Raw genomic sequence first — 144,179 nt, forward strand, 5'->3', positions numbered from 1 at the left:
TTAATCATTACTTCCATGAAAAGTTTCATGTAGAAATTTTTTTACATGAATCCACAGTATTATCACTCTTGCTAGGTTTGACAATCCTTTAAATGTTGAAAAGAAGAGCCTCTGGGTATTTCATAAATAACAGCAAAGTTGTCAAAAAAAATGAATATCATGATGATGCTAAATTTTATTCAACTGACTGTTAACCCTTTAGGGATGCCCTCAAACACTGACACCATTAATTAATATGGTTTCTTATAGCCAAGCCGTTTCCAAGTCCAGTACAAAAATTAGGTACAGCTTTTGGAATTCCCAGGCAATCCTCATAAGCTAGACTCTAATTTACCAGAGTTAACATCTAATTTCAATGTGAGTCTTAAGGTAACTGTAGTTCTCAGCAAAGTAGCATAAATAATAAGCAGAAAGCTATATAAGTTAGGAGACTAAAAACTAGTCCAAAAATACCTGGAGACTCCAGGTATGTTCCATATATTGGAAATAATTCACTACCATATTTTATGGAGAAGGGGCATCTGAAACTTTCCCATGCTAGCCTTGCTTCTAGTTGACTACTTTTTATATTCTCTTCTCCATCTTCAATCAGGAGGAATTATTTTTCAGATGGATTATAAGCAGAGTCTTTGCAGGGCCACATTTTATAAAACACCTTAAGGGCTGACCCACCTCCACCCTTTCACTTATGTTTTCCTGTTTCAGACTTTAGCAGGGCCTAGACCACAAGAGCAGTTCTTTCTTTCTTTTTTTAGGGTAGGTATTTCTCTCTCTCTAAATCACAGTGGCTGGATAGGTACGTGGATGCAGCTTGGTGAGCCTTGGCCATCCTTTCTCTGTATAGCACCCTGAAAAGCACATTGAACAGACCTATTCTGAAATTGAGGGGAAGTAAAAGAGGCCTGGATTACCTGGCAAGCCTAAACTGCAGGATGCCTTTCAGACTGTTATCTTTTCTTGCTTAATATTATTGTTAAAATTTAACTCCTTTCTGAGAACATTGGTAGCATGTACAGTGCTCTCAGGAATCATGTAAGGGAAAGGAGCAAATGACAGAACAGAATCTGATGATATCCGTATGTGCCCGCAATATCATTATAATACCAAACTTCATGCTGTACCTCTTAAACATGTTTATTTCTGATCTCAATGTTAATGCCAAAGTTATTGTCAATCAAAAACACCCTCTGCACTGTTGGCAACTGCCATATAATATATACTTTGATTTTTATACCGTATCTGAGATAAATTGGACCTATCATAATACAGTGTAGTTTACGTTTCATGAACGAAATTTCTAATCAGACCCTTTTCAAAATTTGAAAGATGCATTAAATAGTTGCCCACCATAAGGTACTTCATCTAACCTTTTGTGGAATCTGGGCAAGAGCTGATGCAATCACATTGGCTCTTTCTTCTGTCATATTATTGACAATTGACCCCAGAGTAAACACCACAATACCGTTTTCTCCAGAGCTCTGGGCAAACTCTTCCATTTCCTGTGAAGAAATAATTTGTTCCATCACAAAAGAACAGCAACATAGCAAATACTATTGAGGGGATTGCTACAAACAACTCAGGAGAGAAAATCATCTATTAGCAAGAATTACTAGACTAGTGCCTGTTTATTTTTAATTGTGGTAAAATATATATAATATAAAATTTATCATCTTAACCATTCCTAAGTGTACAATTCAGTAGTATATACATTCTCATTGTTCTACAACCAATCTCCAGAACTTTTCGTCTTGCAAATTGAAACTATACCCATTACACAATAATTCCCTGACAACTGCCATTCTACTTTCCCTTTCTATGAATTTGACCAGTGTAGATAAGTTACTCAAGTGAATCATACAGTATTGTTCGTTTCATGAGTGGCCCATTTCACTTAGCATACCATCTTTAAGTTTTAGCCATGCTGTAGCGTGTTTAGAATTTCCTTCCATTTTAAGGCTGAGTAATATTTCATTGTGTGTAAATACCACATTTTTTTAAATTAATTCATCTGTCAATTGACACTTGGATTGCTTCCACATTTGGCTCTTGTGAATAGTGCTGCTATGAAGACGAGTATGCATATATGTCATCGGGATCCTAATGTCAATTATTTTGGATAAATACCCAGAAGTGGAATTGCTGGACCTTCTGGTACTTCTATTTTTAATTTTTTGAGGAACTTCCATCCTGTTTGCCTCAGTGGCTGTTTATAATAAATCTAATCCCTCATTTCCTTTGGAATGATACAATTGATATGAGATTGATTTCCTTTATTTTGTATATTTGTGCAGACGTGCGTGTGTGTGTGTGTCTGTGTGCATAATGAAGAAGCGAAATAGAAACAACGACTGGGTTAACGAAGAAATCAAAGAAGAAATCAAAAAATACCTGGAGACAAATGAAAGTGAAAATACGACATGCCAGAATTTATGGGATACAGCAAAAGCGGTTCTAAGAGGGAAGTTTATAGCGATACAGGCCTATCTCAACTAACAAGAAAAATCTCAAATAAACAATCTAACAATGCACCTAAAGGAACTGGAAAAAGAAGAACAAACAAATCCCCAAATCAGTAGAAGAAGGGAAATAATAAAAATGAGAGCAGAAATACATGAAATAGCCACCAAAAAAAATAGAAAAAATTAATAAAACCAAAAGATGGTTCTTTGAAAAGATCAACAAAATTGACAAACCTTTAGCTAGACTCACCTAAAAAAAAAAAAGAGAGAAACCACAAATAAGTAAAATCAGAAATGAAAGAGGAGACGTTACAACAGACACCTCAGAAATACAAAAGATTATAAGAAAATACTATGAAAAGCTATATGCCAACCAAGTCGACAATCTGGAAGAAATGCATAAATTCTTAGAATCATACAACCTTCCAAAACTGGATCAAGAAGAAGTAGAGAATTTGAATAGACCAATCACCAGTAAGGAGATCGAAACAGTAATCAAAAACCTCCCCAAAAATAAAAGTCAAGGACCAGACGGCTTCCCTGGTGAATTCTACCAAACAGTCAAGGAAGACCTAATACCTATCCTTCTCAAACTCTTCCAAAAAATTGAGGAGGGGGGGAAGCTCCCTAACTCATTCTACGAAGCTGACATTACCCTGATACCAAAACCAGACAAGGACAACACAAAAAAAAGAAAATTACAGGGGCCGGCCCGGTGGCGCAAGCGGTTAGGTGCGCGCACTCCGCTGCGGCGGCCCGGGGTTCGCTGGTTCGGATCCCGGGCGCACACCGACGCACTGCTTGGTAAGCCATGCTGTGGCGGCGTCCCATATAAAGTGGAGGAAGATGGGCACGGATGTTAGCCCAGGGCCGTCTTCCTCAGCAAAAAAAGAGGAGGATTGGCGGATGTTAGCTCAGGGCTGATCTCCTCACAAAAAAAAAAAAAAAAATCATTGAAAAAAAAAAAAAAAGAAAAGAAAATTACAGGCCATTATCACTGATGAACATCGATGGAAAAATCCTCAACAAAATACTAGCAAATCGCATACACAATACGTTAAAAAGATTATACACCATGATCAAGTGAGATTTATTCCAGGTATGCAAGGTTGGTGTAACATTTGCAAATCAATCAACGTGATACATCAAATTAATAAAATGAAGAATAAAAATCACATGATCATCTCAATAGATGCAGAGAAAGCATTTGAAAAGATACAGCATCCATTTATGATAAAAACTCTGAATAAAATGGGTATAGAAGGAAAGTACCTCAACATAATTAAGGCCATATATGAGAAACCCACAGCTGATATCATCCTCAATGGTGAAAAACTGAAAGCTATCCCTCTAAGAGCAGGAACCAGACAAGGATTCCCACTGTCACCACTCCTATTTAACGTAGTACTGGAAGTCCTAGCCAGAGCAATCAGGCAAGAGAAAGAAATAAAAGGGATCCAAATTGGAAAGGAAGAAGGGAAACTGTCACTATTTGTAGATGACATGATTTTATATATAGAAAGCCCTAAAGAATCCACCAGAAAACTTTTAGAAGTAATAAATGAATATGGTAAAGTTGCAGGATACAAAATCAACATACAAAAATCAGTTGCATTTCTGTACACTAACAAAGAAGTAGCAGAAAGAGAAATTAAGAAAACCACCCCATTTACAATTGCAACAAAAAGAATAAAATACCTAGGAATAGCTTAACCAAAGAGGTGAAAGATATGTACACTGAAAACTATAAAACATTTCTGAAAGAAATTGACGAAGACACAAAGAAATGGAAAGATATTCCGTGCTCCTGGATTGGTAGAATTAACATAGTTAAGATGTCCATACTTCCTAAAGCCATCTATAGATACAATGCAATCCCTATCAAGTTCCAACAACATTTTTTGCAGAAATAGAACAAAGAATCCTAAAATTTATATGGAACAACAAAAGACCCCGAATAGCTAAAGGAATCCTGAGAAAAAAGAACAAAGCTGGAGGTATCACACTCCCTGATTTCAAAATATACTTCAAAGCTATAGTAACCAAACAGCATGGTACTGGCACAAAAACAGACACACAGATCAATGGAATAGAATCGAAAGCCCAGAAATAAACCCACACATCTATGGATAGTTAATCTTTGACAAAGGAGCCAAGAACATACAATGGGGAAAAGAAAGTCTCTTCAACAAATGGTGTTGGGAAAACTGGATAGCCATATGCAAAAAATTGAAAGTAGACCCTTACCTTACACCATCCACAAAAATTAACTCCCAATGGATTAAAGACTTGAATGTAAGACCTGAAACTGTCAAACTTCTAGAAGAAAACATAGGCAGTAAGCTCTTTGACATCGGTTTTAGCAACATCTTTTCAAACACCGTGTCTCTCCGGGCAAGAGAAACAATAGAAAAAATAAACAAATGGGACTACATCAAACTAAAAATCTTCTGCACAGCAAAGGAAACCATCAACAAAACGAAAAGACAACCTAACAATTGGGAGAAGATATTTGCAAACCATACATCTGATAAGGGCTTAATCTCCAAAATATGTAAAGAACTCATGCATCTCAACAACCAAAAAACTAAGAACCCAATTAAAAAATGGGCAAAAGACCTGAACAGACATTTCTCCAAAGAAGATATACAGATGGCCAATAGACACATGAAAAGATGTTCAAAATCACTAACTATCAGGGAAATGCAAATCAAAACTACAATGAGATATCACCTCACGCCCGTCAGAATGGCTATAATTAACAAGACAGGAAACAACCTGTGTTGGAGAGGATGTGAAGAGAAGGGAACTCTAATACACTGCTGGTAGGAGTGCAAACTGGTGCAGCCACTATGGAAAACAGTATGGAGATTCCTCAAAAAATCAAGGATAGGACTACCATATGATCCAGCTATTCCACTGCTGGGTATTTATCCAAAGAACTTGAAAACACCAATTTGAAAAGGTACATGCACCCCTGTGTTCATTGCAGCATTATTCACAATAGCCAAGACTTGGATGCAACCAATCCAAGGATGCAACCTAAGTTGTATCAAGGGACGAATGGATAAAGAAGTTATGGTATATATACACAATGGAATACTACTCAGCCATAAGGAACGATGAGATCCAGCCATTTGTGACAAAATGGATGGACATTGAGGGTATAATGCAAAGTGAAATAAGTCAGAGGGAGAAGGTGAAATACCGTATGATTTCCTTCATTAAGTAGTAGATAATAACAACAATAAACAAACACATAGGGAAAGAGATTGGCTTGGTGTTTACCGGAGGGGAAGGGGGGAGGGAAGAGGGTGAAAGGGATAATTCGGTAATGTGTGTGGTGATTGGTTGTAATTAGTATTTTGGTGGTGATCATGATGTAATCTATGCAGAAATAGAAGTATAATGATGTACACCTGAAATTTTTACAATGTTATAAACCAATGTTACTCCAATAAACAAAAAATTAAAAAAAAGAAGCGAAATAGAGCCAGTACACAGTAGTGCAGAGTAAATACTCTTAGAAAGTATTATACCTAGACTCTGAATTTACACTGTTATTAATTACTAATGTAGATTCTTAGAAGGAGACCACAGAGCAGAATCTTGACTCACCTTTGATTCTTTATCATTGTAACTCTACTAAATCACTTGTGTTTTTTCCGTTCAAATTTTCTGGAGAATTATTTTAGTTTACTCATTAGTATTTTATTTCTCTGGCTATGAGTACTAAGAAATAGTTTGTTATGATTGGGATGACTTTACATCTTTTTTCTCTCAGCTCTATAATAATTTTCCATATGTCCCAAGCTCCCTGCCAAATCACTCTTTAAATGCTGGAGAATTGCTGTCATTCATGAGTCTGGTATTACTGTTTGCAGTTTCCATGAAATAGCCCTAAGATTCCTATCTATAATCCAGAAATATACATACATATTATTTGTTTGAGTGACCATATTTCTGGTTGTTTTACGTATGATAACTTTTGCCCTGAATCTTATTATAAAATGGATGTCCTAGCAGAATGTGCTATGTGTAACTGGCTGTGAAGAGCCGTCATCATCACCTGACTGAGTTCCCCAGGGAGCAGCTGCCCCACGCTGGGAGTGGTAGAGCAAGACTTTCTACAGCAGAGATCTGGTCACCCTCCTGCCTGGAATTGTTTCAGAATTATTCTGACTTGTTGTCCCATATTCTTGCCAATTTAAAATCAATTTATTACATTCTGTACTGGAATATTTCCTTATTGCTCAGTGTAGATTCTTATCAAAGAAAAAAAACAAATCCCAAAAACCAAACAAAGAAAAGAAATGTAAAAGAGCCAAAAGTTTCCCGGATATCTCCTCGAAACTCCCTACATATCCTTTGTGTTTTCAGTCCTTCTGTTTTAATTTCATTATTTGTTCTTTTCTCTGTGGAAAATAATGATGTAACTCTTCCAATATAAAGAGTAGACTTTCTGATCCTAATCCTTGTTGTTCGATGATCCCCGCTGGATGTTCTCTAGTCTTGTGGAACTTCCTTATTATTATACTTTTCACACAGTTTTAATTGCATGCTTATGTTCCATCTTTCTAAGTAGAATGTTAGGTGTTGGGGGTGTTATATTGTGTCTACACCGCCTCTCTGTGTATCCAGCACTTATCTGTAGACTATGCTAGTCACTTTAAGAATATTCTTTAAATGAGTGACGGATAATTTCTTATGTGTTGGGTAATGAGGTGTTTATTTAACTGACCCTATTCCCAAAGTCTTCCAGGTATAATGCTTTGTTTTGTAAGGACAATGAAATTCAAATTCTTTTAGTGCTATTGGAATATATGAGTTTTTAATTGGCAGGTCATTTTATCCAGCTTCCCATATCACTCTCACTGTAATAAAACATTCTAAATGAAGAACACAGAATCATTTCTATTGGAAATGCAAAGTAAACAAGCCAAACAAACAGGAACAGGTCACCTTAGGCAGGGGTTTGGCAGGTTTGCAGTGATATCCTCCAATATATTTGAAATGTGGTAACAATGGGCGAGGAAATTCAAAATCCCAATAGTTTCGAATGAGCCACATTTCAGCTTTCCTCATTAACTCAGATAATGTAGTGGGTCTTCCTGAAGGGAAAAAAGCAAAGAAACGTAGAGGAAATGAGAGTATTGTAAAGTGAAAATACCAGGTAATTTTCTGAAGGGAGCTTGGAATGACATAACCAAAGCTGTTTAAAAGTATCTGTGGTTTCATGATACAAATATGTGTGTGTATATATATAATATACGTTTTATATATGTTATTTATATATAAATGAGAAAATGTAAGACACTTGCATCTCTAACATCACATCAGTGCATTCACAATCATAAACAATTTTTAAAACTAAGCCACTAAAGAATTAAACATGCATTTGTTTACTCTGTAAAGCTGCAACAGTAATTGATGCAAATGTAAACAATGATTTCAACTGCTCAATCAATCAACTCTACCATATCCATGGAAACACCTCTCCCTATAGTACTCAGTCAAGTTTCTACAATTTAGCAAGCTATTCCTTTGATCCTATATTTTCCAGATAAACTGTAAGTTTTTGGGAAGTATGGCTACTCTTGCATTTGTTTCATCTTAGGAGCATAATAATATTTGCATATTGAATAAATGTTGTTGCAAAAAACAGCTAGAAATTATTAATAAATAGCGGAAATAGATGTGCTCACCCTTAAATTTGGCTCGTTTTATCTTTAATAGAGAGACATTGTTTTTAAAAAATGTAGACTAGTAACTTGTATGTCCACCTCCTGACAATATTTTGGGCCTTTAAAACAGATGATTTGTAAGTCCTTTGTGAAGGAAAATGTGATCATTAGAAACTCAAATTATAGTTTCATGTGTCTGAGAGAGAGCTATTATATCTTTCATTTGTGAAGGAATCTTTCAGGTCATATGGCAAAATAGATGATTTTTTAAAAGAATCTCAACCAAACAAGGAGAAGCAATTTCCTCAAGGCTCCCTAAACTGTTGTATTAGAAATACGTAACTCATCAACGTATGTGTCTTCTTTGATCAAGATATTTAGTGAAATCTCTAATGACTTTTATTGAAAACAGAAAAAAAATGATACTAAAATTGATGTGTAGGCTGAATAGGCAGAGCACAGAGGATTTTTAGGGTAGTGAAACTACGCTGTATCATATTGTAATGGTGGACATATGACAACATAACTCTGTTCAAATTCATAGAATGTACAACACCGAGAGAACCTTAATATAAAATATGGACTTTGGATGATAATGGTGTGTCAATATAGTTTCATCAGTTGTAACAAATATAGTTCTCTGGTGGTGGAGGTTGATAATAAGGAAAACAAGGTATGAGTGGGGTCAGGGTGTATATGGAAAATCTCTACTCAATATTGTTGTGAACCTAAAACTCCTCTATGCAAGAAAGCCTATTACAAACAAACAAATAAACAAGAGTGGATATGTGGTTACTCAACGAACTCTTAGTTCTTTAATTTTTAGTCTATGATTTCCTGGAGTGTCCTGTACTATGATGGGGCCCAGGGTTCTAACTGACCCTATAGTTTAAGTGTTTCCATAATATTTGTGAGTTTGAGAGATCATTTTGTATTTTTATCTAAACGTTTTACTTATGAAAGACAAATCCCTCTGACTTTATACAAACTTACCTTCCAAGGCACTAGAAAAGTTAGGATTTCAAGCTACTCACTAAAAAACATGACTTACCTAGTACTTCGGTGTAAAACTGATCCCACCTCTTCTCATTAAATATTTGGAACCAAAAGTCACAATAAAGCACATATATCATATTTTTTACCCTCTCCATGAATGTCATTTGATCACTTAATTCTGACATAACAACAGGTACATAGGATGGAGGGAATGGGAGTCCTCCACTGTACTTTTCAATGTTATGGCCTGGAGTGAAGCGGAGACTGTACACTAAAGGTATTTTCAGTATCTCAGCCAGGAGCTCACCACAGGGTCCAATGGGGTCAGAGAGAATGAGATCAAACCTTGATTCCCGTAGTTTTGTTATAAGTTTCTTGTTCAAAACTGCATCTTTACAGAGCTTTTGAATATAATCAGAATATTCCCAGAAGAGTTCTTGCACTACCGGAAAATATGTCCACATTGTACGTTTTGGCATATGATATATCCATTTGTCGATCACTTTTCGGATCAAAACCTCAAAATCATGTTTTGATAAAGACGTAGGATAAATCTCAAATTTAATAGCAGATGGTTTGTTGGGATCAACAAGAATGGAAGCTGAAGATGTCAGAACACTCACTTCATGACCTCTCTGGACAAGCTCATCCAGGATTATCTTCATATTGATCCAATGGCTATATTCTGTGGGCCACACCAGCACCTTTCCGCCACTTCCAGGGCTAAAGTAACAACCCAGCTGTAGCAGCAGCAGGACTGAAATCCATTTCCTAGACATTTTGGTGAATGCTCTGCTTCTTTTCAAATTGCTGATCCTTTCTACTGCTGCTTATGCTTATACTCAAGGAGAAATCAATCAGGAAGTTAAAATATAACTGCCACACCTCAAAGTAAATATATTATATGACCAGTCAGAGCATTTTGTTAGCAAGTGGAATAAACAAAAAGTAGATGACCACATTTATGTACAAATGTGTTTAATGTCTGTTTCAAGATTAATAGTGCTATCATCCCGTAAGAGGTGAAGCCATTGTATGTGTAAGTCATCTGTTATTTGGAAGAGTGTCAAGAACAGTGACAAGTTAGAGGCAACTGTGTCTGCAGTCTTCATGAACTTTAAAGTGTACAATTCAATAGTTCATAGTACTTTCACAGAATTGTGCAACCACCACAACAATCAATTTAAGAGAATTGTCATCACCTATAAAGAAATTTTACCCTTTAGACGGAACTCCCTGATCTCTGCCTCCCCAAGCCCCATCCAACCATTAATCTAGTTTCTGTCTTTAGATTTGCCTAGTGTGAGCATTTTCTGGAAATGGAATCATGCAATATATGATCTTCTGTGACTGGCTTCTTTCATTTAGCATAATGTTTTAAATGTTCATCCGTATTGTAACATGTCCGGGCCTCATTCCGTTTCATTCGCAAATAATATTCAACAGTACGGATATCCCATATTTTGATTATTCATTCATCAGTTGATTGACATTTTTTTTTGCATTTTTTGACTAATATGAATAATGTTGTTTATTAACATTCATGTAAAAGGTTTGAGTCGACATGTTTTTCTTTCTCTTGCATATGTACCTAGAAGTAGAATTGCTAGATCATATAGTAACTGATGTTTCACCTTTTAGGATATTTCCAAAGTGACTGAACCATTTTTTATTCCCACCAGCAACATATAGTGGTTCCAAAATCTCTCTATCCTTTCCAACACTTTGTTGTTCTTTGTCTTTGTAATTATAGGTATGCTAGCAAGAGTGAAGTTATAATCTCATTGTGGTTTGAGTTATCTTTCCTTGACACAAATAATGTTCAACACCTGTGCATATGCTTGTTCAACATTTATATATCTTCTTTGGAGAAATATCTATTCAGAACCTTTCTTAATTTTTTAATCGAAGTATTCACCTTCATATTATTCAATTATAAGAGCTTTTAAAAGTATATTTTTGATATAAATCCCTTATGAGATATATGATTCCTAAATGTTTTCTTCAATAATACTGGTTGTTTTCTTTCTTGATGGTGTCCTTTATAGAACAAAAGTTTTAAATATGAAGAAGTCCAGTTTCTCTGTTTTTAATTTGGTTGCTGTGATCTTGATGTCGTATCTAAGAAACCATTGCCAAATCCAATATCACAAAGTTTTACTTATGGTTTTCCTTAAGAGTATTATAATTCTATTGTTAAATTTAGGTTTTTTGATCCATTTTGAAGACTGTTCCCATATGGTTTGAGATCGGCAGTCCAACTTCATTCTGTTACACTTGGATAATCAGTTTCTCCAGAAGCATTTATTTAAGAATGTTCATTTCTTTGTCAAAAATCAATTGACCACCAATGTGTGCATATATTTCTGCATTTTAATATCTATTTTACTGATTTATATGCTTATCTGCATGCCTGTATCACACTCTCTTGATTACTGTAGTTTGTAGTTGGCTTTGAAATCAGTTAGTATAATTCCTCCAATTTTGTTCTTTTTTTCAAGATTGCTTGACTATTTTTAGCTCTCTTGAGTATCTATATAAATTTTAGGATTAGTTTGTCAATTCATGCAAAGAATTCAGCTGGGATTATGAGGGAGATTGTGTTGAATCTGTGTATCAATTCATGGAGAATTTCCATTACAACTATATTAAGCGTTTTAATCCTAGAATATGAGATGTCTTTCCTTTTATTTAGGTCTTTTTAAATACATTTCCACAATGCTTTGTAGTTTCCACAGTATAAGTTTTGCAGTTTTCCTGTTAAATTTGTTCCTGAACATTTTGTTCTTTTGGTGCTATTGTACAGCCATGCACTGCATATCAACATTTCAGCCAACAACAGACTGCATATACAATGGTGATCCGTAAGGTTAACATCATACAGCCTTAGTATGTAGTAGCCTATACCATCCTGGTTTGTGCAAGTGTTCTCTATGATGTTTGTACAATGATGAAAATGCCCAACAACACATTTCTCAGAATGTATCCCCGTTATTAAGTGACATATGACTGTGGTGGGATTGTTTTCTTACTTTAATTTTGGATTGTTATTGCAATTTTATATTGTGTATTTTCTAGTGAATTCCTAAATATTTTCTCTACATATAATCATTTAATATGCCAACAGAGATATTTTATGTCTTCCTTGCCAATGTGGATTTCTTTATTTTATGTTCTTGCCAAATGTCTCGGCTTGAAACTCCAAAAAAATATTGAATAAAAGTGATGAGAGTGGACCTCCTCATCTTGTTCCTTATCTTAGGAAAAAAAAAATTGGTTTCACCATTAAGTATGACATCAGCTGTGTGTTTTTTGTAGGTACTTTTTATCCATTTGAGGACATTTCCCAGTATTCTTAGTTTATTGAGTATTTTTGTACCGAAGGGTATTGGATTTTGTCAAATGATTTTTCTGCATTTACTGAAATGATGATGCAGTTTTTGACCCTCATTTTATTGATAATGGTGTATTATATTAATGATTTTTTAGTTGTTAGACCAGCTTTGCATACCTGGGATAAATTCAAGTTTTTCTTGGTATATAATCCCTTTTACATATTCCTGATTTTGATTTGCTATCATATTGCTGAGGACTTTTGTGTCTACATTCATTGGCGATAGTGGTCCGTAATTTTCTTTTCTTGTGATGTCTTTGTGTGTTTTAATATCATAGCCTTATTGAATACCTTGGCAAGTGTTGCCTCCTTTCTATTTTTTTGGAGAATATTTTTCAAGAATTGATATCAAGTCTGGTGAAATTCATCAGTGAAGCCCTTTTGCCTTGAGATTTACTTTTCAGGATGTTTTTTGATTACTAACTCAATCTCTCTTTTTTTTTTTTGTAGTCGTATTCAGATTTGCTCTTTCTGTTTTAGTTTATTTAATCATTTATCTTGTGTACATCTAACAGTACTGGAGTTTTTCTTTCTTTTTTTTCTTTGCGGTAACATTGGTTTATAACATATAAATTTCAGGTGTACATCATTATACTTCTATTTCTGCATAGATTACATCATGTTCACCACCCAAATATTAATTACAATCCATCGCCACACACATGTACCTAGTCATTTTTTATTAATTGATATAGAATATCATATTAGTTCAGGTTTACATGACAGTGATTTGATATTTGTATTTATTATTAAATGATCACCATGATAAGTCTATTTAGCATCTTTTATCATACAAAGTTAATACAATGTTATTGACTATATTCCTTATACTGCTCATTATATCCCTATGACTTATTTTATAACTAGAAGTCTGTACCTCTTATTCCACTTCGCCTTTTTCACCTTCCCCAAACCCTCCTCCCTTTTGGCAACCAAGAACTTGTTTTCTGTCTCTATGAGCCTATTTCTGTTTTTCTTTTTTTTGCTGTTGTTCATTTCTATTGTTGTTTAGATGCCAAAAATTAGTGAAGTCATATAGTAATTGTCTTTCTTTATCTGACTTATTTCATCCAGAACAATACACTTTTCCATCGATGTTGTTGCAAATGGCAAGATTTTGCTCTTTTTTAGGCTGAATAATATTCGTTGTTTATATATATCACATCTTTATCCATTCATCTATTGATGGACACTTTGGTAGCTTCCATATTTTGCCTATTGTAATAATGTTGCAATGAACTTACAGGTACATATATATTCAAAGGCAAGTTAATGTTTTCATTTCTTTGGGATAAATACCCAGAAGTGGAATTTATGGATCATATGTAGTTCTATTTTTAATTTTTTCAGGAGCCTTCATATAATTTTCCGTCGTGTCTGCACTAATTTACATTCCCACCAACAATAGATGATGGTTACCTTTTCTCCACATCCTCACACTTGTTATTTCTTGTCTTGTTAGTTATAGCCATTCTGATAGGTGTGAAGTGATATATCATTATAGTTTTGATTTGCATTTCCCTAGTAATTAGTGACATTGAACATCTTTTCAGGTGCCTTTTGGCCATCTGTATATCTTTGGAAAAATGTGTATTCATATCCTTGGCCTATTTTTTGATTGAGTTGTTCATTTTTTGTTGTTGAGTTGTATAACTTTATATATTTTGGAAATTAACTCTTTATTGGATATATGATTTGCAAATAATGTCTCCCAGTTGGTGGGATGTCTTTTCAATTTGTTGATGGTTTCCTTTCCTGTGCAGAAGATTTTTAGTCTGATCTAGTCCCATTTCTTTATTTTTTCTTTTGCTGCCTTGGCCTGAGGAAACGTGGTATTTGAAAAGATACCACTAAGACCAATGTTGAAGACTGTACTGTCTATGTTTTCTTCTAGAATTTTTATGGTTTTATGTCTTACATTCAAGTTTTTAATTATTTTTGAGTTCATTTTTTGCGTATGATATAAGATTATGGTGTACTTTCTTTTTTTTTTTACATGCGGCCATCCCGTTTTCCCGTTTATTGAAGAGAATTTCTTTTCTCCATTGCATGCTCTTTGCTCTTGTCGAAGATTAGCCATCCATAGATGTGTGGTGTTATTTCTGGATTTTCAATTCTGTGCCATTGACCTGTGTGTCTGATTATGTGCCAGTACCATGCTGTTTTGCTTACTTTAGCTTTGTATGGAGTGTGATATCTCCAGCTTTTTTCCCCCCAGGATTGCTCTGTCTATTTGAGATTTTTGTTGTTCAATACGAATTTTGTGTTTCTTTGTTCTATTTCCATGAGTAATGTCATTAGGATTCTGATTGGGATTGCATTAATTTGTAGACTGCTTTTGGTATAATGGACATTTTAACTATGTTTAATCTTCCAATCCATGAGCATGGAATACCTTTCCATTTCTTTATGTCTTTGATTTCTTTCAACAACGGCTTATAATTTTCAGTGTATATGTCTTTCACTTCCTTGGTTAAATTTATTCCTAGGTATTTTATTTTCTTTATTTGGATGGTAAATGGAATTGTATTCTTTATTTCTTTTTATGCTAGTTCATTTTGTTAGTGTATAGAAATGCAACGGATTTTTGTACGTTGATTTTCTACTTGACACTCCTCTATTTGTTCATTTTTTCTAATAGTTTTTTGGTGGATTCTTTAGGGTTTTCTATATATAGAATCATATCTTTTGCAAATAGTGACAGTTTTCCTTCTTCCTTTCCAATTTTGATAAATTTTATTGTCCTTTCTTGCCTAATAATTACTCAGGCTAAAAATTCTAGTACTATATTGAATAAGAGTCACAACAGTGTGTATCCTTGTCTTGTTCTTGTTCTCAGAAGAATAATGTTCAGTTTTTCACCATTGAGTATAACTATCATATGGGTTTGTCTTATAAGACCTTTATTATGTTGAAGTATTTTATTTCTAGATCCATTTTATTCGGAATTTTTCTTTATCATAAGCCGATAGTGGATCTTGTCAAATGCTTCCTCTCTGTCTATTGAGATGATTATATGATATTTATTATTCATTTCATTAACATGGTGTACCACATTGATTGATTTGTGAATTTGAACCATCTCTGCATCCCTGGAATAAATCCCACTTGATTGAGGTGTATGATCCTTTTAATGTATTGTCGTATTCAATTTTCTAATATTGTGTTTAAGATTTTTGCATCTATGTTCATCAGTGATACTGGTCTGTAATTTTCCTTTTTTGTGTTGTCTTAGTCTGGTTTTGGTATCACGGTAATGTTGGCCATGTAAAATGAGGTGGGAAGGGTCCCACCCTCTCCCACCCTCTTCAATTTCTTGGAAGAGTTTGAGAAGTATAGGTATTAAATCTTCTTTCAATCTTTGATAGCATTCACCAGAGAAGCCATCTGTTCCTGGCCTTTTATTTCTTGGAAGATTTTTATTACCATTTCAATCTCTTTACTTGTGATTGGTCTATTCATGTTCTCTATTTCTTTTTGATTCAGGTTTGGAAGGTTGTTTGATTCTAAGAATTTACTCATTTCTTCTGGGTTATCCTGTTTGGTGTAAGGTAGCTTTTCATAGTATTCTCTTGTAATCCTTTGTATTTCTTTGGCATCGGCTGTAAATTTCTCCTCTTACACTTCTGATTTTATTTATTTGAATCTTCTCTCTCTTTTTCTTAGTGTGTCTGGCTAAGTGTTTGTCAATTCTGTTTATAATTTCAAAGAACCAGCTCTTAGTTTCATTGATCCTTTCTATAGTTATTTAGTCTCTATTTCATTTACTTCTACTCTTTTGTTATTTTCTTCCTTCTACTGACTTTGGGCTTTCTTTGATCTTCTTTTTCTAGTTCCTTTAAGTATAATGTAATATTGTTTATTCCAAAATTTTCGTGTTTATTAAGATAGTCTTGTATTGCTATAAACTTCTCTATTAGTACAGCTTTTGCTGCATCCCATAACTTTTGGTATGTTGTGTTTTCATTTTCATTTGTCTCCAGGTAATTTTTGATCTCTCCTTTGATTTCTTCATTGATTCAATGGTTGTTTAGTATCATTTGTTTAGTCTCCACATATTTGTGATTTTTCCAGCTTGCTTTCTTGTAGTTAATTTCTAGTCTCATACCACTGTGGTCAGAAAAGATGCTTGATATGATTCCAATCTTCTTACACTTATTGAGGCTTGTTTCATTTCCCAACATATGGCCTATCTTTAAGAATGTTCTATGTGAACCTGAGAAAGATGTGTATTCTGCTGCTTTTTGATGGAATGTTCTGTATATATCTATTAAGTCCATGTGGTCTGATATTTCATTTAAGGCCACTGTTTCCTTGTTGACTTCCTGTCTGGATGATCTATCCATTGACGTAAGTAGGGTGTTAAAATCCCTACTATTATTGTGTTGCTATAAATTTCTCCCCTTTTGTTTGTTAACATTTGCTTTAAATATTTAGGTACTCCTATGTGGATTCATAAACATTTATGAATGTTACATTTCTTCTTGGATTGGCCCCTAATTATTATGTAATGTCTTTCTTTGTCCTTTATTACAGTCATTGTTTTAAAGTGTATTTTTTCTGATATGTGTATTGCCACTCCAGCTTTCTTTTCATTTCCATTTGCACAGAATATCATTTTCCATCTTTGCACTTTCCTTCTATATGTGTCTTTAGATCCAAGGTGAGTTCTTAGATGCAGCATATAGAAGGTTCTTGTTTTTCTATCCATTCTACCACCCCATGTGTTTGGATTGGATTATTTATTTCATTTACATTTAAGGTAATTTTTCATAGGTGTTTACTGATTCCCATTTATTAGTTTATGTCCACTTGTCTTTGTAGTACTCTGTCCCTTTCTTTTTGACTTGATCTTCTCTTGTGGTTTGATGCATTTTTTGATTGTTATGTTTGTGTTTCTTTCTATTCATTTATTTATTTTTTGGGGATGGATTATAGGTTTCTGGTTGTGATTACCATGAAGTTCCTGTATATGAACCTGTATATAAAGCAGTGTATTTTCTGATGGTAATTGCTTAAGCTTGAATGCATTCTAAACTCACTACATTTTTATTCTCCCACATTTTAAGTTTTTGACATTGTATTTTACATCTTTTTATATTGGGTATCCCTCAATTACTTTTTCTAATTATAGTTAATTTTACTAGTTTTGCCTTTTAATGTTCATAATATCATTTTAAGTTCCTGATCCATTGTCTTTACTAAATACTTGCCTTTACCATCAAGATTTTTTTCTCTCATATATTTTCTTATTTCTAGTTATGGCCTTCCTTAAAGAAGACTTTGTAACATTTATTGTAAGACTGGCTTAGTGGTAATGATCTCCTTTAGTTTTTCCTATCTGGGAACTCTTTATCTCTGCTTCAATTTTGAATAATAACATCGCTGGGTCGAGTATTCTTGGTTGTAAGTTTTTTCCTTTCAGCACTTTAATTAAATACTGCCAATCTTTTGACTGAAAAATCAGCTTATACTCTAATGGTGGTTCCCTTGTATGTGAATCTTCTTTTTCTCTTGCTGCCTTTGAGATTTTCTCTTTATCTGTTGCCATTTTAATTATCATATGTTTTAGTGTGGATCTCCATGAGTTTATCTTATTTGGGACTCTCTGTGCTTCCCGGACCTTGATGTATGTTTCCTTCCACAGGTTCAGTAAGTTTTCAGCCATTAATTCTTCAAATAAATTTTCTTTCTCTTTCTCTCTCTCTTCTCTTTCTGAGACACCTATAAGGCAAATATTAGTATGCTGGATGTTGTGTCAGAGATTCCTTAAGCTATCTCCATTTATTTATGTGTGAGGAAGATCAGCCGTGAGATACTATCTGTGCCCATCTTCCTCTACTTTGCATGGGATGCTGCCACAGCATGGCTAGACAAGCTGTGCATTGGTGAGCACCCAGGATCCAAACCTGTGAACCCCGGGCTGCTGCAGCAGAGCACACGCACCCAACCACTTGTGCCACCAGGGTGGCCCCTTAAGCTATCCCCATTTTTAATTTTTTTTTTCTGTCTGCTGTCTTCTAGGGTGATTTCCACTATTTTGTCTTTCAGATTGCTGATCCTTTATTCTGTATCATCTAACCTGGTGTTGATTCCTCCTGGTGTATTTTTCATTTTAGTTATTGTACTCTTCAGGTCTGTTTTTTTCTCTCTTGTGCTTTCTAACTCTTTATTGAAGTTCTCAGTGTGCTCCTTAAATATTCTCCTGAGTTTGGTGACGATTTTTATGACCATTGCTTTAAACTCTTTATCAGGTAAATTACTTATCTGCATCTCTTCAGGATTTTTTTGAGGGTTTTATTTTGTTCTTTTTTTGGAACATATTTGTCTCTTCATTTTGTTTGAGTTTCTATGATTGTTTCTATATATTAAGTGCAAGAGCTACCTCTCCTAGTGTTGAAAGAGTGGCCCTGTGTTGGAGTGTCCTCTACGTAGACTCTATTTGCCTGATGGCTTTGACAAGCAGGCTGGAGCTGGCAAGGTCATAGGCCAGGGAATTCCTGAAGCATGCTGAGTCTAGGCTACATTGACATGCCAGCTGGAGCTGAGGTGGGTACATGCTGGAAGAGTCTTGAAGCACTGCTCCTGAGCCATCTTGGCAGACTGGCTGGGGTACCATTGGGCACACACCAGGTGTTTCCTGGGGAGAGCCATGCCTGGTCTCCTCTGTGGGATGCCTGGAACTGGATAGGGCATAGTCTGGGGTGTTAGAGGCACCCTGCACCAGTGCTGCACCTGGGGATGGCTTAAGCTGGGGTGAGCATGGGCTGGGTGGTTTGCAGGGTTCATCATACTGGGGCCACCATTGGGGAACAGCTGAATCAGAGCATGTGTGTGCTGGGTGGTTCTCAGAGCTTCCCTGCCCAAGGCCAACCGTGCGGAATGGCTGGAGCCAGAGTGGTTGCTGACTTAGTGAGTCCCAGGGCTTGCCTTGCTGGGGCTGCCCTTATGGGTTGGCTGCAGCTGGTGTGGACAAAGGACCCAAGGCCTACTGGGGCAGCCTTAACAAGCTGGTAACAGCATCTGGATGCTGCTCTCTCCTGTGCCCTCCAGTGGCGGAGAATGCAAAAAATTGTGCTTGTCAGCACCTCTCACCCTGGAGAGAGTTCCAGCAGCTCGCTGCCTGTATTGAAGATGTGCTGGGGCTAATATATCGGATTTTCTTCCCATGTAATCTAGGTGCTTTCTAAAACTGTTTTCTTTTTTTACTGTTCCCCAGGGCAGGCAAGCCTGTGCAGCCCTTCTGTGATATCCTTCCCTGTTGCTAGTTGCCGCATCAGAGGTGGAGTTCCCAATGATATTTCTCCATCTCTCTTATCCTTCTCTGTCGGTCCTCTGTTTTCTGTGTAGCAGCTACTCAATCAGACCTCAGTTCTTTCAGGAGGATTTGCTCTATATGTATGTGTGAATTCAGTGTGTCTGTAGGAGGAAATGAGTTCAGGGTCTTCCCGAACTGCTATCTTAGACCACTCCTGTAGTCATATCTTAAATCACCACAAATACAATCTTTTGATGTATACCAGCCTAGGCCATTAAGCTACCATAAAATTCCTTAAATAATGACAGTAAAAACAAGAAAATCAATAAGCATTGTGATAGATTTTTACAAATATTGAAATTCTTAGTGAACATTGTAATATATTTATTTCTAAATATTATAAACATAAAATAGGTGTCCTAAAAAGGGCTTCATTTTACTAAAAATAGATAGCACATCAGATTTCTGGGCAATTCAAGTATTTTGAATGATACTTATGAATTGATAATGTAATACTAAAATCTTGGAACTTGTTATCTTGAATAAATATAATTTTTTAACTAATCAATTTTTCAGCTACATAATTAATACTTGAAAACACTATTGTGAAATGTCTACAATGAAGACATATAAAGAATAGCATTTAAATCCTCATCATTGGAAATTCTGTGTTCTTCCAACTGATTTCCTATGTGTATACAAATTTACACATATTTTATTTCCAAAGAAGCGTATCATGATTATTTTTTTAACATGAAACTTGTTTTTTATTTAGCCATGTGAGATGGAGAGCATTCGACAATAATGCTTGAATCTACTGTTCTCTGTAATTGCAATATACCATATAACTTTCATAGGAGGTGAATATGTTCATTGATGGATAGCTATTAAAGTGTTTGAGGGAACATCCTGCACATAATGTGTGGATGTACAAGTATTTTTGCAGACAGTTTCCTAGATGTAGAATCACAGGGTGAAATGGTATGTTTAAATTTTATTTAAAAACTTTATTCCACATAATAATCCCTGAAAAATAATTTTTCCTGATTATTATGTTTGATAAATATTCTCTGGGAAAATAATTTATTGATTTAATTTATATTTCGGATCCGGGCACGCACTGACGTACCACTTCTCTGGCCATGCTGAGGCCGCGTCCCACGTACGGCAACTAGAAGGATGTGCATCTATGACATACAACTATCTACTGGGGTTAGGGGGAAAAAATAAATAAATAAAATTAAAAAAACAACATAGTATTAAAAAAAAAAAGGCTAAAAGGAGAATGAAAGCAAACAGGTGAATCTCTTTAAAGGGTCTGAGGTAAAGAGAATACACTAGTGAAATCAAAGTCTTTCTTAAATAGCTCAATTTTATAATAGGAAGCATGTAGTAGTTGTTATATGTCTAAATTCACATACATTCTACTGGGAAATGAGTTAGACTGGATGAAGGCAAAAATTTTTCCCTGTCTTTAGGTAAGGAGTGATGCTGAGGCTGGATGCACAGTAGAAGCCAGGCAGCAGTAGTGGTCTCCCAAAAGGAAATGGAACAGTGAATCATTTTACACAATTCTAACTACTGAATAGTTTTTTTAGAAAATTATAAAACTATAAAATTCTGCACCAACACGAAGTTAAATTATTCTGAGTATTCACACAATAATACTCATATTGTCAGTAGACTACTTAACGTTCTTGTGTCCATGCACAATGTTTGAAACACAGTGAAGATAAATATTTTTTGATATTAACTTTGAGTTAGAATAATAAATTTCAATAAATACTCATAAAGAATTATTTTTCATTTTATTTTATCCCAAGTGTTTTTCTCTTTGTATGATATATTTCTAACTCTTAAACAGGGAGTAAATTCCCTGATAACAAATTTTGATCTGAGATGCTAAATTGTGAAAGGTTGTTTTGTCACAAGAGGAAGGGACCCTTTCATCATATATTCTTCTTTCTGGAATAGACTAGAGGAATCTTATCTAGGAGGCTTTCCAGCTTCAGCCCTCAGATGCAACTACTCTCTTTTTTCCTTCCTTCATGTTTTAGCAAACTTCCAGCAACATAACAGACAACATTTTGTGATGACGAATATAACAATTGCTACAGAGGCCAACAGAATACAAGCAGATCCAAAGAGTGGTACTGGAACCAGGTGAGTTCATGGGAGGCCGACACCTTTGTGGTGCATGACCAACTCCAGAAGACTGCTCGATCTAGAGGCTTCATCGGCTGATCATAGGGAATTCTTGATAATTTCATATCATTCTCTTTGTATCCAAAGGAGAAACACAAAGATACCATCACTGAAAGTACATTAATTTACCCAAGCATATCATTCCCATGAAAGGCTTTTGAAAGTGTCATACATATGTTTTAAAATAAACGTCATAGAATTGCAGAAGTAATAGTGTATTTTTATTTGGGTCTTCATAAATGATTTGGTTTTTAAATTGGAATTTTCTGAAGGGCAAATATTTTTTAAAATGAAGGTCAAGTGTAGTTGGGATAGTTTAATCTTTCTAGCAAAGGAAATGATATGAGCCATTGTAAGAGTTATAAGTGAGATGGAGGAAATGCACTTTTAGAATGAGTCTCATGAAGTATTTAAAGAGGAATTATTTCCTTGTTGGTGAAATGCCTCCTCACCAGACCCTGTGCATTCACTCTTCTCTTCTACCCTCTGCTATTTATTTTCCTTCCTGTAGCCAGAATCATTTTTGAAACAGACATCAGATTATGACACTCTTCTGCTCAAAATTTGCATCTTGCTTCTCATCTCATTTAGAATAAATTCCAAGTCTGTTCTTTGACCTGAAGGACCCTACATGGTGATATCTCTGGCAACTTCTTCTATTACTTTGTACCATGCATACTCTGTTGTAGGCACGTTGACCTTATAGCTCATTCTGGAAGTTGCCTAAATTGTTCTCCCCTCATCACCTTTGTATTTGAGTCCCCTCTGTCCCTTTCCTGGAACACTCTTCCCTCAACACCCCAAGACTTGCCTCCTCTTCCTGATAGTAGAGATAGTCGCATATCAGAGAGGCTTTTCCTGGCCATGCTATTATAGCAACCCTAAGCATTTCTTTGATTTTTTTGGTGTATTTTTTTCTTTTTTTACTATTCGATTCCTAGAATTTATAAGAAGGATGTGTTCTGTAAAACATTTCTTTTAAGTATGAGATACATAAGAAAAATGCGCGTATCCTAAGTGACTAGCTCAAAATGTCAAAATTAGCTAGAAAATTGTTGTGAAATGAATATACCAATGTCCCCACTATCCAAATATTGATATAGAGTTCTACAAGCTACATAGAAGCACCCCATTTTCCTGGACCCTTTCACTACTCTCTTTCCCGAATTAACTACTATCTTAACTTTAAATACCATAGTTTTGTTTTTCTTGTTTACTAATTGGAATCATAGTATGTACTCATATTTTTTGTCTATTATCTAGAAGTTTTTGGTTAGTTACTTTACTATATTGTATTTCATTGTATGATAATACCACAAATTTTCTCTTCATTTATTGATTGATAAATATTTGGATTATTAATAATTTATTGGCCATCACTACTAATGCTGTTATAATTGTTCTTGTATATGTCTTTTGTTGTATGCGTTTCTGCATTTCTGTTGCATATATACCTAATAGTGGATTTGATGAGAAGAAGGTGCATGTGTGATTATGATTTATTTATTGACTCTGAATTATTTAGAAATGTATTGTTTAATTTTCAAAATGGAGAGATTATTTTAGTTATCTTTTTTGATGATTTCTAACTTGATTCTAGTCTGGCCAGACAATAGGCTCCATACGACATTTTGAAAATTTTCCAATACGGCACTTTGGTTTATGACATAGCATACATGCTCAATTCCATTAACAATTCTATGTGTTCTTGAAAAACGTCTTTTCCTCATTGTCATATAAATAAAGTAGGTTACATTTTAAAAATGTGTTCCCGAAATCCTTTTGTACCTATTCATTTTTTTTGTCATTTTTTTCTATATTTCTAATTTGTGTTCTTTTGAAAGATTAACCTATTTGTTGTTATGAAGCATTTATTTTTAGTGGCGCTTCTGGTCTAATGTGTCAGATATTAGTATAGGTACAGCATCTTTCCATGGTTACAGTTTAAATCGTAACTTACAATCTTCTTGCACACTTCTGTGTAAGTATGTCTTGTAAACAGTACACACATAGTTTTATTTATGTTTAAATGATTTAGTCTGTTTAACTTTATCTACAGTATGGATATCTTTGCATTTGAATCTACTACCTTTTCCTGTATTTTCTTTTCTATTTGTCAACCTGCTTTGTTTCCTTTTCTTTTCTTTCTTGTCTCCTTTAAAAGTATTTTTTAATTCAATTATACTACTGTTTTCTTCTTGATAATACACTTTTAAAGTATTCTTAGGTGATATCCTCCTAATATAATAATAATGCTGTTAGTAGTAATAAATGCTGAATTGATGTTCACGTCCCAGGCACTTACAAATTCCACATTATTTTCCTTTGGAATATGAAAAATTTAATTATTAATGATTTATTTTTATCAAAATTAAAAAGTTTTCTACTTGAATGCACAGCAGCCAGAGAATGAAAAATCAACCATCCAGAATGAGAGAAAATATTTTCAAGTCAAATATCTAAGATAAGTGTATCCATAGTATATAAAGAATTCCTACAATCCAATAATAAGAAGACAAATAACCTCATTAAAAAATAGAATTGAAAAGGATTGAAATAGATAAAGGATTGAAATAGATATTTCTCTAAGTAAGATATATGAACGGATAACAAGCGTAAGAAAAGATACTCAACATCTTTGGCTATGATGGAAATACTAATCAAGTCCACAACGAGAGACCACTTAACACCCACTAGGATCACTATAATCAAAACGGCTGATGATAACAAGTGTTTGCAATGATACGGAAACTGGGAGCCCTCATATACTGCTCATGGGAGTGTAAAATGCTCCAGTCTCTTTGTACAACAGTTTGGCATTTATCATAAAGTTACCATATGACCCAGAATCCACTTGTAGATAGCTTCCCAAAACAAATTAAGAATATGTTCACACAAAAACATAATAGCAATATTCATAATAGCTAAATATGGAAACAACTAAAATATCCATCAACTCATAAATGGATAAATAATATATGCTATCTTCATATCATAGAATATTATTCAGCAATACAAAGCTACAATAGGGACGAAATTCAAAAACATGCTATGCAAAAGAAGCCAGTTGCAAATGACTACATATTATATGATTTCATTTATGTGAAATGTCCAGAAGGACTAACCTCTAGAGTTCATAAATTTGATTAGATGTTCCTCGGGAAGTGTGGAATGAAAAGTGACTTTGAGGGCATGTCAAATTTCTTTTTACAATAATGAATCTGTCTGAAATTTACATAATGATGATTTCATAGATCTTTAAACATACTACATATATTTGAGTTTTATACTTTAAACAAGTCAATTTTCTAGCATGTAAATTATACTTAGTTATAAAATATATTAAAATAATGGCAAAAATCAATTTTGAGCAGAAGATATTTGTAGTTTAGAAATATTAGGCACTGAATCAATATATTTTATAATGTTTCTTCTAGTTCATCACTCCTTCCTTTTATGGGTTCTATCATATTTTTAAAAATATGTCCTTTTTACAAACACCTATAGAACTGTACCTTTTAGATGTAAAAATTGTTGAACTAATTGGTTACCCATTAAATGAAGAGGGTTAAAATGCACTTTGATATAAATGTGTGGTTAAAAATAAAAGTAGATTTAAGAATGGTTAATTCTTGCTAGTAATTTCAAAATTAGCTTCTTAAAAATATGATGAAACTCATACTCACTGTTAATAAGAGAACATACCTATATAAACTCTCTATTGAAAAAAATTATGATACTCACAAAGGGTCATTAATGACTGTCTTCAATACATTGAACAAACTATTACTTGACATGTGGAAGTCCAAGCTAACAGCTGCTCCCTTGGTCTTCATGCGAACAATGTTATCAGGTTGATCCACAAACAAAGGAATGCCCACCACAGAGATCCCATGGTAGATGGCCTCATACATGCTGTTGGTCCTACTGTGAGTTATAAAGGCTTTGGCTTTTGGATGATCTAGGATTGAGTGAATTTCAGCAAATTATTAATTATAAGTCTTAGAATAAGCTGACAGTAGGTCAATATAAGGCACCGCAAGCGACAGTGTATTTAGATAACAGATTAATACGCACTTGAAACTGATTTAAAATGTCTTTCAGATCTCAAAGGAAGAAGCAGCTCAGTCAGCTGGAGAGGCAAGTGAAAGCTACAGAGAAGATTGTTGTGTTTCTTTTGACTTGAAAAATGAATACAAGTTTCCAGGTGGACAAATTGAAAGAAATGATTTTGGATTAAAAAAGAGTATGAGCAATCAAAAAAATGTGGGGTGAGCATGAGAGAATATCTTCTGTTAACAAAGTAGAGAAGTAGCTGAGTCTAATAAGTAGTGTGTCGAGGCAGCAAGAAGCATGACGGTGATGGTGCAGGAATCAGTGGAAGGAAAGGCTATACTTTATCACAAAATGTATTATTACTTCATGAAAATGATTGTGGATTCTTCTCCTATAGAAAATGGAGAATCACTGGTAATAAAAGCAGAGCTGTTACTTATCAGTGGCACATAGTATACGCCCACAGTCGGGGAAAGGAACTGTGTAAAAGGAGAATTACGTGACAACGTGACAATCCAGAAAGGCATTGAAAAATGCTCTGTGAGAGTTAAGTATGTGAAATAAAGATACTTTGACTCTGGCTAAAGGCACGTGACTGTGTATAATAAAATCCAAGTGTTATATCTTACCCTTTTCCTCTAAGACTAGGAAATAAATATAAGTAAGTTTTATTTTTTTTATTTTCAATAATAACTGTTCAATAAATTTCTTTCCTGGTGAACTATTATCACTCTGGTTGACTTCACCTCTCATTTCAGTACTTGTTTTCCAAAGTTACAATGAAGGTCATTCTGGAGGATCTACTCATTAAACCTAAAGTATCTGGTTTCTTGCCATCAAATCTCCATATAACCTGTTAGGAAATACCTTATTCCAAGAGTTGAACTTCATAATTATAGCATGTTAGAATCTAAATAGATTGAGACATCTAGTTAGACCTTTTCCATATGACAGATGAGGAAATGAAGTAAAGAGATGTTAGATAACGAGAACCAATGAAACACTGATGTAATAAGAATACTCATATTTCATGTACTTATTTTTATATTGAATCAGGTATGAATGCAATCATGTTCTTTGACACTTAGGGGTAAGACTGTAAGCTACTCATTGACCAATTTAAGAATACAAAAATCTTTAAGTAGTCATTCTAATTCTAATGTAAAAAACAGTAAGAAATTACTAATTATCTGTACATTTATGTTGTTTTAGCTATGTATTATTCTAGCTCTCATCTTCCAGATTTAATATTAACCCATATATTTCTTTTCCAGTGAAATGGGAAGCAGTTTAGATACATCCTCTTGTTTCCTAAGTTATTTTACTACATTTACATCTTTTGAGTTAAGAATCATTGCAATCAGCTATTTGTGCAAATTACATAATTCTGATCTTTAACAATTTGTTAATAATAATAAATAATTTCTGTTTAACAAGTATGCTTAGCTTCTTTTTTTTTTTTTTTGTGAGGAACATCAGCCCTGTGCTAACATCTGCCAATCCTCCTCCTTTTTTGCTGAGGAAGACTGGCCCTGGGCTAACATCTGTGCCCATCTTCCTCCACTTTATATGGGACGCCGCCACAGCATGGCTTGCCAAGCGGTGCGTCGGTGCGAGGCCGGGATCCAAACCGGTAAAACCCGGGCTGCCGCAGCGGAGCATGTGCACTTAATCGCTTGCTCCACTCGGCCGACCCCTGCTTAGCTTCTTTTAAATTACTAATTATCAATCTCTCCTTCCAAGAAAAACTTCAAGTGGCAACTTTTTACAGGAATCCAGTATTATCACTATTGCTGAGTTTCAAAATTCTTTAAAAGTAGAAAAGAAGAGCCCACTGGCACTTCATAAATAGTAGTATAGCCATCTGAAAAGACTGAATATCATGATGATGCTAAATTTTATTTATCAGACTGTTAACACTTCAATAATGTGATACAATGCATTGACAGCATTGATTAATATGGTTTCTTATAGCCAAGCCATTTTCAAGTGTAGTACCAATATTAAGTACAGATTTTGGAATTCCCAAGCAATCCTCATAAGCAAGAATTTAATTTACAAGTGGTTAACATCTATTTGCTAGGTGAATGTTAAAGTAACTTCAGATTCTCAGCAAATTAGTATAGGTGATAAGGAGAAAGTTATATCAGTTAGGAAAGTAGAAAGTAGTTCAGAAATATCCAGAAATTCCAAGTACGTTTTATGTATTAGAAATAATTTACTGCCATATTTTGTGGGAAAGGGACATCTGAAAAATTTTTATTCCAGGCTTGCTTCTGGTTGAATCCTTTTTATATTTCCTTCTCCTTCTTCAATCCAGAGGAGTTATAATCTGATAGATTAGAGCAGAGTGGTTGTAAGGATACATTTTATAAAGCACAGGGTCACTTTAGGGGCTGGACCCACCTCCATCTTTTGTTTTATGTTTTCCTGCTTCAGACCTTGGAAGGGCCCCATTCACAAGTGCAGTTTTTTCTCCTTTTTCAGGCCCATTTTTTTTTCTCTAAATCATCGTGGCTGGATAGGTACTTGGATGCAATTTGGTGAGCCCTGGCCATCTTTTTTCTGAATAGCACCCTGAAGAGCACATTGACTGGGCCTATTCTAAAATTGAGGGGAAGTAAAAGAGGCCTGGATTACCTAGCAAGCCTAAACCACAGGATGCCTTTGAGACTTTTATCAACTCTTGCTGAATGTTAATGTTAAAATTTAACTGCTTTCTGAGTACATCCGTGGTGTGTGCAGTGCCCTCTGGAATCATGCAAGGAAAAGGGGGAAATGACACGGTAGAATTTGGTGATATCTGTACCTGCCTACAATATCACTATAATACCAGTAATTCACACTACACCTCTTAAATATTTCTTTCTGATCACAAATTTAATGCCAAAGTTATTGTCAGTCAAAGACACTTTTGTACTCCTTTAGCACCTGCCATACATATTTGGGTTTTTAAATTAGTATTTGAGATAAGTGGGATCTGTCATGATACAGTGAAGTTAACCTTTCATGAAGGAAATTTCTGTAGTCATAGGCTATTCCAATTTTAAGACTCATTAAATAGTTGCCCACTATAAGGTACTTTATCTTCCCTTTTGTGGAATCTGGGCAAGGGCTGATGCGATCATATTGGCCCTTTCTTCTGTCAAGTTTCTGACCATTGATCCCAGGGTAAACACCACAATGCCATTTACTCCAGGGCTCGGGGCAAACTCTTCCATTTCCTGTGGAGATAGAATTTGCTCCATCACGAAGGACCAACAGCATAGCAAACACTATGGAAAGGATTAACTACAAACAACTAAAGAGATAATTTTGTGTTATCAGGAATTATTAGAGTAATGCCCATTTTTTTAATTGTGGTCAAATCCCCATAGCATTAATTTACCACCTTAACAAATCCTATGTGTACAGTTTAGTAGTGTTAAGTATTCACTTTGTCCTGTAACCAGTCTCCAGAAAATTTTCATCTTGGAAAACTAGGACCATTTCCATTATACGAGAAATCCCTGTTTCCCTCTTAACCAGTCCTGCCAACCATCATTCTACTTCCTGTTTCTATGAATTTGACTAGCTTAGGTACCTCATATAACTAGAATCGTACAGTATTTGGCTTTTCGTGAGTGGCCCAATTCACTTAGCATAACATCTTTAAGGTTCAGCTATATTGTAGCTTGTGTTGGAATTTCCTTCAGTTTTAAGGCTAGTATTCCTGGGGTATAAATACCACATTTTGTTTATTGATTCATTTGTCAATGGACACTTGGGTTGCTTCCACCTTTGGGCTCTTGTGAATAGTGTTGGTGTGAAGACGGGTGTGCAAATATGTCATCTGGATTCTAATATCAATTCTTTAGGATATATACTTAAAAGTGTAATTGCTGGAGCAAATGGTAATTCAATTTTAGTTTTGTGAGGAACCTCCATTTCTTTGACATTTGTAGCAGTTTATATCAGACCTAATCCCTCATTTCCTTTGCCAGTATATGATTGATATGAGTTTTCTTTCCTTTTTTATATATATTTGTGCAAATATATGTGTGTGTCTCTGTGTGTGTTTGTGTGAATAAAGAAGAAATGAGACAGAACCAGTACACAGTTTTGACCAGGCAATGCTCTTAGACGATGTTATATCCATACTCTTTATTTATAATATTATGAATTATAGGCATACCTCGGAAGTATTGTAGGATCAGTTTCAGACCACTGCAATAAAGTGAATATTGCAATAAAGGGAGTCATGCAATTTTTTAGTTTCCTAGAGCATAGAAAAGTTATGTTTACACTCTAGGCTATTAAGTGTGCAATAGCATCATGTCTAAAAAACAATGTGCATTCCTTAATTAAAAAATTCTTTATTGCTAATAAATGCTAACAATCCTGTGACCCTCAGCAAGTCATAATATTTTTGCTGGTGGTGGGCCTTGCCTCACTGTTGATGGCTGCTGATCAAGGTGGTGGTTGATAAAGGTTGGGGTGGCTGTGGGAATTTCTTAAAGTAAGACAACAGTGAAGTTTGCTGCATCGATTGAGTCTTCCTTTCATGAATGATTTCTCTGTAGCATGGGATGCTGTTTGAAAGCCTTTTCCCCACAGTAGAACTTCTTTCAAAATTGGCATCATTCCTCTCAAACCCTGCCGCTGCTTTATCAACTAAGTTTACGTTATACTCTAAACCCTTTGCTGTCATTTCAACGTACTTCACAGCATTTCCTCAAGAGTAGATTCCATCTCAAGAAACCACTCACTTTGGTCATCCATAAGAAGCAACTCCTTATCCATTAAAGTTTTTTCATGAGATTGCAGCAACTCAGCCACATTTTCAGGCTCCACTTCAAATTCTAGTTCTCGTGCTATTTCCACCACATCTGCAGTTACTTTCTCCACTGAAGTCCTGAACCCCTCAGAGTCAGCCATGAAGGTTGGAATCAACTTCTTCCAAGGTCTTGTTAACGTTTATATTTTGAGCTCTTCCCATGAATCACAAATGTTCTTAATGGCATCTAGAATGATGAATCTTTTCCAGAAGGTTTTCAAGTTACTTTGCCCAGATCCATCATTGGAATCACTATCTATGGCAGCTATAGCCTTATGAAATCTATTTCTTAAATAATAAGACTTGAAAGTCTAAATAACTCCTTAATCCATGGGCTACAGAATGGATGTTGTGTTAGCAGGCGTGAAAACAACATTAACCTTGTGGTACATGTCAATTAGAAGTTTTGGGTGATCAGGTGCATTGCCAGTGAGCAGTAATGTTTTGAAAGGAACCTTTCTTCTGAGCAGTAGGTCTCAACAGTGGGCTTAAAATATTCAGTAAACCATGTTGTAGACAGACGTGCTGTTAAGCAGGCTTTGTTGTTCCTTTTATATAACACAGGCAGGGTAACTTTAGCATAATTCATAAGGGCTCTAGGATTTTCAAAACGGTAAATGAGCATTGGCATCAACTCAATGACCCCAGATGCATTATCCTCTAACAGGAAAGTCAGCCTGTCCTTTGAAGCTTTGAAGCCAAGCATTGACTTCTCCTCTCTACTTATGATAGTCCTGGATGGCATCTTTTTCCAATATAAGGCTGTTTCATCTATATTGAAAATTTCCTGTTTAGTGCAGCCACCTTCATGACCATCTTAGCTAGACCTTCTGGATAATTTGCTGGAGCTTCTACATCAGCACTTGCTCCTTCACCTTGCACTTTTATGTTATGGAGATGGCTTCTTTCTTTAAACCCTATGAACCAACCTCTACTGGCTTCAAACTTTTCTTCTGCAGCCTCCTCACCTCTCTCAGCCTTCAGAGAACTGATGAGAGTCAGGGCCTTGCTCTGGATTAGGTTTTGGAATGTTGTGGCTCTTTGGTTTCCTATCCAGACCACTAAACCTTTCTCCATATCAGCTTTAAGTCTGTTATACTTTCTTTCTTTTCTTTTTCTAGGTAAGATTCACCCTGAAATAACATCTGTTGCCAATCTTTTCTTTTTGCTTGAGGAATATTTGTCCTGAGCTAACATCTGTGCCAATCTTCCTCTCTTTTGTTTGTGGGCCATGGCCACAGCATGGCTGTCAATGAGTGGCGTGTGTCCATGCCTGGGAGCTGAACCCAGGCCGCCAAAGCAGAATGTGCCAAACAACCACCAGGCTATGGGGCCGGCTCCTTGTTACACTTTCATATCATTCATGTGTTCACTGAAGTAGCATTTTTTTTTTGAGGAAGATAAGTCTTGAGCTAACATCTGTTGCCAATCCTCCTCATTTTTTGCTGATGAAGACTGTCCCTGCGGTAACGTCCATGCCCATCTTCCTCTACTTTCTATGGAACTCCGCCAACACATGGCTTTGATAAGCAGTGCTCAGCTCTGCATCTGGGATCCGAAACGATGAAACATACTCCACCGAAATGGAGCGCATGCACTTAAAGACTATGCCACTGGGCTAGCCCGTGGAGTAGCATTTTTAATTTCCTACAAGAACTTTTCCTTTGAATTTACAACTTGTATAGTGATGAATGACAACTGGCCCTTGGTGGTGAACATTATGCAGTCTATACAGAAGTCAAAATATAATGATGTACACCGGAAATTTCTCTATTATAAAGCAATGTTACCTCAATTTTAAAAAATGCAATGTCTGTGATGCACAATGAAGGGATTGAAATAAAACGAGGTAGGCCTACACTAATATATATTCTTGGAAGGAGGCTACACAGCAGAATCTTAAGTCTCCTTTGATCCTTTATTTTTCTAGTTCTGCTAAAACATTTGCATTTATTCCAGGCAGATTTTCTAGAGAAATATTTTAGTTTAGTCATTAGTATTATATGTCTCTGCCTATGAGCACTAAGAAAAAGTTTGTTATGATTAGGATGACTTTATTTCTTTTCTCTAATTTCTATAATAATTTATACTTCATATTAACCCTTGTTAGAATTCCCCAAGCTCTCTCCCTAAGTCACTCTTTAAAGGCTGAAGGTTAAGAGTCACTGTCATTTATGATTCTATTACTACTATTTGGAATTTCCATGAAATAGCCCTAAAGTCTTTATTTTTAATCCAGAAATATACCTGTCTAGTTACTTATTTGAGTGACCATATTTCTGGCTTATTTATGTTTGACACCTTTTGCCCTGAAATCATAGCATAAAATTTATGTCCCAGTAGAATCTGCTATGTGTAACTGGCTGTGAGGGGCCCTCATCATCACCTCACAGAGTCCCCCAGGGAGCAGCAGCTGCCCCACAGTGGGAGAGGTACAGCAGAGCTTTCTGCAGCAGAGATCTGGTCACCCTCTTGAGGAGCTCAGGTCAAACTGTATAAAGTTCCTGGTGAATCTGTGTTTGCATAGAATTGTTACGGAATTATTCTGACTTATAGTCCCAGATCTTTGCCAATTTAAAAATATATATATATATATTACTTTCTATACTAGAATAATTCCTCCTTGCTCAATGTATCCTCTCACAAAAAAAAAAAAAAGGAAAAAAATGTAGAGGAGGCAAAAATTTTCTGGATATCTCATCAAAATTGCATGTTCAATTTTTTTTTTGGTCGTCCTATTTTAAAGTCATTTGTTTATCCTAAATTCATTCATTTGTTCTTTTCTGTCTACAAAATGTTGACTTACTCTCAACATAAAAGGTATAACTTTCTTCCTAATCATTGTTGTAAAGGTTCTTTTCAAGCTGTTTTTTACAGAATAAACAAAAGAGGAATACATTTCCAAATTTGACCTTGAAGACTCTACCTTTTCCAGAGAATTGTTCATAAAGATAATTCTATCCTGATGACATTAGTTTCTTATGAAGGTCACTGTACTTCCCCATAAAGGACATTATGCATCTTGATAATCTGTGGGAGTTCAGTAACCTGTAGGAACATTTATAGTTACCTGTGTGAATGTTTTGTCTCATTAGATCTCTGCCAATAGCCTTCTTCAATCATGCTGTGGAGGATGGTTCCCTATAGTACCGTAGTAATACAACCTCACTTTATAGCTTTATCACTGAGTTGGACTGGTCATCTCCATTCTGTGACATCCTTATAAATATAACACACGCTCATTGAAAGAATATTTGGAAAAGTATGCAAAGGAATCAAAAAGGAATTAAGATTCAATTCTACTCTCCATGCAAGTACATCGTTGGTGTGAATTTTTATGCATTTTTCACATCTTGATTATTTTTCCGTGTATAGTTTCATACGAGTATATTGAAAAGTCAAAGGCTATAAACATTTTTAAGTATCTTGTTGCAATTTGTCAAGTGTCTTATTTCTTCAAAGGAAAGTATAGAAATTATCTCCCATCCTAATAATTAGCAGAAAGCAAGTAGTTTGGGGAACAATTTACTTTCTATAATAAAGAATAAGGACCAGTTTCATAATCATTGACTTGGATTCAAGTCTTGTTTCTGAAACTTAATAACAACAGCTGCCATTACTAATTATTATGATTTTACTGCTATTCATCCTTCTCCTTGTCCTCTTTTTCCTCCTCCTCTTTTTTCGCCCCTACTGACATTGCCACTCTCCCTTAATGTGAAGGAGGACATCTTTCAAGAATGGGTTTAGACTGAATAGAACTTTCACTTATCTTACCTCAAGGTTTACCACTGTGAAACTTTTCATATGAGCCTAAATAATTTTTAATCAAAAGAGATATTGTGTTAACCCTTGAATAAGGTCTAAGTTTTATGGTGTTGCCAATCAAATGGTAGACAAAAAAGGATCTCTTAATAGATCATTGAATAGTTCATTATTGGATCTTTGCTTTCTGTTTATGTCTTGAAGTTATGATATCAATTTAAAATGTATAGACTCTTTCTTTCTCTCATAAGGAGTATCATCTTATATACTAACAGAATTATTTTGTCATTTTAAAGTACGGGGAGTTTTTTCAGACCCATGTGGTATAAATTATTTGATCTTTATTAATTACGCAGAATTTATGGTCCTTTATATATATACAGTGTACATTTTCTCTCTGATCTTTTAGACAGGCATCTACGATGTCGAGAACCATGTTCCCCGAGGAATCTTGACTGAGATTTCATGTAGGCTTGGTGTGTGGCAGAACACATTTGCTCTAATAAGCAAACTCCTCTTATGCTTTAACTATCAAACCCTGGATCTCAAATGAGGAATTGTTTAAATGCTGTAGTGAAGGCAAGTGAACGTTGGGTTTGGCTGCCAATATTGTTGGGGCACATATTCATATTGTTGAGGAATGGTCTTCCTTTAATGCTGAAATACTGGTGAAGAGATTCTACCCTCACAAAAAATTGTAGCATTTCCATTTGCTTGTCTGATTGCCAAATTATGCATTTACTTTTAAGTACTATACAGGATAACTTTGCTTGAAAATACAATCTTGATCTATTGGAAGCTAGTTTTTATTAAATGAGAAATAATATCAAAATAAGCTGAAACATAGTAGTTATGAATACATAATAGTGACAATGATAACATAATAATAGTAACATAACAATAGTAACATAATAGTAACAAAAATAACACTGACGACAATACTTAACGTTACTTCTTTATCACTAACTATGTGCCAGAACCATTTTAAGCATTTTATCTGCATTAAGCAGTGTTTTCCATTGAAGAGGAGGTTGTTATTATAAATATAATTTCTGCTTAGTAAGTACATTCAACTTCTTTAGGTTACTAATTATTAGGCACTACATCCAGGAGTATTATTTCTGTTTCTATGTTTGGAAATTCATTAAACGCAGAAAAGAAGAGCCTGTTGGCCCTTCATAAATAATAATATAACTGTTAAATGTTATTCAACTGACTGTTAACACTTTAATGATGCACTGCAAAGTATTGACAGTATTGATTAATATGGGACCTAAGAATTTTTCCATGCCCTTGAGCAAAATAGATTCTGATTTTGGAATTCCACAGCAATCCTCATAAACTAGATTATAATATACAAGTTTTTAATCTCTACTTGCCATGTGAATGTTAAAGTAACTTCATTTTCAGCAAAAATTAGCATAGATGATAAGCAGGAACTACATAAGTTAGGAAACTACAAAGTAGGTCACAAATACCCAGAGATTCCAGGTATCTTCTATATGTTAGAAATAATTTACTACTATATTTTATGGAGAAAGGGCATCTGAAACTTTCCCCTGCTAGGCTTGTTTCTAGTTGACTCCTTTTTATATTCCCTTCTCCTGTCTCAATCACGTGGAGCCATTGTTCTAATGGGTTAGAGGCAGAGTACTTTGGGGGCCACATTTTATAAAGCAGGGGATCACTTTAAGGGGTGGACCCATATCCCCACTGTCTCATTTATCTTCTTCCTTCAATTTCATAGGGTTCAGTCCACCAGGGCACCCTAGTTTTTTTTTTCTCTAAATCATTGTGGCTCGCATGGGTACCTGGATGGAGCTTGGATAGCCTTGACCAACTGTTCTCTGAATAGCTTCCAGAAAAGCACACTGAATAGGCCTATTCCAAAACTTAGAGGAAGTAAAAGAGTCTGGGATTACCTGGCAAGCCTCAATTTGCACGACGCCTTTCAGACTGTTATCAATTCCTGTTTAACATTACTGTTAAAATTTAACTCCTTTCTGATAACATCTGCAGCATGTACATTGCCCTCTGGAATCCTGCAAAGAATAGGAGCAAGCAACAGGCAGAATTTGGTGATTTTGGTATCTACCCACCATACCATTATAATACCAAAATGTACATTGCAACTCTGAAATATGTTTCATTCTGATCACAATGTTAATGCCAAAGTTATTATCCATCCAAAGTACAGTCTGTATTACTTTAGCACCTGCCATATATATTTTGGCTTTTAAACTGATATCTGAGATAAATTTGAGCTATCATAATTGGTTACCTTTCATGAAGGAAATTTCTGTATCACACCATGTGCAAAGTTTAACAGACTCATTAAGTAGTTGTCCACTATACAGTACTTTATCTTACATTTTGTAGAATCTGGGCAGGGACTGATGCAATCACATTAGTCCTTTCTCCTGTCGTGTTACTGACCACTGACCCCAGAATGAACACCACAGTATCAGTTTCTCCAGAACTCTTGGCAAACTCTTCTATTTCCTGTGAAGAGAAATTTAGCTACATGGATAAAGAGCATTAGCATGGCAAACACTACTGAAAAGATTGCTATAAATAAAGAGAGAGATCAAATACTATCAGGAATTATTAGAGTAGTGATTTTTTTGATTGTACTAAAGTACCCATAACATAAAATTTAACACTTTAAACATTCTTTTTTATTTATTTATTTTTTAATAAGCCTTTTATATTTTAATGTTAAAACTTCAGGACAGTTTCAGGAGTGGTGGTAAGAACACAAATAATGCTAGAATCAGTTGCACACAGGCTTCAAGAACTTGGTGATATAGTACCATCACTATTTACAAAAAGCATTTAATTGAGTTAAATAATATGACAGCAGCAAAGAGGTATTAAATGGAATGTGTTTTGCTTCCTTGTAGGGATGTCTTTGTCTTAACTGGGGATACAGGATGGTGAATCTCACTACGGTTCAGTCTACAGAATGAACACACACACAAAAATCCAGTGGATTTTTTTGAGGAACCAATATTAATGAAATGATAAATCAAATGAGTTCTTTATTATTAAGTGTACAATTTAGTGGTATGTATATTCACATTGTTGTGCAAACAATCTCCAAACTTTCTCGTCTTGCAAAACTGGAACTATACTCATTATAAAATAATTCCTCAGTCCCTGGCAATCATTATTCTACTTTCCATTTCTATGAATTTGACCAGTCTGGATACTTCATATAAGTGGAATGATACAATATTTGTCTCTTTGTGAGTGGCCCATTTCACTTAGCATAATGCCCTTAAGGTTCAGCCATGTTGTAGCATGTATCAGAATTTCCTTCAATGTTAAGACTGAGTAGTATTACATTGTGTGGAAATACCACATTTTGTTTATTGATTCACCCATCGATGGACATTTAGATTGCTTCCACTTTTTGGCTCTCATGAATAATGCTGCTATGAATGTGGGTTTGCAAATATCTCATTGAGATCCTAATTTTAATTCTTTCAGATATATACCAAGAATTGGAAATTCTGTTCCATATAGTAAACTATTTTTAAATTTTTGAGAAATCTCCATTCTGTTTTCAGTAGTGGCTTTTTAAAAATAGACGTACTCCTTCACATCCTTTAAAATTCATGTAATATGAGATTGATTTCCTTTATTATGTATTATTACAAATGTGTATATGTGTGTTTTTGTTGTGTGTGTATAAGCGAGAAATGAAATAGAACTAGTACACGGTAGTGAGGAAGATATATTATTGGACAATATTAGACCAGGATTCTTCATTTATAATGTTATCAATTACCAATATAGACTTTGAAATGAGGCCACATAGCAGCTCTTAACTCACCTTTAATTCTTTATCATTATAGTTCTACTAAAACACTTGTGTTTATTACAGGCTGGATTTTTGAGAATTATTTTAGTTTAGTCATTAGTATTTTGTTTCCCTGTTTATGAGCTCTAAGAATTATGATATGGGGGAGCCGGCCCTGTGGCTTAGCGGTAAAGTGTGCGCTCTCAGCTACTGGCGGCCAGGGTTCGGATCCCAGGCGCGCACCGACACACCGCTTGTCTGGCCATGCTGAGGCCACGTCCCACATACAGCAACTAGAAGGATGTGCAACTATGACATACAACTATCTACTGGGATTTGGGGAGAAAAAGGGGAAAAAAAAAAAGGAGGAGGACTGGCAATAGATGTTAGCTTAGGGCCGGTCTTCCTCAGCAAAAAGAGGAGGATTGGCATGGATGTTAGCTCGGGGTTGATCTTCTTCCAAAAAAACAAAAAAAAAAAAGAATTATGATATGGGACTTAATATCTCTTTTTTTGTCAGTTCTATAATCTGTGCCTTAAACTTTGTCAGAATTTCCCAAACATTCCCCATAAATCTTAATGACTGGAGGTTAAGAAGTCCTGATATTCAGGAGTCTGATATCCCGGTTTGGAATTTCCATGAATGGTCCTAAGATGCCTATTTATAATCCAGAATTACATATGTGTAGTTACATATTTGAGTGACCGTATTTCTGGGCTTGTTTACATATAACATCATTTACCCTGAAACCATGTTGTAAAATTGGTGTTCCTTTAGAATGTGCTGTGTATAACTAGCTGTGAGGGACCCTCATTATCACCTTACTGAGTCTCCCAAGGTGTGCATCATTCATAGTGGGAGAGGTCCACAAGGTCTGTCTCCAGTAAACATCAGATTAGCTTCTTGAGTAGCTCACCTCCAACTATCTAAGTCTCCTGTTCAAGTCAGGTTTGCCTGGAACTGTTGAAGCCAAATTTTAATCTGTGGGTCATGATCCTTGTCAATTTTTATAATTTTGTTACTTTCTATAGTGGAGTAATTCCTCATTGTTCAACGTACTCTCGCGAAAAAAGTGAAATGTAGAGGAGCCATAAATTTTCTGGATATCTTGTTAAAACTGCTTACTCATAGTTTGTGTTCATTCCTTTTTATTTTAAGTTCATTTATTCTTTTCTCTTTTGAAAATAATGACCAAGCCTTTCTGGAATAAAAATATACTTTCCAATTCCAATAATTGTTATAAAGATTCTTTTGAAGCTGTTTTGTTACAGAAAAAAGAAAAGAGGATAAAAATTTCCAAACTTTGTCCATGCAGACTATATAATGTCTAGGGAGATCTTCAAAATTATGATTTTACCCTGATGACATTAATTTCAATATGAAGGTCACTGTACTTTCCTATGAATCACATGGTGCATCCAGGTTATCTGGGGATTCCAGTGACCTGCAGCAACACTTAAACTTACCTGTGTTTAATGTTTTGTCTCACTAGCTCACTGCCAATAGCTGTCTTCATTCATGAGTTGAAGATGCTTCCATATGGTACTATACTAATACAACCTCTCTTTGCAGATTAATCACTGATGTGGACTGGTGGTTCTCATTCTGTGACACCCTTATAAAAATAATATGTGCTAACTGTAAGAACATTTTGAAAACTATGAAAATGACTTAAAAGGAAATATGTTACCCATATTCTCCATCCAACACTATCCTCAGTGTAAAATGAAAAGGTTTTCATTCTAGTGTTTATTCTGTTCATATAACTAAATATCCATATATGACATACACTTAGAAAATAGTAATCCTAATATATATTTCTTTTTCATCCTATTAGAAAATTTTCATATATTTATTATATGTAAAAATTATTTAACAATTCCTTAATTTGGGATATTTAGTATATATCCAACATTTACTTTTATGAATAACTGCCATGAATATTGCTTTTCACATCTTGATTATTTTTCTGTATATAGTTTTATATGAATATACAAACTGTGCCTGACTTACAATGACTGAACTTACAATTTTTTGACTTTAAATGGTACAAAAGCAATATACATTCAGTAGACATGTACTTCGAATTTTAAACTTTGATCTTTTCTTGGGATAGTGATATGTGATACAATACTCGCTTGTGATGCTGGGCAGTGGCAGTGAGCTGCAGCTCCCAGTAAGCTACATGAATACAACGGTAAACAACTGATACACTTACAACCATTCCATACCCATATACCATTCTGTTTTTCACTTTCAGTACATTATTCAATAAATTACATGAGATATTCAACACTTTATTATAAAATAGGCTTTGTATTAGATGATTTTGCCTAACTGTAGCGTAATGTTAGTGTTTTGAGCACATTTAAGCTAGGCTAGGCTAAACCATAGTGTTCGATAGGTCAGGTGTATTAAATGTATTTTGACTTACAGTATTTTCAACTTAGAATGGATTTATCAGGATGTAACCCCATCATAAGTCAAAGAAGATCTGTACTATGAAGTCAAAGGCTCTAATTAGCTATAAGAATCATGATGCAATTTGCCAAAGGTCTTTTTTCTTAAAAAGAAAGTACAGATATTTTGTGAGAATCTAATAATTAATGGAAAGCAAGTAGTTTGAGGGAAAATTTCCTATATATAATAAAGAATAAAGACAGGTTTCACAATCATTGACTTCTATCCATCTTGTTTTGCAAATTAATAACAATAGTTACTACTATTAATTATTATGATTACAGTGCTATCCATCTTTCTCCTTGTTCTCCTTCTCCTCCTCTTTTCTCCAACTCCTACTGACATTTCATTTTCCCTTCATGTGAGGAGTGAAATCACTAAAAACTAGGATTAGATTGACTCCAGTTCAAGATGGTGACATATGAGCCTCCTAAACTCACCTCCTCCCATGAACACACCAAATTTACAGCTACACACAGAGAACTCCCCTTGAGAGAATTCCAGAAACTAGCAGTGACTCCTACATGTTGAGTGAATGAGAAAATACCCACATCATTCACTTCAAAACTGATAGGGAAGGCAGAGAAAAAATGTTGTCATATACCTTATTCTTGGCATAGTGACAGACAATTGAAAGGGAACTCTCAACTCCTAGACAGCCAAGGATTTGGAACCACATCAAGTGCTCCATCTTTTAAGATTCTCACTTGAGAGACCAGCCTCCCAAACACGTATCTCTGAAAGCCAGTGGGGCTTGAATCCTTGAGACCCACAGAACCTTAGGATACAAAGAAACAGCTTTTCAAAGGGCTCATGAGGACTATCTGTTGTTATCCACCTAGGGCTTAGCTCAGAGGGAGCAGGCAGAAATGGCCATCACCCAATCTTTCCCTGAATGAGGCCTATTCGCATACTGTAAAAGTTGCTGTCTAAGGGTCAAGTTTCTTTCTTTCTTTTTTTTTGTTTAGGTAACATTTGTTTATAACATTACATAAATTTCAGGTGTACATCATTATATTTCAATTTCTGTGTAGATTACATAATATTCACCACCCAAAGACTAATTAACATCCATCACTCTCTAGGGGCTGACTCTGATCCTTCCTGGAGTCCATGGAAGCCAGCAGAGACCATCAACACCTTCTCACTTAAGCCCACCTCTAATCACAAATATATCCCTGGAAGGAGCTTGTACACATACCTGGCAGCCCACTTTTGTGGCTACTGTCCAAGGGATAAGTATCTAGATTGACTGGCTTTGATAGCCAATGAGTCTTGTATTCATGAGTCCCATAGGACTGTATCAAGCAAAGAAACAGCTATTATTGGTGCAGGAGCACCCCTCTCAAGACTACAATAGTGCCGATGGAGCAGGCAAAAAACCCATCTCCCAGTATGTCTGTGGAAAAGCCCTACAACCTACTTTCCTAAGTGTTGCCTGAGGGTCAAACATCTAATCAGCCTACATCTAGGTGCTAACTGCAATCATCCCCTTTGAAATAATGACAGATCTTGGCACACCCTCAGTTACTGGGAGCCACTAAGTATAAAGAAGGTGGCTTGGACAATTACAAAGGTTTGATACACAACCAGGAGCTCTGGCTGGGCTTATTGATAAAGTTCATCTCCCACATGAGACCACTCTGTCAAGACTGGGAGAAGTGGCTGTTTTATCTAATGTGTTGGAACTAACACAGAGAGTCAAGGAAAACGAAGAAACAAAGAAATATGATCTGAACAAAAGGGCAATGCAAAACTCCAGAAACATGCCATAATGAAGTGGAGATAAGTGAGTTACCTAATAGAGAGTTCAAAATAACAGTGGTCATAAAGATGCTAACCGAGGTCAGAAAAACAAGTTATGAACAATGTGAGAGTTTCACAGGTTCAGAAAATATAAGAATGTTTCCAACAGAAACCACAGAGCTGAAGAAAATAGGTACGCTGAAATTTTCAATAGAAGGATTCAAAATCAGACTAGATCAAGCAGACAAGGATGAGCGAACTCAAAACAGGGCAGTGAAACTTGTCCAGTCAGAGAAACAAAAGAAAAAAAATGATAAAGAGTGAAAACAGCTAAAGGGACATATAGAATATCACCACTTGCAACAACATATGAATTGTAGGGTTCCTAGAAGGAGAAGAGAGACAAAAGTGGCATAAAGATTATTCAAAGAAAGAATGACTGAAAATTTTGCTAATCTGAGAAAAGACACAGTTATCCATTTTCAGGCAGTGCAGAGTCCCAAAAAGGAGGACTCCAAAAAGACCCACACCAAGACACTTTACAATTAAACTGCCAAAAGTTGAAGACAAGGAGAGGATCTGTAAAGCAGCAAGAGACAAAAAAAAAAAAAAAAAAAAAAAAGCTTGTTACATACAAAGGAATAACCATAAGAATATCAGCATGTTTTTAGCAGATACTTTGCAGGACAAAAGGGAGTAGCATGATATATTCAAAGAACTGAAAGAAAATATTGCCAATCCAGAATATTCAGTGCAGCAAAGTTGTCCTTCATCATTGAAAGAGAGATAAAGAGATTTCCAGAGAGGCAAAAGCTGAAGGAGTTCATCACCGTTAGCACTAGCCTCATAAGAAATGTTAAAGAAGCTCTTCAAGCTAATTTGAAAGAATGCTAATTAATAACTGGAAAACATCTGAAAGTAAAAATCTCACTGGTAAAGGTAAATATATAGTTAAATTAGGAATACTGTAATGTAATGGTGCTGGATAAATCACTTATAACTTTATTATGAAAGTTAAAAGACAAAAGTATTGAAAATAACAAGAACTGCAATAAATCATTATTGGATACAAGGGTAAAGGAATATAAATTGTGGCAACGAAAACATAAAATGTGTGTGGAGGAGAGTGAAAATGTGGAGCTTTCGCGTGCCTTCAGAGTTAACTTATCAGCTTAAAATAGACTATTTCAATATACAAAAATCAGTTGCATATTTATACACCCACAATGAACTATCAGAAAAAATAAATGAGACTATCTCAAACTAAAAGCTTCTGTACAGCAAGGGAAACCATCAAAAAAAATTTGAAGGTACTTATGGAATGGGAAACGATATTTGGAAATCATTTATCTGAATATGGGTTAACATCCGAAATATATAAAGTACTCACACGACTCAGAAGCAAAAAAAACCCAAGAAGTCCGATTTAAAAAATGAGCTGAGCATCTAAATAGACATTTTCCAAAGAAGACATAAAAGTGGCCAAGAGGTACATGAAAAGGGGCTCAATATCACTAATCATCAGGGAAATGAAAATAAAAACCACAATGAGACATCACCTCACAAATATTAGAATGCCTGTCATCAAAAAGAGAAGAGATAAGTTTGGTGAGCGTGTTGAGAAAAAGGAACATGTGCACTCTTGGTAGGAATGTAAATTGATAGAGCCACTATGGAAAAGAGTATGGAGTTTCCTCAAAAAGTTAAAAGTATAAGGACTATATGACCCATAAATCCAAGGTTTGGGTATATATCCAGAGGAAATGCAAACAGGATATTGAAGAGATATCTGTATAGTTGTGTCACTTAATGATGGTGATATGTTCTGATAAATGCATCATTTAAGCAATTTCGTCACTGTGAGAACATCATAGGGTGAATTGACACAAACCTAGATAATATAGCCTACTACACAACTAAGCTGTATGATATAGCGTATTGCTTCTAGGCTACAAACCTGTACAGCATGTTACTGTACTGAATACGGTAGTCAATTGTAACACAATGAAAGTATTTGTGTATGTAAACATACCTAAACATGGAAAAGGTAGAGTAAAAATGTGGTGTAAAAGACAAGAAAATGATACACAACTGTATAGGGAACTTAACATGAATGGAGCCTGCAGGACTGGAAGTTGCTCTGGGTGAGTCAGTGAGCGAGTGATGAGTGAGTGTGAAGGCCTAGGACATTACTGTACACTACTTTAGACTTAATAAAAATGGTCTAGTTAGGTTACACTGAATTTATAAAAATCTATTTTTCTTTCTTCAATAATAAATTAACCTTAGCTAACTGTAACTTTTTTACTTTATAAACTTTTTAATTTTTTAAACTTTTTGACTCTTTTGTAATAACTCTTAGCTTAAAATAGAAGCACATTGTAGAGCTGTACAAAAATATTTTCTTTCTTTATGTCTTTATCAGCTTTTTTCTATTATTATTATTATATTTTTTACTTTCTAAATGTTTTTGTTAAAAACTAAGACATAAACACGTATGTTAGCCTAGGCCTACACAGGGTCAGGATCATCAGTATCACTGTCTTCCACCTCCACATTTCTCCCACTGGAAGTTCTTCAGGGGCAATAATATATATGGTGCTGTCATCTCCTCTGATAACAATGTCTTCTTCTGGGAAGCTCCTGATGGACCTGCCTGAGGCTCTTCTTGAGGACGTGTCACTCCTTTCAGAAATATGTCCATGGTAGTTTTCTTCTTTTCTTCATCATAGATTTGCTTGTTAAGCAGATAATGCACTATAAACCCTCTATCACTGAAAATCTTTCAGTGTTGGGATACATGTTTTCAAACATTTTAAGGAGCATGTTGAGGTCTGCAAAGGCTTCTGCTAAACCCTTCACTGTGAATTCTCTTGGGGGTTCTTCCCTTTTTTCTCCAGCACTTTTCTTTTCTCTTGTCTCTTCTTCAGCTATGCCTTCCTGTTTCAAATCAAACAACTCCTCATTAGTGAATTCCTAAGGAAAGACCCCTAGGAATTCCTCAGTGCCATCTTCATTCACACCCAGGTTAATGTTGTTTGCCATTTCAACCACATCTTTGTTGATTTTTGCAACCTCTTCATTCTTGGCAAGTCCTTTGAAGTCATGGGTGAACTTTTTGAGTGTCTTCTTCCAGATGCCATTCATATGCTCCTTGATGACATCACCCCAAGCCAAAGCAAGTTTCTTCATGCAGTCATGGATTTTGTCATCCTTCCAGTATTGCATCAGTCCTTCTCAGTGTCTTCCTCACTTACAGCAATAGACTGGGAAAAGATCCTTCTCAGGTAGTAGAACTTAAAAGCTGCTATAACTTCTTGATCCGCTTGTTGGATCAAAGAGGTGGTGTTTGGTGGGAGAAACACGACTTTGATATTGGGATGAAGATCACCAATAAAAGGAAGATGTCTGGGAGTATTATCAACAATAAGCAATAGCTTGAGAGGCATATTATTCTTTGAAGAGTACTTCTCCATTTTTCTGGTATAGTAATTCAGGTGGGCAACTTGGAAGAGGAGCTGCGGCATTCATGACTTGTTATTGCTCCTGTAGTACACTGGTAGTGTGTGCTTACTGATATGCTTGAAGGTCCTGGGGTCCTTACTATGCTGGATCACAAAGCGTTTCAATTTGTAGCTTACAGTGTTGGTTGCCCTGAAGCAAGACAGTTATTCTGAACTTAAAAGCCTTGAAAACTGGCATTGACTTAGCCTCCTCATGGATCAATATCCTTTCACGTTACTGTTTCCAGAAATGAAAGCTTTCATTCATATTGAATGTTTGCTCTGCCAAATAATTTTACTCCACAATTAGCTCATCTAGAATTTCCAAAAAATCTTTAGCTGTCTTCACATTAGCATACACAAACTCACCACTCAATTTCACATTATGTGATGAATAACAATTCTTAAATCATTTAAACCACCCAGAGCTAGCAGTAAATTCCACTTTGTAGTTTGGTCCAGCATTTCCTTTCAATATTGCAAACAAATACTTTTGTTTTGGCTGTGATCATCATGTTACTGAGAGGAATATGCTTCTGTGTCTGGTCCTCAATCCAGGTCATTAAAAGTTTATCCATGTCTGATATAAGCCCTTCTCAAATTTTTGTTAGTCGTGTTGCCTTCAATGAAGCAAATCCTTTAACAGCTTCCATCACTTTGTTCTTGTTCTTCAAGATAGTAGCTATGGTGGAATGGGACATGCCTGACAGGCAAGGAATAACCATCACTTATTTTCCAACTTCGTAGTCCTTAATCACTTTAAATATCATTTCCACATCAATCACTTGACATGGCTTCTTTCTGGTAAGATTAACATTGCATTTGAATGCTTAAGGGCCATAATGAACAAAACAACATGAGATTATACCAAACACAAGAGAAAACAATGCACTCAAGAGACGTGGTAAACATAAGACATATGAGGCTGCTGTTGTTGTAACATGGCATACTGTTTTACAGTAATTTTTTTTACAAGTAGAAAGAGTACACTCTAAAAAAATGATAAAAAGTATAGTATAGTAAATACATGAACCAGTAACAGTCATTTTTTATCGTTATGAAGTATTATGTACTATACATTATTGTATGTGCTATACATTTATACCACCACAGACACGTGAGTAATGTAGTAAAACAAACAGTTGTACTACACTGTTATGATGGCTATGACATCACTAGGTGACAGGAATTATTCGTTCCGTTATAATGTTATGGGATCAGCACTGTGTATGTAGTCCATCATTGACCAAAACATTGTTATGTGGTGCATGACTGTACTCCCATGTTCATTGCAGCATTATTTACAATAGCCAAGATATGGAAGTAACCTAAGTGTCTATCAAGGGATAAATGAATCAAGAAAGTGCAATATATATATATATGAATATTATTCAGCCATGAGAAGGAAAGAAATTGTTCCATTGGTGGCAATACAGATGGACCTTGAGGCTATTATGTTAAATAAACCAAAGAGAGGAAGACAAATACTGCATGCTATCACTTATATGTTGAATCTAAAAAAAATCTGAAAAAAAAAAAAAGGTAAACATAGATAAAGAGAGTGAAAAGTAGTTGCCAGTGTCTGAGGGGTGGAGGAAATAGGGAGAGGTTGGTATAAGATTACAAAATTTCATCCATAAGATGAATAAGATCTGAGGATCTAATGTAGAACTTGATGACTATAGTTAATAGCACTACAGTGTATAACTGAAATTTGCTAGGACTATAAGTCGCACACACCCAAAAAAAGGTAAACATGTGGAGTGATGGATGTGTTAATTAACTACATGAGGGAAAGCTCTTCATGATGTATATGTATATCACATCACCACGATATACGCTTTAAATCTCTTACAATTGTATATGTCAGTTATACCTCAATAAAGCTGAAAAAAAAAAAGATGGTTAGATTGAATAGACCTTTTACTAATTTTAGCTCAGGCTTTAGACCTTGTGAAAGTTACCATACATAGGTAAATATTTTACAATCAATTGTGATATTGAGTTAACCCTTGAATAAATTCTGTTTTATATTGCTGCCAATCAAGTGGTAGACAAACAGGATGTCTTAATTGATCATTACATAATTCAATAAAGGATGCTTATTCTTTAATTATGTCTTAAAGACATCAATTTAAAACATGTTCGATTATTGCTTTCCGTCATAAGGCATATTATCCTATACACTAAGAGAATTCTTTTGCAATTTTATATGATGCGCAGTTTTAAGATACAAGTGGTAGAAATTATTCGGTCTTTTTTAAATATGCATACTGTATGGTCCTTACATATGCAGTGTTTATTTTCTCAGTGCTCATTTTAGCAGTCAGCTATGATGTCAAGCACCATGTTACCCAAGGGATTTTTACCGAGGTTTTGTACAGGCTTGGTGTATGGCAAAACTCACCTGCTCTAATAGGCTAAGCAATCTCTTTTATGCTCTAAGATGTCAAACCTTGGGATCTCAAATGAGGAATTGTTTAAATGTTGGAGTGATAGCAAATAATGTTGCATTTGGCTGCAAATGTTGTTGGGGCACATATTCATATTGTTAAGGAGTGGTCTTTCCTTTAAGCTAGAATACCAGAGAAGATCCTCAAAGCAAATAAAAGAAAATAAACAGGAATAGATTACTTTAGGCAGTGGTTTGGCACATTTGCAGTGGAGTCCAACAAATGCATAATGCAGTAAGAATGGGCGAAGAAATTAAAAATCCCAATAGATTCAAATGAGCCACATTTCAGCTTTCCCCTTTGTCTCACGAAATGTAGTGGGTCTTCTTGAAGGGAAAAAAGTAAACAAAAGGTAGAGGACATGAGAGTGTTTTAATGTGAATACATGAGGTAATTTCTGGAAGGAGCTTGGAATAATATAGCCAAAAGTGTTTAAAAGTGTGTGTGGTTTGATAACACACATATATATAATTTACCTATATTATATATATGTTGATTGTATATATATGTGTGTGTGTGTGTGTAAAAGACAAAGCGTAAGAGAATTTTATCTCTAATTTCACATCAGTACATTCTCAATACTAAACAATTATTAAACCTAAGCCACTAAAGAAGTAAACATGCATTTGTTTACTCTGTAATGCTGCAAAAGTAACAGATGCAAAAGGAAACAATTATTTGAGCTCCCAATCAATTAACCAATGAATACACCTTTCCTTAATGTATTCATTCTAGTATCTACAACTTAGCAAGCTATTCCTTTCACCGCAGATTTTCCAAGAAAACTCGTGATTTTTGAGAGGAAGGCTCATTTCCTTATACCTGCATCTGCATTTGCTTGATGTTAGGAAGTAAACAACATTTGTGTAATTAATAATAATATTTGCAAATAATAGCTGAAAATTTTTCATAAAGCATGGAAATGGATGTGCTCACCCTAATTTTGGCTCATTTTCTCTTTAATGGAGAGACTGTTTTCAAAAAATGTAGATTAATAAGGTTGATGACCACCCTTCAATAGAATTTTAGGCCCTTAAATCATAATTTGTAAGCACTTAGTGAAAGAATGTGTAATATTAGAAACCTCAAATTATAGGTTCCTGAGTCAATGATAAAGTCAGTGTGTCTCTCCATTTTGAAAGAATTCTTCAGGTAATATTGTAAAACAATTTAATTTTCAAATAAGGAAACAAGATAAACAAGTATCCTCAGTGCTCCACAGACAGTTGTGCTAAAAATATGTAACTCCTTTATCTAGATGTCTGCGTTGATCAAGAAAGTGAAATTTCAAACGCCCTTTGTTACAGATGAAAAAGAGTATAGTAAAACGGATATGTAGAAAATAGGCACAGCACAGAGGATTACTAGGGCAGTGAGTCTACTCTGTACGATATAATAATGGTAGATACATTCATTATAACTTTTTCAAAACCCATAGAATGTACAACACCAAGAACTATGGAATGTAGGTGAAAATGATGTGTCAATATAGGTTTATCAGTTGTAACAAATGTGCTACTCTGATGGGAGATGTTCATGTTGGGGGAGTCTATGCACTTGTGAGAGCAGACGTTATATGGCAAATCTCTAATCAATATTGCTCTGAGCTTAAAACTGCTCTAAAAGTGTAAGTACGTGATGGGTAATATTTTGACCCTATACTTAATAAACAACCAAGGGAGAATAAAACATTTTACCCAGAGAAAAAGAATAAAAAAATAAAGTATATTACACATTAACAAACAAAGAATGGATATATAATTGCTTCAAGAAATCCTCAGTGCTTCAATTTGTTTTGTGACTTCCTGAAATGGCCTCTGCACTAATGACAGACCACAGGGTGCAAACTGAACTTGCAATATAAGCCTTTCCATAATATTTGTGAGGTTGGAGATCAGTTTTTAATTTCATTTCATCAATTCACTTGTAAAAGACACATTCCTCTGAGTTTATATTTATGCAACCTCACCTTCCAAGGCACTAGGAAAGTTAAAATTTCATTCTACCTCTAAAAATATGACTTGCCTAGTACTTCAATATAGAATGGATCCCGTTTCTTCTCATTTAATATTTGGAGCTAAAGGTCAAAATAACGCACATACATCATTGAGTCAGCATACAAAAAAGCATAAAAAAATTAAAATATTATTGCCTATATTTCCTATGCTGTACATTACATCCCCATGACTTATTTATTTGATAACTGGAAGCTTATACCTATTAAACCCATTCAGCTGTTTCACTCACCCCTCAGCTCCTCCCTACTCTGCTAAGACCTAGTTTGTTTCCTGTTTTTATGAGTCTGTTTCTGTTTTGTTTGTTCATTTGTTTTGTTTTTTAGGTTCCACATATAAATGAAATCATACAATATTTATCTTTCTCTGTCTGACATTTCACTTAGCATTATACTCTTTAGGTCCATCCATGTTGTTGTAAATGGAAATATTTCCTTCTTTTTCATGGCTGAGTAATAGTCCATTGTGTATATATATGTACATATGTATGTGATATATATGTATGTATATATCACATCTTCTTCTTTCTTCTTTTTTTTTTTTTGAGGAAGATCAGCCCTGATCTAACATCTGCCAATCCCCCTCTTTTTGCTGAGGAAGACTGGCCCTGGGCTAACAACCATGCCCATCCTCCTCCACTTTATATGGGACGCTGTCACAGCACTGCTTGACAAGCACTGCGTCGGTGCGCGCCCGGGATGTGAACTGGTGAACTACGGGCCACTGCAGCAGAATGCACGCACTTAACCGCTTGCGCCACTGGACCGGCCTCTATACCACATCTTCTTTAACCATTCATTTATTGATGGGCACTTAGATTGCTTCCATATCTTGACTATTGTAAATAATGCTGCAGTGAACATAAGGGTGCAAATATCTTTTTGAACTGGTGGTTTTGTTTCCTTCCTCCAGAAGTGGAATTGCTGGATCTTATGGTAGTTCTGTTTTCAATTTTTTGAGGAACCTCCATACTGTTTCTATAGTGGCTGCCCCAGTTTAAATTCCCAACAGTAGTGCATGAGTGTTCTCTTTTCTCCACATCCTCACAATGTTGTTATTTTTTGTATTTTTGATAGTAGTCCTTCTGACAGGTCTGATATGGTATCTTATTGCGGTTTTGATTTGCATTTCCCTGGTGATTAGCGATGTTAAGCAACAAAGAACCAGCTCTCAGTTCCATTGATCTTTTTTATGTTTTTTAGTCTATTTCGTTTATTTCCACTCTGATCTTTATTATTTCCTTCCTTCTAATAACTTTGAGCATTATTTCTTCTTCTTTTCCGAGTTCCTTTAGGTGTAAGTTTAGATTGTTTCTTTGAGAGTTTTCTTGTCTCTTGTTGTAGGCCTGTATCACTATGAGCTTTCCTTTTAGAACTGTTTTTGCTGCATCCCATAGATTTTGGAAAGTTATGTTTCCATTTTCACTTGTTTCAAGGTATTTCTTTTTTTTTTTTTATCTTTTTCATCCCTTCATTAACTCATTGGTTGTTTAATAGCATGTTGTTTACTCTTCTTGTGTTTGTGTTTTTTCCAGTTTCCTTCTCATAATTGATTTCTTGTTTCACATAGTTGTGGTTGGAAAAGATGCACGCTATAATTTCAATCTTCTTAACTCTATTGAGGTTTTTTTTTTGACCTAATATGTGATCTATCCTGGAGAATTCCATGTGCTCTTTAAAAGAATGTTTATTTTGCAGTTATTGGTTGGAATGTTCTGTATATATCGCTTAAGTTCATCTGGTCTAAAGTGTCATTTAAGGCCAATTTTCCATATTGATTTTCTGTCAGGATGATTTATCCATTGAGGTAAGTGTGTTGTTAAAGTCTCCTACTACTATTGCAGTACTATTAATTTCTCCCTTTATATCTTTTTTTTTGGCAGGAATTCTCCTTTGTGTGTGTGTATGTGTGTGTGTGTGTGTGTGTGGAAGATCGGTCCTGAGCAAACATCCATGCTAATCCTCCTCTTTTTGCTCAGGAAAACCAGTTCTGAGCTAACATCTATTGTCATTCCACCTCCTTTGTTTTCCCCAAAGCCCCAGTAGACAGTTGTATGTCATATCTGCACATCCTTCTAGTTGCTGTATGTGGGATGTGGCCTCAGCATGGCCAGAGAAGTGGTGCGTCGGTGAATGCCCAGGATCCAAACGTGGGCCACCAGTAGCAGAGCGTGTGCACTTAACCACTAAGCCATGGGGCCGGGCCTCCCTTTATGTCTTTTAATGTTTTCTATAAATATTTAGGTGTTTTTATATTGGATGCATAAATAGTTACAAATATATAATCTCCTTGGATTAAACCCTTCATCACTGCGTAATGCACTTTTTTGTCTTTTGTTACATTCTTTGTCTTAAAGTTAATTTGTCTGATACGAGCATTGCTACCCCAGCTTTCTTTTCATTTCCACTCACATGACATATCTTATTCCACCTCTTTACTTTCAGTCTGTGTGTGTCTTTAGATCTGAAGGGAGTCTCTTGTAGACAATGTATAGATGTGTCTTGTTTTTTTTTAAATCCATTTAGCGACCCTATATCTTTTTATTTGAGCATTCAGTTCATTTATATTTAAAGAAATAATTGATAGGTGTTTTCTGATTGTTATTTTGTTAGTTGACTTTGATTATTTTGGTAATTCTTCTCTGATATTTTCTTTTCTTAATCTCTTCCATTGTGTTTGAATGGCTTTCTTTAGGGCTGCTTTCTCTTTATTTTTTGTGTATCTGTTCTAGGGTTTTGGTATGTGACTACCATGAGGTTCATATATAAATACATTTATAATGTGTATATATATATTTATATACAGCAGCCTGTTTTAAGGTGATATTTGCCTAAGTTTGAACACATTCTAAAATCACTACATTTTTACTTCCCCCTTCCATGTTTTCTGTTTTTGATGTCATATTTTACATCCCTTTATTTTGTGTATTATTTAACTACTTATTTCAATTATAGTTGATTTTACTGATTTTGCCTTTTAACATTCATGCTAGCTTTTTAAGTCACTGATCCATTACATTTACTAAATGCCTATATCAGTGAGATTTTTCTTTCTTTCATAAATCTTCTTATTTCTAGTTATGGCCTAATATCTTCCACTTAAAAAAGACCCTCTAAGGTCTTGTAAGGTGATTTTAGTGATGATGAACTCCTTTAATTTTTGCTTCTCTGAGAAAACTCTTTTTCTATCCTTCAATTCTGAATGATCACCTTGCTGGGTAGAGTAATCTTGGTTGTAACTTTTTTTCTTTCAACAATTTAAATATATCCTGCCACTCCCTTCTGCCCTGTAAACTTTCTGTTGAAAACACAGCTGATAGTCTTATGGGGATTCCCTTGCAAGTGACTTCTTGTTTTTTTCTTGCTGATTTTAAGATTCTCTCTTTATCTTTCTATTTTGCCATTTTAATTGTAATATGTCTTGGTGTGGATCTCTTTGAGTTTATCTTGTTTGAGAGTCTGTGCTTCCTGGACCTGGATGTATGTTTTCTTCCTCAGGTTAGGGAAGTTTTTAGCCATTATTTCTTCAAATAATTTTTTTTGACCCTGTCTCTCTCTCTTCTCCTACTGGGACGCCTATAGTGCAAATATTAGTTGTCCCAGAGATTCCTTAAACAATTTTCAGTTTTTAAGATTCAGTTTTCTTTTTGATGTTCTGATTGGGTGATTTCCATTATATATCTTCCAGATCACTGATCTGTTCTTCTGTATTGTCTAATCTGTTATTGACTTCCTCTAGTGTATTTTTCCTTTCAGTTATTGTATCCTTCAGCAGTAATTGGTCTTTTCTTATATTTTCTAACTCTTTTTTGAAGTTTACAGTGTGCTTTGCATTCTTCAGTTCAATGAGCATATTTATGATATTACTTTGAACATTTTATTGGGTAAATTACTTATTTTTGTTTTATTAGTGTTTTCTTCTAGAATTTTACCTTGTTTTCTCATTTGGAACATATTTGTTTGTCTTCTCATTTTACTTGTCTTTCTTGTTAGTTTCTATGAATTAGGCAAAACAACTACCTCTCAGTCTTGAAGAAGTGGACTTTTTTGTAGAAATGTCCCTTGTGTAGAGTGTGTGTTGGCCTGCCTTAGTAGGATGGTGGAGTCTCAGTGTGCATGGGCCAAGGGGTCCCAAAGTTTACTGTGCTGGGTCCACCTTGGAGGTATGGCTGGAGCTTGTGTGGGCCAGGGACAGGGACATGCTGGGATAGCCTGAGTAAGAAGGCCAGAAGTTCTGGATCATGCTCCCACCTGCACTACTAGATGGAGGGGTATGCAAAAAATGGTGCTTGCCAGTGTCTCCAACCAGGTAGAGGGTTCCCACAGTTCCCTGCCCATTTGGCAGATGTTTTAGAGTTAGTATATGGATTTCCTTCTTGTATATTCTAGGTACACTTTAAACTACTGTTTTTTGATGTGCCCCATAGCAAAAAACAATCCTTCATATGAGCCCTTCAGTGATATCCCTTCTTGCTGCAGGTTGCCACACTGGGGGTGGGTTTTGCATCAATATCTTGTCTGTGCCTCTCCTACTCATCTCTATGTGTTCTCTCTATTGTTTGTTTTGCAGAATGTGTTCAATCAGCCCTCAGTTCTTCTTCAGGAAGAATTGCTCAATATGTAGATGTAGATTTGATGTGTCCATGGGAGAGGGTAAGATCAGGGTCTTCCTACAGCACCATCTCAGACTCTCCAACCTATGTACATTACTTTATGAAAAATGTCTTTTCAAAATTAAAAGGAATGAGACGTCAGCATCATGGCAGAATGAGCTTTTCCATAAAGTCTCCCTGGATAAGACACAACAAAAATGACATTCACATACCAAGAAAGGATATTCACACAACACAAAAGGACATCTGAGAGGCCGATGCAGCTGCACATCTGAGAGTAGACATGTTGGAGCCCCTGGAGGAACTGAGGAGAGGTAAGGAGAAATCCTCCCCTCCCTATCCTATTGGTGACTCTGGGTCCACGCAATTCCCAGAGAGGAGGGAGGGGAGGCCCTCTGCAGGAAAACTGTCACTCTCCAAGTTCTTTCACAGCCTGTGGGAAAATCCCATATAGAGGAGTCTGAAACGTAAAGGGGGTGCCATCAACATCTGAGCACCCCAGGAGAGTAGATAGTGGAGGAAGAACAAGAATCCCTCGGGGATTGGGCAGGCAAAAGAGAGAACCCCTCCCACCCACACGTCCGGCACTTCATCTCAGCCGGTCGGCCACAGCGCTTTGTCAGCCAGAGTGCTCGCAGATCGCAGTGCGCTCAGAATACACAGCCCTTGACCCTCACACAGTGACAGCAAGTGGAAACTGAAATCATATATTGTTAGGATGAGGAAGAACAAGTCAACTTCAGCAGGCACAATGCAAAAATATATTAAATCTCCAGTCCAGAAGGAAGATGACCAGCACCCAGAAATCAACCCTGAAGGCACAGAAATTTATAACCTAAATTATAGAGAATTCAAAATAGCCATCATAAAAAAGCTCAACAAATTACAAGAAAACACTGATAAACAATACAACAAGATCAGGAATTTCTTCACAAAAGAGATTTAAACCATCAAGAAAAACCAATCAGTATTGTTGGAGATGAAAAACACAATGGAGGAGATAAAGGAAAATCGAGAATCTTTAAAGAACAGAGCTAATAATATGGAGGAAAGAATTAGCACTATTGAGGATAAGAATACAGATATGCTCCAGATGGGGAAAGAAAGAGAAGAAAGACTAAAAAGAAATGAAGAAATTCTCCAAGAAATATCCTACTCAATTAGGAAATGTAACATAAGGATTATAGGAATTCCTGAGGGAGAAGAGAGAGAAAAAGGAACAGAGAGCTTATTCAAGGAAATAATAGCTGAGAACCTCCTAAATATGGGCAAGAAGTTGAAAATACCAGTAAAAGAAGCCAATAGATTACCTAAATAGATCAACCGGTAAAGGACCTCTCCAAGGCATTTAGTAGTAAAGCTGGCAAAAGTCAATGGCAAAGAAACAATATTAAGGGCAGCTACACAAAAACAAAAAATAATGTACTAAAGAATTCCCATCAGGCTCTCAGCAGATTTCTCAACAGAAACTTTACAGGCTAAGAGACACTGGAATGATGTGTTCATAATTTTGAAAGACAAAACCTTTCAGCTAGGAATACTCTATCCAGTGAAAATATCCTTCAAATATGATGAAGAAATAATAACTCTCCCAGATAAACAAAACCTAAGTGAGTTCATGGCCACGAGAACTCCACTACAATAAATGCTCAGGAAGGCCCTCATGCCTGAAAAATAAAAAAAGAGAAAGGGGATACAAAGCTTTGAGCAAGGAGAAAAATTGGTAGACAAAATCAGAAAAATAGTAGCTCTCTATCAGAATAGATTAGCAAACACTTAAATACCAAAATCAAAGACTAAACGAAGGAAAACACCAAAAATAAATATAACCTCATCACTTTAAACACACACTCAGTACACAAGATAGAATAATTTGTGACAATAATAATTTAGAAGGGAAGAGAAAATTGATTGAATCAATTTAGTCTAAGGATATAAGAGGTCATCAGATAATGGACTATCTCATCCATGAGATCTTTTATACAAACCTCAAGGTAACACTAAATAAATATTCAGAACAGAATCACACATGACAAATAAAGAGAAAACTAAAAGAGTCACCATACCAAACTGAATTGGTAGTCCGAAACACATGAGAGGAGAAACAATGGAAATGCAAAAGAACCAGAAAATAAGCAACAAAATAACAATATTAAGCCCTCATATATCGGTAATCACTCTAAATGTAAATGGATTTAATTCTCCAATCAAAAGACACAGAGTGGCAGAATGGATTAAAAAGCAAGACCCAACAATATGCTTCCTCCAGAAACCACATCTCAGCTCTAAAGACAAACACCGGCTCAGAGTGAAAGGAGGGAAGACAATACTCTAAGCTAATGACAAACAAAAGAAAGCAGGTGTTGCCATACTTGTATCAGACAAAGTAGACTTTAAGATAAAACAAGTAATGAGAGACAGGGAGAGGCAATATATAATGATAAAAGGGACACTCCACCAAGAAGATATATCAATTATAAATATATACACACCCAGCATAGGAGCACCAAAGTACACAAAGCAACCATTAACAAACATAAAGGAATATTAACAACAACACAATAATAGTAGGGGATCTTAATACCCCACTTAAATCAATGGATAGATCATCCAGACAAAAAGTCAACAGAGAAATAGTGGACTTAAACCAAAAACTGGATGAGATGGACTTAATAGACATTTGCACAGCACTCCATCCAAAAACAGCTGACTACACAATCTTCTCAAGCACACGTGGAACATTCTCAAGGATAGATCATATGTTGGGAAACAAGGCAAATCTCTATAAATTTAATAAGATTGAAATCATAACAAATATCTTTTCTAACCATAATGCTAAGAAACTAGAAATCAACCACAAGAAAGTAACTGTGAAAGTTACAAAGATGTGGAGATTAAACAACACACTACTGAATAACCAAGGGATCATCAATGAAGTTAGAGGAGAAATAAAAAAAAAATCTGGAGACAAATGAAAATGAAAACACACCATACCAACTCGTATGGGATGCAGCAAAAGCGGTCCTGAGAGGGAAACTCATAGCACTACAGGCTCACCTTAACAGACAAGAAAAATCCCAAATAAACAACCTTAAACCACGCCTAACAGAACTAGAAAAAGAAGAACAGGGCCCAAAGTCAGCAGAAGGAGAGAAATGATAAAAATTAGAGCAGAAATAAATGAAATTGAAACCAAAAACAGAGTAGAAAGGATCAATGAAACAAAGAGTTGGTTCTTTGAGAAGATGATAAACAAAATTGACAAACCCTTAGCCAGACTCACTATGAAAAAAGGAGAAAAGGTACAAATAAATAAAATTAGAAATGAAAAAGGAGAAAGTACAACGGATACCACAGAAATACAAAGGATTATAAGAGAATACTATAAAAACTACATGCCAACAAATTGGACAATCTAGAAGAAATAGAGAAATTCTTAGACTCATATAACCTCCTAAAACTGAACCAAGAAGAAATAGAGAATCTGAATAGATGAATCACAAGTAAGGAGATTGAAACAATAATCAAAAACCTCACAAAAAATAAAAGTCCAGGACCAGATGACTTCTTTGGAGAATTTTACCAAACGTTCAAAGAAGATTTAGTTCTTATCCTTCTCAAACTATTCCAAAAAATAGAGGAAGTTGGAACACTTCCTAACACATTCCACAAGGCAACATCACCCTGATACCACAGCCAGAAGAGGACAATACAAAGAAGGAAAAGTACAGGCCAATATTGCTGATGAACGTAAATGCAAAAATACTCAACAAAATATTGGCAAACAGAATACAGCAATATGTTAAAAAGATCATACACCATGGCCAAGTGGGATATATACCAGGGATGCAGGGATGATTCAACACCCACAAATCAAACAATGTGATACACCACATTAACAAAATGAGGAATAAAACCACATGATCATCTCAATAGATGCAGAGAAGGCATTTCACAAGATCCAACATCCATTTATGATAAAAACTCTCAACAAAATGGGTACAAGAAGGAAATTATCTCAACATAATAAAGGCCATATATGACAAACACATAGCCAACATCATATTCAATGGGGAAAGTTTGAAAGCCGTTCCTCTGTGAACAAGAACAAGACAAGGATGCCCACTCCCGCTACTCTTATTCAACATAGTACTGGAGGTTTTAGCCAGAGCGATTAGGCAAGAAAAAGGAATAAAGGTAATCCAAATAGGCAATGAAGAAGTGAAACTCTCACTATTTGCAGATGACATGATTTTATATATAGAAAACCCTAAAGAATTCATTGGAAAACTATTAGAAATAATCAACAACTACAGCAAAGTTACAGGGTGAAAAATCAACTTACAAAAATCAGTTGCATTTTGGTATGCTAGTAATGAACTGACAGAAAGAGAACACAAAAAGATAATCCATTTATAATTGCAACAAAAAGAATAAAATATCTAGGAATAAAGCTAATCAAGGAGATGAAAGACCTATACAATGAAAACTATAAGACATTACTGAAAGAAATCGATGATGATGTAAAGAAATGGAAAGATATCCCATGCACATGGATTGGAAGAATAAGCATAGTTAAAATGTCCATACTACCTAAAGTAATCTACAGATTCAATGCAATCCCAATCAGAATCCCAATGACATTCTTCATAGAAATAGAGCAAAGTATACTAAAATTCATGTGGGGCAACAAAACACCCTGAATAGCTAAAGCAATCCTGAGAAAAAAGAACAAAGCCGGAGGCATCACAATCTCTGACTTCAGAACATACTACAAAGCTATAGTAACCAAAACAGCATGGTACTGGTACAAAAACAGGCACATAGATCAATGGAATGGAATTGAAAGCCCAGAAATAAAACCACACATGAGTGGACAGCTAATCTTCAACAAAGGAGCTAAGACTGTACAATGGAAAGAGAAAGGAAAGTCTCTTCCATAAATGTTGCTGAGAAAACTGGACAGCCACAAATGAAAGAATGAAAGTAGACCATCTGCTTTTGCCATTCACAAAAATTAACTCGAAATGGATCAAAGACCTGAGGTGAGACCTGAAACTATAAAACTCCTAGAAAAAAATATAGGCAATACACTATTTGACATTGGTTATAAAGGAATCTTTTTGGATACCATGTCTACTCAGACAAGGGAAACTAAAGAAAAAATAAACAAGTGGGTCTTCATCAGAATAAAGAGATTCTACAAGGAAAATGAAACCAGAATCAAAATGAATAGACAACCCACAAGCTGGGAGAAAATATTTCCAAATCATATATCCAACAAGGGGTTAATCTCCAAAATATATAAAGAACTCACACAAAAGAAGAACAAAAAAACATTCTCCATAGCAGATATACAGATGGCCGATAGGCACATGAAAAGATGTTCAACATCACTAATCATCAGGGAAATGCAAATCAGTACTACACTAAGATATCACCTTATACCCGTTAGAATGGCTATAATCACCAAGACAAAAAACATCAAATGTTGTAGAGGTTATGAGGAAATAGGAACCGTCATTCACTACTGGTGGGAGTGCAAACTGGTGCAGCCACTATGGAAAACAGTAATGGAGAGTCCTCAAAAAATTAAAAATAGAAAGATCCTATGAGCCAGTTATCCCACTACTGGGAATCTATCCAATGAACCAGAAATCAGCAGTCCAAAGAGGCTCGTGCACCCCTATGTTCATTGCAGCATTATTCACTATAGCCAAGAAGTGGAAGCAAGTGTCCCTCAACTTATGATTGGATCAAGAAGATGTATTCCTACCAAATGAAAGATATATTCGTTAAAAAAATGAAAATGAAAATATGCTTCTCATGGTGCTCATTTACGATGAAAAATAGTTGTGCTAAAATTAAAATTAAATAGCACTGTTTTTAAAAAACAAATGTCCACTGAGCTATTATTACAAATATATTCTCAAACAAATTATATTATTTCCAAAGTTGTTATGAAAAAAGGCAAAAATATATACATAAAAATTATGATATTAATAATAATAGTAATAGTATAACTGAAATTCACGTATATCATAAAAATAATTTGAAAACGAAATATTTCAGATTCCAGAAAATTTGGCTTTTAAATAGGAATATTCCAACATATCTCTTCAAAGTCAATTACTTTTATATTTTATAGTTCTTCCAAACAACACAAAAACAAGCACAATCAAAACAACTAAGAATATGCCTACATTTGTAAGTAATATCTACTTAGTTTCGTTTACCACTAAACCAAAGTTATAGTTGGGTAAATTTGAAAGTCCTGCTTGTTTGCCATTTATCAGTGATGGGCTCAAAATATTAGCATAGAAAATTTGAGTAGTCTCAAGTGGGAATTTGAGATTGATTACGTCATGCTGGTTTACTGAAAATAAACCATTTTAGAAGAATTTAAAACGTTTGATGAGTTCTCATGCTGAAAGAAAGCTATAACTACAGATTAGTAGTGTTATAACATTCACGGTTTCCTACATCAACTTTGTTCCCAATGCTTCCTCTTAACCCTTATACCATTTCAGTGATTCTTCTCATCCTACTGATCGGCTTTTTCAAAATTTCTCCACTATTCTGAACCTTTGAAAAACCTTTCCCTTAAAGCCGCCTAAAAAAACTGAATGTGACAGTAACGCTGAGTTATCAATTACTGTTCAAAGGATTGAGTAAACTGTACTCATCATCGTGTTCATGTCAAGGCTCATTTCTGCCCTCCTGGTCTTCCTATGAGAACATCTCTAGAAATAGTATCGAGTAAAAACAATAGTATACTCATGAAGCATCATTAATGACTAGTTTCAATGCATTGAGCAAATCTGTACTTGACATTGTGTGGAAGTCCAATCTAACAGTTGCTCCCTTGGTCTTCATGTGAGTGATATTATCAGGTTGATCCTCAAACAAAGGAATGCCCAGCATAGGGATCCCATGGTAGATTGCCTCATAGAAGCCATTGGTTCCACCATGATTTATAAAGGCTTTGGCTTTTGGATGACCTAAGAAAGAGTGAATTTCATTAAACTTATTAAATACAAGTTTGAGAAATGGACATTATAAGGCACTGAAATAGGCAATGTTTTTTAGATAACAGATTATTATACGCTTGCACCTGCATTTAAATTGTTTCAGAACTCAGAGCAATAAATACCTAAGTCTGATGGAGAGGTAAGTGAAGACTACATGAAAGAAGTGGTATGTCACTTGAACTTCAAAAATGAATACAAAGTTAGGAGGGGAACAAACTGAAAGAACATTCTGGATAAAAGAAATAACGTACAAAAAATGGTGGGGGGGGGGATGTTGGAAACGTATTCTCTTAAAGAAGTTGTGAAGTTGTTGAGTCTGATGTGAAGGGTGACAAGACAACAAAGAAGGTGATGGTGGTGACACTGCAACCAGAAGAAAGAAAAGCTACATTTTTATCATGAAATGTGTTATCACTTTGTGAAAAACATTGTGATTTTTTCCCTTTAGAAAATGGGGATTTTCTGGTAATAAAAGAGGAGCTGTAATTTTTCAGTAGCATTTCAAATATCCCTACAAGTAGGAGAAAAGATAGGTGTAAGGAGAGAATTCACAGACAGAGCAACAGTCCAGGAAGTTATTGAAAAATTCGCTGTAAGAAGTAATTACATCTAAATAAAGATATTTTAATTCTGGTCATAAGGAATGTGACTATATATAATAAAATGCCAACTACTGTATTTTATCCTTTTTTTCCTCTAGGACTGCAAATATAGAGAACTTAAGATTTATGTTTGAGTATTTGAATAACATATGCTCAATAAGTTTGTTTCCTGTTGAACTGTTGTCACTCTGCTCATCTGTTACTCATGTTTTCAATATTTGTTCTCCTGAGTCTTAACAAGAAGGTCGTTCTGGGGGATCCACTTACAGAGCTGAGTATTGGTTCCTAAGGTATCTGGTTTCTCACCATCAAATCTCCATAGAACCTCTTAGGGTAAAGAAAATACCTTATTCCATGAGTCAAATTTCAAAGTTACAGCATGTTAGAATTCTAAAGAGATGAACCAACATGCCTTCCACAGGGTGGATGAGGAAAGGAGGACAAGGGATGCTTGGTAATTAGAGCCACTAAAACACTGTGGCAATAGGAATACTCCTATTACATGCACTTATTTTCATGTTCAATCAGGTATGAAACGCAATCATGGCATTTCACACATACTAGCACAGAGGAATCAGGGTGACATAGGTTATAAATACAAATTCAAATATTTAGGAAATTTTTAGGCAGTCATAATTCTAGTGCAAAAAACAGTGGGAAATCACTAATAATCTACACATTTATTTTGCTTTATTTTATATACTGACTCTAATTTTCTAAATTTAATATTAACCTATTTCCTTGAACTGTTATAGAAGGGAGTTTACTTACATTCACTTGGTCCTTAAGTTATTATATTAGACATTTACTTTTTCTTTACAAAAAGGCTAATCTGTGCAATCAGACACTAGTGAAAAAGTAATATTTCTGCTTATTAATAATTTTTTTTTTTTTTTTTTTTTTTTTGTGAGGAGATCAGCCCTGAGCTAACATCCGCCAATTCTCCTCTTTTTTTGCTGAGGAAGACTGGCCCTGGGCTAACATCTGTGCCCATCTTCCTCCACTTTATATGGGACGCCGCCACAGCATGGCTTACCAAGCAGTGCGTCGGTGCACGCCCGGGATCCGAACCAGCGAACCCCGGGCCGCCGCAGCGGAGCGCGCGCACTTAACCGCTTGCGCCACCGGGCCGGCCCCTCTGCTTATTAATAATTTATTAATAATTAATTAATTCTGCATAGAAAGTAAGTATACCACTTTTATATTACAAATTAAATACTATCTCCAAGAAACATTTGAACTTGTAAATTTTGACACAGAACCAGAGTATTATCACCATTGCTATATTTGGAAATTCTTTAAATTTAGAGAAGAGCCTGTGGATAATTTATGAATGACAATATTGCAGTTGAAAAAATTCCAAAATTATGACGCTAAAATTTATTCAACTAGCCCTTAACACTTCAACAAATGAAACACAAAGCACTGACAGCATTAATTAACATGGTTTATATGCCCAGTACCAAATAAGACAACAATTTTGGATTTCAAAGAAATGGTCATAAACTGAATTATATTTTACCAATGTTTAAATTCTATTTGCCATGTGAATGTAGGTAACTTTAAGTTCTCAGCAAAAATTATCGTAGCTTATTAGGAGAATATTATATCAGATAGAAAATTAAGAAGTAGTTCACAAAATATACAAAGAACCCAGGTATATTTTATACATTAGAAAAAAGTTACTACTATATTTTATGGAGAAGGAGGGCTCTGAACGTTTTCCCCCCAAGGCTTCCTTCTGTTTGACTCCTTATATTCCCTTCTCCTTCCTCAGTCAGGATGAGCAGTTAATCTAATAGGTTAGAGGCAGAGTTCCTTAGGAGCCAGATTATATAATGCACAGAGTTCAACTTAAGAGCAGAATCCATCTCCTCCCTTTCTCTTTTATCTTCCTGCTTCAGACTTCAGGAGGGCCTAATCAACCAGGGGAAGAAGTCTATATTTTTTCTCTTTTTCTAAATCTTCATTCCCGGTTTGGGTACCTGGAGGCAGCTTGGTTAGCTTTGGTCATCATTATTCTGAATAGCACCCTGAAAAGCACACTGAATAGACCTATTCCAAAATTGAGGGGAAGTAAAAGATGTCAGGATTACATGGCAAGTGTAAACTGCATGATGCATTCAGACTTTCATATTATGTTAATATTGCTAGACGTTATTGTGCTAGTACAGTGGCTGTTAAAATTTAACTCCTTTCTGATAACATCTGTACTGTGTACACAGTGCCCTCAGGAATCCTGCAAGGAAAAGGAGCAGATGAGAAGGCAGCATTTGGTGATTTTTGTACTGCCCACAAAACCATTTTAATACGAAAACTTCACACTACACCTCTTAAATATGTTTCATTTTGATTACATTGTTAATGTCAAAGTTATTGTGAGTCAAAGACACCTTCTGTACTACTTTAGTACCCGCCAAGGATAGTTTGCTTTGTAAACTCATATCTGAGATAAATTGTAGGCGTCATAATAGTTTTACCTTTCTTGCAGGAAATGTTTGTAATCAGACACTTTATAGAGTTTAAAAGACTCGCTAAGGAGTTGTCCACTATAAGGTACTTTATCTACCTTTGTGGAATCTGACCAAGAGCTGAAGCAATCACACTGTCATATTACTGACCGTTGACCCCAGAGTAAACAACACAACGCCATTTTCTCCAGAGCTCTGGGCAAACTCTTCCATTTCCTGTGAAGAAAGAATTTGCTCCATCACAAAAGAGCAACAGCATAGCAACACTATGGAAAGGATTGCTACAAACAACTAAAGAGAGAAAATCAAATATCACAATTAGGAATTATTAAAGTAGTAGTTGTTTTATTTTTAATTGTAGTACAAAATAACAAAATTTACAACCTCAGCCTTTCCTAAGTGTACAGTACAGAAGTGTTAAGTATATTCACATTGTACAACCAATCTCCAGAACTCTTTCATCTTGTAAAATGGTAAGTCTACGTCCATTAAAAAATCTCCCTTTCCCCTTTCCCTGGGCCCTGGCAATCATCATTCTACTTTTTGTTTCTACGAATTTAGCTAGTTAGATAACTTATATATGTTGAATTGTACAACATTTGCCTTTCTGTGACTGACATTTCACTTAGCATAAGCTTCATTAATGATATGATATGTGTCATAATTTCCTTCCTCTTAAAGGCTAATATTCCATTGTTTGTATACTACATATTTTTGTTTATTGCTTTATCGGTTGATGGCCACTTGAATTGCTTCAACTTCCTGGCTCTTGTAGATAGTGCTACTATGAACATGGGTGTGCAAATATCTTGTTTGGATCCTGATTTCAATTCTTTTGGATATATACCCAGAAATGGAATGGAGGAATCATATAGTAATTTCATTTTTTATTTTTTAAGGAAAATCCATATGTAAAAATACTCTGTTTACAGATTGATCACTGATGTGTACTGGTCATTCTCCTTCTCTGATATACTTATGAAAATAACATAAGCTTTTTGCAAGAAAATTTGCAAAAGTATGAAAAATTATAAAAAAATAAATAAGATTTACTCATACTTTCTAATCAGGGATATCCTTGGTTAAAAATTTGTATGCTCTCTTTTTTTAGTTGAAATACATTTGACCATAATATTGTGTAATTTAAAGTGTACAGCATATTAATTTGATACATTTGGTATTGTAATATGATTGCCATTGTAGTGATAGCACCTCTATCACATTACACAACTATCATTTCTTTTTTTTGTTGGAATAATTAATATCAAGTCGCTTATCAAGTTTGATGATTATACCACAGTATTGCTGTGTTATATAGTCACTGTACTGTGCATAAGCTCTCTAGGGCCTATTGCTATTAGTTGCAAGTTTGTACCCTCAAGTGATGTCTCTCATATTCCCCCACCACTCAGCCCCTGGTAACCACCATGTTACTTTCTGTTTTTACAAGTTTGACTTTTTTAGATTCCACATATAAGTGATATTATACAGTATTTGTCTTTCTCTGTCTTTTCAAAAAGATAAACAGAACTGACAAAATTTCAGCTAGACTAAGAAGAAAGAAGACTCAAATAAGTAAAATTAGAAATGAAAGAGGAGACATTCAACTGATAATACATAAATAAATAGAATCATAAGAGACTACTATGAACAATTATATGCCAACAAATTAGATAATCTAGAAGAAATGGATAAATTCCTAGAAACACACAATCTACCAAGACTGAATCATGAAGAAATAGAAAATCTGAACAGACCATTAATGAATAAAGAGATTGAATTGGTAATCAAAAACCTTCCAACAAAGAAAACCTCAGAAACAGACAGCTTTGCTGGTGAATTCTACCAAAGATTAAAGAAGAATTAATGCCAATCCTTCTTGAATTCTTTCAAAAGATTGAAGAGGAGGAATACTTCCAAACTCATTCAATGAGGCCAGCATTACCCTGATGCCAATGCCAGATAAGGACACATAAGAAACGAAAACTATAGACCAATATCCCTGATGAAGATAGATGCAAAATTCTCAACAAGATATTAGCAAAACAAATTCAAGAACACGTTAAGAGGACTATACACCATGACCAAGTGGGATTTATCCTTCAATGCAAGGATTGTTCAACATATACAAATCCATAAATGTAACACATCACATCAGTAGAATCAAAGATAAAAATAACAGGGCCCTATTAATAGCTTTAAAACAGCATTTGACAAAATACAACATCCTTTCTTGGTATAGAAATATACTCTTAATATATGGGGTATAGAAGGAACACACCTCAAGAAAATAAAGGTCATATATGACGAATCCACAGCTAACATTATACTGAAAAGTGAAAAATTGAAAGCTTTTTCTCCAAGACAATGATGGCCGCTCCCACCACTCTAGTTAATACAGTAGTTGGAGTCCTAGCTGGAGCAACTAGGCAAGACAAAGTAAAAAAAGGCATCCAAATCAGAAAGGAAGAAGTAAAATTTTAATTATCTGAAGATGATATAATTTTGTATATAGAAAATCCCAAAGACTAACTCAAAATCTTTTGGAACTAATCAACAAATTTGCTAAAGCTGCAGGATATAAAGTCAACATACATAAATCAGTTGCCTTTCTATACATTTGTAATCAATTATCTGAAATAGAAATAAAATTATCCAATTCACAATAACATCAAAAACAATAAAATACCTAGGAATAAATTCAACCAAGGAAGTGAAAGATCTTTACAATGAAAACTACAAGAATTTACTGAAAGAAATAGAAGACACAAATGGAAAGACATCCTATGCTCATGGGTTGGAAGAATTAATATTGTTGAAATGTTTATACTACCCAAAGCTATCTATAGAGTCAATGCAATCCTTATCAAAATCCCAATGGCATTCTTCACAAAAATAGAGTAAACAGTCTTTAAATTTGTATGGAACCACAAATGACTACAAAAAGCCCAAGCTACCTCTAGGAAAAATACAAAGAGGCATCACCCTTCTTGATTTCAAACTATATTACAAAGCTATAGTAATTAAAACAGTATGGTACTGGCATAAAAATAGACACATAGATAAATGGAACAGAATACAGAGTCTAGAATTAAACCCCCATAAGTACAGTCAACTAATATTCGACGAGAAAGCCAAGAACACTCAATGAGGAAAGGACAGTCCCTTCAAAAAATGATGTTGGGAAATCTAAATAAATATACACAGAAAAATAAAGTTGAACCTCTCTCTTACACCACTCAAAAACTTAATTTGAAATGGACCAAAGACTTAAATATAAGGCCTGTTACCATGCACTCTTAAAAGAAAACACAGGGAAGAAGCTCCTAGACATTGGTCTTGGCAATGTTTTTTTTTTTTTTTTTTTTGCATATGACAGCAAAACCACAAGCAATAGAAGCAAAATTCAGCAAGTGGGGCTACATCAAACTTAAAAGCTTCTGCAGAGCAAAAGTAACAATCAACAAATGAAAAGGCAACCTACAGAATGGGAGAAAATTTTTGCCATCCTTACATCAGATAAGGGGTTAATATCCAAAATATACAAAAAACTCATACAAAAAAACCAAAATCTGTTTAAAAAGTGGGAAGAGGAACTAAACAAATCTTTTTCCAAAGAAGACATCCAAATGACCAACAGGTACATGGAAAGAGGCTCAACATCACTAATCACCAGGGAAATGCAAATCAAAATCACAACAAGAGATCACTTCACACCTGTTAGAATAGGTATCATCAAGAAGGCAAGAGACAAGTGCCCGCAAGGATGTGGAGAAAAAGGAACTGCTGTACACTGTACATGGGAATGTAAATTGGCTCACCTATTAAGGAAAATAATATGGAAGTTCTCAAAAAATTAAAAATGGATCTACAATATGATCCAGCAATTCAACTTCTGGGTCGAAAGGAAATGAAAACAGGTTATCAAAGAGATATATGCACTCTCATGTTTATTGCAATATTATTCACAAAACCAAGAGAAACATCCTAAGTGCCCAACAACAGATGAATGGATAAAGAAAATGTGGCATATATATATATATATATTATTCAGGCATAGGAAACAAAGAAATCCTGCCCTTTGCAATGACATGGATGGACCTTGAGGACAGTATGCTAAAATATGTAAGTTTTCATTCTGATCTTGATTCTATTCATATAACTAAATCTACATTGTGACATATATTTTGAAAATTGTAATCCTAATTTATAATCTTTTTTCATTCTACAAGACAATGTGAATTTATTATATTTATTGTGCCCCTCCGTATCCAACTGAACCTCGTATTGTAACTGATTTAGTGTAATTAAGCATTCTTCAGTAAAACTATTGTAATGGTGTGATATGCACATTTATAAGTTATTTAATAATTGCTTAATTTTAGATATTTAGATTACTTCCAATGTCTACTGTTATGAATAACTTCCTAAAATATTTTTTGCACATATTGATTATTTTTCTTTGTATAGTTTCGTATGTGTATATTATGAAGCTAAACTCTATAAGCATTTTTTAAAACTCTTGATTTACTTTGCCAAATGTCTTAATTCTTAAAAAAATACAGAAACTTTCTGAGAATTTAATAATTAATGGAAAAATAAGTCATTTGGACTAACAATTTTTATATAACAAAACATTCTCAATCATTGGATTCAAATCTTGTTTTTGCAATTTAATAACAACAGCTACTATTACTAATTATGATGATTATATTCTATTCATCCTTCTCCCTGTCCTTCTCCTCCTCCTCGCACTCCCCCTCCTACTGACAATCACTTTCCCAAAATGTTAATGAGGAAGCCTTTCAAGAATAGGGTTAGAGAGCATAGAACTTTCACTAATCTTATCTCAGCCTTTACCTCGTGAAATTTACCATAGATAGCCTAAACAATTTGAAATCAAGAGATATTGTGTCTTACGCTTGAATAAGATACCAGTTTTATATTGTCACCAATAGGGAGGTAGACAAAAAGGATCTCTTAAAAGATTATAAGATAGATCACCAATGATTGCTTGTTTCCTTCCTATTTATGTCTTTAAGGTATTATATCAGTTTAAAACATTAGATTCTTGCTTTCCTTCATACGGAATATCATCCTATAAATTGTACAAAATTCTTTATAATTTAAAGCTATATGTAGTTTTCAGATTCAAGTGGTAGAAATTATTTTGTCTTTATTATATGTGCAGAATTTATGGTTTTTATTATATACGCAGTGTACATTTTCTCTGTGCTCTCTCTGTCATGCAGCTAGGATGCTAAGACCTGTGTTCCCAGAGGGAGGTTTACTGAGGTTTTGTATAGGTTTCATGAAGGCAGAAAACATCTGTTCTATAGACTGTCATCTCTTTTGTGCTCTAAGATGTAAAACTCTGGAATCTCAAACGAGGAATGGTTTACATGCTGGAATGAAAGCAAGTAAAGGATGGATTTGGCTGTAAAAATGGTTGGGGCGTTCATTTATACTGTTCAGGGATGTCTTCCTTCTAGTAGAGCACAGGTGAAGAGCCTCAACTCTTACAAAAAGTTTTAGCATTTCAGCTTGCTCATCTGTTTGCCAAAATGGATACATTTGCTTTTAAACAGCTCCATATCTGCTCTCTAAGACCTCGCTAGAGAGGGTAATATGGATGTGTTGGTAAACCAGTTCCTACTAAATGAGGAATTAGATCCAGGTGGCTGGCATACTTTGGGTTATTAATAGTATATAATAGTAACAAAGTGGCACAATCACAATGGTTAATATTTCTTCCGGATCACTCAGTATGTGCCAGAGACATTCTGGAGGTTTATATGTACTATTTTTTCCTCCGCTACAACAGTATGAGGTTGGTATTCTCATTATAAGAGTAAATGTGGTCATCTCTCTATGAACACTGTGGTCTGCTTTTCTATCATTGTTGCCTATATCTCACAACAATCTGCTAAATGACCCCCTTTCTACTATTGCCCCTTTACAATCTAACCCAGTGACTACATCCCAAGGGATATTTTTTAAAAAGGATATGTGATTCTGTCTCTCCCTTTCTTAAACCTTGTCATTACTCCCTACCACCCTTACTAGATATCTCAAACTCCTTGTAATTATCTGTCTCCAACACACCTCTCCAGCATCATCAGCCTCTTTACTCAGCCTCTTCCTGCTAGACTAAACTTGGAGTTCTTGGGAACTGCCACTACTACTTTATCTGCTTGTCTTTTGTGTCTTCCTCTACCCCCTGCTCCCATCCCTTCTACCTATTCTTGCATGTCCTTCAAATCTCACCTTAATTATCAATGACTCAGAGATCCTTTCTATGTTTCTCACTGGAAGTTTCATTAGCATTGTGGTCTTTCCTTATTATAACACTTTTCACTCAATTTTTATTTCTTGCTTTTCTCCTATCTTTCCAGATAGCGTGACAGATGGGTGGGAGCAAAAACTGTGTCTACACTGTTTCTCTGTATATCAGCATTTACCCCTGGAGTAGGCTAGTCACTCTATAATTCCCATTTAATGAATGTCGGATATTTCCTTATGTGTTGAATAATGAATGCCTTAATTTAACTGACACTATTCACAGTCTCCCAGATATCCCACTTTATTCTGTAATGATAATGAAAATCAGATATTGGTGTTGGTATGGAAATGTATGTGTTTCTAATTGGCAGGTCACTTTCTCCAGCTTCCCATATCCCTCTCTCTGCAATCAAACATTCTAAATAAAGAATGCAGAATCATTCCTATTGAAAATAAAAACTAAATAAAGCACAACACACAGAAATGGATTACATGAGGCAGAGGTTTGGCAGGTTTGCAGGGGATTCCTCCAAAAAATTCAAAGTGTGGTAAGAGCGAGCGAGGAAACTCAAAATCCCAACAGGTTTGAATGAGCTGCATTTCGGCTTTCCTCCTTAACTCAGATAACGTAGTGGGTCTTCCTGAAGGGAAAAACAATAAACAAACAGAAATGTTAGATGAAATGACATATTATCATGTGAATATACCAGGTAATTTTCTGAAAGGAGCTGGAAATGATGTAGCCAGAGATGTTTGAATGTGTCTGTTCTTTCAGAAGGCAAGTATACATGCATGTTTGTGTATAATATATATATATAATTTAAATGTATAGTACACTTGCATATTTATATAGGTCTATGTATAGATCTATACATGTGAAAGGTGAAGTGAGAGAAATGTGACAGAAGCCTTACATCTCTAATGTGACACCTGTATATTTACAATTACAAACAATTATTAAATATAAGCCATATAGAAATAAGCAAGCATTTGTTTTGTCTCTTAGCTATAAAAATAAAAGACGAAAATGTAAAAAACTTTTTCAACTGCAAAATTGCCCCACCATACCCATGAGAACACATTTCCTTAGAGCTCAGTGTTATTACCCCCATTTAGCAACCAAGTCCTTTGATCTTAGGTTGTCTAAGGCAAGGGTGAGGTTTTTGAGAGTATGGTTCAATTTCTTGTACCTATTGCTGCATTTGGTTCATACTAGGAGTTTAATAACATTTGTTTATTAAATTAAAATATTAGCAAATAGCTAAAATTTTTTCATAAATAATGGAACTAGAGATTTGTGCTCATCTTTAATTTTAGCTCATTTTTTTAAATGGAGAGACATAGTTTAAAAAAGATATAGACTAAAAACTTGCATGTCTACTCTTCAACAAAATTTGAGACCTTTAAAACAAGATTTGTAAGTACTTAGTGAAGGAATGTGGAATCATTGGAAATCTCGAATTATAGGTTTCTGAGTCTTTGAGCCACTACTATCTCTCAATTGTGAAGGAATACTTCTAGCAATATTACAAAATAATTTAATTTTTAAATAAGGAAATGGAGCTACACAAATGGAAACAATTTCCTAAATGCTACATAGATACTCTTGCTAGACATACATGTGTAACTTCGCAATCTATGTGACTTCGTTTCATCAAGACACTTTATGAGGTTAGTTAGTAGTGATTTTTTTTTTTTGCGTGTGTGAGGAAGATCAGCCCTGAGCCAACATCAGATGCCAATCCTACTCTTTTTTTTTTTTTTTTCCGCTGAGGAAGGTTGGCCCTGAGCTAACATCCGCACCCATCTTCCTCTACTTTATACGAGATGCCACCACAGCACGGTTGACAAGCAGGGGGTCGGTGGGCGCCTGGGATCTGAACCTGCAAACCACAGGCTGGCGAAGCAGAGCATGAGCGCTTAACTGCTTGCACCACCGGGCGGGCCCCGAGTAGTGATGTTTTTAAGCTAAAAAAAGTTTAGTAAGATGAATATATAATTGGTTAGAGGAGTCCTAAGTACTTCATTTTGTGGTTCATGACCTCCTGGAGAGTTGTATACTAGTAAAGGGAGGCAAGGTTCTAACTGATCCTGTAATATAGGGCTCTCTCTAATATTTATTAGATTGACAGATCATTTTATATTTTCATTGCATCATCTCACTATAAGAGACAAATACCTCTGATTTTATACAAACTCACTTTCCAAGGAACTAGGAAAGTCAGGACTCAAGCTATCAGCCAAAAACATGACTTACCTAGTACTTCACTGTAAAACTGCTCTGACTTCTTCTCGTTAAATGTTTGGAACCAAAAGACAAAGTAAAGCACATATGTCATATTTTGTACCCTCTCCATGAATGTAATTTTGTCACTTAATTGTGACATAACAACAGGTACATAGGATGGAGGGAATGGAAGTCCTCCACCGTGCTTTTAAACTGTATATCCAGGAGAGAAGCAGAGACTGTTCACTAAAGGTGTCTTCAGTAGCTCAGCCAGCAGCTCACCGCAGGGTCCAATGGGGTCTGAGAGAATGAGATCAAACCTTGATTCTTATAGTTTTATTATCAGTTTCTTATTCAAAATGACATCTTTAAAGAACTTTTCAAGAATATTCCCAAAATATTTTTTATTGGAAATATGTCCAAAATATATCTTTTGGCACATATGTCCACTTCCTGATCCATTGTTTGAAAAAAGATAAGTCTTGTTTTCTTATCCATTCAGCAACCCTATGTCGTTTGATTGGAAGATTCAGTCAATTTACATTTAAAGTAATTATTGATAGGTATGTAATTATTGCCATTTCATTACTTGTTTTCTGGATATTTTTGTAGTTCTCTGTTCCTTTCTTCTTTTGCTCTTTTCTTTTGTTATTTGATGACGTTCTTTAGTGTTATGTTTAGATTCCTTTCTCCTTATTTTTTGTGTATTTATAACAGGTTTTTGGTTTGTGGTAACCATGAGGATCATATATAACACCCTGTATGTATATGGCAGCCTATATTAAGTTGATAGTCTCTTAAATTTGAACACATTCCAAAAGCCTTACATTTTTACATTCCATATTTTATGTTATGACATCATATGTTATGTCCTTTAATTTTGTGTATCCCTTACCCTCTTATTATAGACATAAATGACTTTAGTATTTTTGTCTCATGATCTTCATACTAGCTTTGTAATTGGTTGATAAACTAACTTTACTGTATATTTGCTTTTACCAGTGATATTTTTTCTATGATAATTCTGTCATTTTTATATACGGCCTTTTCTTTTCCACTTGAAGTCCTTTTAATATGTTTTGTAAGGCCAGTTTAATGGTGATGAACTCCTTTAACTTTTACTTGTCTGGGAAATTCTTTTTCTCTTTTTCCATTCTGAATGATAACTTTGCCAGTTATAGTATTCTTGGTTGTAGGTTTTTTCCTTTCACTATTTTGAATATATCATGCCACTGCCTTCTAGTCGGTAAGGTTTCTGTTGTAAAGTCAGCTGATTGTCTCATGGGAGTTCCCTGGTACACGACTTATTTCTTTTCTCTTGTAGCTTTTGAGATTCTCTTTTTATCTTTAATTTTTGCAATTTTAATTATAATGTGTCTTGGTCTGGACCTCTGTAAGTTCATCTTGATTAGCACTCTTTGTGTTTCCTGCATCTGGATGTCTGTTTCCTTCCCCACGTTACAGAATTTTTCAGGCATTATTTCTTCAAATAAGTTCTCTGCCTTATTGTCTCTCTCTTCCCCTTCTGGGACACCTGTAATGTAAAAGTTAGTATGCTTAACTCACTAGACCACCAGGGCTGGCTATTAACTGCTTATCTGATATATAATTTGCAAATATTTTCTCCCAGTCTGTAGGTTACCTTTTCATTTTGTTGACTGTTTCCTTTGCTGTGCAGAAACTTTTTAGTGTGTTGTAGTATCATTTGTTTATTTTTGCTTTTGTTTCCTTTGCTTTTGATGTCCTATCCAAAGCATCATTGCCAAGATAAATTTCAAAGAGTTTACTCCGCATGTTTTTTTCCATATGATTTATGATTTCAACTCTTACATTCAATTCTTTAACCCATTTTGAGTTGACTTTTGTGTACGGTGTAATATAGAGGTCCAATTTCCCTGATTTGCTTTTCAGTTTTCCCAACACAAATTATTGAAGAAACTTTCCTTTACCCATTGTATTTTCTTGGCTCCTTTGTTTTAATTTAATTGGCTATTTATGCATAGGTTTATTTGTGGGCTCTCGATTCTGGTCTATTTATGTATGTGTCTACATTTATGCCAAGGTGATACTGTTTTGATTAATATAGCTTTGTAACATAGTTTGAAATCAAGAAATGTGATGCCTCCAGCTTTGTGCTTCTTTCTCAAGAGTGCTTTCATTATTTGTTGTCTTTTTGTGATTCCCTACAAATTCTAGGATTGTTTGTTCTATTTCTGTGAAAATGCTATTAGAATTGTGACAGGGATTACATTGAGTCTGTAAATAGCTTTGGGTAGGATGAACATTTTCATCATGTTAATTCTTCCAATCCATAAGCCTGAAATATCTTTCCATGTATTTGTGTTTTCTTCAACTTCTTTTGTCACTGTCTTATAGTTTTCAGTGTACAAATCTTTCACCTCCTTAGTTAAATGTATTGTTGAGTCTTTTAATTTTTTTGATGCAATTGTAAACGGAATTGCTTTCTTAATTTCTCTTTATGGTAGTCAATATTAGTGTAGAGAAATGTAACTGATTTTTGCGTACTGATTTTGTATCCTACAATTTTATCAATTCCTTTATTACTTCTAACAGTTTTTTGACAGAGTCTGTATGGTTTTCTATATGTAGTATTATATCATCTGCAAATAGAGACAGTTTTACTTCTTCCTCTTCAATTTGGACGATTTTGTTTATTTAATTTACCTATTGCTCTGGGAAAGACTTGCTGTACTATGTTGAATAAAAATGGCAAGGTTGGCCATCCTTGACTTGTCCTGATCTTAGAGAAAAAGATTTCATCTTTCCATCATTGATTATGATGTTAGCTGCAGGGTTGTCATACATGGCCTTTATCCTGTTGAGGTGTGTCCCATCTATACCCGATTTGTTGAGAGTTTTTATCATATATGAATGTTGATTTTTGTAAAATTCTTTTTCTGCATTTCTTGAGATGATTATATGATTTTTATCCTTAATTTTGTTAACATGAGATATTATGTTGATTGACTTGCGGGTGTGGAATGGAATAAATGCCACTTGATGATAGTGTGTGATTCTTTTTAATTGTTGTTGCATTCAGTTTGCTAATATTTTGTTGAGGATCTTTGCATCTATGTTTGTCAGGAATATTGGCCTGTAATTTTTTTTTCTTGTGATATTCCTGTCTGGTTTTGGTATCAGGTTATTGCTGGCCTCATAAAATGAGTTAAGAAGTGTTCTATCATCTTCTATGTTTTGGAAGAGTTGAGAAACATTGCTATTAATTCCTCTTTAAGTGTTTGGTCGAATTCACCAGTGAAGCCATCTGGTCCCGACTTTTGTTTGTTAGGAGGTTTGATTATTGATTCAATCTCCTCACTGGTAATTGCTCAGTTCAAATTTTCTCTTTCTTCATGATTCAGTCAAGGTAGGTTGTATCTTTCCAGGAATTTTTCTATTTCATCTAGCTTGTCCAAATTGTTGGCCTGTAACTTTTCACAGTAGCCAATGATCAGTTGTATTTGTACAGTATCAGTTGTAATGTCTCCTCTTTCATTTCTAATTTTATTTATTTTAGTCCTCTCTGTTTTTTCTTGGTTAGTCTAGTTAAAGTTTGTGTATTTTGTTTATCTTTTCAAAAAAACAACTCAGTTTCATTGATCTTTTGTATTGTCTTTTTAGTCTCCATTTCATTTATTTCTGCTCTGATTTTTGTTATTTCCTTCTTTGAACTAACTTGGATGTAGTTTGTTCTTCTTTTTCTAGCTCCTTGAGGTGAAAAGTTAGGTCTTTTTTTTTATTTGAGAGCTTTCTTTTTTCTTAATGTTACTGTTTTTCTCTATGAACTTCCCTCTTACAACTGCTTTTGCTGCACTTCATAAGTTTTCTTATGATGTATATCCATTTTCATTTGTCTTAAGATTTTTTTGTTTTCTTTTGATTTATTTTGATCCATTGGTTGTTTAGTAGCATGTTGTTTAATCTCCACATATTTGTGAATTTTCCAGTTTTCTCTTTTGAAGTGATTTCTAGTTTCTTACCTGTGTGATGAAAAACCTCCAGTCTTCTTCCTGTGTTTCTCTTTTACTCTCATACTACTAACCCACTCACAACACTTCCTACAATTCTGGTCACCAAATATATGAGGTTTTTTTACCACACCAAGTGATTCTCTGTGACACCAGCTGGGTATCCTACAATTTAACTCAATTCTGACACTATCTACTGTGATAGAATCAGATTACACAGTTTAAGGACTCTGTCCCTCAAGACTGCCCCTCACCCACTTCAGATGTCAACCACTAGTAGTAGGTCCCCTAGTTACTCATATCTTCTGTCTGACTTGGCTACAAATCAGAGGTTTCCACGATCTCCTCCCCCTTGGATTTTATTATTTTCTAGAACAGGTCACAGAATTCAAAGCAACATTTATGTTCACCAGTTTATTAAATGATATGAACAGCCAGATGAAGAGTTACTTAAGAGGAGGTCTGGGGGGATCCTGAGTGCATCAAGTTCTATCTCAGTGGAGTTGGGGTGCATCACCCTCCCAGTCCATGAACATGGTTACCAAGCTCACCGAACCCTGTGCTTTTGTGATATTTATGGATACTTCTTCAAGTAGGCACAATCAATATTAACTCCATTTCTAGACCCTCTCTGCTCTGTAGTAAAGTAGGGAGTGAGGTTGAATATTCCAAACTCTGGTTATGCCTTGGTCTTTCTGGTGACCATCCTTTTTCAGCAGACATCCAGAGTTTCCTCATCAGAGTGAAAGATGCTCCTAGTGCTCCCATAATTAAGAAATTTAGAAGGGTTTTAGGAGCTCTGTGTCAGGAACCGGGAGCAGAGAACAATATATATATTTCTTATTATTTCACAATGCTATTGTGTTTGGAAAGTTACTTGATATGATTTCAACCTTATTAAATTTATTAAGACCTGTTTTGTGGCCTAACATATGATCTATTCTGGAGAATGATCCATGTGTGCTTGAGAAGAATGTGTATTGTGCTGCTGTTAGATGAAATGTTCTTTAAAAGTCTTTTAAGTCCATGTGCTCTAACAAGTAATTTAAGCCCAATGCTTCCTCATTGATTATTTGTCAGGATGATCTCTCCATTCTTGAAAGTGGGTATGGAAGTTTTCTGCTATTATTGTATTGCTGTCTATTTCTCTCTTTAGCTCCGCTAATATTCTCTTTATATATTTTGGTGCTTTCACGTTAGGTGCATAAATGTTTACAAATATAATATCCTTTGTAGGATTGACTCATTTATCGTTTTATTTGACCTTCTTCATCCTTTATTACAATCTTTGGCTTAATTACTATTTTTTCTGATACAAGTATAGTTTCCCAAGTTTTCTTGTGGTTTCCATTTTCATGAAATATCCTTTTCCATTCCTTCACTTTCAGTCTGTGTGTGTTCTTAAAGCTGAAGTGAATATCTTCTAGGTAGCATATAGTTGGGTCTTTCTTTAAATCTATTCAGCCACACTATGATGTTGATTGGAAAATTTAACCCATTTAAATTTAAAATAAGTATTGAGAAGTATGGACTTACTACTGTTATTATACTACTTGTTTTCTGGCTACTTGTAATTCCTTTGTTCCTTTCTTCCTCTCTTGCTTTCTTCCTGGGTGATTTCATGCTTTCTGTAATGGTATTCTTAGATTCCTTTTGCTTTATGTTCTATGTATCTACTATCGGTTTTTACTCTGTGGTTACCATGAGGCTTACATAAAATATCTTATATTTATAACAGTCTGTTTTAAGCTCATAGCAACTTAAATTCAAAGGCATATTAAAACACTATATTTATACTCTTCTCCATACAGATTTTATGTATTTGATATCACAATTCATATCTTTTCACCTTGTTTATCCATTTACAATTTATTGTACTTATAGTTGTTTTTAATATGCTGTCTTTTAATTTTCATATTAGAGTCATAAGTGACTTATCCAACACATCATAACGTTAGACTCTTCTGAAGTTAACTACGTATTTACCAATGAGATTTGTACTTTCATATGTTTTCCTATTGCTCATTAGCATCCTTTCATTTCAGCTTGATGAAGACCCTTTGACTTTGCCTGTGAGTCTGCTGTAGTTTTGATTGAATGCCTTCAGCTTTTGCTTTTCTGGAAAATTTTTTATCTCTCCTTCAATTCTGAAGGATCAGTTTCCTGGGTAGAATATTCTTGATTAGCAGTTTTTTGTTTTTTTTTTTCAGTACTTTGAATATATCATGCAGCTCCCTCTGGCCTTCAAAATTTCTGCTGAAAAAATCTGCTGATAGTATTGGATTTCCTTTGTATGTAACAAGTTGTTTTTCCCTTGCTGATTTTAAGATTCTCTCCTTGTCTTTAGCTTTGGAAAATTTAATTATAATCTGTCTCCCTGTGGGTCTCATTGGATCCCTCTTTTTGTAACTCCATGGGCTTCCTTGATCTGGATGTCTGTTTCTCTCCCCAGGTTAGGGAAGTTTTCAGCCATTACTTTTTTGAGTAAGTTTTTTTTCACCTTTTTCTCCCTCTTCTCCTTTGGGACTTCTATAATGTGAACATGTTCAGTGTGATGGTGTCACATAACCCACATAAGATATCTTTACTCTTTTTCATTTTTTTTTCCTTTTGCTCCTCAGATTGGATGAGTTCCACTGCCCTGTCTTTGATTCTGTCTTCTGATTGATTTAGTCTGATGCTCAACCATTCTATAGAATTTTTCAGTTAAGTTATTGTGTTGTTTAGCATTGTGACTCGTGTTTAGTGCTTCCTTATATTTTCTATCTCATTGTTGAAATTCTCATTTTGTTCATGCATTGTTTTCCTGATATTAGTTAGCATCTTGATGGCCATTATTTAGAATTCTATCAGGTAAATCACTTATCACTGTTTCACTAAGGCATATTTCTGGAGTTTTATCTTCTTCTTTTGTTTGAAACATATTCCTTTTTTTCTTCATTTTCCTTGATTCTCTGTGTTGGTTTCTGTGCATTAGACAATGCAGTAACCTCTTCCAGTCTTGATGGAGAGGTTTTGTGTAGGAGGTAAACATTATTGATCAGCCTGCCTATATCTCTTCTTCATTTCTCAAACCTTGTGATTGTCCAAGTTACCTTTGTTGTACTTAGTCACTCCCAGTAATTTAAGGTTTGCCAAGAATTGTAAGTGTCTCAAAAGAGAGGACCTCAGTCAGCACCTAGATGCAGGCTGATTTGAAGCCAGATCCTCAGGCAGAAACTTTTAAAGTATGCAAGAGACTTCTCAGGGAATGAATAGAACTGTAAGGTATAAGTTTAGTCTATTGATTTTAAATACTTATTTTTTAATATAGGCGTTTACAGCTATGCATTATTCTCTTAATAGTGTATTCCAATAAGTTTTATTATATTTGGTTTTTTTCTCACTTTTCCAAAACTATTTTCTAATTTTCTTTTATTTTCATCGGTGATCCATTTGTTTTTGAAGTTTATTGTATAACTTCCATATATGTGTGAACTTCTCAAATTTCTTTTTATTTATTGCTTTTTTATTGTCAATCTATTGTGATTAGAGATCATACTTTGTATAAGTTGAATCCTTTTAAATTTATGGAGAGTTTTTTATTCTTTCGCATAGTCTATCATGGAAAAGTTTACGTGCACTTAAGTAGATTGCATCTTTTGCTTTTTTTGGGGAGACTCTTCCATAGATGTCTCTTAGATCTAGTTGGTTTATAGTGTTATTAAAGTCTTCTATTTCCTTATCAATCTTCTCCCTAGTTTTTCTATTCATTATTAAAAGTAAAGTAAGATGGTATCCAAATATTATTGTTGGATTACCTATTTCTCCCTTAATTTCTGTTTGCTTTTGCTTCATGTGTTTTAGTCGCTGATGTTAGGTGCTTATCTCTTTATATTTTTTATATTCCTGATAGATTGACACTTTTATAATTGAAAAATGTGCCTCTTCCTCTCTAGTAACATTTTTGGTTTTAAAATCTACATGGCTAATGTTAGTGTAGCCATTTCAGCTTTCTTCCGGGTGCTGTTTGTCTGATACAGCTTCTTCTGTTCTTTATTTCAACCTGTGTAGTTGTTTGAAGTTATAGTGTGTCTCCTTAGGTTTTTTTGTCATTCAATATAGTTGGATACTTTTTTTTGTGTGTGAGGAAGATCAGCCCTGAGCTAACATCCGTGCGAATCCTCCTCTTTTTGCTGAGGAAGACCGGCTCTGAGCTAACATTTATTGCCAATACTCCACCCCTTTGTTCCCCCCCAAAGCCCCAATAGATAGCTGTACGTCACAGTTGCACGTCCCTCTAGTTGTTGCATGTGGGACGCGGCCTCAGCATGGCAGAAGAAGCGGTGCATCGTTGCGCGCCCAGGATCCGAACCAGGGCTGCCAGTAGCGAAGCGCGCCCACTTAACCATTAAGCCACGGTGCTGGCCCTAGTTGGATACTTTTTTAATCCAGTCTGTAATATGTGTCTTTAATGGAATTGTTTAATCCATTTACTTCTATAGTTGTTATTGTTATTGTTAGATTAATATCTATTTTACTTTTTTCTACATGTCATTTCTTTTTTTGTTCTTTTTCTCTGTATGTCTTTCTTTTGCATTAAACGAATATTTACTAGTGCAACATTTCAATTCATTTAATAATTTTTCAATAATTCTTGCGGTAATTTTTCTGGCAGTTGCTATGTGGCTTACCATATATACACGTTAAATTATTGGAATTTACTTCATATTTATATTAACTTAATTCTTGTCCACTGTAGAAAATTTCCTTCTAAATAGCTCTGCTATTTTCCCCACTTTTGTGCTGTTATTTTTACACATATTATATATTTATATATTTTAATGCCAACAATATATTGTTACTATTATTTACATAATCTGATGTCTTTTCAGAAGCTGAGACAAGAAAAGAAAGTAAAAATTTATGACAATGTTTACGTTAGTTTTTAGTTTCAATTTCTGTTTATTTTTTCCTGTGTATTCGTCTTATCATTTAGTATCATTATTTTCTCCAATACAGCTTGCTCCCATCACCTACTTTGTCCTGCTTTTGACAAGTATAGTAACTGTCTATATGTCATATTCCTAACAATACAACTATGTCATGTTGTACATTCTTTCCTTTTATGTTTGTAAAGAGAAGAAAGGAGAAGAAATGAGCATTTATAATGTCTTTTATAACTGCATAATCATGTTCATCAGTGCTCTTTGTTGTATCATGTGGTTGAGAATTGCAGTCTGAGTTTACCTTCTTCAGCTTAAAGAATTTCTAGTTTATCTTGTAAGGTAGATTTCCTAGCAGTAAATTCTCTTTTGGGGTGGCAGGGGTGATATCTGCGCTTTGTTCTCACTTTTGAAAGATAGTTTTGCTAAATGTAGAATTTTTTGTTGACAGTTTTTCTTTCAACATCCCACTTCCATATAGCATCCACTGTTTCTGACGAGAAATCATTTTAATCTTATTGGAGTTCTCTTGTATTGATGAATTATTTTCCACTTAGTGCTTCAAGATGTTCTGTCTTTATCTTTTAGTGTTTGACTATATAGTGTCTGTATATGAATTTCCTTGTGTTTATCCTACTTGGAGTGGTTGAACTACTGGTTGTGTAGATCAATATATTTCATCATACATGGGATGTTTTCAGGCACTGTTTTTTTTTTAATATTTTTCTCTTCTCCTTTTTCTTCTTGTGGCATTCCCATTTTGTGTATGTTGATGTGCTTGAGTCCCACAAATCTCTTGGTTTTCTTTATTCTTTGTTGTCTTTGTTTTTTGGATGATATTTTCTTTATTAATCTATCTTCAATTTTGCTTATTTTTTCACCTGCTCCTTCAAATCTACTGTTGAGTCTCTCTAGTGAATTTCTCATTTATTATTATAATTTTTGACTCCAAAATTTCCATTTGATACTTTATAAAAATATGATTTATCTTTTTTTTACATACTCCCTTAGATGGGACATTGTTCTACCTTCCTTTACTTCTCTAAGCATCATTTCATGAAGGTAGGTTGTTTGCTTCTAAAAATTTACCTATTTTTTCCAGGTTGTCCAATTTGTTGGTGTATCATTATTCATAATATTCCCTTATGTTCTTTCTATTTCTGGTATAATATCCTATTTTGTTTCTCATTATATTTACTTGAATGTTTAGTCTTTTTTCATAGTTCCCTTTAGGTCTTCAACCACATTTGCAATAGTTAATTTGAAGTTTTTGCCTGTTAAATCCAACAACTAGTCTCAAACAGTTTCTATTGCCTGCTTTTTATCCATGTAGGTCACATTTTCCTGTCTCTTTACATGTCTTGTAAAATTTTTGTTAAAAAATAATATTTAGATAACAGTTTGTAACAATTCTCAATACTAGTCCTCTCCCCCCAGTTCCATGTATTGTTTTGTTATTTGTTTATTTGCCTGATGACTAATGGACTATTTTCATGAAGTCTCTTTCCCGTGTGGCGTGAAGCCTGTATATATTGCTAGTCAGAGGGGGAAGCCTTTGGCATATTCGCATTACCTGGGATTATAGTGGCTTTAGTAGGGCACTTTCTGTGACTGTTTCTTTTCTTGCTGTTAACCTTCCCCAATTGCTAAGTGATTGCTCTGTAGTTTTTGATAATGCTTTGAGGGCATAAATTACTCCACAGTCTGACCCAATTAAATTCATGCTCTTTGCAGGGGTATATTTTGAAGTTAGTATCTGAAGTTTGTTCTGACTCTAGGAAGGCTCTTTTTAGTTGTGTCCTTCTCTGGTTTTCTCTGATAAACTAGCTTGCCTCTGGTTAACTTGTATCTGTCATGAAGTAACCAGCATCCTCTTAACTGCTTACAAACAAATCTTCCACATTTTAGGCTTGAACTTCCCAAAATCTGTTTCAAAAGAAGTGAGCTCTTTTAGGGATAACTTTGGAGCTCTCTGTTTTATGCCTTAATCTCCCTTTGATCAAAATCTCTGAATCTTGGCTCCTAGAGCTAGGGTAGGGACAGTGGCACACTTCTCCTGAGTGACATGCATGTATTAAGAGTAAGGCAGTAGCTTCTATTTTTAGTTTATGTCTTACATCATGGAATCTGCATCTTATGAATGAGTTAGAGCAATGGCTATATGGGAGTCAGTATTCTCAATATGTTGTGCCTGAATAGAACCTCTGCCCTGTGGGTGGTGCTGGGTGGAAGAAAGGAGAATATTCTTGGTTGTACTTGTCTGTAGTTTAGCCTCTGTAACACAATGCTGGTGTGTGTGCATGAGAAATTCAAGTGGCCTGACCTGTCGAAGAAGATACCATAGCACTCAAATGAGAGCTGTGGGAAGTGGGGGCCCTGTGTTCTTTCTGAACCTACATGATGGAGTAGATTCTCTCACTCTGAGTAAGTGGGGTGGGAGAGAGAGGGATCCGGTGGTGCTTTCAATGCCACGGGGTCTCACTGACTTTACTAAGTGTTACTATATTTTCTTGAATAAATGTGTTGTAATTTGCTGTATGCTTTTAGGTCAATTCCTAGACACTTTAAATGTTTTAAAACATAATTTTCACTAGGTATGCTTGTTTCTCATGGGAGTTGGTCCATGAAGGATGTCACGCTGCCATTCAGGAATTGGGAGGTTCACGGTGTTCTTGTTAAATTCTCTCTATATTCTACTGAATGTTATTACATATATTCAATAAAAGAGCAATCAGAAAGTTAAAAATAATTTTTATACATCAGAGAAATTCAATTTTAGAACCAAGAAGAAGTGTGAAAAGTATGGAAAGAGCATCTGCTTAAGTTATAGTTTTGTATCTTCTCTTTTATTTCTTTTTGGTGTTTCCTAATAGTATGTAGAGTGATGTTAACAAAATGTCAATTTGCTAGGGCCTGGGGATGGGTGAATGAGAAGTAACTATCTAATGATATATTTTTTCCTTCTGAGGTGACGAATATGCTCTGGATTTCGATAGGAATGACAGTGGCACATCATTGTGAATGTATTAAAGACCACTGAATGGCACACTTTATAATGGTTGAAAAGCTGTTTTTTATGTTATATGAATTTTACCTCAATAGTAAAAACACAAATGGCTGCCCAGTTTTGGCCCAGAGGCCATAGTTTGTCAGCCCTTGGTTTGTACCATAAATTTAATCCCTACATATTTAGTTTCTATATATTTCATAGGAATTATTATCTATCTGCTATTACTATTATCACTTATATTTGAAACATGTTACATTAAAATATCTTAAGTTACTTGTATGAAGACTAAAATCATTGAGGAGATTTTTCTATGCATTTAAATGATAATAATTAATGCAAATTATATTTCACTAAGTGCAGCAACTATTTTTAGTGCTTTACAATGTTAATACATTCATCCTTTCAACAACCCCTCGAGGTAGTTAATACCATTAGTTTATCTGCATTTCTCTGGTAGGGAAGCTGAGGCGTGGTGAGTAAGTAACTCGCCCAACCCCACATGACTCTTTAGTGGTGTTACAGGGACTTGAATCCAGGCTGTAAGACCACTCTGGGCCATAGTACAAGCTGTTAACCACCATGCTGTGGTGACTCCTTGTTCTGAGTTACAGTATTTTTAAAATGTAACATTTATAATTTCCCATTTTTGTAGCTATCTCTTAATCATAATATTGTTACAAATGTATAATTTGAAAAATGTAGAAATATTGTTCCAGTTATCTCCCACTATATAACAAACTGCCTGTAAATGAGCAGGCTAAGAACATCAACAGTCATTTTATTATCATCTCTCATAGTTTTGAGTGTCGACAAGGCTCAGCTAGGTGATTCTGCTACAAACTTTCTCAGGTGGTTACAGCAATTTGGTGTCTGGGGCTGTAATCATCTCTGGGACATATCTGGTGATTGTTTTGAAAAGACTCAAACTGCTGGAGAAATGGAACAACTGGGACTTATGCATATCTATACATTCTCTCCACCAAATGGCCTGTTTATCGTGGACACTCTGGGTACTACACAGGGCTCCACAGTGAGTAGGGAGACAGAGAATGAGAGACAAAAAATGAGTAGAAAGAGATAGAGAGACACCCATACACACAGACAGAAAGACCAAGAGAGACAGAGAGTGTGCTGCATTTTGTGACTAAGCCTTGGAACTTAACATGCAACAGTTGTACTGCATTTCTTTGTGAGGCTGCAATAAGACTTACTAAAGTTCAAGAGTGGGGGCATTACTTCATGAGAGGGGTGTCAAAGTATTTATAGTCATGTCTCAAAATCACCACATACAAGCTTTTGAAGTAAACCAGCAAAGGTCCCTAAGCTGTTGTAAACTTCATTCAATATTGACATTAAAACCACAGTAATGTTGTTAAACTTGTGTGTGAAGATTTTTAAAACCTTTGAAATTGTATATACATGTTGTAATATATTTATTTACAATATTTTAAATATGAAATAGATGTCCTAAAAAAGTCCCAATTAGATATATTAGATAGTATACCAGATTTTCAGTCAATTCAAGTGTTCCAAACAAAACTAGACATTGGTAATGTGATACCAAAATCTTAGAATTTGATATCTTTTTTTTTTTTTTTTTTTTGGTGAGATTAGCCCTATGCTAACATCTGCCTATCCTCCTCTTTTTTTTGCTGAGTATGACTGACCCTGGGCTAACATCTGTGCCCATCTTCCTCCACTTTATAAGGGACGCTGCCACAGCATGGCTTGCCAAGCAGTGCGTCGGTGCGCCCCCAGGATCCGAACTGGCGAACCCCAGGCTGCCGCAATGGAGTGCATGCAGTTAACCGCTTGCGCCACCGGGCCGGCCCCCTAGAACTTGACATCTTGAATCAATATTTTTATTTCACTAATTATTTTTTTAAACCACATAATTAATAAATGAAAACATTATGTGAAAGATCAAATAATGAAGAAGTATATAGGATAAAAATTGAAATTCTCATCATTGGAAATTCTGTGTAGTCCTCCTGATCATTTTTTCTGTTGTTATACAAATTTACATACATTTCATTTTATTTCCAAAGAAGAGCGTCATGCTTGTTTTTGTAATTTCTAGACGTTGTTCTTTATTTAGTAATGTGACATGGAAAGCATTCAACAACATGGCCTGTGATCTACCTCTTTTTTCTACTGGCTATATAACTTACACCTAACTTATTATAACTTATTCACTAATGATAGTCATTTAAGTGCTAGTGGGAACATTCTAAAAATAATTATGAGCCTGTGCAAGTATTTCTGCATGACAGATTCCTAGACGTAGAACTGCACTAGCAAACAATATGTTTAAATTTTATTTTAAAAAGTATTTCCACATTATGTTTCCTCAAAAATAGTTCCACCAGATTATTTGTTTGGCAAATCATCTGTAGGAAAATAATTTTTTTACTTCATTTTCATTTCCTGAAGCCCTGGTGACCTTTGTCATCTTTATATGTTATTGGCCATTTTATTTCTGTGAATTTCCTGTTCATATTCTTCAACTATTTTCATATTGTCCTGTTTGATTTTCTGTTGGACATTTGTAGTAGTTCTCACTATGCAGTGCATACCAATCCTTTTTCTGTTACATGTGTTGCAAGGTAGATTTGAGGAAAATTAATTTTGCCTATATGCATGATTTCACAATATTGTCTAATATGGCACTATATTTTTATTTAAAAATATGTCAATTACCTAGAGTGGATGCATGGAAAAATCTGTGGTCAACTTTTCCTATTATTCCCTCAGCACCAAAGTTTTAATTTGTTTTTAAAATAAATTATGCCTTAGACTGGAGAATGTTTGTTGTAAGGCTTAGATGGTGATCTTCTTGACCAATAAAGACAGATATGCTTTTCCTAACCTGGACCACTTTGATCATAAAGTGCTTTCCTGATGTGCAGGTTTCAGGAGGGCCTTCAGATTCTTTTGGTTTGATTTACCAGTTTTCCAAAAAAATTATGTAATTTTATTCTTCTTGCTGTTACTGGTTATGTCAGTCATAATGTGCCTAGTTATAAGGAAAAGGATAAATATTTTATTTTTGTCATGACAACAGATTTAATGTTTACATAAAAGATTTATGGGACACATGGGGTACCAGGCTCCTGAGGAAAGAGACAAAAGAATGAGACACGCTGATCTAAAGGGTGGTTATAATGAATAATAGTCATTATTTCAAACTGTCTTCAACAAACACATTGGATTTCACACTGTATCTGTAAGTAGCTAAGTAATGTTGTGTCTTGTTTTGCAAGAAGCAGCCATATATATGTTCATGTACATTTGAAGAGAATGAAAATTCAGTAAGTCTCTTTAGAGTACAGGTTCCATAGTACCTCACTCTACATTTGAGAACTTACCTCCAGTATCAAAGGCTGAAAATGAGAATAAAAGCAACATGGTGAATATTTTTAAAAGCCATGAGGAAAAGAGAATTAGGTTGTGAAATCAGATTTTCACATATATCTCAATTTTATAATAGGAAGTAGGTAACAGTGGTTTTATTTCTAATTCCACAAGAATTCCACTGGGAAATGGGTTAAACTGGACAAAGGCAAATGGCTTGCCATGTATTTAGGAAAGGAGTGATGCTGAGGCTGGATGCACAGTAAAACCCAAGTAATGTTAGTGGTCTACCTAATGAAAGGGCTAATCTTTTTACACAATTCTAATTATTGAACTGTTTCCTTAGCAAAAGACAAAACTGGAAAATTTTGGGCCAAAACGAAGTTAAAATATTCTGAATATCTGAAAAACAATATGGATACTATAAGTAGACTTCTTGTTCTTCTGGTGTCTATGCACAACATTTATTGTTAATTTTAGTTTTTCCCCAGTTTTTCCTATTTGGCATGACATATTTCTAAATATTAAACAGGTAGTAAATCACTTGAAAACAAATTTTGTCCTGATAAGTTAAACTGTGAAAATTTGTTTTGTCATGGAGGAAGGGACCCTTACATCGTAACTTCTTGCTGGAATTAACTGGAAGAATCCCATCTCTTAGGTATACCAGCTTTAGGCCTCAGTAGACACAACTACTCCCTTTTTTCCTTCTTGCCCGTTTTAGCAAACTTTTGGCAATAAAACAGATAACACTTTATGATGACAACTTTAACAGTTGCCAAACATGCCAGCAGGAGTCCAAGCACACCCAAGAGTGGTACTGGAACCAGGTGAGGTCATGGGCTGCAACCCGAAGGTGTTTGACTCCTTTGTGGTGCGTGACAAACTTGATCCAGGAGACTGTTGGATCTAGAGGCTTCATTGGTTGATCACGATGAATTCTTTTGTGTGTGTGTGTGGTAATATTGGTTTATAACATTGTATAAATTTCAGGTGTACGTCATTATACTTCTATTTCTGCAAAGATTATATCATGTTCACCAACCAAATACTAATTGTAATCAAATCATGATGAATTCTTGATAATTTCATGGCATTCTCTTTACATCTAAATGAGAAACACAGAGATGGCGACCTTGAAAGGAAATTAATTTGCCTAAACCATTCAAACCTATGAAACGTTTTGTCCTACAAATGATTTCAAAATGCATGCTTAGTGTTGCAGAAGTAGCAGTATATTTCTATTTGTGTCTCAAGAATGTTTGACTTTTAAATTGGAATTTTCTGTCTGTCAACCATTTCTAAAGTGAAGATAGAAGATAAAGTGGGAAAGTTAAATCCTTTCTAGCAGGGGAAATGATAGTGGCCATTCTACTATTTAGTTCTACTAAATAGTCCTATTTAGTTCTACTAAATATTTCTTGCTTGTTCTAGGCAGGTTTTCTGGAGAATTATTTTAGTTTAGTCATTAGTATTTTATTTCTCTGACTATGAGCACTAAGAAAAAGTTAATTATGATGGGAATGACTTAAGTCTTTTTTTTCTTTCAGCTCTGTGATTTATACCTCACTTTAACCTTTGTCAGAATTTCCCAAGTTGTCCCCCATATCACTCTTTAAACACTGGACGTTACGAATCACTGTCATTCATGAGTCTGGTATTACTGTTTGAAATTTGCATGAAATAGTCCTAAGATTCCCTTTTATAATGCAGAAGTATACTTGTATAATTACTTATTTGAGTGACCATACTTCTGATTTGTCTATGTATGACACCTTTTGCACTGAAATCAGATTGTAAAATGATGTCCTAGTAGAATGTGCAACTTGTAACTGACAATGATGGGTCCTTATTATCACCTCACTGAGTCTCCCAGGGAGCAGCTGCCCCAGAGGGGGAGAGTTGTAGCAGGGCCTTTTCTAGCAGAGATCTCATCACCTTCTTGTGTAGCTCAGTTCAAACTATAAAGCTTCTGGTTAAGACGTGTTTGCCTGGAATTGTTTCAGAATTATTCTGTCCTGTGGTCCCTGACTCGTGCCAATTTTTAAATTTTGTTGCTTTCTGTGCTAAAAAAATTCTTCATCGCTCAAAGTACTTCCACCTCTCATCCAGCCAAAACAAAATGTAAGGAGACAAAAATTTCCTTGGTATCTGGTCGAAAGCATACTCATCTTTTTTCCCCCCGCCGGTCCTTCTGCTTTAAATTGATTGTTTTTTCTCTATGAAAAATAGTGACTTAACTCTTCTAACATAAAATGTTCACTCTCTTGTCCTGATCAGTGTTTAAAGCTTCTTTTTCCTAAAAAAATTGAGATATAATTAACATGCAACGTTGTGTATGTTTAAGGTATACAACGTATTGATTTGACACATTTATATATTTCAATCTGAATACCATTGGATTGTTAGCTTACACCTCTATCAGGTCACAGATTTAACATTTTATTTGTGTGTGTGTGCAGAGAACATTTTAAGATCTAGACTCTAGAAACTTTCAAGTATATAATATTGTTGACTACAATCACTATGCTGTGTCTTATATCTTCAGAAATTAATCACCTTCAACTTGTGACTTTGTACCCTTTGACCAACATCACCTCAAACCACCCATCTCCCCAGCCCATGGTAACCACCATTCTGCTCTGTTTCTAGAAGTTGGCTTTTTTAGATTCCGCAAATAAGTGATATCATACATCATCTGTCTTTCTCAGTCTGATGTCTCACTTAGCATAACGCCCTCAAGATCCATCTGTGCAGTCCCAAATGGCAGGATTTTCTTCTTTCTCATGGCTGAATAAAATTCCATTATGTGTGTGTGTATCACATATTTATTCATTCACCCATTGACAGACACTAAAATTGTTTCTATATATTAGCTATTGTGAATAATGCTGCTGTAAACATGGTACTGTGGATATCTTTTCGATATCCAATTTTTCTCACCTTTGGATATATATCCAGAAGTGGGATTTCTGGATCATACGGTAGTTCTATTTTTAATTTCTTGCCGTACCTCTATACTGTTTCCACGGTGGAGCCAACAGCATACATGCCCACCAACAGTGCATGAGGGTTCTGTGTTTTCTTGTAGATTGTTGAGTGTTCTTAAAACAGCGATTTTGACTTCTTCATTGGGTAAATCATATATCTTCATGTCTATGTATTTGGTTACAGGAGGATTAATGTGAACTTTCAGTGATCTCATGTTTTCTTGATTGTTCCTGTTCTTCTGAGTTTTGTATTGCTGTTTTTACATTTGAAGCAGCAGTCACCTACTTCAGCTAACTGCCTTCTCTACTAACTGCCTTCAGGGTAGAAATGCCTTTGTCAGCCCTGCTACAGATGAGGCTTTCTCAGACCTTGTATATATACACCTGCTCCATGCTTCTTCCTCCCTCTTTTGGCAGAATTCTTAAGCCTGGATGTCTTTTCTCCATCCTATAAAGCACCAGGCCAGAGGCTGATAGCCTCCCTTTCATTTTCCTGAAGGTGTCGCTGCAGCTCAAGTTTGTGGTTTCTCTCTTGTCCCAGACCCATGCCTGCTTTCTGCTCGTGCTTCCTAGACTTCTATCAAATTTTACTCTTGCCACTGCCCCTGGCAGCATGTACAGGGAACTGGCGGCAGAGGGGAAGAAGTGGGGGTTTGGAACACAGTGCTCTGTGGGTGCCCACAAACCAGTTAGAGGGATCTGCAGGAGAGGTTTTATTCACGGTCTGTGGTCAGGTTTCCTGATGGATTCCAGAACATAGTAAGGAGGAACTAAGCCCCTTTAACGTCCTCTGGGAATTTTATATGCCACTCTCCTGATCTGCCCTCTTCTACCAGTCACTAGGATCCTAATTTAATACTCTGGATGCTGTGAGAAAGAAATGAGTCTTTGGAGGCATCCTAACAGCTGGGGAAGCTGGGCATTCACACACGGGCTCTCCTTTTCCCCTGTGGGAGAAATCCTGGGCCTTCTCATAGTCTTAAACTGTAATGCCTTAGAGGAGGGGTGATGCTGGCAAAGTTAAGCTATTCCTCTTACTCAATCCAATGCATTGAAACTCATGTATTTTGTGCTCCAGGCAAATGCTGGAACTTCTTCTCTGGAAAGCTGGACTTCCATAAAAGCTTTCTTATCTGTAGGTGATTCTCCAAGGCAGTGTTCTGTAGGTGCTCCTTGACTGGTCTATGAGGAGCTGGAACCAACTCACAATCACCTGTAGGTACCACAGGCAATACTGGAGTCTGTCTGCCTATTACCAGAAGCACAGGTGAGCAAGACTCCTCCTGGTTCCCTTGGCTATGGTGCTTGATCCCAACACTCCCACTAAGGCACTTTTGTTGATGGATAGATACCAAATTTTGCTGTTGAACCAAGATTGCTGCTGTCGCTCCTGAGGTACTATGATCCATCCCCATAGGATGTTCTCTAGCATTACAGTAGCTTTATGTTTTGTCCTTATTATAATACTTGTCACTCAATTTTTATTACTTGCTTATATTCTATCTTTCAAAGTAGAATGTCTGGTGTGTTGGGGCAAAAAATGTGCTTACACTATTTCTCTGCTTATCCAGCACTTATCCCTGGACTATGCCAGTTACTTTAAAATTGTTCTCTGAATGAATGGCTGATATTTTCTTATGTGTTGAATAATGAGGGCTTAATTTAAATGACCCTATTCCCAAAGTCTCCAAGTATAATAATTCATTCTGTAATGACAATGAAAATCACATACTTGCAATAGTTTAGAAACATATGAGCTTCTATTTGGCAGGTCACTTTACCCAGCTTCCAATCTCTCTCTCATGGTGAGTCAAACATTCGAAAGAAAGAATGAGAATCCTTTCTATTGAAAATGCAAAATAAACAAAGCAAAAAAAGCAGATATAGGTTATCTGAGGCAGGGGTTTGGCAGGTTTGCAGTGGAGTCCTCCAAGAAATTCAAAATATGGTGAGAATGGGCAAGAAATTCAAAATCATGATAGGTTCAAATGAACCACATTTCAGCTTTCCCCATTAACTCAGGTAATGTAGTGGCTCTTCTTGGAGGGAAAGAAAGCAAACAAAAGGTAGAGGAAATGAGAATATTGTAATGTGAATATACCAGGTAATTTTCTGGAAGGAGCTTGGAATGACAAAGCCAAAGGTGTTTAAAAGTGTCTGTGGTTTGAAAATACAAATATGTGTGAGTGTGTGTATGTGTATACATGTATACATATATACACACACACATATGTGTTTTATATATATGTTGTTCATGCATATATAAAATATAAAGTGTAAGAGACTTTCATCTCTAACATCACATCAGTACATTTGCAATCATAAGAAATTATTAAACCCAAGCCACTATAGAATTAAACATACATTTGATTACTCTATAAGTTGCAAAACTAACAGATGCAAATATAAACAAAGATTTCAACTTTTCAATCAATTAAACATGTTTCCCTAGAGTACTCAGTCTAGTTTCTACAATTTAGCAAGTTATAACCTTGACCCTAGATTTTCCAAGAAACTGTGAGGTTTTTGCATGTAATGCTATTCTCGTATGTGGTTCATGTTAGAAACTTAAAAATATTTGCTTATTAAATAAAAATATTTTCAAATAACAGCTGGAAATTTTTCCTAAACTATTATAATAGAGGTGGTTACTCTTAATTTTGGCTCATTTTGTCTTTAATGAAGAGACAATTTTCAAAAAATATAGTTTAATAACTTATATGTCCACCATTTAACAAATCTAGGTCTTCATACAGATGATTTACATGTACTTGGGGAAGGAATGTGAAATCTCCAATTATAGGTTCCAGAATCTGGGCTAGAACAACTATATCTCTCTGTCGTGAAGGAATCCTACAAGTAATACGACAAAAAGCTTTAATAGTAAATGAAACCAAACTATACAAGAGGAAACAGTTTCTCAATGACCATATAATTTAAGCATTTCCATAATATTTATCAGATTGAGAGATCATTTTATAATTTGATTTCATGATTTCACTTTCAAAAAACATATTTCTCTGACTTTGTATTTGTACAATGCACCATCCAAGACACTAAGGGAGTTAGGACTTCAAGCTGCAAACTAAAAGCATGACTTACCTAGTACTTCACTATAAAACTGATCACACTTCTTCTCATTAAGCGTTTGGAACCGAAAGTCAAATTAAATCACCTATGTAATATTTTGTACCCCTCCAGGAATGTCATTTGATCACTTAATTCTGACATAACAACAAGTACCAAGGACGGTGGAAATGGAAATCCTCCGCTATACTTGTCAATTGTGTAGCCAGGAGAGACACGGAGACTGTACACTAAAGGTATTTTCAGTAACTCAGCCAGCAGCTCACCACAGGGTCCAACAGCATCTGCGAGAATGACATCAAACCTTGACTCTGGGTAGTTGTGTTATAAGTTTCTTGTTCAAAACTACATCTTTATAGAGCTTTTCAATACAACGAGACAATTCCAAAAAGAGTTCTTGCATTAGTGAAACATATGTCCAAAATGTATCTTTTGGCAGACCGAATGTCCGTGTGTCAATCACTTTTCTGAAAAAAATCCTCAAAATCATGTTTTGATAAGATGTAGGATAAATCTCAAATTTAATAGCAGACGGTTTGTTGAGTTCAACAAGAATGGAAGCTAAGATGTGTGAACACTCACTTCATGAACTCTCTGGACAAATTCATCCGGGATTGTCTTCATATTGATCCAATGGCTATATTCTGTGGCCACACCAGCACATTTCCACCACTCCCAGGGCTGTAGTAACAACTCAGCTGTAGCAACAGCAGAACAGAAATCCATTTCATATACATCGTGGTGAAACACAATGCTCCTTTTCAAATTACTAATTCCTTCTACCATTGCTCATGCTTCTATCCAGGGAACATGCAAACAGGAAGTTAAAATATAACTCCTCCACCTCAAGGTAAATACATTATATGAACAGTCAGAGCATTTTTTTTTGGCAAGTAGAAAAAACAAAAAGTAGATGAACCCATTTTTATACAAATGTGTTTAATGTCTGCACATGCTATCATCCAGCTAAGAGTCAATGATCTTGTACGTGCAAGACAACTGTGTTATGTAATATATGATAGATGAGTGTGAGAACTATAGGTAGTGAGAAGTGACTGTGTCTGTAGACTCTATGAAGAAACAGAGATAAAGCTGTTACACAGCTGACTCAGAATTTCCTGGATGATGATTCAATAGGTTTTATTTTCTTATAAAACTTTGTTCCACAAGTAATTTGCACACCATGAAAGTGATGAATTTAAAGTGTACAATTCAGTAGTTCAGGGTATGTTCACAGAACTGTGCTACCACGATGATGATCATATGAAGAGCATTTTCTTCTCCTGAAAGAAACCTATACCCTTTAGATGGAACACCCTAATCTCTGACTCCCCAAGCCCTACTCAATCATTAATCTAGTTTCTGTCTCTTAGATTGATATTTTCTGAGCATTTCCTATAATCTTCACATAATATTTTAAAGATTTATCTGTATTGTAGCACATATTAGAGCTTCATTCTCTTTTATTAACAGATAATATTTGATAACATGGATAATACCACATTTTGTTTATTTGTACATCACTTGATAGACATTTGGGATTTTTTTTTTCTAACTTTTTGACTTTTATGAATAATACTCATTAACATTCACGTGCAAGTTATGAATGAACATGTTTTCCTTTCTCTTGGGTATATACCTAGAAGTGGAACTGCTGCATCATATTGTAACTCTATGCTTAACCATTGAGAAATTTACAGACTATTTTCCAAAGTGACTGCACCATTTTTCATTCCCACCAGCAATCTATGTTGGTTTCAATTTCTCCATATACTTGCCAACATCCATTGTTATTTGTCTCTTTCATTACATCCAAGCTAGCGGAGATGAAGTCATATCTCATTGCGGCTTTGTCTTACCTTTCCCTATGGTTTAAAGATGTTAAGCATTTTCACATATGCTTGTTGACCACTTGTATATCTTCCTTGGAAAAATGTCTACGCAGAACCTTTGTCACATTTTTGATTGGGTTATTTGTCTTCCTCTTGTTGAATTGTAAGAGGGTATATATATATATAAATCCCTTATAAGTAGTGTATAGAAACACAATGGTTTTTGTATATTGATTTGTATCTTGCAAACTTACTGAGTTTATTTATGAGTTCTCATATTTCCTCTGTGGGGTCTTTAAGGTTTTCTACATATAAGACCAGGTCATCTGTAAACAGAAATCATTTTATTTTATCCATTCTGATTTGGTTACATTTTAATTTTTTTGTTGCTTAATGGTCTGCCTAGAACTTCAGTAAAATATTGAATAGAAGTGGTATGAATGAGTATCTTGGCCTTCTTCTTGATTTTAGAGAAAATGCTTTCAGTTTTTCATCTTTGAGTATGATGTTAGCTGTAGGCCTCTTATATACAACCTTTCTTATGCTCAGATAATGTTCTTCTATTCATAGTTTGTTGACAGTTTTTATCATGAAATGGTGTTGAATTTTGTCATATGCTTTGTCTGCATGTATTGAGATGATCATGAGTTTTATATTCTCCTCTTTTTTTTTAAATTGACGTAGAATATTATATTAGTTTTTGGTGTACAATAAAGTGATTTGAGATGATGAATTTTTTCTTCTCCATTCTGTTATTGTGGTATATCACATTAATTGATGTTTATAGATCAAAACATCTTTGTATCCCAGAGATATATCCTACTTGGTCATAGTGTATGATCCTTTCAATGCGCTATTGAACTTTGTTTGCTAGTACCTTGTTGAGAAGTTTTGCGTCCTTGTTCATCTGGGCTATTGGTCTGTAGTGTTCTTGTATGTCTTTGTCTGACTTTGGTATCAAGGTAATAATAGCCTCACAAAATGAGTTTAGTAGTGTTCATTCCTCTTCAATTTTTTGGGAAAGATTATGAAGGATTTCCATTGACTCTTCTCTAACTGGTTGGTAGAAAATGAACGTGAAGCCATCTGGTCTTGTGTTTCACATTCTGGAACGTTTTTGATTACAAATTCAATCACCTTACAAGTTACAAGTTTTCTCAGATTTTCTATTTCTTCGTGGTTCTGTCTTGGTAGGTTTCATGTTTCTAGGAATGTATCAATTTCTTCTGGATTATTCAATTTGCTGGCATATAATTGTTCATAGTTTTCTTTTCTTTCCTTTTTCTGGCATCAATCATGATGTCTCCTCTTGTTTCTGCTTTTATTTTGATCTTCCCTCTTTTCTAGTTAGTCTATCTTATGGTATGTCAATTTTGTCCATCTTTTAAAAGAAACAACTTTCAATTGCAATGATTTTTTTCTGTTGTTATTCTATTTTATTTATTTATGTTCTAATCTCTATTATTTCTTTTCTTCTGGTAACTTTGGGCTTTGATCATCTTTTTTGAGTTCTTTGAGGTGTAAAGTTAGTGGTTTTTTGAAATTTTTCTTCTTTTTATTGTATTGTTTTTCATTATAAACCTCCTCCTCTTAATTCCCATTTTGCTGCATCTAATAATTTTGGTCTGTTGTGTTTTCATTTTCATTTTTCTCTGCACATGTTCTAATCTTCTTTTTAATTTCTTCTTTAACACATTGGTTGTATAAGGCTGTGTTGGAATTGGTTAATATCCACAGATTTGTGAATTTTCTGGTTTTCCTTCTGGTCTTGATTTCTAGTTTCATTCCATTGTGGTCAGAGAAGATTCTTGGTATAAATTCACTCTTGTTAAATGTGTTACTACATGTTTTATAAAACACATTTGATCTATGTTGGGGAATCTTCTGTGTGTGCTTACGAAGAATATATGTCCTGCTGTTGATGGATGCTGTGTTCTGTGCATGTGTGTTAGGTCTATTTGGACTATAGTGTTGTTCAAGTTTTTTGTTTCCTTATTGATTTTCTGTTTGAATGTTCTATCCATTAATGACAGTGGGTTATTGAAGTCTCCTATTATTATTGTATTGCTGTCTATGTCTCCTTTCAGACTAACAACGTTTGCTTTATATATTTAGCTGCTCCGATATTATATGCATATATATTTATAATTCTTATATGTTCCTCATGAATGACCCTTATATCACCAAATAATGCCCTTCTTTGTCTCTTGTGATGATTTTGTCTTAAAGTCTCCTTTGTCTGATAGGAGTATAGCTATCTCTGCTTTCCTTTTGCTACTATTTGCATCGAATATTATTTTCCATTCTCCCAGTTTTAGCCTATGTGTATCTTTAAATCTAAAGTAAATCTCTCGCAGACATTATGTAGTTGGCTCTTGCTTTCTTATCCATTCATCTATGCTACATCTTTTCATTGGGAAGTTCAACCCATTTACATTTCAAGCAATTATTGATAGGAAGGTTTTACAACTGCTATTTTTAAAATGGTGTTCTGCCTTGCTTATAGTACTTTTGTCCCTACTTTTCCCTCTTCCTCTATTCTTTCATGTTTCATTGATTTTTTTTGCATTGGTAAGATTGTTGTTTAATTTCCACATATTGCTGGCTTTCAAGTTTTCTTCTTGTAGCTGATTTCTACTTTATATTATTATGGTTGGAAAGATATTCGACATGATTTTAATCTTCATAAAATTATTAAGATTTGTTTTGTGGCCTAACATATGATGTATCCTGGAGAATATTCCATGTGCACTTGCGAGAATATGTATTCTGCTGCTATTGAATGGAATGTTCTGTAAAAGACTAAGTCTATCTGGTCTAATATGTAGTTTAAATTCTATGTTTCCATATTGATTTTCTGTCTGGATGATCTATCCATTGATGAAAGTAGGGTATTGAAGTCCCCTATTGTTATTGTATTGCTTCCATTTATCTCTCAAGTCTGTTAATATTTGCTGTGTTTATTGAGGTGCTCCTATGTTGGGTGCATAAGTACCTACAAATGTTATATCTTATTGTTGGATTGACCTCTTTCTAACTACATATGACCTTCTTTGACTCTTATTATAGTCACTGGCTTAAAGTCTATTTTGTCTGACATAAATATAGCCACCTCTGTTTTCTTTTGGCTTCCATTTGCACAGGATATCTTTTTCCATCTCTTCACTCTCAGTCTGTGTGTGTTCTTAAAGCTAAATATTGTCAAAAGAGTGAAATGATACATAATCTCAAAATAAGGTTTATTTTCAATTTCATATACTGAGATGGCATTTTATTTCCAGAATTATTAATGAGTACAGGACTAAATTAAGCAAAAATGTACATCAGGTCCAGAGAATGTAAACCACATATCCCAAATCCAAATCCATATGTCTTTGCATTTTATTCTGAGTGTTATTCAGTTAATATTTGCTTAATATATTTAGGTGCTTCTATATTATATGTATATATGTCTGCAATTGTTATACCTTCCTGAAGAACTGACTCCTTTATTATTATATAATGATCTTTTTTGTCCTTTGTTACTGTTTTTGTCTTAACATCTATTCTGTCTGGGTATAGCTATCTCCCTATCTTTTGTTTTTCATTTGTATGAAATATCTTTTCCTATCCCTTCACTTTGAATCTCTGTATGTCCTTAAAACTGAAGTGAGTCTCTTGTAGGCAGCATATAGTTGGGTCTTGTGTTTTTATCTTTTCAGTCACTCTATGTCTTTTGTTTGGAGAATTAGTACATTTACATTTAAAGTAATTTTGGATAGGAATGGACTTACTATTGTCAATTTGTTCATTGCTTCTTGGATGTTTTCTGATTCATTTGTTCTCTTCTTCTTCTGTTTGTCTCTTCCTTTGTGTTTTAAGAATTCCTTGAATAGTATGCTTAGGTTCCTTTCTCCTTATCTTTTGTGTATCTATTATAGTTTTTTGCTCTGTGGTTACCATGAAGCTTACCTAAGACATCTTATACTTAGAACTATCTATTTTAAGCTGATAACAACTTAAGTTCAAACGCATAGTAAAGCTCTGCAGTTTTACTCTCCCCCCCATAATATGTTTTTGATGTCACAATGTACATCTTCTTACCTTGTGTATCCATTAACAAATTTTTGTAGTTACGATGTTTTTATTACTTTTGTCTTTAACTTTGATATTAGATTTATAAGTGATTTACCTACCACCATTACATTAGAGTATTATGAATTTAACTCTATACTTACTTTTACCAGTGAGATTTATACTTTTATATTCTTTTCTGTTACTAATTGGCATCCTTTTGTTTCAGCTAGAAAACCATCCTTTAGTATTTCCTGTGAGGATTGTCTGGCATCGATGAACTCCTTCAGCGTTCCTTGTCTGGAAAACTCAATATCGTTCCTTCAGTTCTGAAGGACAGCCCTGCCAGGGAGTGCGTTCTTTGTTGGCAGCCTTTTTTTCCAGTACTTTGTATAGTTAGTGCAATTCCTTCTGGCTTGCAACATTTCTGCTGTGAAATCTGCTTATACTCTAACAGGATTGCTTTGTATATAACAAGTTGTTTTTGTCTTGATGCTTTTAAGATGCTCTCATTGTCTTTAACTTTTGATTGCTTAATTATAACGTGTCTTATTGGTGTGGGTCTTATTGGCTTCATCTTACTTGGATATCCCTGGGATTCCTGGATGTAGATGTCTTTATCTTTCTCTAGGTTAAGATGATTTCAGCCATTATGTCTTTGAATAACTTTCTGCTTCTTTCTCTCTGTCTACTCCTCTGGGAGCCCTGTAGTCTAAATATTGGTTTGTTGGATGTTGTCCCATAAGACCCTTTAGTTATCTTCACTCTCTTTTATTTTTTTTTATTTTTGCTATTCTGATTGAATGCCTTTGAGTTCATTGATTCTGACTTCAATTGTTCTAGTCTTATTTTGAACGCCTCAATTGAATTTTTTTAATTATTACATTTTCATCTCTGTTTGGTCTTTTCTTATATTTTCTATCTCTTTGTTGAAATTCTCATTTTGATCATGCATGGTTCTCCTGACCTTGGTTAGCATATGTATGAACATTATTTGAACTCATTAAGGTTCAAATTATCTCCAATCCATTAAGCTCTGTTCCGAGGTTATTATTTTGTTCTTTATTTGAAACATATTCCTCTGCCTTTTTATTTTCATTGACTCTGTGTTGGTTTCTATGCATTAGTTAAAATCATCACCTCTCCCAGTCTTGAATGTCTTATGTAGGACATGAACCTTATTGTTTAGCCTGGCTTGAGCTCTTGGTTATTTTTGCAATTTTCTTTTTTCTTAGTGACTCCTGGTAGTTGAGGGTGTTCCAAGACATATGCCTATCTCAAAAGGAAGGATCTCAGAACTACACACAGGCTGACTGGATGTCAGACCCTCAGGCAGCAGCTTTTAAAGTGTGTAAATAGGCCTCCTTCATGGACAGAGTGGGAGATGGATGTTTTTGCTTGCTACCTCTGAGCTGAGCCCTGGGAAGATAGCTCCTTAAGAATTGTGTTGTTGTTTGCTACAGACCTGTGGGAACTCTAATTTCAGGTTCTGCTCACCACAATGGCCAAAGAATCAATGGGTGCATCTTCTAGGCGGTAGCTACAAAAGCCAGGGCTACAGAATTGTGTAGAAATTCCTTCCAGGGAGACACCAGTGACATTGAGCAGGCAGGATGGAGAACATGGATATGGAACCCCCTGAACTCCCTTGTCTCCTGGAGGGTTATAGTCAGGCCCTGATGTATGCGAAAGTATATACCTGACCCTCAGACAGCAGTTTTTGAAATATGCAAATAACCTTCATTCAGGGAAAGAATTAGAGATGGATGTTTCTGTCTTCTCCCTCTGCTCTGACTTAGGAGATAGCTGCAATAAGTTATTGTGAGCCCATTAAGAACTGTTTCTTTGTTTACTATAGTCTTGTGGGCCTCACAGACACAAGCCTCCTTGTCATTCAGAGCTCTGTGGTTTGGTTCCATTCCCTGAGGTGGTAGTTGTAAAAGTCATTATACTAGATGTTGGGTTCAAACCCTTTGCTTATCAGGAGGCAGCTGGGAATTGTGAGTTCCCTCCCATTTGTATGGTGCCATGCCATGCAGGAATTTATGACCAGAGTGTGTCTTAGCCTTTCCTACCCATTTTGATGTGGGTATATTTTTTGATTGCCTGATGTGTAGAAGTCACTCAGCTAGTTCTTGGATTTCTTTCAGAGGGATTTACTCCACGGCTAGGTGTAGATTCAATGTGTCTGTGGGAGATGGTGAGTTCCGGAGCCTCTTATGTCACCAACTTGGGCTAGAATCTAAAGAATATACTCTTAATCTACCAATACATGACAGGAAAGCAACAAGGTAAATTATAAAATACTTTGAGAAAAATGTAAAGGAAAACTCTACATACCAAAACTATGGGATCCAGCTGAAACAGTGTTGAGAGAAAGTTTATACCTGCAGTGGCCTGCATTAACAAAGAATAAAAATGCCAAATAATAACCTAAATTGTACCTTAATGAACTAGAAAAAGAATAACAGGCTAACCCAAAGCTAGCAGACAGAAGTAAATAATAATGATTAGAATGGAGTTTAATGAAATGGAGAATAGAAAACAATAGAGACAGTCAACAAAACCAAAAGTTGATTGTTTGAAAAGATCAACAAATATGACAAATCTTTAGTTAGGCTATCAAAGAAAAAAAGGAGAGATGTCAGAGAGAAGATGGTGGTGTTGGAAGATCCTGAGCTCACCTCCTCCCACAGACACGGGAAACCTACACCTCACCTGGGCTATTTGCCTCTGAAAGGGACCTGGAAACTGTTTGAAGTGAAGCTTCACAACAGGAGACAGCACAGAAGGGTAGGAGAGGCAGAGATATGCTCCTGTTAAGGAACAAAAACACACATTAGCTGTGGCCTTTTATGGTCATGAGGGATCTCAAATATGAAACATTTCCCTGAAGAGCAAGGGATTTGAGCTCCACATCAGCACCCCAACCCTTAGATCCTGCACGAGGAGACAAGTCCTCAAAACACCTGGCTCTGAAAACCAATGGGGAATACATCCAGGAAAGCTATAGAACAGTAAGGAGAGGAAAACTTACTCTTAAAGGGCTCACACACAGATTAACTCAACCCAGATGCCAACGGAAAAACACCAGATGAACAGTGCATAGACCATAGCTGAGGAAGACCTGCTTAGTAATCTTGGAGCACCAACTGGAGAGGTGGTACACAGCAGGGGCTCTCCCCAGGGACTGAGACACTGGTGGCAGCCATTTTTGTGGTCTCATTCTACTGTGGTAAGGCAGGCCCTGAGGGTGCCATTGTGTGGTCCTCCCTCTAGCGTGCTAGCGCTGAAAGCCTCACCCGCTCCTCCACCCTGGCTGGACCTTGCAATTGGCTGGACAATAACTCTGCCCAATTGCATGCCCACAAGAGTCATGGCGGGGCCTTGCAGCCAGCCAGGCCAGGGGCCTACCTGGCCCATCAGTGCACCAGCAGCACTTGTGGCCCTGTCACAACAGGAGGGCTCATGCAGCTCACACAGTGGACAATTCTGTAGTACCTGGCTCTGGTGGCCAGTGGGGATTGCACTGGATGGCCCCACAGGACATCTCCTACAGAAGGCCACTCATTCAAAACTGGGAGATGTATCTGATCTATCTAATACGTAGAAATGAACACAGAGAATTGGGCAAAATGAAGAGACAGAGGGATATGTTTCAAATGAAAGAATAAAAGAAGAACCTCAGAAAAAGGACTAAATGAAACTGATATAAGCAATCTACCTGATAAAGAGTTCAAAGCACTGGTCACATAGATGCTTACCAAACTCAGGAGAGCAAGGGATGAAATCAATGAGAACTTCAGCAAACACATAGAAAATATAAGAAAGTACCCATCAGAGCTGAAGAACATAATGATGGAAATGAAAAATACACTAGAGGAGTCAATGGAGACTAAATGATACAGAAGAATGGATCAGTGATCTGGAAGATAGGGTGGTGGTAATCACCCAATCAGAACAGTAAAAAGGAAAAGGAATTTTAAAAAATGAGAAAAGTTTGGCCCGGCCCCGTCGCATAGCGGTTAAGTGCGTGTGCTCCACTACTGGCAGCCCCGGTTCGGATCCCAGGCGCGCACCGACGCACTGCTTCTCCAGCCATGCTGTGGCCGCGTCCCGCATACAGCAACTAGAAGGACGTGCAGCTATGACACACAATTATCTACTGGGGCTTTGGGAGAGCAAAAAAATGAGGAGGATTGGCAATGGATGTTAGCTCAGAGCCAGTCTTCCTCGGTAAAAAGAGGAGGATTAGCATGGATGTTAGCTCAGGGCTGGTCTTCCTCGCAAAATAAAGAAATAAATAAAAAATAAAAAAATAAAAAATGAGGAAAGTTTAAGTGACCTTTCAAACATCAAGTGTGCTAACATTCTCATTATAGGGGTCACAGGATGAGGTGAGAGAAAGAAAGGGGCAGAAAACTTACTAGAATAAATATTAGCTGAAAACTTCCCTAACCTGAAGAAGGACACAGACATCCAGGTCCAGAAAGCACAGAGAGTCCCAAATAAGATGAACCTAAAGAGGTCTACACAAAGACACATTATAGTTAATCTGTCAAGAACTAAAGATAAAGAGAGAATCTTAAAAGAAGCAAGAAAAAAGCAACTAGTTATGTACAAAGGAACCCCCAAAAGACCATCAGCCGATTTTTCAGCAGAAACCTTACAGGTTAGAAGGAAGTGGCATGGTATAGTTAAAGTGTTGAAAAGAAAAAACTAATAACCATGAATACTATACTTGGAAAGGTGATCATGCAGAATTGAAGGAGAAATAAAGAGATTCCCAGACAAGCAAAAGCTAAAGGATATCATCACAACAAAACCAGCCTTATAAGCAACGGTAAAGGGATTTTTTTAAGTGGAAAAGTAAAGGCCACCACTAGATAAGAAAATTATGAAAGAAAAAAACTCACCGGTAAAGGCAAACATAGTAAAAGTAGTGGATCAACAACTTATAAAGCTGGTATGAAGGTTAAAAGACAAAAGTAGTAAAATCAGCTATGTCTATAATAAGTAGTTTAGGGATACACAGAAAACATGATGTAAACTATAACAACAAAAATAGAAAATTTGGGAGTAGTAAAAATGTATAGTGTTTTTATAGTGCATTCAAAGTTAAGCCCGTACTTAAACAGACTACTGCATACCTAGGTTGATCTATATGAACCTCATGGTATCCACAAACCAGAAAGGTATTATAGAAACACAAAAAACAAAGAGAAAGGAATTCAAACACGACTCTAAAGAAAGTCATCAAATCACAAGGGAAGAGAGCAAGAGGAGAAAGGAACCGAGAAGAATTGCAAAAGAACCAGAAAACAATTAACAAAATGGCAATAAGTACATGCCTGTCAATAATTAATTTAAACGTAAATAGATTCAGTGCTCCAATCCAAGTTATAAGGTAGCTGAGGGGATAAAAAAACAAGACCCATCTATATATAATACAAGGGACTCACTTCATGCCTAAAACACACACAGACTGAAAGTGTAGGAAATGAAAAAGATATTCCATGCAAATGGAAACAAAAAGAAAGCTGGAGTAGCAATATTTATATCAGAAAAAAATGGATTTTAAGATGAAGACTGTGACAAGAGACAAAGAAGGGCACTGCATAACAATAAAGGGATCAATTCAATAAGAGGATGTAACACTTATAATTATATATGCACCCAACATAGGAGCACCTAAATACATAAAGCAAATATTAATAGACGTAAAGGTAGAATTTGATATCAATACAGCAGTATTGTAGTATTGTAGAAGACTTTAACACCCCACTTGCATCAATGGAGAGACGATCCAGATAGAAAATCAATAAGGAAACATTGGCCTTATATGACACATAAGAGCTCATGGATGTGATAGATATATATAGAACATTCCATCCATAAACCGTAGAATACACATTCTTTTCAACTGCACATGAAACATTCTCCAGGATAGGTTACATGCCGGTTCACAAAACAAGTCTCAATCAATTTAAGAAGACTGAAATGACATCAAGCATCTTTTCTGACTACAATGGTATAAAACTAGAAATCAATTACAAGAAGAAAACTGGAAAAAAAACACCAAAAACCTGGAGATTAAACAACATGCTGCTAAACAACCGATAGATAAATGAAGAAATCAAAGAGGAATCAAAAAATTCCTTGAGGCAAGTGAAGGGAAATTCATGGTGATACAGGCCTACCTCAAGAAATAGGAAAAATCTCAAATAAAAAATCTGGCCCTACACCTAAAGAAATTAGGAAAGAAGAAAAAACAAAGTGCAAAGTGAGTAGAAAGAAGGAAACAGTAAGATCAGAGAAACAATAAATGAAGCAAGATGTTAAAATCTTGCCTTTTAAAATTCAATGATAATTTGTTTTTAAGGGGAATGGGAGTCTCGGAAGCTGCATTTTAGAAATGCTGATGTAACGATCTTTAATACCTTCTTGGAGGGAAGCTCCAGCTTTCCCTGCCATCTCTTCAATGAGAGGAAGCAAGAAGAATGTGGTTCTGTTCCCTGGATGTCAGTGCTTCTGAGAGTTTAGAAAAGGAACTGGGGTGTCAGACTTCCAACCTACAAACTGTGCGTTAGGAGAAGGGGAGTCTGGGGAAGGGAGTGCATCACTAGGGGAGGGCCTTAGCTGTAGCCCTAAGCTTCCTCCTTGACACTCTTCACATCAGTGAGAAAGAGAGGGAGATACTGACAAGGCATGCTTATCTACAGGGTATATGGAAGCTTATAATTTGACCCACCCCTTCTTGGCCTCCCCAGAGGGTGATAGTGCAGTCAGTGGGAGAGATTTAGCTAAGGGTAGCCTTATCCTTGGTACTGAGGGAAAAAAAAAGGCTCTAAAAGTGATGATATCACCCCTGTTAGAATAATCACCATTTTGGGAAATATGCAAAGTGAACACTAGCAGCAGCCCTGGCTTCTGTATTAAGCTGAGGAGAATGTGTCAGGTCCGTCAAGAAAGATATTTATATGATTTCTCCTCCTGCAAGCCTTAGAAAACCATGCTCCCGTCTGTTAAAATGTCCCTAAGCTACGTTATTCCAGAACAGCACATTCCTGTGAAAAATGGAGCACCAGACATTTTTATGTTAAAAAATAAAATACAAAAACAATAAATGAAACAGAGACTAAAAAAAAATGGAAAAATTCAATGAAACTAAGAGTTGATTCTCTTAAAAGATAAACAAAATTGACAAACTTTTTTAGCTAGATTCACAAAAAAAGAGGGGGCCAACCTGGTGGCGTGGCAATGAAGTGTGCATGCTCCACTTCACAGCCCGGGGTTCGCAGGTTTGGATCCCGGGCGTGTACTGATGCACAGCTTGTCAAGTCATGATGTGGCGACGTCCCATATAAAGTAGAGGAAGATGGGCACGGATGTTAGCCCAACGCCAATCTCCCTCAGCAAAAAGAGGAAGATTGGCATTGGATGTTAGCACAGGGCTAATCTTCCTCACAAAAAAAAAAAAAAGAGAGAGAGAGAGAGGGGTCCAAAATGAATGAAATCAGAAAAGAAAGAGAAGAAGTTACAACTGATACTAATGAACGCTCAGAATCATAAGACACTACCAGAAATAATTATACTCCAACAAGTTGACAACTTAGAAGAAATGGATAAATTCCTAGAAACATACAATCTTCCAACACTTTATCAGGAAAAAACAGAAAATCTGAATAGATCATGTATCAATGAAACAGAGTAGAGGGCCCAGAAACAAACCCATGTTTATATGGTCAGTTTATCTGTGATGAAGAAGGGAAGAATATACAATGAGAAAAGACAGTTTCCTCAATAAATGGTGTTGGGAAAACAGGACAGCAACATGCAAAAGAATAAAACTGGACCACTATCTTACACCATATACAAAAATATATTCAAAAAGGCTTAGCGATTTAAATGTAAGAACTGAAACCAAAAACTCATGGAAGAAAACATAGGCAGTCAGCTCTCTGACACTGGTTTTAGTAATACTTTTTTCCATCTGTCTCCTCAGGGAAGGCCAACAAAAGCAAAAACAAGCAGATAAGAATACATCAAATTAAAAAGCTTTTGTACAGTAAGGAAACTATAAACAAAACAAAAACACAACCTACTGAATGGGAGACGATATTTGCAACCTTATAGTCAAGAAAGAGTTAATATCCCAACTATATAAGGAACTCATACAACTCAATAACAAATAAACAAACAATCTGATTAAAAAATGCACAGAAGTCCTGATGAGACATTTTTCCAAAGAGACAGACCACCAACAGACATGTGAAAAGATGATCAACATCACTAATCACCAGGGAAAGGCAAATCAAATACAAGGAAGTATCACACTCGTCCAAATGGCTATCATCAAAAAGAAAAGAAACAGCAAGTGTTGGCAAGGATGCAGACAAAAGGGAACCCTCCTGCACCATTGGTGGGAATGTAAATTGGTGCAACCACTATGGAAAACAGTATGGAGGTTGTTCAAAAATTAGATATAGAAATACCATATGATCCAGCAATTACACTTCTGGGTACTTATCTAAAGATAACAAAACCACTAATTTGAAAAGATATGTGTACCCTATATTCATTGTAGCATTAACTATAATAGTCAAGATATGGAAACAACCTAAATGTTCACTGATAGATGAATGGATAAAGAAGATGTGGTATATTTATGTACAACGAAATATGACTCAGACATAAAAACTAAGGAAATCTTGCTATTCTGGAAAATGTGAATGGACCTAGAGGGTATTATGCTAAGTGACATAAGCAAGAGAAAGACAAATAACACATGATTTCACTTACATGTGAAATCTAAAAGTAAAACAAATGTAGAAAGAAACAAAACAGAAACTGGCTCAGAGATACAGAGAACAAACTGGAAATTTGCCAGAAGGAAGGAGGGAGGAGGGTAAGAGAAATAGGTGAAGAGAATTAAGAGGTATAAACTTCCAGTTGTAAAATAAACAAGTCGCGGAGATGTAACGTAGAGCATAGGGAATATATTCAATGATATTGTAATAACTTTGTATGGTGATAGATGGTGATTATTTCATAATGTATATAAATGTTGAATCAGTACATTGTACACTTGAAACAAATATAATATTGTATGTCAACTATACTTCAATAAAAATATATAAAAGTAAGATAAAAGAACTTCACTTGCAAAAAAAGACAGAAAATGCAAATACCTAAAATTAATAATGAAAATGGGGACATTACCAACCCTACATAAAATTTAAGAGAATATTTTTAACAATTTTATGCTAACAAATCAGATAACCTAGGTGAAATGGAAAAATTTCTAAAAGAAAACACTTAAACTGATCGAGAAAAAGTAGGAACTTTCAACATACCTTCAACAAGTAAGAGATTGAATCAATCATCAGAAACCTCCGAACAAAGAAAAGGTCAGGACCAGATGATTTCAGTGGTAAATTGTACCACATATTCAAAGAAGAATAACACCAATCCCTCTAAAACTCTTCCAAAAATATGAAAAGAGAGTGTTCTCTAACACGTCCCAACTAATTTTATGAGGCCATCATTGTCCTGCAAACCAAATCCAGAAAGACATCACAAGATAATCTACAGGTTAATATGTCTTATGAATATAGATGTAAAAATTCTCAACAAAGTACCAGACAACTGAATCCAGTAGCATATGAAAAAATTATACATTTTCAAGTGAGATTTGTCCCAGAAATGCAAGGGTGGTTCTACATGCAGCAATCAGTTAATGTAAACCACATAATAGAATGAAAAGAAAAAAGCACATCATCATCTCAATAGATGCATAAAAATATTTAAGAAAATCCAACCCTTTCATTGTGAAAAAAGTCAACAGACTAGTATTAGAGACAATATCCTAACATGATAAAGGGCATCTATAAAAGCCCACAGCTAACATCATACTTCATGATGAAAGACTGAAAGCATTATCCATAAGATCCGGAACAAGATGAAGATGCATGCTGTCATCACTTCTACTTTACTGGAAGTTCTATCCAGAGCAAAAGGAGAGGAGAGAAAATTTATGTCATCCAAATTGGAAAGGAAGAAGTAAAACTATCTCTGTTCACAGGTGGTATGATTATATACACAGAAAATCCTAAAGAATCCACAAAAAATCCATTAGATCTAATAAACAAATTCAAAAAAGTTTCAGGATGCAATATCAACACACAAGTCAGTTGTATTTCTCTACACTAACAATGAAAATTCTAAAAAGAAAATAATCCATTTGCCATAGCATCTAAAAGAGTAAAATATTTAGGAATGAATTTAACAATGGAGGTGAAAGTCTTGGATAGTAAAACTACAAAATATTACTGAAAGCTATTAAAGAAGACAAGTAAATGGAAAGACATCCCATACTCACAAGATGGAAGATTTAATATTGTAAAGACAGCAATAACTCCTGAAGCAGTCTACACACTCAATGCTACCCTATCAAGATTTCAACGCCCTTTCTTCTTAGTGAAAAAAATCGATCCTCCTGTTCATATGGAATTGCAAAGAGGCCCTGAATTGCCACAGCAATCTTGAAAAAGAAGAACCAAGTTGTTGTACTCACAATTCCTGATTTCAAAGTGTACTACAAATTCACAGTAATCAAGACTATGTGGTCCTGGCAGGGGATAGACATACAGATAAGTAAGATAGATATGAAAATTCAGAAATATATCTTCATCTTATGGTGATCTGATTTTTGAAAAGGATGCCAAAGCAATTCAATGGAGATAGAACTTCCTTTTAAGCAAATGGTGCGAGAAAATTGGCTATCCATATGCTAAATAATGAAGTTGGATTCTTATCTCACATCACATACAAGATTAACTCAATATAGATCAAAACCTAAATGTAGGGGACAGAACTATAAAACTCTTAGTAGAAAATGCGAAAGTAAATCTTCTTGACTTTGGATTTGACAGTGGTTTCCTTAACACGACACAAAAGCAGAAGCAACCAAATTAGAAATAGATAATTTGGCCTCATTAAAAGTAAAACCTTTGGTACATCAAAGAACCATCAACAAAGTGAAGACAGCCCAGAGAATTGGAAAATATATTTGCAAGTCATGTAGCTGATAAGGGACTTGTATCGGGAAAATATAAGGAACTCTTACAACTCAACAACAAAAAGATGAAACAACACAATTAAAAAGATGGGCAAAGGGGGCCGGCCCTGTGGCTTGGTGGTTAAGTGCGCGTGCTGCGATGCTGGCGGCCCGGGTTCGGATCCCGGGTATGCATTGAGGCACCACTTCTCCGTTCATCCTGAGGCCGAGTCCCACATACAGCAACTAGAAGGATGTGCAGCTACGACATACAACTATCCACTGGGGCTTTGGGGGAAAAAATAAAATAAATAAAATCTTTAAAAAAAAAAAAAAAAAAAAAAAAAAAAAGATGGGCAAAGGTTCCTAACAGACATTTGTCCAAGGAAGACATACAAGTTGCCAACATGCAAATGAAAGGATGCTTGACATCATTAGACATCGGGGACATGGAAGTCAAAACCACAATGAGATATCACTTTGTAAACACTAGGGTGGCTACAATAAATAAAATAGAAGAAAACAAGTTTTGAGAAGGATGTGGAAAAATTAGAACCTCATGAATTGGGGCTGAGAATATAAAATGGCACAACTATTGTGGAAGATAGTCTGACAGTTCCTCAAATGGTTAAACATACAATTACCATAATGGAGCAATTCCTCTTCTAGACATGTACATACCTCAAAGAATTGAAAACAGGTGTTCAAACCAAAGATTGACATGAAAGTTCATAGCAGCACCATTCACTATAGGCTACTTGTGGAAACATCTCAAATGTCCAGTAACAGATGAATGGAAGAACAGAATATGGCAAGTCTATACCATGTAATAGAATAGAATAGAATTCACCATCAAAAGGAATAGTGAAATGAAGTAATGGTACATGCCACAACATAGATTGATATTAAAAACATGCTAAACAAAAGAAGATAGACACAAAAGGCCACAGTTTGTATCATTCCAGTTATATTAAATGTACAGACTAGGCAGTCCATGGATACAGAAAGCACATTAGTGGTTGCCAGAGACTATGGAAAGGGAGATATGGAAAGAGATGTTTTAAATTGTCACCTTTTAGGGTGATGAATATGTTCTGGATCCAATTGTGGTGATAATGGCACAACATTGTGAATGTATTAAATGCCCCTGAGTAGCACCTTTAAAATGGTTAAAGTAGTGAATTTTATATTCTGTGGATATACCTCATTTAAAAAAAAAAAATACGTCAACAACAGATGACTGGCCAGAGTTCAACTAGAAGCCCTACTTTGTCAGTCATTGGGTTGTACAATACATTTGATTTTTACATAGTCAAAATAAGAATTGCTGTTATTTTTATCATTTACATTTGAAATATGTTAAGTTTTAAACATATATTAGACAATTTATATAGAACCTAGGATCATTGTGGAAATATTTCTATTCATTAAATAGTGATAGTTAATGAAAATTGAATTTTGCTATATACAGCAAGTATACAGAACAAATGTTTTTAGCACTTGACCATGCTTTGCATTAATTCTTTCACCAATCGCTAGACGAAGATAATACCGTTACTATGATCTCTATTTTACTGGCAAAGTAAGGCATAAGGAGGTTAAATAACTTGCCCAATCCTACATAACTCTGTAGTCGTTTTTCAGGGACTTTAATCCGGGCTATTTGGGTCCAGAGAGCAAGCTCTTCACCACCACGCTGCTCTGACTTCTCTTTCTGGGTTACCGTTATTTACAAAATGTAAAATTTGTTGTTTCTCATTTATGCAGCTATATCTTTTTTTTTTTTTTCACTCTCTCTTACTTTTTTTTTTTTTTTTTGATTTTTATTGATATTTTAATGGTTTCTAACATTGTGAAATTTTGGGTTGTACATTTTTGTTTGTCCATCACCCCATATATGACTCCCTTCACCCCTTGTGCCCACCCCCCACCCCCACTTCCCGGGTAACCACAGTCCAGTTTTCTCTGTCCATGTGTTGGTTTATATTCCACATATGAGTGAGATCATACAGTGTTTGTCTTTCTCTTTCTGGCTTATTTCACTTAACATAATACGCTCCAGGCCCATCCATGTTGTTGCAAATGGGACGATGTTGTCTTTTTTTATGGCTGAGTAGTATTCCATTGTATATATATACCACATTTTCTTAATCCAATCGTCAGTCGAGGGACACTTAGGTTGCTTCCACTTCTTGTATGCAGCTATATCTTAAATGTAATATTATTACAAATTTGTAACTAAAAATTTGTCATTCACTGCATAACAGTCCTCAAATGTAGGGGCTTAGAATAGTACTCACTTTATTATCTTTCATAATTTGGGTGTCGGCTGGGATCAGCTAGTGGGTTCTTGCACAGAGTTTCTCAAGTGGTTACAGTCATATGGTGGTGAGGTCCATAATCATCTGAAAATCATTCCCTCACACATCTGGCGATTGGTTTGAGAAGACTCTAACTGCTGGGGGCCTGAAACAGCTGAGACATCTTAGGCCTGTCTATGTATCTCTCCACCACATGATCTCCTTTTCTTGAGTACTTCGAGTATGTCACAAGGCTCCAAAGTGAGTGGATAAAGAAAGAGAGAGAGGGAAGTAAAGAGGGTCAGAGAAAAAGAGAGAGAGAGAGAGTTCAAGTATACTGCCTTTTCTAACATAGACTGGAAATTAAGCTGCATCAATTCCAGGGCATTCTTTTACTGAGACAGCTACAAGGCCTGCCATAGTTCAAGAGGTGGAAACATGATGGGAAGACTGTCGAAGTATTTGTAGTCATGTCTTTTATTTTTGGTATAATTTCATTTGTTTTCCATTAACGAGGAATAATTTATATACAATATCCTCTTAGTGTCAGATGTACATCATAGTGATTTGATATTTACATACAGTATGAAATGATCAACACAATAAATCTAGTTATCTATCACCATACAAAGTTATTACAATATTATTAAAGATGTATTATATTATGTATATATTAAATATATATGTACATATATTATATATATTATGTATATATATGTATATGATATATGTAAATATATTAAATAATAATACAGGATTATTATTTTTGTGTGTGTGTGAGGAAGATCGGCCCTGAGCTAACATCTGCCAATCCTCTTTTTGCTGAGGAAGACTGGCCCTGGGCTAACATCCATGCCCATATTCCTGCACTTTATGTGGGACGCCACCACAGCATGGCTTGCCAAGCACTGCATCGGCGCATGCCCGGGATCCGATCTGGCAAACCACGGGCCGCCTCCGTGGAGTGATCACACTTAACGGCTTGCGCCGCCTGGACAGCCCCAATAATACAGTATTATTAATAGCATAGGAAACTATGCTGTACATTACATTCCCATACTTGTTTGTTTTGTAATTGAAAGTTTGTACCTCTTAATCGTATCTCTATTTCATTCACCTTCCAATCCGTCCTCCCTCTGGTATTCACTAGTTTGTTTCGCATATCAACGAGTATTTTTCTATTTAGTTTTGTTTGTTTGTTTTCTTTTTTAGATTCTACGTATAAGTGAAATCATATGGTATTTGTCTTTCTCTTTCTGACTTATTTCACTTAGCACAATTTCCTCTAGGTCCATCCATATTTTTGCAAGTGTCTCAGTAATATTCCCTTGTATATATATACACCATATCTTTATCCATTCATCTATTGATGGACACTTAGGTTGCTTCCATATCTTGGCTATTGTAAACAATGCTACTAATTTATCTCTCTGAATTAGTGTTTTTGTTTTCTTCATATAAATACCGAGAAGTGGAACTGCTGGACTGTATGACAGTTCTATTTTTAATTTTTTAAGGAACCTCCAAACTGTCTTACATATTGGCTGCCCAATGTACATTCCCACCAACAGTGTAAGAGGGTTCCCTTTTCTTTATAGTCTCAGCAACACTTGTTATTTTTTGTCTCTTTGATAATACCTATTCTGACAGGTGTAAGGTGGTATATTACTGTGATTTTGATTTGCATTTCCCTGACGATTAGTAATGTTGAGCATCTTTCCATGTGCCTATTGGGCATCTGTAGGTCTTCCCTGCAAAAATGTCTATTCAAGTCCTCTGCCCATTTTTTAATCAAGTAGTATTTTTTTGCTATTAACTTGTGTAAGTTCTTTATATAATTTGGGCATTAACCTCTTATTGGATATAGAATTTGTAAATATCTTCTCCCATTCAGTGGGTTGTTTTTCTGTTTTGTTGATGGTTTCCTTTTCTGTAAAAAAGCTTTTTCTATTGATGTAATCTCATTTGTTTATTTTTGCTTTTGTTGCCCTTGCTTGAGGAGACTGGTCTGAAAAATATTGCTAAATCCAATGTCAAAGAACTGACTGCCTATGTTTTCTTCTAGGAGTTTTCTGATTTCAGGTCTAAATTCAAGTCTCTAATCCATTTTGAGTTTATTTTTGTGTATGGTGTAAGATAGCAATCCAGTTTCATTCTTTTACTGTAGTTGTCCAGTTTTCCCAACACCATTTATTGGAGAGACAATCTTTTCCCCATTGTGTATTCTTGTCACCTCTGTCATAGATTAATTAGCCGTGTAAGCATGGGTTTATTCCTGCATTCGCTATGCTATTCCATTCACCTATGTGTCTCTTTTCATGCAACTACTGTAATGTTTGCATTAGAGTAGCTTTGTAGTTTAGTTTGAAATCAGGAAGCATGATACCTCCAGCTTTCTTCTTCTTTCTCGTGATTGCTTTGGCTACTCTGGGTCTTTTGTGGTTTCATACAAATTTTTCAGATTTTTATTGTAGTTCTGTGAAAATGCCATTGGTAGTATGATGGGAAGTGCATTGAATCTGTAGATTGCTTTGGGTAGTATGGACATTTTAACAATTTTAATTGTTCCAACCCGTGGTATATCTTTCCATGTATTTGTGTCGTCTTCAAATTCTGTCATCAATGTCTTCTAGTTTTGGGGGTACAGGTCTTTCACCTCCTTGGTAAATTTTATTCATAGATGGTTTATTCTCTCTGATGCAATTGTAACTGGCATCCTTTCCTTAATTTTTGTTTCTGATAGCTTGTTATCAGTGTATAGAAATGCAACCAATTTCTGTATATTAATTTTATACCTGCACATGTGCTGAATTTGATTTTTATTTTTCACAGTGTTTTGGTGCAGACTTTAGAATTTTCTGTGTATATTATCATGCCATCTAAAAATCATGACAGTTTCACTTCTTCCTCTCCTATTTGGACACATTTTATTTATTTTTCTTCTCTAATTGCTGTGGCTAGGACTTCCAATTCTATCTTGAATAAAAGTGGTGAGAGTGTGCATCCCTATCTTGTTCCTGATCTTAGAAGAAAAGTTTTTAGATTTCACCATTGGATGTGATGTTAGCTGTGGGTTTGTCATATACAGCCTTTATTATGTTGAAGTATGTTCCCTCTATACTTACCTTGTTGAGAGTTCTTATCATAATTAGACATTCAATTTTGTCAAATGCTTTTTATGCATCTACTGAGATGATCATATGATTTTATCCTTCATTTTGTTAAAGTACTGTACCACATTGATTGATTGGCAGATGTTGAGTCATCCTTGCATGCCTCGAATAAATCACACTTGATCATGGTGTTTAATTCTTTTAATATATTGTTGAATTCGGTTTGCTAATATTTTGTTAAAGATTTTTGCATCTATGTTCATCAGGGCTGTTGGCTTGTGACTTTCTTTTCACATGGTGTCTGTGTGATTTTAGTTTCAGGGTAATTCTGGCCTCATAAAATGAGTTTGGAAGCATTCCTTTCTCTTCATTTTTTGGAAATAAATTGAGAAGGGTAGGCATTAACTCTTCTTTAAATGTTTCATAGAATTCACCTGTGAAACTATTTTTTGCTGATCTTTTGTTTTTTGTGTTTTTTTTTTTGAAGTCTTGAATTATGATTCAATTTCATTATTTGTAATCAGTCTATTCAGATTTTGTATTTCTTTGGGATTCAGTCTTGCAGCTTGTGTTTATCTAGGAATTTATCTGTATCTTTGGTAGTTCAGTTTGTTGGAGTATAATTGTTCATTGTAGTCTCTTATGATCCTTTGTATCTCTATGGTGTTGGTTGTAATTCCCCTCTTTCATCTGGTTTTCTTTGTTTGAGCCCTCTCCGTTTTTTTCTTGTTGAGTCTGGCTAAAGATTTATTGATTTTGTTTATCATTTCAAAGAATCGGCTGTTAGTTTCATTGAACTTTTCTAATTTTTTTTAGTTTTTATTTCATTTATTTCTGCTCTGATCTTTTTTATTTTCTGCCATCTACTGACTTTGTGCTTTGTTTCATCTTTTTCTGCTTCAATTAGGTGTAAAGTTATATTGTTTACTTGAGCTTTTTATTGTTCCTTGAGGTAGTCTTGTGTCACTATGGACTTCCCTCTTAGACATGCTTTTGTGGTGTCCTATAGATTTTGGAAAGTTATGTTTCCATTTTCATTTGTCTCAAGGTATTTTTTGATTTCCTCTTTGATTTCTTCATTGACTCATTGGTTGTTTAGTGGCATGTCTTTAATCTCCAAGTGTTTGTGTTGTTTCCAGTTTTCTTCTTAAAGTGATTTCTAGTTTCACACTGTTGTGGTCAGAAAAGATCCTTGATATGATTTCAATCTTCTTAAATTTATTGAGACTTGTTTTGTGGCCTTATATGTAATTGATCCTGGAATATGTTCCATGTGCACTTGGAAAGAATGTGTATTCTGCAGTATATGGATGGAATATTCTGTATATATCTATTAAGTCCATCTGGACTAGTGTTTCACTGAAGGCCAATGTTTCCTTATCAATTTTTCTGTCTCAATTACCTATCCACCGATATAACTGGGGTATTAAAGTTTCTACTATTATTGTAAATTTCACCCTTTATGTCTCTTAATCTTTGCTTTATATATTAGGTAGTTTTACATGGGTGCATACATATTTACAAACTTTAAATTTCTTCTTGAAAGGATGCCTAGTTATTATGTAATGTTTGTCTTTTCTTTTGTTACAGTCTTTGTGTTAAAGTGTATTTTTTCTGATATGAGTACTGCTACTCCAGCTGTCTTTTCATTTCCATTTGCATGGAACATTTTTTTCCATCCCTTCACATTCAGGCTGTGTGTGCCTTTAGATAGAAGTCAGTTCTTAGAGGCAGTAGATAGATGGTTCTTATTTTCTTTCCATTCAGCCACCCCATGTCTTTGGATTGGAGCATTTAGTCCATTTACATTTAAAGTAATTATTGATAGATTTGTACATGTTTCCGTTTTGTCTTTGTAGTTCTTCTGTGTTCCTTTCTTCTTGGCTTGGTCACTTCCCTTGTGGTTTGATGCATTCTTTTATTGTTATGTTTCAGTTTCGTTCTATTTTTTTTTGTTTTTTTGGATGTATTATGGGTTTTCAGTTTGTGGGTACCATGAGGTTTATCTATATCAACCTGTATATAAGCAGTCTATTTTTAGGGGGGAATTGCTTAAGTTTGAACTCATTCTAAAAGCACTACATTTTTATTCCACTTCATATTTTAAGTTTCTGAGATCACATTTTGCATTTTTTTATTTTGTGTATCCCTCAACTACTTATTCTAGTCATAGTTAATTTTACTACTTTTGTATTTTAATGTTAATAATAGCTTTATAAGTGGCTGATCCACTACCTGTACTAAATATTCATCTTTATCACTGAGATTTTTTTCTTACATATATTTTCTTATTCCTATTTTGGCCTTCCTTAAAGAAGACCCTTTAACATTTATTGTAAGGCTGGTTTAGTGGTGATGATCTCCTTTAGTTTTTGCTCATCTCAAAAACTCTTTCTCTCTCATTCAATTCTGAATGATATTCTTGCTGGGTAGAGTATTCTTGGTTGTAAGTGTTTTCCTTTCAGCACTTAGAATAACCCTGCCATATCTTTGTGGCCTGAAAAGTTTCTGCTGAAAAATCAGCTTATACTCTTATGGGATTTCCCTTGTAGGTGACTTCTTGTTTTTGTCTTGTTGCCTTTAACATTCTCTTTTTAACTTTTGCCATTTTAATTATAATATGTCTTAGGATGGATCTCCACGAATTCATCTTACTTGGGACTCTCTGTGTTTCCTGGACCTAGATATCTGTTTCCTTCTCCCAGGTTCAGTAAGTTTTCAGCCAGTAATTCTTCAAATAAGTTTTCTGTCATTTTCTCTCTCTCTTCTCCTTCTGGGCAGCTATAATGCAAACGCTAGTATGCTTGATGTTGTCTCAGAAGTCCCTTAAGCTACCCTCATTTTTTAAAAATCTTTTTGCTTTTCACTCTCTGCTTGGGTCAGTTCCACTATTTTGTCTTTCAGATTGCTGATCCATTCTTCTGTACCATCTAATTTGCTATTGATTCCCTCTATTGTATTTTTCATTTAGTTATTTTATTCCTCAGGTCTGATTGGTTCTTTCTTATATCTTCTAACTCTTTGTTGAAGTTCTCACAGTGCTAGCTCAATTCTTCTGCTGAGTTTGGTTACCATTTTAAGACCATTCCTTTGAACAATTTATCAGGTAAATTACTTATCTCCATTTCTTCAGGGTTTTCTTTCCTGGGTTTTATCTTGTTCTTTTTTTTTGGAACATATTTCTTCATCTCTTCATTTGTTTGACTTTCTATGATTGTTTCTATATATTACATGAAATGCCTACCTCTCCTAGTCTTGAAAGAATGGCCCTGTGGTGGAGTGTCCCATATGTTGACTGCATGTGCCAGATGGCTTTGGGAGGCAGGCTAGAGCTGGCTTGGTCACGTCCTGGGGAATTCCTGAAGCATGCTGAGTCTAGGCTACCTTGGCATTCTAGCTGATGCTGGTGTGGGTGCAGGCTGAAAGAGACTTGGGACACTGCACCTGGGCCATCTTGGCAGGATAACTGGAATATGATTGTGTGCAGGCCAGGTGTTTCCTGGGGCAAGCCATGCCATGCCACTTTTGGGGACTGCTTGGAACTGGATGGGACCTGGGCTGGGGTGTTAGAGGCACCATGAACTAGGGCTGCTCCTGGGGATGGCTGGAGCCAGAGTGTACGTTTTCCAAGGGATCCAAGTGTTCATTACGCTGAGGCCACCTCTGGGGAGTGGCTGAATCAAAAGCAGGTCTGGGCCAGGTGGTTCTCAGAGCTTGCCTGGCTGAGGACCACAATGACAGATGGCTGGAGCAAGAGTGAGTGCTGACTTAATGAGTCCCAGTGCTTGCCTTGCTGGGGCTGCCCTTAGTGGTTGGCTGAATCTGGTGTGCCCCAGGGGCCCATGGCTCACTGGGGCATTCTTAACAAACTGACTAGAGCATCTGGATCCTGCTCTCTCCTGTGCTATCTGGTGGAGGGGAATGCAAAAAATTGTGCTTGCAAGCACCTCCCACCACGGAGAGAGTTCCATCAGCTCCCTACTTGTTTTGAAGAATCTCTGGAGCTAGTAAAATGGATTTCTTTCCTGTGTAGTCTTGGTTCTCTCTAAAACACTGTTTTCTCGCTGTTCCCCAAGGCAGGAAAGCCTGTGCAGCGCTTCTGTGATATCTGTCCTTGCTGCCAGTCACCATATCAGAGGTGGGATTCTGCTTGATAATATGTCTCTATCTCTCCTCTCCTCCTCTGTGTCTTTCCTCTGCTTGCTGTACAGTGGCTATTCAGTCAGACCTCAGTTACTCCTCAGTAGGATTTGCTCTATACATATGTGTAGATTCAGTGTGTCTGTGAAAGGAGGTGAATTCAGGATCTTCCTATGCTGCCGTCTTAGACCACTTCTGTAGTCATGTCTTAAATTACCACAAATATAACCATTTGAAGTAAGACAGTGGATGTCAGTAAGCTACTATAAAATTCATTAAATATTGACAATAAAAATAGTAAAAATCATTAAGAATTGTATTAGATTTTTACAACTATTGAAATTTTTAATAAACGTGGTAATATATTTATTTGTAGATATTTTAAACAGAAAATAAGTGTCCTATATAGGGCTCCATGTCAATAAAAATGGATAGTACACTAGATTTCTGGTCAATTCAAGTATTCTGAATGACACTAATGAATTGATAACATAACATCAAAATCTTGGAGCTTGTTATCTTGAATCAATATGTTTATTTAATTAATCAATTTTTAAGCCACATAATTAATACTTGAAATCACTATTGTGAAAGGTCAGCAACGAAGAAGTATATAAACATTTAAATTCTCATCATTGGAAATTCTGTGTTCTTCCAAATGATTTCGTTTGTATACATGCAAATTTACAAATATTACCGTTAGTTCCAAAGACGAGCATAATGCTTATTTTTTTAAACTGGAACTTGTTTTTTATTTAGCCATGTGACTAGAGCATTCAACAATAATGCTTGTAATCTATCTGTTCTCTGTAATTGCCTTATACTATATATTTTCATAGGTGACAAGTATGTTCATTGATGGATAGCTATTTAAGTACTTGTGGGAACTTCCTTTGCATAATGTGTGGATGCACAATATTTCTGCAGATGGTTTCCTCGATGTAGAGTCACAGGTTTAAACAGTATGTTTAAATTTGATTTGAAGGTGTTATTCCACATTATATTCCCTAAAAAATAATTTTCTCAGATTCTTATGTTTGATAAATCTTCTCTTGGAAAATAATTTATTGTTGTAATTTATATTTCCTGAAGTATCGGTGCTTTTGCTGTCTGTTATATATTATAGACCATTTTTATTTCTGTGAATTGTCTGTTCAATCCTCCATTTATTTTATTTATTTATCTTTTTGCTGAGGAAGATTGGCCCTGGCCTAACATCCGTGTCCATCGTCCCTTACCTTATACTGCCTTATATGTGAGACATCTGCCACAGTGTGGTTTAATAAGCAATGTGTAAGCCCATGCCCAGGATCCTAACTTGCAAACCCCGGGCATACCAGCAGAGTGCATGAACTTAACCACTATGCTGCCAGGTCAGCCCCAATCCTCCATTTATTTTCATATTTGAAAGTTGTCTTTTTGTTTGTGATTTGTTAATATTTCTCATTGTACAATGGATACAATTCTTTTCTTGTTATACCTGTGCAGGACAGATTTGAGGAAAAACTAGTTAAGACTATATGCATGATTTAACAATCTTATTTACTATTGCACTTTACTTTTTATTAATTTATTTATTATGGCAAATTATTATTTTATTAATTTATTTTGTATTAATATTGTTTATTATGGCAATTTATTTTTTTAAATGTGTCAATTATCTAGAGTAGTTGTATGGGAAAATCTGTGATAAATTTATCCTATAATTCCCTCAGCATTAAAGCTTTAACTTGTTTTTTTAAAATGAATTCATGCCATAGACTGGAGAAAGTTTGTTGTGAGACTTTGATAATGGTCTCTTGACCAACAAAGATATGTTTTTCTCAACTTGGACTATTTTTATCATAAAGTGAATCCCTGATTTGTAGTATTCAAGAAGGCCTTGAGATCCTTGTGGTTTGATTTACATATTTTCAAAAATTTACTTAATTTTTGTATTCTTTGCATTTTTGTTGATTATGGTTAGTCATAGTGTGGCAATGTTTAAAAGAAAATGGTGATTGAATTATTTTTTTGTTATGCCAAAGGTATTAAGTGTTCCATGTTAGGTTAATGGGAGAGATGAAACGACAGGCTTCTTAGAAAAGACAGAATGAATGAGACATGTTTATCTAGCATGGTTATATAGAATAAAAATCATTGTTTCAAACCGCAGTGAGCAAACATATTGAACTACTCACCATATCTGTAAGTAGCCAAGTGATGCTGTGCCTTGTTTTGAAATAAGTGGACATAAGTTTGTACACACACATTGCAAGAGACTGAAAATTCAATAAGTCCCTTTAGAAAAAGGTTATGTTATCACAACCTACAGTTGGGATCTTACATCTAGTATCAAAAGTTAAAATGAGAGTGAAAGCAAACAGATGAATCTTTTTAAAAGGCTGTGAGGTAAAGAGAATATGTTAGTGAAACCAAACTCTCTTAAATAGATCAGTTTCATAAGAAGAAGAAGGTAGCAGTTGTTCTATTTTTAAATCTGTGTATGTTCCACTGGGAAATGAGGTAAACTGGATGAAGTAAAACATCTTGCCATGTCTTTAGTTAAGGAATGATGCTGAGGCTAGCTGCACAGTGAAAGCTAAGCAGCATTAGTGGTCTCCCAAAAGGAAATGGAAGGGTGAATAATTTTGTACAACGCTAACTACTGAATAGTTTCTTTAGCAAAAAGATAGAACTACAGAATTCTGCACCAACATGTAGTTAAAATATTCTGAGTATTTGCACAATAATACTTGTGTTGTGAATAAACTACTTAATATTCTTGTGTCCTTGTGCAATGTTTGAAACACAGTTAAGCTTAATAAATTTTTTGGTATAACTTTTGAATTAGAATGATAAATTTCAATATATACTCATATAATCTTATTTTATTTTATTTTTTGACAGGTCTTTTTCTCTTTGGATGATATTTGTAACTCTTAAGCAAGGAGTAAATTCCTTCATAACAAATTTTGATCTGAGAAATTAAATTGTGAAGGGTTGTTTTGTCATGAGAGGAAGAGACTGTACATCATATCTTCTTTTTCCTGGAATAAAATAGAGGAATCTTATCTATGAGGCATTCTAGATTCAGACCTCGGATACAACTACTCCCCTTTTCCCTTCTTTTCTGTTTTAGCAAACTTCTGCCAACAAAACAGACATTTTGTGACGACAAAAGTAGCAGTTGCCACACAGGCCAGCAGGAACCCAATCACATCTAAAGAGTGGTACTGGAACCAGGTGAGGTCATGGGAGGCTGGCCGCAGATGTTTGGCTCCTTTGTTTGGCACATGACAAACTCTATCCAGAAGACTGCCTGATCCAGAGGCTTCACTGGCTGATGATGGTGAATTCTTGATAATTTCCTAGCATTCTCTTAGTATCTAAAGGAGAAACAGAAAGATAGTCATATCGAAAGGAAGTTAATTTACCTATGCATATCACTTCAATGAAAGTCTTTCGAAAAGTGCCATACACAAGTTTTAAAATAAATGTTGTAGAATTGAAGAAGTGATAGTATATTTTTATTTGGGTCTTCAAAAATGGTTTGGCTTTTAAATTGACATTTTTCCAAATGACAAATATGTTAAAAAGTGAAGATGCAAGTTAAGTTGGGATTGTTTAATCTTTTCTAGTAAGGGAAATGATAGGAGCCATTATAAGAGTTATAAGTGAGATGGTGGAAATACACTTGTAGAATGATCCTCATGAAGTATTTAAACAGGAATTACATCACCATGAGTTAAATGCCTCCTCAGCAGTCCCTGTGCATTCACGCTTCTCTTCTACCCTCTGCTCTTTATTTTCATTCCTGTAGCCAGAATCATTTTTGAATCATACATCAAATTATGACACTCTCCTGCTCAAAAATTCCATCTGGCTTCTCATTGAATTTAGAATAAATTCCATGTCTATTCGTTGCCCTAAAGGACACTATATGTTCATATCCTTGGTAACTTCTTCTCCTATCACTTTGTCCCATGCACACCCAGTTGTAAGCACATTGGCCTTCTAGCTGATCCTGGAAGTTGCCTAAATTGTTCCCACCTTATCAGTCCCCTCAGTCCCTTTCCTGGAGCACTGTTCCCTCAACACCCCAAGGCTTGCTTCTACCTCTTGATAGTACAGGTAGTCACATCCCAGAGAGGTATTTCCTGGCCATGCTATTGTAACATTACCTGCATTTCTTCAATTTTTTTGGTATTTTTTCCTTTTTTTATTATTTGATTCCTAGAATTTCTAAATAGAATACATTTTATAAAATATTCCTTTGAGTATGACATACATAAGAAAAAATGCACATATCCTAAATGATCAGCTCAAAATTTCAAAGTTAGCTAGAAAATTGTTGTGAAATGCACATACCAATGTCCCCACTACCCAGATATTGAAATATGATTCCACAAACTACATAGGAGGGCCCAATTTTCTTGGATCCTTTCACTACTCCATTTCCTGAATTAACTACTATCTTGAATTTGAATACCATAGATTTGTTTTTCTTGTTTGCTAATTGGAATCACAGTATGTATTCATTTGTTTTTGTCTTTTCTGTAGCAGTTTTTGGTAAATTATTTTTTCTATATTGTATTATATTGTGTGATGATATCACAGATTATCTCTTCAATTATTGATCGATGGGCATTTGAGTTGTTAGTAATTTATTGGCCATTACTACTACTGCTGTAATAAACATTCTTGTATATGTTTTTTGGTTTACATATTTATGCATTTCTGTAGTGTATGTACCTAGACATGAATTTGATGGGAGGAAATTGCATTTATGATTCTTATTTATTTGTTCAGCCAATTATTTAGAAATGTATCGCTGAATTTTCAAAATTTAGAGGTTCTTCAGTTAGCTTGTTTTTGATGTTTTCTAACTTAACTCTAATCTGGCCAGAGAATATACTCCATATACTATGGAAGTGTTCAACTACTGCATTTTGGTTTATGCCACAGCGTATATCGTCAATTTCATTAATACTACTCTATGCTCTTGAAAATTCGGTTTTCCTCATTGTCATATAAAAAAAAGAACACATTAAAAATGTGTTCCTCAAATCTTTTTTTGTACCTATTCATTATTTTGTCATCTTTTTCTAGATTATTGAGAAAGTTCTTTAAAAATGTGCTATTATGACTATCGATTTGTATATTTTGTTTTTTCCTTTTATCTACTTTTACTTTGTTTATTTGGAGGATTTTTTTCTAGATGTCAACAGTTAATAATTTGTATTGTTTTGAAAGATTAACCTATTTGTCATTATGAAGTATTTATCTTTATTTTTAGTGTTCTTTCTGGTCTACTGTCTCTGATATTAGTATAGGTACAGCATCTTTCTGTGGTTTCTGTTGAAACATATCTTTTTCTTCCTTTGTACTTAGAGTCTCCTTTACACTTCTATGTAAGCGTATATTGTAAACAATATATATAGTTAGTTTGTGAAATCTAGTCTGACTCTCTTTGTGTTTAAACGATTTAGTCTGTTTAGCTTTCCTGTAAGCACAGACATCTTTACTTTTGCATCTACTACCTTATTCTGTATTTTCTTTTCCATTTGTCAACCTACTTTGTTTCTTTTTCTTTTCTTCTTGCCTCCTTTAAAAGTATTTTTTAATTCAATTGCACTGCTGTTTTCTTCTTTATTTATTTATTTTTCTGTTTTCCTCCTAGTTTTATTTTATGTTTGGCTCTACATAATTGAGATCACTCTGCAGGGAAAATTTTGTCGTCCCCTTTTGATTAGCATTATAACAGAAACATTTTTCCTTGCTATTAAACATTTCAAGTAAACATCAGTATTCTTGTAACAATATCCTGTAGATGTACTATAATGTACCTAACCATTCCTCTAATTTTTTTTTCTTCAGTTCCCAGGTATGTATTTTATCCAAAGAAGATATATAGATGGCCAACAGGCACATGAAAAGATGTACAACATCACTAATTATTAGGGAAATGCAAATCAAAACTACAATGAGATATCACCTCATGCCTGTCAGAATGGCTATAATTAACAAGACAGGAAACAACAAGTGTGGGAGAGGATGTGGAGAGAAGAGAACTCTATACACTGCTGGTGGGAGTGCAAACTGGTGCAGCTACTACGAAAAACGGTATGGAGATTCCTCAAAATGTTAAGAATAGAACTACCATACGATCCAGCTATTCCACCACTGGGTGTTTATCCGAAAAACATGAAAACACCAGTGCGTCAAGAAACATGCAGACCTGTGGTCATTGCAGCATTATTCACAATAGCCAAGACTTGGAAGTAACCTAAGAGCCCATCTAGAGATGAATGGATAAAGAAGATGTGGTATATATACACAATGCAGTACTACTCAGCATTAAGAAACAAAGAAATCCAACCATTTGTGACAACTTGGATTAACATTGAGTTTGACATTGACATTGACAAGTTTTCTTCTTGATAATACATTTTTAAAGTATCCTTAAGTGAGGGGCCTGCCCCATGGCACAAGCGGTTAAGTGCGGGCCGTCCGCTGCAGCGGCCCGGGATTCACCGGTTCGGATCCCAGGCGTGCACCGACGGACGCACTGCTTGGCAAGCCATGCTGTGGTGGCATCCCATATAAAGTGGAGGAAGATGGGCATGGATGTTAGCCCAGGGCCAGTCTTCCTCAGCAAAAAGAGGAGGATTGGCAGATGTTAGCTCAGGGCCGATCCTCCTCACAAAAAAAAAAAAAAAAAAAAAAAAGTATCCTTAAGTGATATCCTCCTACTATCATATAATAATAATGTTGTTAGTAGTAATAAATGCTGAATTGATGTTCACATGTTAGGCACTCTAAATTCCAATTTATTTTCCTTTGCAATATGAAAATATTTAATTATTAAAGACTTATTTTATCAAAATTAACAAGTTTTCTGCTTGAAATGACACCAGTCAGAGAGTGAGAAACCAACTACCCAGAATGGGAGATACTAACCGAAATGGTAATATTAACCAAACCCATTAATTATGTTACGTTAGTTCTACCTTGACAGTTTAAGGGAATAATGTAGAAGTTTATCAAAAAATCTCTTAGAGTCTCATCAACTCTGGGAGGGTCCCATATGGGGACCCTCCTTCAAAGGTAGATATGAGGGTATCTGTAATATCACTAACTTGGCAAGCTTTTGTTTATGGTCACAGCCTTTTCTTTTAGATACCTCATTTTTAAGTTTAATTAGCTTTTTTGCACCAAAACTTTCATTGAGGCTCTTTTGGAATTTTAAAGCCTTTGCTTTTAAAGGCACTTCTTAAATTGTTACATTGGGTTCTTGCTGTGCCGCAGGATAGAAATCAAGAGAGACAACAAATGGGAGTAAAAAAGTAAGAGTTCATTAGCTTGTGCACAGGAGAGGCAGAAGGGAGCCAGTGCAGAAAGGAAATAGGCAGATGACTGGCTCATTAGGGAATGAGATTGTGGGGCTTTCATTAGGCAAAGGGTGGAGAGGAGTGCCTCGTCATGGCATGTAGAGGTGGGGTTTTTCTTGCACTTGCACTGTTGTTTGACCTGTCACCACATGCATTGCATGTATCATTAGCATGCTAGCTCTCCACTCCTGGGTGTGATTTTTAGTATGGTAATGGGGCTAGGGTCACTTTCAGACAACTCCTGGGTACTAGTGCACATATGTAAGCCTGGGAAAGTCACAAAACTGCAGAATGTGGATCTGGGTATTCTCTATCTGAATCTCCCAGCATGAGGATTGGTAAGGGGCCTTATAGTGATAGGCCAGGGGCCTTGCAGATGGCCCTGTCTTGTTAAGCTGGTTCCTGTCTCAAAATGATCTCATATAATTTGAATGATCCTCATAATGGTCATTATAATTCTAGTTTGTAATTCCCCCGAGGCTGGCAGTAGTTTGGTAGGACTTTAGCTTCAAATGGAGTTCGTTCTCCATTTCGGCCCAGCCATATCTAGCTGCAAGTGGAATGCAACCACATTTCTGTCTGACTGTATTTGGGGCTCCCAATGAGATGTTTACAAAGCCAAGCTCTCAGAACATGAAACAAGCTTAGTAAGATTTTGCTGTCTTTGTAAATATTTCTAGCTTCTGGGAGCACAGTTCTTAAGCAGGTGTGCTACAAGGTGGTGTGCTTAACTCTTTAGAAATTCAAGATCTCATTCAATTTGTCTGGTCTTAAATCTGTGCTTCTCAAGTCTAAAGTGAAAAAAGACAAGCTTGGAGAGTTCAAAAGAGCCCCCAAAAAGGCCACTGTAATTTTAAATCATTCTTAGTAATTTTGTTCCATTGAGGTAGAAATTTACAAGAAAAGGGACCATAATTTTTGAGCATAAAACCAGCTGGAGTTCCCAAAGGAGGAATTTCTCAGGGATTTTTGGAAATTAAAGGTCCCATGTTAAAGAAAATTGTGCCACAAAGATAATAATAGGGGAACACATTCCAAAGAGAGCCCTTTTAATTTAGTCAGAGTACTCACCAAATAAATAGGGAAACTCTTCCAGACAGCAATAGTTAGGAGGCGTGGTGAGCTGGCCCAAATAGGGAAACCCTTCTGTATGGCAACAGCCATGAACTGGCTTTGAGACAATTATCTCCTGCTGGGCAATTGTCCCCAAATCCCAAAGCAAGGAAATGACTTCAACCAAAAGGAGGGAGGTCAGAGCCTGAGAAGTCTCATGGTTGGAGGAGATGGTGGTCCATGTAAGTGGTGAGCACAAGAGGCTCATGTAGGCACTGTTCCTGGTTCCAGGGGATTCTGGTCCCCAAAGGTGAGATTGATTCAGGTCCTGCTTCTCACACCATATGTCAACCTTAAAAAACAGAAAACAGTTTAAGAGAGATGGTGTTATTTGACATAAAGGAATTGCAATTTGAGGTGTACATATTAAGATAGAAACCCAAACAGTGTCCCAATTACAGAATGAAAACAAAAGGTTTTTATGAGAAATGGAAGGGGATAATTACTGAGTTGAAAGAGGAAGGAAAAAACTTATTTTGGTTTTAACAAGCTAAACTACTCTTGGTTATACTTTCATTGATTATTGATTCTGTCCTTAGAAAGTTCACAATCATCAGTCTTTGTGATTAGCGTGTTCATTTTCCTGCTCGCTTCTCAAACAATTGCTTGTAAAACAATTGTTGTATTGGCCCAATCCAAGGTTTAAGGAACAAGTTGAGCATGGCAGTTCCCCTGGAAAGGCTGCTCCAGCTGTAATTTAAAATGTCTCCACTTATGTTAATTTTCCCATTGTGGTTTTGAGTACCTTTTCCAGATACTTAATAGTATTAAGCACCTTTACAAATGCTTGTTGACCGCTTGTATATCTTCCTGGGAGAAAAGTCTATTGAGAACTTTTATCAATTTAAAAAATTGGGTTTATTATCTTATTACTGAATTGTAAGATATTTTTTTCATATAGCCTGCATATAAATCCCTTATGAGATATACGATTTGCAAATATATTCTCAAATTGCGTGAGTTGTCTTTTCACTTTCTTGACTGTCATTTATTGAACAAAAGTTTTAAATTGTAATGAAGTCCAATTTCTCTATTTTTAATTTGCTTGTGCTCTTGGTGTCACATCTAAGAAACCATTGCTGAATCCAAGATGTCAAAGCTTTATCCATGTATGCTGTTGCTTAAGAGTCTTGTAGCTCCAGTTTTACATTTAGGTTTTTGATCCATTTTGAGTAATTTTTGCGTATAGTTTGAGGCAGGCAGTCCAACTTTGTTTTTCACATGTGGATACTCACTTTTTCCAGAAGCACTTATTTAAAAAAGGTTTTCATACATTGTCAAAAACCAACTGATCATCCAAGTCTGAGAATACTTCTGGATTCCAAAATCTACTCTATTGATTTTTATGCTTATCTGTATGCCTGCATCACACTCTCTTGATTACTGTAGTTTGTAGTTGGCTTTGAAATTAGTCTAATTCGTCCAAATTTGTTCTTTTACATTTCAAAATTTTTGACTATCTTTAGGTCCCTTGAATATGTGTATTTTAGGATTAGTTTGTAAGTTAATGCAAGGCAGTCAGCTGGAATTTTGATAGAGATTTGTTGATTTGCAGTGAATTGCCATTACAATAATGTTAAGTGTTTTAATCTATGAATATTAGATGTCTTTCCTTTTATTTAGAAATTTTTATTTATCTTTCCAACATGATCTGTAGTTTTGACAGTATAAGTTTTGCACTTTTCTTGTTAAATTTATCCCTAAATATTTTATACTTTTGAAGGTATTGTAGCAGAATTGTTTTCTTAACTTCATTTTGGATTATTCATTGCAATTGTGTATTGTATATTTCCTAGTGAATTCCCAAAGATTTCCTCTATATAAGACCATGTCATCAGCCAATAGAGAGAGTTTCACGTCTTCCTTTCCAGTGTGGATTTCTTTATTTTATGTTCTTGCCTAACTGGTTTGGCTTGAACCTCCAATAAAACGTTGAATAGCAGTGATGAGAGTGGACCTCCTCATCTCATTCCTTATCTTAGAAAGAAAGCATTTAGTCTTTCACCATTAAGTAAGACATTGTTGTGGGTTTTCTGTAGACTCCTTTTATCTATTTGAGGAAGTTTCCGTCTATTACTAGTTTACTGAGTATTTTTATCATGAAAGGTATTGGATTGTCACATGATTTTTCTGTGTTTATTGAGATTGAAACTGAGGATGAAGGAGTTAAAATTTCCTGCATTAGGATGAAACTGTGCCTGTACCCACAAGGTTAATGTGGGAAACAAAGTAACCAAAGTGTCTGAGCTTGCCTTGCAGAACAGCAGGGGGACCGCTGATAAGAGAGTAGCTTGCTGGCAGCCCTCTGCCTGAGGAAGCATCATGCAGGAACTTTAAGAAGTTAAAATGACCTATTGTAAGCTTCACATGTCATAGACTAAAGATCCACCACATGTAATACATAGAACCCCCCCAAATTTGCACAGGCAGCCCATAAAAAAATATGAAATACAGTCGCTCTTGTGCAGAGGACTTTTAGAACTTCAGACCCCAAAACTGTATGCTCCCATCCCCATATTTTTCCCACCACATGCTTTGGAAAAAATGCCTAGAACTGCATGTAGGCAAGCTAATCTGTAACTGGTAGAAAGAAGAACTTGTTAGCAGAAAATGTATGTCCTCCGCCCAAACTGCTCCTTCTGTCCCAGATAAGGAAGTAACGGAGGTTTCCTTATATTACTCAGGAACGTTGCATTCAGCAGATCCACTGCAGAGAGGCACCCAACATTCTTCAGTCATCCATCACCTGACATTTCTGAGCCCCCCTAAGTCCCATTTGCCTTATGTAAGTCACTTCCAAATCAATTCCCTTTAAGATGGGTTTTATAGGATGATATTCCCATATGCTAGCTTATTGTTTATTAGAGTTTGTTATGCCACTACCTGCTTGGCCTTCTATCTTCTGATGAGCAGATTCAGCCCTTGCTCAGCATCAAGGTGATCACTGAGGTTTTGTTATTCATTCTATTGGTATGGGGTATTATAATAATTGATTTTTCATCTATTAAAGCGACTTTCTCTTCCTAGGGTATTTCCAGTTTTACTGGGTTTATAATCCCTTGTGTATATTCCTGAATTCAGTTTGCTAGCATTTTGTGGAGGCCTTTTGCATCTACAAGCATAAGAAATATTGGTCTATAGTTTGCTTTTCTGTGATGTCTTTATGTGTTTTTAATATCAAGGCCTTATTGAATATCTTAGCAACTGTTTTCTCCTGTTCTTTCATTTGGAGGATGTTTTTGAACAATTGATGTTAATTCTTCTCTAAATTCTTTATAGAATTTATTAGGAAGTTGTCTGGGCCTGAGCTTTTCTTTGTAGGTAGTTTTTTTTTTTTTTTATTTCTAATTCAATCTCTTATTCTTGTTATAGACCCATTCAGATTTTCCCTTTCTTTTTGACGCTATGTCTCCCCATGCAGCACATGGCAGACCAGGTTGCTCATTTCTACTAGCTCATAGTCTATAAGGTGTGGGCAGCCAAGCACACCACAGCCCATGACCAGCATAGATGTGGTTGCCAGGCACAGCTGTCCCTGCATGCCCAGCACAGGCAAGTGTAGCTGCTGGCCATTGCACAGAAACTCTTTTCCAGACAAGGCAGCCTTAGGCTACAGGGTCAGGGTTCACAGCTCAAACAGCTCTGACTCCGCCTCCACCAGAAGAGCCACCACCAGCCTTTGCTGCAGGGAACTCAGCTCCTCTTCACGCTGGGCAACTTCAGCCTACAATGCCAGTACTTACCTTCCTGGCAACCATGGTGGCATGTGTCCTCTTAGATTCTTATGTTTCATGTATCTTCTATGGGAAACAATTTATTGACTTAATTTACATCTTCCTAAAATCGGTGCCTTTTGCCATTTTTTGTATGTTATTGGCCATTTTTACTTCTGTGAGTTGCTGTTCACATCCTCCCATCCTCCATCTATTTTCATATTGGACTGTTTATCTTTCTGTTTGTAATTTTTAATATTTCTCACTGTAATTTGTAATAATTCTCCAATATTTCTCAGGAAAATTCAATAATTCCTTTAGAGAACAGATTCTATATTGTCAAACCTACAACGATTACCAACCTGTTACACATGTTACAGGATAGATTTGAAGAATATTTATTAAGCTTATATGCATGATTTTACAATATTATATACTGTGGCACTATGTTATTTCTATATAAATTGTGTCAATTATCTAGAGGAGTCATATGGAAAAATCTGTGATGAATTTTTCCTATAGATTGCCTAGCATCAAAATTTCAATGTGTTTTGAAAATAAATCCATGCCTATGCTGGAGAATGTTTGTTGTGAGACTTCAATGATGACCAATAAAGATAGGTGTGTTTTTCTCACCTGGACCACTTGGATCCTAAAGCGATTCCCTGATGCTTATGTATTAGGAAGGCCTCAAGAATCCTCGTCATTTGATTTTCCTATTGCCATAAAATTTACACAATTTTTGTATTCTTTGCATCGTTATTGATTATGATCAGTCATAGTGTGCCTCGGTTTAGGAAAATGATGATGTATTCTTTTTTTTTCATACCAATGGATTTAATGTTTCCATATTATATCAATGGAAGTGATGAGACAACAGGCTTCTGAGGAAAGAGAGAAGGAATGAGACAGACTGATCTAGTATGGTTATATAGAATAAGAATCATTATTTCAAACTACCTTCAACAAATACATTGAATTGCTCACCATATCTGTAAGTAGCTAAATGATGTTGTGCCTTTTTTTGAAGAAGTGGACATGTGTACACACATATTTGGAAAGAATGAAAATTCAATAAAACCTTTAGAGAACAGATGCTATATTGTCAAACCTACAATTGGCACCGTACATCCATTATCAAAGGATAAAATGAGCATGAAAGCAACGAGGTGAATCTTTTCAAAGGGCTGTGAGGCAAAGAGAATAACCTAGTGAAACCAAAGTCTTTCTTAAATAGCTCAGTTGTATAATAGGAAGTAGGTAGCCATGGTTATATTTCTAAATCCATATACATGCCACTGGGAAAGGAGTTAAATTGGATGAGGGCAAACATCTTGCCATGTCTCTAGGTAAGAAGTGATGCTGAGGCTGGATGCACAGTAAAAGCCAAGCAGCACTGGTGGTCTCCCAAAAGGAAATGGAAGGGTGAGTCACTTTACACAATTCTAACTGTTGAACATTTTCTTCAGCAAAAGATAAAACTACAAAATCTGCACCAACCTGCGGTTAAAGTTTTCTGAGTATCTGCATAAAAATATTGATATTGTGAATAGATTATTTAATGTTCTTGTGTCCATGCACAATGTTTGAATCTCAGATAAGCTCAATAATTTTTGGCATAACTTTTTAATTTGAATAATAAGTTTCAATATGCCCATGTACTTTTATTTTATTTTTCACCTCTTTTTCTCTTTGGCATGATATATTTCTAACTCTTAAACAGGTAAAAAATCACTTCAAACAAATTTTGATCTGAGAAACTAATTATGAAAGGTTGTTTTGTCAGAAAAGGAACACACATTTACATCGCAACTTCTTCTTACTGGAATTAACTGGAGGAACGTCATCTACAAGGCATACCAGCTTCAGGCCTCGGATACAACTACTCCCTTTTTTCCTTCTTTCTTGTTTTAGCAAACATCTGGAAACAAAACACACAACATTTTGTAATGACAAATATAGCAGTTGCCACACAGGCCAGCAGGAATGCAAGCACATACAAAGAGGGGTACTGGAACTAGGTGAGATCATGGGAGGCCGGCCGCAGGTATTTGGCTCCTCTGTGGTGCATGACAAACTCAATCCAGAAGACTGCTCGATCTAGAGGCTTCACTGGTTGATCGTGTTGAATTCTTGATAATTTCATAGCATTCTCTTTATAACTAAAGGAGAAACGCAAAGATAGCAACATTGAAAGGAAGTTAATTTGCTTAAGCATATCATTCCTATGAAAAGTTTTTGAAGTGTGTATGCATATGTTTCAAAATAAGTATCACAGAATTGCAGAAGTATATTTTTATCTGGGTCTTCATAAATAGTTTGTTTTGTAAACTGGAATTTTTTGATGACAAATATTTTAAAAAGTGATGATGAAGGTAAGGTGAGAAAGTTAATAATAGTTAAATCTTTTCTAGCAGAGGACATGGTAGAAGCCATTCAAAGGGCTATAAGTCAGATGACAAACGAAATTTTAGCTTGATGCCCTTGAAGGTTTTAAAGAGGAATTCTGTCATCCTATTTAAGCAGGTTATAAACAGCATAGATAGTTTTTAAAATCCATTCTGACAGTCTTTGTCTTTAAATGAATTATACTGTTTAGATACTGTAAGTATGGACAACTTTATATATATTCACACAAACGCATATATAGCATTATTCATAATAGCCAAACATGGAACAACCAAAATCCATGAACTGATAAATGGGTAAATAAAATGTGCTATGCCCTATCATAGAATAATATTCAGCAATAGAAAGCCACAACAGGAAGAAAGTCAAAAACATTATCCTATGTGAAAGAAGCCAGTTGCAAAAGACCATATATTGTGTGATTCCATGTATATGAAATGTTCAGAAGGGCTAATCTATAGGGATAAAAAGTTGATTAATAGTTGCTTGGGCAGGGGTGAATGGGAAGTGACTTCTAAAGCATGTCATGTTACTTTTTGTGGTGATAAAAATGTCCTAAATTTATATTATTTTGATGGTTTCATAGCTCTGTAAACATACTGCATATGTTTGAATTTATAATTTTAAAGCACATAAATTATATCTCATTAAAATCTGCTAAAATAATAATAATAAAATCAATTTTTATGTAAAGAGATTTATAGTTTCACAGATCTTAGATACTGACTTGAAAGAATTTATGATATTTCTTCTAGTTCATCATTCTTTTCTCCTCTGGTTCTATCATACTTTTAAAAATGTGTCCTTCTTACAATTACCTATGAACCTTTATATTATTTGAGGAGAAAATTGTTGCAACTGTTGGTTACCCGTTAAATCTATGGGGTTAAAAGTGCTTTGAAATATGTGTCTGCATGAAAATGAAAGTAGATTTAAGATTCGTAAAATCACGTCAACAATTTCATAATTAGCCTCATAAAAATGGGGTTAACTCATATTCGCCACTGGCAAAAGAACCTATCTGTAAATACCATCTTAAAAAAATTGTGATACACAGGATAGGTCATTAATGACGGTCTTCAGTGCGTTGAGCAAATCTGTACTTGACATTGTGCGGAAGTCCAGTCTAACAGCTGCTCCCTTGGTCTTCATGCAAGCAATATCATCAGGTTGATCCCCAAACAAAGAAATGCCCACCATAGGGATCCCATGGTAGACGGCCTCATGGATGCCATTGGCTCCACCATGAGTTATGAAGGCTTTGGTTTTCAGATGACCTAGGATTGGGTGAATTTCAGCAAATTATTAAGTATAAGTCTTAGAATAAAATGAGATTAGGGCAATAGAAGACTGAAAGAGGCATTGTATTTTAGATAACAGATTATTGTACACATGAAAGTACGTTAAAATGTCTTTCAGAACTCAAAGGAAGAAGCACCTAAGTCTACTCTAGAGGTAAGTGAAGGCTACATACAAGATTGATGTATGACTTGCAACTTGAAAAATGAATAAAAGATTGCCATGTGGACAATACTGAAAAAGACCGTGCTGGAGAAAAAAAGAATGTATAGAAAAAAGACGGGGAGGGCATATGTTAGAATATATTCTCTTAATGACATAGTGAAGTCACTGAATCTGACAAGTAGCTTTTCAAGGCAGCAGGAAGTTGATGATGGTGGTGCAGGGATCGGAGGAAGGAAAGGTTACACTTATCCTTTCCCCCTACAACTGGGAAATAAATAGAAGAAAGTTAATTTTTATTTTTGAGATTTCCAATAATAAACATTCAAAAAATTTGTTTCTCCATGAAATATTATCATCTGGTTGGAGTTTCTCTCATTTCGGTGTTTGTTTTTCAGTGTCTTACCAAGGTCATTCTGGGGGATCCATTCATAGAGCTGAGTATTTGGCCCTAAGGTCCTGGCTTTTTGCCTTCAAATCTCCATATAACCTGTTAGAGTAAATAAAATACCTTATTCCCTGAGTCAAACTTAAGATATAGCATGCTAGAATCGAAATAGATTAAGAGGCATCTAGTTAAACCTGTTCGTTATATGACAGATGTGGAAATGAGGACAAGAGATGCTAAGTAACAAGAACTACTGAAACACTGATGTAATAGGAATACTAATGTTTCATGTACTTATTTTATATTCAATCAAGTGTGGATACAATCATGATGTTTCACACTTGGATTATACAAATGACGTTTTTAATGACCAATTCAAGTGCATAAAACATTTTTAGGCAGTCATAATTCTAGTGCAAAAAAATTGCAAATTACTAATGATCCACTAATTTATTTAGCTATTTATTATACTAGCTCTCAGCTTCCAAATTTAATATTAGCCTGCTTATTTCTTTTTGAGTGTTGGAAGAAGCAGCTTACTTATATCAGCTTGTTCTACAGGTTATTTTCTTAGAGTTTTGCATCTTTTGATTTACAAAAAGGGAAAAGTATGCAATCAGCTATTTGTGAGAAAAAAATGATTCTGGTTATAAATAATTTATTATTAATTATAAATAATTTCTGCTTGGTAAGTAAGTTTAGTTTCTTTTAAATTGCTAATTATTAATCACTACTTCCACGAAATATTTCATGTAGGAGTTTTTTTACATGAATCCAAAGTATTATCACTATTGCTAGGTTTGACAATTCTTTAAATGTTGAAAAGAAGAGCCTCTTTGTACTTCATAAATAACAGCAAAGCTGTCAAAAAATTGAATATCGTGATGATGTTAAATTTTATTCACCTGTCTGTTAACACTTTAGGGATGCACTCCAAACCTTGACCCCATTGATTAATATGGTTTCTTTGTAGCCAAGCTAATCCAAGTCCAGTATCAAAATTAGGTACAGATTTTGGAATTCCTAGGCAATGCTCATAAGCTAGATTGTAATTGACCAGAGTTAACATCTATTTTCAATGTGTGTCTTAAGGTAACTTTAGTTCTCAGCAAATTAGCATAGATAATGAGCAGAAAACTATATTGGCTAAGACATTAAAAAGTAGTTCAAAAATACCCAGAGACTCTAAGGATGTTCTATATACAAGAAATAATTTACTACCATATTTTATATTGAAGGGGCATCTGAAACTGTCCCATGCTAGGTTTATTTCTAGTTGACTACTTTTTATATTCCCTTCTCCATCTTCAATCAGGAGGAGCTTTTTTTCAGATGGATTAGAAGCAGAGTCTTTGCAGGGCCACATTTTATAAAACATCTTGAGGGCTAACCCACCTCCACCTGAAAGGGTGAAAAGTTCCTGTTTCAGACTTTAGCAGGGCTTAGTCCAAAGGGGCAGTTGTTTCTTTCTTTTTTTCTGGTAGGTTTTTCTCTCTCTCTAAATAATTGTGGCTGGATAGGTACCTGGATACAGCTTGGTGAGCCCTGGCCATCCTTTCTCTGTATAGCACCTTGAAAAGCACATTGAACAGACCTATTCTGAAATTGAGAAGAAGTAAAAGAGGCCTGGATTCCCTGGCAAGCCTAAACTGCAGGATGCCTTTTGGACTGTTATCATTTCTTGCTTAAAATTATTGATAAAATGTAACTCCTTTCTGAGAATATCTGTAGCGTGTACAGTGCCCTCAGGAATCATGCAAGGGAAAGGAGCAAATGACAGGGCAGAATTTGATGATATCCACATGTGCCTGCGATATCATTATAATACCAAAACTTCATGCTGTACCTCATAAACATATTTATTTCTGATCTTGGTGCTAATGCCAAAATTACTCTCAATCAAAAACACCCTCTGCACTGGTAGCACCGGCCACATATACTTCAATTTTTATACTCAGATTTGAGATAAATTGGATCTATCATAATACAGTGTAGTTTACTTTTTGTGCATGAAATTTCTGTAATCCGACCCTTTTCAAAATTTGAAAGATGCATTAAATAGTTGCCCAAAATAAGATACATTATCTAACATTTTGTGGAATCTGGGCAAGGGCTGATGCCATCACATTGGCTCTTTCTTCTGTCATATTATTGACCATTGACCCCAGAGTAAACACTACAATACCATTTTCTCCAGAGCTCTGGGCAAACTCTTCCATTTCCTGTGAAGAAATAATTTGCTCCATCACAAAAAAAAAGCAGCATAGCAAATACTATTGAAAGGATTGCTACAAGCAACTCAGGAGAGAAAACCATCTATTATCAGGAATTATTAGACTAGTGCCTGTTTATTTTTAATTGTGATAAAATATACACAACATAAAATTTACCATTTTAACCATTCCTAAGTTTACAATTCGGTAGTATGTACATTCTCATTGTCGGACAACCAATCTCTAGAACTTTTCATCTTGCAAATTGAAACTATACCCATTATACAATAATTCCCTGACAACTGCCATTCTACTTTCTCTTTCTATGAATTTGACCAGTGTAAATAAGTTACATAAGTGAATAAGACAGTATTATTTGTTTCATGAATGGCCCGTTTCACTTAGCATAATATCTTTAAGGTTCAGCCACGCTGTAGCGTGTTTTAGAATTTCCTTCCATTTTAAGGCTGAGTAATAGTCCACTTGTGTACCTACCACATTTCTTTTATTAATTCATCCGTCAATTGACACTTGGATTGCTTTCACATTTTGGCTCTTGTGAAAAGTGCTACTGTGAAGATGGGTGTGCATATATCTCATCAGGATCCTAAGGTAAATTGTTTTGGATAAATTCCCAGAAGTGGAGTTGTTGGACCTTCTGGTAATTCTATTTTTAATTTTTTGAGGAACCTCCACTCTGTTTTCCTCAGTGGCTGTTTATAATCCCTCAGTTCCCTTGGAATGATGCAATTGATATGAGGTTGATTTCCTGTATTATGTATATTTGTACAAATATGTGCATGTGTGTGTATATAAGCAAGAAGTGAAATAGAGCCTGTACACAGTAGTGCAGAGGAAATGTTCTTAGTATTACACCTAGACTCTCCATTTACACTGTTATTAATTACTCATGTAGATTCTTGGAAGGAGGACACAGAGCAGAATCATTCCTCACCTTTCATTCTTTATCATTATAGTTCTACTAAATCACTTGTGTTTATTTCGGTCAGGTCTTCTGGAGAATTATTTTAATTTAGTCATTAGTATTTCATTTCTCTGACTATGAGCACTAAGAAAAAGTTTGTTATGATTGGGATGACTTTACATCTTTTTTCTCTCAGCACTGTAATAATTTATAATAATTTTCAATGTGTCCCAAGCTCCCCCCCAAATCACTCTTTAAAGGCTGAAGAATTGCTGTCATCACATTCATGAGTCTGGTGTTACTGTTTGGAGTTTTCATGAAATAGCCCTAAGATTCCTGTTTATAATCCAGAGATATACATGTATGTTATTTATTTGAGTGACCATAATTCTGTGTTTTTTTTTTTTATGTATGATAACTTTTGGCCTGAAATCAAATTGTAAAATAGACGTCCTAGTAGAATGTATTATGTGTAACTGGCTGTTAGGGGCCTTCATCAACCCCTGACTGAGTCCTCCAGGGAGTACCTGCCCCAAGGTGGGAGAGGTAGGTCAGGGCTTTATGCAACAGAGATCTGGTCACCCACCTGCCCGGAATTGTATCGGAATTATTCTGACTTGTTGTCCCATATTCTTGCCAATTTAAAATCAGTTTATTACTTTCTGTACTGGAATATTTCCTATTGCTCAGTATAGTCTCTTACGAAAACAACAACAACAAAAAAAATAACAAACGTAAAAGAGTCAAAAGTTTCTCGGATATCTCGTCGAAACTGCCTACTCATCCTTTTTTTTTTTTCGGTCCTTCTGTTTTAAATTCATTATTTGTTCTTTTATCTCTGGAAAAGAATGATGAAACCCTTCCAATATAAAGAGTATACGTTCTGATCTTAATCATTGTTGTTTGATGATCCCCTCTGGATATTCTCTAGCACTGTGGTCTTTCCTTATTCTACTTTTCACACAGTTTTAATTGCATGCTTGTATTCTGTCTTTCCAAGTAGAATGTTAGGTGTGTGTGCGGGGAAATTGGGTCTATACTGCCTCTCTGCATATCCAGCACTTATCTGTGAACTATGCTAGTCACTTTAAGAAAATTCTTTAAATGAGTGACTGATAATTCCTTATGTGTTGAATAATGAGGTGTTAATTTAACTGACCCTATTCCCAAAGTCTTCCAGGTATAATACTTTATTCTGCAATGTCAATGAAATTCAAATTCTTATAATGGTACTGGAATACATGAGTTTCTAATTGGCAGGTCACTTTACCAGCTTCCCATAACTCTCTCACTGAATGAAACATTCTAAATGAAGAACACAGAATCATTTCTATTGAAAATGCAAAGTAAACAAACCAAACAAACAGGAACAGGTCACCTTAGGTAGGGATTTGGCTGGTTTGCAGTGATATCCTCCAATATATTCAAAATGCGGTAAGAACGGGCGAGGAAATTCAAAATCCCAATAGGTTCGAATGAGCCACATTTCAGCTTTCCTCATTAACTCATAATGTAGTGGGTCTTCCTGAAGGGAAAAAAGCAAAGAAACGTAGAGGAAATGAGAGTATTGTCAAGTGAAAATACCAGGTAATTTTCTGAAAGGAGCTTAGAATGACAAAGCCAAAGATGTTTAAAAGTGTCTGTGGTTTCATAACACAAATATGTGTGTGTATATACATAATATACATGTGTTATATATGTTGTTTATATATAAATGAGAGAATGTAAGAGACTTTCATCTCTAACATCACATCAGTGCATTCAAAATCATAGACAATTTTTAAAACTAAACCACTAAAGAATTAAACATGTGTTTGTTTACTCTGTAAAGCTGCAACAGTAATTGATGCAAATGTAAACAATGATGTCAACTGCTCAATTAACCCTACCATATCCATGGAAACACCTTTCCCTATAGTACTCAGTCAAGTTTCTATAATTTAACAAGCTATTCCCTTGATCCTATATTTTCCAGGTAAACTGTGAGTTTTTGGAAGGTATGGCTACTCCTGCATTTGTTTCATGTTAGGAGCCTAATAATGTTTGAATATTGAATAAATGTTGTTGCAAAAAACTGCTGGAAATTATTCATAAATAATGGAAGTAGATGTGCTCACCCTTAAATTTGGCTCATTTTATCTTCAATGGAAAGACATTGTTTTTAAAAAATGTAGACTAGTAACTCGTTATGTCCACCTCTTGACAATATTTTGGGCCTTTAAAACATGATTTGTAAGTACTTTGTGAAGGAAAGTGTGATCATTAGAAACTCAAATTATAGTTTCATGTGTCTGAGAGAGAGCCATATCTTTCATTTGTGAAGTAATCTTTCAGGTCATATGGCAAAATAGTTGATTTTTTAAAAGAATCTAAACCAAACAAGGAGAAGCAATTTCCTCAAGGCTCCCTATACTGTTGTGTTAGAAATATAGAACTCCTCAATCTATGTGTCTGCTTTGATCAAGATATTTAGTGAAATCTCTAATGACTTTTATTGAAAATGGAAAAAAATTATAATAAAATTGATGTGTAGGATGAATAGGCAGAGCACAGAGGATTTTTAGGGTAGTGAAACTACGCTGTATCATATTGTAATGGTGGACATATCACAGTATAACTCTGTCCAAATTCGTAGAATGTACAACACCAAGAGAGAACCCTAATATAAAATATGAACTTTGGTTGATAATGGAGTGTCAATATAGTTTCATCAATTGTAACAAATGTAGTTCTCTGGTGGTGGATGTTGATAATAAGGGAAACAATGCGTGAGTGGGGGCAGGGTATATATGGAAAATCCCTACGCAATATTGGGGTGGACCTAAAACTTCTCTATGCAAGAAAGCCTATTATAAACAAACCAACAAGAAAGGATATGTGGTTGCTTAATG

The 144,179-nt window shown here is 35.3% G+C and overlaps 1 protein-coding gene and 2 pseudogenes across 5 annotated transcripts in view; all 3 read right to left on the minus strand.

The window, feature by feature from the left end:
* The window catches only part of LOC131409329 (UDP-glucuronosyltransferase 2B31-like), a 15,030-nt gene extending 5,112 nt beyond the window's left edge, over positions 1–9,918 (minus strand). For 2 of the 5 annotated variants that reach the window (XM_058546420.1, XM_058546424.1), the window contains exons 1-3: positions 9,195–9,918; positions 7,422–7,570; positions 1,368–1,499 (exon numbers count right to left, since the gene is read on the minus strand). In XM_058546420.1, coding sequence (XP_058402403.1) covers positions 1,368–1,499; positions 7,422–7,570; positions 9,195–9,918 — 1,005 coding nt within the window. Of the gene's footprint in view, positions 1–1,367; positions 1,500–7,421; positions 7,571–9,190 lie in introns of all 5 variants that reach the window. The other 3 variants (XM_058546423.1, XM_058546422.1, XM_058546421.1) reach the window with 3 other exon arrangements.
* An 11,898-nt stretch (positions 9,919–21,816) lies between these two features.
* LOC131409251 (UDP-glucuronosyltransferase 2B31-like) lies at positions 21,817–95,933 on the minus strand (annotated as a pseudogene).
* A 39,841-nt stretch (positions 95,934–135,774) lies between these two features.
* Positions 135,775–144,179, minus strand: part of LOC131409331 (UDP-glucuronosyltransferase 2B31-like) — a 9,378-nt pseudogene continuing 973 nt past the window's right edge.

Source organism: Diceros bicornis, chromosome 8 (genome assembly GCF_020826845.1).
Source record: "Diceros bicornis minor isolate mBicDic1 chromosome 8, mDicBic1.mat.cur, whole genome shotgun sequence".
Classification (NCBI taxonomy): domain Eukaryota; kingdom Metazoa; phylum Chordata; class Mammalia; order Perissodactyla; family Rhinocerotidae; genus Diceros; species Diceros bicornis.